This window comes from Amphiprion ocellaris, chromosome 19, assembly GCF_022539595.1.
Source record: "Amphiprion ocellaris isolate individual 3 ecotype Okinawa chromosome 19, ASM2253959v1, whole genome shotgun sequence".
Classification (NCBI taxonomy): domain Eukaryota; kingdom Metazoa; phylum Chordata; class Actinopteri; family Pomacentridae; genus Amphiprion; species Amphiprion ocellaris.
In genome coordinates, this window is record NC_072784.1 from 3,676,124 (window position 1) to 3,820,302 (window position 144,179).

General features: G+C 39.5%; 7 protein-coding genes across 20 annotated transcripts in view; 4 read left to right on the forward strand and 3 right to left on the reverse strand.

The window, feature by feature from the left end:
• Positions 1–17,297: 17,297 nt before the first annotated feature.
• Positions 17,298–22,396, reverse strand: LOC111566373 (growth hormone secretagogue receptor type 1-like). The gene is made up of 5 exons (XM_055005296.1): positions 22,360–22,396; positions 21,889–22,064; positions 19,531–20,371; positions 18,920–18,979; positions 17,298–18,676 (listed from the first exon to the last, which is right to left on the reverse strand). Exons 1-5 carry the CDS (start codon positions 22,394–22,396, stop codon positions 18,447–18,449), a joined length of 1,344 nt encoding a protein of 447 aa, XP_054861271.1. The 3' UTR covers positions 17,298–18,446.
• Positions 22,397–29,213: 6,817 nt separating this feature from the next.
• Positions 29,214–35,152, forward strand: eci1 (enoyl-CoA delta isomerase 1). Its single transcript, XM_023266934.3, has 7 exons — positions 29,214–29,362; positions 30,409–30,528; positions 32,444–32,571; positions 32,738–32,884; positions 33,007–33,128; positions 33,276–33,454; positions 34,466–35,152. The coding sequence occupies exons 1-7, from the start codon at positions 29,320–29,322 to the stop codon at positions 34,630–34,632; spliced, it is 906 nt and encodes a 301-aa protein (XP_023122702.1). The 5' UTR covers positions 29,214–29,319; the 3' UTR covers positions 34,633–35,152.
• Positions 35,153–36,263: 1,111 nt separating this feature from the next.
• On the reverse strand, positions 36,264–42,649 carry dnase1 (deoxyribonuclease I). Its single transcript, XM_023266941.3, has 9 exons — positions 42,491–42,649; positions 41,248–41,386; positions 40,830–40,918; positions 40,470–40,550; positions 39,605–39,720; positions 38,865–38,977; positions 38,613–38,767; positions 37,643–37,736; positions 36,264–36,426 (listed from the first exon to the last, which is right to left on the reverse strand). The coding sequence occupies exons 2-9, from the start codon at positions 41,383–41,385 to the stop codon at positions 36,376–36,378; spliced, it is 837 nt and encodes a 278-aa protein (XP_023122709.1). The 5' UTR covers position 41,386; positions 42,491–42,649; the 3' UTR covers positions 36,264–36,375.
• A 3,130-nt stretch (positions 42,650–45,779) lies between these two features.
• On the forward strand, positions 45,780–54,279 carry nat15 (N-acetyltransferase 15 (GCN5-related, putative)). 2 transcript variants are annotated; one of them, XM_023266927.3, is made up of 7 exons: positions 45,780–45,988; positions 47,537–47,655; positions 47,867–47,996; positions 48,686–48,782; positions 50,273–50,507; positions 51,996–52,161; positions 52,253–54,279. In XM_023266927.3, exons 2-6 carry the CDS (start codon positions 47,546–47,548, stop codon positions 52,150–52,152), a joined length of 729 nt encoding a protein of 242 aa, XP_023122695.1. In that variant the 5' UTR covers positions 45,780–45,988; positions 47,537–47,545; the 3' UTR covers positions 52,153–52,161; positions 52,253–54,279. The 2 variants fall into 2 exon arrangements, with proteins under 2 accessions (XP_023122695.1, XP_023122694.1); XM_023266926.3 differs by having other exon boundaries at positions 47,540–47,655.
• A 1,869-nt stretch (positions 54,280–56,148) lies between these two features.
• On the forward strand, positions 56,149–81,619 carry carhsp1 (calcium regulated heat stable protein 1). The gene is made up of 5 exons (XM_023266939.3): positions 56,149–56,310; positions 75,883–76,045; positions 78,104–78,212; positions 79,095–79,217; positions 80,805–81,619. Exons 2-5 carry the CDS (start codon positions 75,964–75,966, stop codon positions 80,965–80,967), a joined length of 477 nt encoding a protein of 158 aa, XP_023122707.1. The 5' UTR covers positions 56,149–56,310; positions 75,883–75,963; the 3' UTR covers positions 80,968–81,619.
• A 3,590-nt stretch (positions 81,620–85,209) lies between these two features.
• Positions 85,210–105,734, forward strand: traf7 (TNF receptor-associated factor 7). Of its 4 annotated transcripts, none has more exons than XM_023271355.3 (22): positions 85,210–85,359; positions 87,420–87,590; positions 87,705–87,762; positions 88,586–88,677; positions 88,839–88,955; positions 89,081–89,173; positions 91,556–91,589; positions 91,689–91,905; positions 92,018–92,152; positions 92,703–92,798; positions 92,913–93,034; positions 93,973–94,046; positions 94,187–94,235; positions 94,554–94,681; positions 94,989–95,071; positions 95,191–95,230; positions 95,364–95,480; positions 98,582–98,704; positions 101,145–101,264; positions 101,511–101,642; positions 102,016–102,135; positions 103,263–105,734. In XM_023271355.3, the coding sequence occupies exons 3-22, from the start codon at positions 87,711–87,713 to the stop codon at positions 103,275–103,277; spliced, it is 1,959 nt and encodes a 652-aa protein (XP_023127123.2). In that variant the 5' UTR covers positions 85,210–85,359; positions 87,420–87,590; positions 87,705–87,710; the 3' UTR covers positions 103,278–105,734. The 4 variants fall into 4 exon arrangements, with proteins under 4 accessions (XP_023127123.2, XP_023127124.2, XP_054861393.1 ...); XM_023271356.3 differs by having other exon boundaries at positions 88,589–88,677; XM_055005418.1 differs by having other exon boundaries at positions 87,710–87,762.
• A 14,862-nt stretch (positions 105,735–120,596) lies between these two features.
• caskin1 (CASK interacting protein 1) overlaps positions 120,597–144,179 on the reverse strand; it is a 130,813-nt gene continuing 107,230 nt past the window's right edge. For 2 of the 10 annotated variants that reach the window (XM_055005028.1, XM_055005035.1), the window contains 13 exons: positions 141,125–141,229; positions 140,221–140,339; positions 138,640–138,721; positions 137,864–137,973; positions 135,385–135,495; positions 133,547–133,648; positions 133,229–133,367; positions 132,882–133,025; positions 131,513–132,717; positions 131,116–131,421; positions 130,251–130,839; positions 127,856–128,366; positions 120,597–127,357 (listed from right to left, as the gene is read on the reverse strand). In XM_055005028.1, the coding sequence (XP_054861003.1) occupies positions 127,261–127,357; positions 127,856–128,366; positions 130,251–130,839; positions 131,116–131,421; positions 131,513–132,717; positions 132,882–133,025; positions 133,229–133,367; positions 133,547–133,648; positions 135,385–135,495; positions 137,864–137,973; positions 138,640–138,721; positions 140,221–140,339; positions 141,125–141,229 (3,620 nt within the window). In that variant the 3' untranslated portion in view covers positions 120,597–127,260. Of the gene's footprint in view, positions 127,358–127,855; positions 128,367–130,250; positions 130,840–131,115; positions 131,422–131,512; positions 132,718–132,881; positions 133,026–133,228; positions 133,368–133,546; positions 133,649–135,384; positions 135,496–137,863; positions 137,974–138,639; positions 138,722–138,795; positions 138,857–140,220; positions 140,340–141,124; positions 141,230–144,179 lie in introns of all 10 variants that reach the window. The other 8 variants (XM_055005033.1, XM_055005037.1, XM_055005031.1 and 5 more) reach the window with 6 other exon arrangements.

Genomic DNA, 144,179 nt, shown 5'->3' on the forward strand with positions numbered 1-144,179 from the left:
GACACCTGAACTGTTCTGAATACTGCAGACCACCTGCCTGGACGTGACGCCGGACGGCTGCACGGTTCACAGAACTGAATCACCAAGTCATTACCTCAGTTATGTTTAACCGTTCTACCATGATGACCAGGTGACTCACGTAATTGTTAGAAGGAATGTTCGTATTTGAAATGGCACCACAGAATACAGAACATGATCAGAGGCTCCAGTAATATGAGAATGAAGGATACTAAAGGATACTAAAAGCAGTAATTAGAAAGCAGTGGGAGCACTCAGGAAAATTGTTTTCTTTACATTACAGTAGCAGTTCATGAGAAAAAAGCAGATATGTTCATTCAAAAGTCCATCCCTGAATCCACATCTGCCTAATCTTCCACAATATTTTATCAAATCCGTTCCTAAAATATCCTGCTCACCAGGATTTTAAGTACCTCTGAGATCAGAGAAATAAAATGGTAACAGGGCAGAACATGTGCCTCAACAATGGGAGGGTCCTAAAGGGAAAAATTTGCTTTGGTTTCCAATTTTTTTCTCTAAATGCAGCTAATTAAGCATATTGAAGGCTGATGTTGAAGCACCGATGAGAACTTTGAGTCATATTTCCCCCAAAAATGAAAGTCAAGATACTAAAAAGAAAGAAAGGCAACTAACATCTTTAGAATGGTTTAAGTTATTATCAGCAGCTATTTAGTTTGAGACATTTTCCAAAAGGATATTTTCCTGATCTCCTTGCTGATGCTCGTACTCACCTGTACTCTCTTGTGTTCCAGTTTGGATTCCTTCCTGCTCACCTGTCCTGCTGGGATCCACCACCACCACCACCACCACCACGGCCCCAGTCTAGACGCCACCACTGCAGCACCTGTCTGAAAAACACGCCACCTCTCCTGCCCAGTCCTCCCATCACCTGTTCCCCACCTTGGACAGTTAAGTTCCCTACCTGCTCTCTGAGCCAGTTCAGTTTTATGTATTCCCGGTTTCTAGTCAGACTAGTTATTTCTCATGTTTTCCAGCATCCTGGTAGCGTTAGCCCTGTGCCTAGAGTATTTGTGTTACCCTGTATGTGTTCTGTGATTCATTCTCCTGATGCGGAAGCACCAAGTTTGGGTTAATTCTGCTCAAACAATAATTCTTGTGTGTAGAATTTAAATCTCATTACCCTCTGGTCCTTTAGAGGGCCCTGTTAAGCGTTAACACCAAGCATCCTACCGTTTTGCCTTGTTACCTCTCATACATCACATCCTGCTGTATTGTTGTGTACTTTTGTAAAAATTGTCAACTTTTATGCCAGTATGCTGTTTCTCTGTTGATATGCATCTGAGTCTCCTGAAAAGACAGGGTGACATGTAAGAGAGTCATGGGATGTGGGATACTATAAAGTAAAGCTAAAAGGTTCTTTGGTCTGAAGAGACCATTAGACTAGAGTCAAAGTTACACCAAACCCTGCACATCATCCCCACTGTGAAGCATGGTGGTGGCAGCATCATGACGTGTGGCAGCACATTAATGTGTGTAACAAACTAAACGGCTAAATATACTTCATTCAAAACCACTACTTCATTGTGCTGTTAGAGGAAGGAGCCAGGAGATCCCAGACATCAGGATCCAAATCACATATTTCAGTCTAAACCAAACTGACAGACCAGCGTTCTCATTCCACACTGTCAATGTGGCAAAACAATTTACAGCCATGTCTCAAGGAACTCATTTCCTTCCTGTGTTTCCATCAGAGGAACCAGGATCTAAATCACTCTACAGGGAGATTGTTTCACTCCCGCTGAGAAAGTTTGTACTCGGAGGGTTTTGAAAGTTCAGAAACCTTTGTGTCAGGCTTGCAGCGCTATAAACTTTATATTAAAAAAACCTGCAGCTGCAAACACGTTTATTTAGCTTTTTTTCACACACACTTCAACATGGAGCTCCAGAAGAAATCCATCGTCCAGGACTTGTTAAACGTTTCTGCAGAGAGGACAGCTACAATGAGAAGGCCTTAAAACTTCATGAAGTTATTGAGCAGATAAAATAATGCTGTCACATTCTGAAGCTGAATAATTTGCTTATTCTTTAGACTGTGGTGAAAATGCAGAAGATGAAGAGCAGCCCTGCAATCTCCCAGACGGTGTCTGAAGTGGATTTTTGATTACAGCTTTAGATGGTATCATCAGATCCAAGAGCAGATTCAAGTTTGGACCTTAAAGCGAGAATCAATGACATGTTTAATGTCAGGGAGCATTCTTAATAAAAAGCCTTTATCTGAGTGTCTCTCTGAGCAGCTCTCTCGGGCACCGTATCGATGCCACTTAGTGTTCGTCAATATGTACCAGGAAAGCTGCCTTCTGCTCCTACTTTGAACTGCAGCCACTTTCAGCAGCTACTTGACAATAAAACCTCAGAGATCTCTGGGGACAGATTAGACCATTATCACTGCTGGGTTTCATATCTGCACTGCTGCACTCAGCTACGACACACTGCTTTGTATATTAGTCAGCAGGAGGTCACTTAGAATGAAGTGCAGGTCATTTAACCAGAAAAGTGTCTGACTATTCAATGTACGAGTTGTCGTACATTGAATAGTCTCAGCTGTATTTGTCTCAGCAGAATAAGTTGTGAAAGATGAGCAACATGTGATTCGAGTTCAAGTGACATTAACTTACATCAGTGTTCTGCAGCTTTTGTTGGTTGTTAATTGATGTTACGCAAGAATCCTTGACTCTTCTGCATCATCAAAAAAAGAAATCTTGAAAGAAATTTGTTTCGAAACACAAGATAAGTTGCTATTTACCATATTTTCCCTTGTCTTGGCTATCAGTCTTTCTTTTTGTTTCTCATTGCTTTTGCTTTTTACAGTCTGTGCAAACATGAAGCTGAACTTGAATCCTGTTAACGACCAAGGGAGCAGTTGTTGCGAAGCTAAATAGCAGACATCACTCTGGCTGTCACCTCTTTCTCCAGGGATAAGCAAAGACAACACACCTGGAGTGAACATGCTTTCTCTAATGCATTTAAGGTTAATTGTGAGCTACTTTCCCCCCGTGTCCTGAAAACTCTGTTCCTTTGGAAGAAGTGGGAGAGTGAAGAAAAGAATGTAAAGTAACAACTGAAACATGCTACAAATTTAGGTTGTATCATCACCGACAGATATTGATGACAGTTGCCGCATTTCTGCTTGAAATTTGCTGCAATTTTTCTGATATAATTGGTTTTAAATTTGAAATTTAAGGTAAACGAAAGTCAGCTTTTCATCTGAAGAAATGTTGGCATCTGAAATGACAGATTTTATTCGCTGTGAGAGAGATTTACAGACAGATTTTTTTTTGTTTAGAAATGAGAACCCTGCATAAGGGTTTTTAAAATACACGTTGGCTATCGATTGGACTTCATTGTACTGAGATAAAAACTACGTCATTACCTTCAGGCTTCAAGATAAATTATCATGTGTTTAATGCTATATAATGCAAATTTGACTGGAGTTTAAACCAGATTAAGAGCAGATCAGAGCTGCTTTACATAGACGTATACTTTGCCATGGGGTGAATGTTTAAGGCCTGTACAGGTAATTTTTCAAACATCACATTTAACCCCCCCAAAATAAAGTAGCTCATTAATGAAAATCTAGTCAGCTGAGCACGCTTTTGTTAAAGTGCCATAACCTGCAGTTCCTCAACTGTCCACTTGAGACTGGCAAAAAAAGTGAGTCAGTCTTTTGTCAGGTCAGGTCGTGTTACCTGCTACTGGTACAATGTAACCCAGTACAACCTGCTGCATTGAAAATGAGTAGATGGTTTACCCAGGACTCAGTCTCCAAACGGCGTATGAACTCAACAGTCACCGACCAACCATCAGACATGGAATGAGGTCTCAGGTATATGTTAAGCTTAAAGTTGTCATTCCAACTCAACGGCAGCCCATGTACCAGCAGGACGTTGCAGACCTACTGGCCGAGCCTCTTCTCTGATTAAGATGTACTGCAGGCGAGAGAAGCACTGGATAAGTACAAGGACAACCCAAATTGCTTTAAACATCCTGGCTTGAAGATCAGAACATCTCAACTGTCTCTGGTGATTTGGGCACATACACAGAATGCCTAAATCCCGCCTGCCTTGACAGATCCTTCACAGTGTTCTGGAAGAGGGTCGAGGCCCGTTGGGAGACCTTGTCTCAGGTACAGGGACGTTCTGAAGAGGGACCTTAAAGACTTCAACATGGAGCCTTCATCATGGACGTCCACCTGCACTGACCGAGCAGTTTGGTGCTCCAAACTACACAAGGGAGACAAAAATGACAAAACAGCAAATCTAGACAAACTGAGGAGATGGTGGAGACGCCTGTCTACCACTATCTATGAAACCTAGCTGATCTTCTTCTGCACAGTCGGCAACGACTGAAGCTGACCTGAACTGAAGAAATTATGGGTGTTGTTGCTTTGGGTGACAGGTAGTTGTCAACATAGGGCCATTTATGGTCCATAGACATTTGCATGGACTGCCTCAGCTCCATTTACTCTCCAGCTTTTTGCTAATTTTTGGATTAGCTGGGAGTTAGGAGGAGTCAGTAAAAGCCAAGATGGCAATAAGTAAATGCACCACACTAAACTCAAAAACCATTGTTCAGGAAACATGTAGCGATGTCACGGATGGTTAGTCCATCCTAAATACATCGTATGGTTACAGCAGATTATGACAGTGTATGGAAAAGATGGAAAATGGCCATTGTGATGTATTTTAGTCTTTTAAGACCAGACGTAGCAGAAGATATGACTGAGAACTTAGCAAAAAATCAATCACAAGGCACCTCTTTTCTGAAATATTAACCTGCTTCATTGCTGACATTCATTGTTATTGGGATCATAATTTACAAAATGAGCATCCTGCTGTGTTGAAGGAGATTCCAAACTACCAACTGAGACCATAAACTCATAAGGAAAATGTTTACTGAGGTAGCAGATCAAGTGAGAAGTCAGGGCATTTTCTCAGACTTCTATACAATCAAATTCTTTGTGAAACCAGAGGAGTCGCCCCCTGCAGGCTGTTAGAGAGAGTGCAGGTCACTCCATCGGCTTAACTTTTCCAACCCAAAGACTATGTTGTTACACTTTCAACCTTATGTGTTTTGGGTTTGGATAAGCTTAGAAAAGACAAGACATTCCAGACTTTCTAGATATTGAATAGCATTCTTACACCAGAGATCCATCCATAGCTGGACAGCCCTGTGAGGCCTAGACAGATCTTTCAACAATAGTTTTTTTTACTTCATTTCCGTACATTTATACAAACCGCATGTTTTGTGATGCTTTCAATTCCAGCTGGCTCCTGACTCCAGCTGTACGTCTTCACCATGTCCTCTATTTCAGTATAGACGCTCCGCCTTATTTGAAATAACATATAACAAAAGAAAGACACATTGCAAATGAGCTGTAGCTGGTCAGAATTGAAATGTGTGCAGAGGTCCAGAATTGGCAGTGACACCAACTGCAGATCCAATCAGCTTTTATTTGTCTCATCAGGCTCATCTCACCTCCCTCTTCTTCACGCCTGACCTCATTCAGCGTTCTGTCTCTCTCTGTTTGTGTGTCAGTCGAAACAGCAAATATCCAAACCCAAATGAGGAAGATGCAGGAAGCCAAGCAAGACATCAGCACAGACTTGAACAAAAAGGGGAAGAATTTTTACAATGGAACCGACGCCTGTAATTTCGGAGCTTCATGCCCTGAGAATTCCGTATGAGCAAAGCTTCTCATCACGCTAACATCTGTCTGCTTTTCTTTTCTTTTTGGATACAAGAACAGTTAAAGCCACACATTTTTATTGTCAAAATGGAAATCTAGTTGAGACACAGTGTTCCCATCTACTACAGCTCATTGTCAGACATGAAGCAGCTCAGGTAATGGAGTCGTCCATTAATCAGGTCAAACTGCTCCTCGGGTACATCTCCATGAAATTAAGTTTTTTAAAAAAGTGCTTTCTGCAGAAATACTCATGTCAGGCATGATAAATAAAGCATTGGTTGGAGCATGCATTCATGAAAAAGGTTGTCGTGGTTTCATTGAGGGTAATAACTGAGTATTGAGTGAATCTAAGAACTTTCCATTCCTGTTGTTCTTTAGTGCTGTTAAAGCAGCAGTGCAGTGGCGTCTTACTAGGCGAGGATACTGTGGCTTCACTGCTTTTACCTTTGGTTTAATTACATTATTCTTACAAGCTTAACCACTTACACTGCTTGAAAGGGGGAACAGATCTTTAGGCTAAAATCAAGGAACAAAAGTCTCTTGTGTTCAGTAAATACCACTGATTACATAAAAGCCTGCAGCTTTGCTCTGCAAGATGTGGACTGATATGTTTGGCTTTTTTTTTTTTTAAGCAATTCATGCCCAGAGGTTGGATCATATCATGTAACATATTAGCACTGCTCTGTGTCAAGGTGACCTAATGGAAAATATACCAAATAAGCTCACTAGAGCAGAATACAGAGTCCTGCTCACCAAATTCCTCACACAACTAAACTGCATTTCTTGATTTTTTAGGTAAACGTGTTTTCTTCCAGATTACATTTGTTTGTTTGTTGTTTATTTGATTACTGTCGCTCCTTTTCAGCCAACCAATTACATATTCTCGTCACCCTGGCAACACAGAAAATGGAAGGGAAGCTTCAAATTATTTCTATTATTTCTAATGGGGTGCCCCGGTAGCTCAACAGGTTGCACAGGCGACCCATAAACAGGGGCTTTAGTCGCCGTGGCAGCGGGTTTGAATTCAGTCCATGGCCCTTTGCTGCAATTCCTTCCCCCAGTCTTCTCCCCACTTTCCTGTCTTTCTTTCTCCACTGTCCTATATAATAAAACCTAAAAGGCCAAAAAAATTCAAACCATGTTGTTATCCTTGACCTAACCCAAATAGTTTGGGTGCCTAAAGTTAATCGCACACGAGTGAAAACAAGTCTGAGACTAATGTTCCAACACAGGACACGAACCTCAGTCTCTTGGGTGGAAGTCCTGCGTCAGACTTAAGCCCCCTCAAGCCTCGATTATACTCACTTTTTGATCACAAGAACAGTCGTGGACACCAGGAACACGTACTTGTTGCTATTGGAAGACTCCATTCCATACATGGGCAAATGGTTGCATTGTTGACCTTGTAAAGTCGTACTCAGAGGACATATTTAGTTTCTGACACACTTTGGAGATGATGAAATTTATGTCTCATCGGTGAATTCTTATTTAATCGTGGATGTGGAAAGTATAACACTGGCCTGAGCCTTGACTATATTCCCCTGTGGATGTGGAAGCCTGTGGACACTACAGTTGCGTAGTTGCTGTTATTATCCTACTTTCATATGTCTGGAGAGATTTCCGCACAAACTCTTGAGGACTTGAGCGAATTATGAAATTTACATGAAGTGAACCCGAGCACCTTTGTGTACTAAACATATTACTGTGACCTAATTAAAGCCATCGTGGACTTTACTAGTGTGCAGTTACAGTACAGTAGTGTGTACACACAGAATACATAGAGGAATAAGTAGATAGTGCATGTATGGAATGAAGTCCTCCCAGCAGACTCCAAGTGGACTAGAAAATACTATAACCACTGCCTGTATATAGTGTCTGCAGCTGTCTTAAGGCTTAAGGTGGACTCCTTCAACAAATACTCTGAACATCTGGGCAGAAATATCTTTCAAAACTTAATGAGAATGTAGTTCAGTTGTATATAAATGTATTTTTTCAATTCAATTCAATTTAGTTTTATTTATATAGCGCCAATTACAGGTCAAATTGTCTCAAGATGCTTGACAGAACCCATATGCCTGAACCCCTAGAGCAGCCCTAAGGCAACAGTGGAAAGAAAAAACTCCCTTTTAACGATGAGACAGAGTGTATACCCCAAAATGTACACTGCCTGTCCAAAAAAAAGTCGCCACCTGGATTTAACTGAGCAAACAGATAAGATCCTTCCATTGGATAATTACTGCAGTGATGAATACGTTTCAGCTGCCACAACTTATTTAACTCTAGCTGATACAGTGAGGAGCTTCTCATTGCTTAAACAACCATGTTGGAAGACATATCCTGTGGTCATGGAAATTATGTTACTCTGTCTCAGAAGAGTCAAATTATTGGCCTGCATCAAGCAAAGAAAACAACTGAGGAGATGAAACTTCTAAAATCAGGTAAAGAACCGTCCAATGCATTATTAAAACCTGAAGGATAGTGGAGAACCATCATCTTCAAGGAAAATGTGGTCGGAAAAAACTCTTACATGATCATAGGAAATCAACAGTAGAACTCGTGGCTACATTGAATAGTGAAAATAAGAACATTCCACATGCGCAATGTGAAGGGAACTCAAAGGATTGGGACTAATGTGAGGCAAATCAGAAAAATGGCTTCAGCTTTCTAGGTAGGATAAAGATTAGACTCTGGATCAATGGAAGAAGGTCATGTGGTCTGATGAGTTCAGATTTACCCTGTTCCAGAGTGATGGGGGCATCAGGGTAAGAAGAGAGGAGGATGAAGTGATGAACTCATCATGGCTAGTGTCTACCAGCCTGTGGGGGTTAGAGTTATGATCTGGGGTTGGTCAGGTTCACCAACGTTATGTTCCCAAAGAATGAGGTCAGCTGATACCTGAAGACCAGGTCTTTCCATCAGTGGAGTTTTTCTTCCCTGATGACATGGACATGTTCCAAGATGACAATACCAGGATTCATAGGCTCACATTGAGAATGAGTGGATCAGGGAGCATGAGATGGATTGTCCTCCACAGAGTCCAGACCTCAGCCCCATTGAGAATCTTTGGGATGTTCTGGAGAAGACTTTGAGCAGTGGTCCGACTCTCCCATCATCAATATAAGATCTTGGTGGAAAATGAATGCATCTCTGGACAGAAATAAATGCTGTGACATTGCAGAAGCTTATCGACATGATGCCACAGTAATGAGTGCTGTACTCAAAGCTAAAGGCAGTCTAACAATATATTAGAGTGTGGGACTTTATTTTTTTGGATGGTCAGTGTATATGACAAACTTGAATATTGTGAATATTATCAAGCATAACATTATTAAAAACTGAAAAAAGTCATCCAATTAATGCCACTTTATTAAACATATAGGTATAATGTATTTATTTAATTTAATGAATCTTACAACTAAATTTTGCGTTGGGCTGGACATTAGAATAAACAAATTTGCATTTGAGGTTAACTAAAATTGAAAGTTGGTTCGGTGATTAAATATATACCAGTTTATGAGTTTTTTAATCTATATGTCTACACAACTTCATTTAATTGTTACAAATTCCTCAAATTTCACCATTTTGTGTACATCTCAGGGACTGTTGCTGTTATTTTTTTCCATCCAATCCTCCCTGCTCAGAAACGTAGCCCTGAACCTATAGACATATTAGAAGCTTATACTATAATGTTAAGTCATAGATGCTGGTTTTCAGGTTATATATCAGCAAGAACAGCCCAGAAGCACTTGCTGCATATCGCATTAATTTGCTCCATATGTTACAGGTCTCTGCTGAGATTCCGTCTCCGGAGCGGCACCACTACAGGTAATGAATACTGGTAGTAAACCTGACTGCATGTTTTCCTCCACTACATAATTAGATTGCTCGATCATTTGCTGCAGAACCTCGCTGGGAGCTCAGAGAGAGAGAGTTATGTCAGTGTAGGTGTGTGCATTGAGTGTTTCTGAATGCATGTGCAAGTCATTTTTCAATACTGTACGTGCAGAATTTAAACCTATGTGTTCAATATGAAACAATATTAATCCTTCTGAAACGCTGGCTTGGTAAATGCAGCTTAAGTCCACTAAAGAGTATCATGATGTGCATTGAATTTTTTGTCAGAGCAGATATATGTTGCTAATTTTCTTCTTTTATCATGACTTGGGATCGCTTCCATGAAAAAAAAAATGTTGCTTTTGTTTTTGCTAATTGCCCTCAGAGCTGGTGTAGTTTTCTCCACCAGAGAGAGGCTAAATGAACAAGTAATTACATGCATTTTTCTTTTTCAACCTCGCGGAGCTTTAGTTTGTATGATCTGCCTGATAATCAGCCTCATCGCTACCAAATATTAAAGTAAAAGTTCAACCCAGAGGACAGACAATAAAAAACAGCACGGCAATTTATTGTCAAACGGCCAAATCAGGTACAGAAAAATGTGACATGACATTAACAAATCATCATTGAAGAAAATGTAAAACAATGAAACAAATTTTCCAAAGTTTTTTCAAGATTTGTGTGTATAGAAAGCTACAAAACCTAAGTTGGATTAACCCTTGTATTGTCCTGTGGGTCAAAATTGACCCGTTTTAAAGTTTGAAAATGTGGAAAAAAAATATTATTATAATATCTATTTTTTTTTTCAACTGATTATTCTTATGGCTCTTTGCTGTAAAATGAAAATTGATTGATTATATACCTTGCAATTGATGAGTACTCTAAAGAAAATGATGTAATTTACTTTATTTTACTTGTTTGCAGTCACTCTGAATGTTTGACTTAAAAAGTGGTCAAATCTGCAGCAGGACTCTTGTGCTGAAACACCTGTTTCTGTGCTTTTCTATAAAGCTTTAAAGCCACCTAGTTGTAGGAAAAATATGAAGTCATAAGTCATGCAGCGGCCTTTATACTTTTCCAGTGATATATTTATATTTTTAATGTGTTTACTAAAGCATAAGATTGAATTCACTTCATTTGTGTTGGTTTGTGCTGTTTAAAAGTCACTAAGTTAACATATGAACATCAGAGGATATAAAAGGGATGTAATATCTTCAGTAACTTCGTGTTTATAATCGATACTAATAAAAACTGGTAGCAGACAAACAGCAGAAAGTCCAGACAAAAGTCCAGGAAAGTGTTCTGGCATAAAACCTCCCCCATAAACCAGCGGATTGTCATTTTTATACGGCTTAAACAAACAAGATGCAATGAGGTCGTTTATTAGTGAGCTTCAGCGGCACCACGGGGGGATTTTATGATGTTTGGGCAGATCCAGGTTAACCTCCTCCTCCACCCTCCAGCACTCATCCTCTGGCTCCAGCTACAAAACACAAACTGGACAGCGGTACTAACCTCCACAAGAAGCAATAAGCGTGCTTCTGCAAACGATTAAACTGGTGCTTTCAGCTGCATATGAGGTAAAAACACACAGTGGAGTCAGCATTCTGGAGGGCAGCCCTGCAGTGTATACAGTTCACACTGATAGCTGTATATGAGGAACATCTGCTCTGCCTACTGTCGTTGTAATTACTGCTATTGACACTGAAAATCACTCTGACATTACCTGATTGATTGTATTTGCTGGGTCAATATTCACAAAAGCTCTAGAGGAGGACGGAAGTGATGTTTATTTGAAAATTAGAAGCTGTGTGGAAGTGGATGGATTGGTTCTATCAGGTAGAAATACATGCAGCTGTATCAACAGTGACCAGAGGAAGGGAGGTGGGGAAAGACCAGCGTGTGAGTGAAACAGGAAATTAACATGTTCTGCAAATAAAACACACTCTTAAGTGGCCTTTACAATGTTTAGTGAATGAAACTAACACAGTAAACTGAAGATAAGGACATTTCACTTCCCTGTTTTAATGTAAAATCGTAGCGTTTCTGCAGCTGAAGCAATAAACATACTGAGAAAAAGATATTTAAAATCAGTTAGAACATTTGAGAAGTGGAATTAGAAGCTTTGGTTGGATATTCTATATGCTCAATCATTTGTTTCTGGACATATCTCTTTTTGTAGGCGTCTAACAGTGCCTCATTTTGCTGTAGGTGATGTGTGAATTTCTGCAAAACCAATCACAGTCTTATTGAGCTGTGCTAAGCCCAGGATGCAGCAACAGTGTCCCTTCAGAATAGAGGTGGGTGATTATATTAACCCTCGTGTTGTCCTGAGGGTCAAAATGTATCAGTTTTAAAGTTTGAAAATGTGAAAAAAAAACTTCTGATGTTCACATTTTCAACATTTTTGGGAAATCTTTGAACATTTTTTGGTAGAAAAAAATAAATGTTAAAAATGTTTCTTAAGAACATTCACATAAAATCAACCAAAGTCCAGTGAATTTCGCTGGGTTTTAGTTGATTTTTATGGGAATATTCTTTAAAAAAAATAAAAAATTAGAAGTTTTACTGATGTATATGTAATCAGTTTAGATATTTTAAGGATTTTTTGGAAGATTTTTACTCATTTTTTGAAAATATTTACAATACAATATTTATTTATTTATTTTTAAAAATAAAACTTTTAAGTGAAACTTTTAAGGAATTACTGGAATTTTCTTCCTGAAGGTTTTGCAAATTTTCAGAAATTTGTGAAATTTTTTTTCTGAATTTTTGGATTTTTTTCAGACAAAGAAACTATATTTTTGGTGCCTGTAAATGAGGACAACAGGAGGGTTGATGGAACATCGTTTGCATGCGAGGAAGTGAGAACTGCCATTAAAATGGATGATTTAGTGTTTAATGTTCAGCAAAACAGAAAGAGAATATATTACTAGACATTTCATAATAGTGAACTCACAGGCAAAAAAGTATAACATAGCACTTAATGTTTTTTTAAATGATGAAATCAAACAAAATAAAATAGAATCACCCACATGAATATGACATGATTCAGTAAAAACAAATCAATAATACCAATGTAAAGCAATAATCTGTTGTACCATTAACCCACCTTTAAAGTACTGACTGTATATTATTGTGCATTTACAGCATGGAATATACAACATATATTCATAAAATATTCATAAAATGATAGCAGCATCATATAGAGGGACTGTACTTAAGCATCTTGTGCGACTAGAGAAAGGTCCCGTAGGAGGAGATCTACTGACTACTTTGATTACACCTGGTAGCTAAGAAAAAAAAAAGCCAAATTGATTGCAATAAAACTGTCACAAGGGATCATGCTGTAATGTGAGCTGTGTGGGAATAGTTTTTGTCCTTCCTTTTAATTCCCACTTCTTTCCCATTCTCAGTAATATTACCCACGTCCTTCCACTTATTTATCTTTCTCTTACCTTTGTTTTTTTAACTTTTATGATGGCTTCTGCTTGCCGGCTACCAATCTATAATAAAAGCATAGGCATTTGAGGAGTGCATCTGCACACTTTTAGACCTTTGTAGCACTGCGCCATCTGGTGGTGGATAGTATGTGTTACATCCTCCACACTTACTGTACACTAAAGAACTAACATCCATAGCTCTCATACTGCTACAGAACACATGCAGACTTCTAAAGATGAATTAAAACATGTTCTACACCTTCATAGGAAACATCACGTACACATTAGCTAGAGCCAGTCACACAAAAGAGTAAGAATATTTGACTAATCATTACAAAAACATTTATCAAACATCACATCCATCCATCCATTATCTATACACCGCTTAATCCTCACTAGGGTCATGGGGGGGCTGGAGTCTATCCCAGCTGACTCAGGTGAAGGCAGGGGACACCCTAGACAGGTCACCAGTCTGTCACAGGGCCACATACAAAGACAAACAATCACTCACACATTCACACCTACGGGCAATTTAGAGTAATCAATTAACCTCAGCATATTTTTGGACTGTGGGAGGAAGCCGGAGTACCCGGAGAAAACCCACGCATGCACAGGGAGAACATGCAAACTCCATGCAGAAAGATCCCGGGAAAGCCGGGACGTGAACCAGGGATCTTCTCGCTGCAAGGCGAAAGTGCTAACCACTACGCCACTGTGCAGCCCTCAAACATCACAAACATAATTAAAATGTATTTAGTTTGTGTCACTAATCACTTTTACATGCACACTACCAGTCAAAAGTTTGGCCACATCTTCTCATTCAATGGTTTTTAATTATTTTATACATTGTAGATTAATACTGAATATATAAAAAATATAAAAGAATACATTTGGAATTATGTTGTAAAGAAAAAATGTTAATCTTCAGTATTAATCTACAATGTAGAAAATAATAGAAATAAATAAAAAGCATTGGATGAGAAGGTGTGGCCAAACTTTTGACTGGTAGTGTACTTCTTTGGAAAGAACTACATTACCACCATTTTCTGCCCTAGATGTCTCCACCAGCCCAACCTCCTCTCTAGGTCGTGTATCACGTTGTTGAATAAGATGCCAGTCTGTGTTTACCTGTAGCTGATTAGCCAGGATGAGTTTTAATAGCACAATCCTTGTAACTTCTCTGATTAATTCCCTCAAAAGGCTTCTTTTCATCATTTTGCTATAGATAGTCCCAGACACTGAGCTACTTCTATTAAATACCTACTATATGTTACCTCTTATTATACTGTATGCAAAGTTTTCATTTTAATTGCCTTTCCAGTACAGTCAGAACCTCCATGCTCACAAAGTTCAGGTCGACAGGCCCACGATTGCTTCTGTGCAGAGACAATTCTAGTAAAGTTTCTGGCTGATCAAGAAGGCTGGTTGATGGGTGTTGACAAAACAGAGAGAGAAATGTTAAAGAATGAAGGCTTCCCTGGCACGTTCTGAAGCCCATTTTATATGAGAAGAACCAAAAAAGAAAACAACAACTGAAAGAGCAAATATTTGAGAACAAACAAGTTTATCCCATGACCAAGTATTATGGATGTAACCCAGATTTACTCACAGCAGGTACAGAGGTTATAGAAATGCCTAAGAGGAGAGGAAACAATCTGGAGTACCGATGAAATCACAATGTGAGGGATAACCTCCTTAAACAGTGTTCATTTTTGACAGTTTGGTTAATATTTGTGCAAAACTTCTGTCACTGAAATATTAAATGCTCTTCTAAGATGCATTTTACATTGAATTTTTTTGCACACAGTTACTCTTGTTTGAATTTTGAATACAATCTTTTTAATTTTTCCCCTTATGGTTTGGCTTCTGCAAAGAGGTGTTGTGACTCAATAACCTTCCACAGCTTCGCCTTCACAGCCAGGAAGCTGCAGCTGAGCTCACAGCCTGCAGCTGGATACTGTCGCAGATCAGCCTTTTGAAATGAATAAGGAGCAATAAATGACCACATTCATTTTCCCATCATCTCTCCTTTCTGTAATACCTGCAGAGGGTTTCCCTTTACTGGTCACGTATCATAACTGGACTGGACTGTTCAAATGGATCAGTAGAAATGTGAAGCATGTAACAAAGTAACACAAAAGCAATCATTGCCTCCATAAAAGGTGCTCAGGTAATAGTTTTAAATATGATTTAGCTTGATCTGTACAGGAGCGCATTCATGCAACAAACACAGCCCAATTTTGTTTTTGTCTGGAAAGTCAGTCTGTAAACATGAAACATGAATACTGTAATGCTATAATCCACCCGTCTTTGGACAAATATTCACCGCTGTGTGTTCGAGTGCAACCTTTAACAGAAGAAACGAGCAAAGTGTTTGGTAAGGTAGCAAACATTCTATAGAACTGCATAGCGAACACAGATTGCACTAAACAAACAATCATGAACCAAAAGGAGCAGAAATAGTTCTATATTTTGTGTTTCAAATACAAGCAAAAACAGTGAACAGACATATATATAAAACCACCATCTGGTTATTACAAATTGTTACAGTGATAATAACAGTCATAGATCAACTATAATATGAGCTGATGATGATGTAAGAAGACCAGAAAAACCAATTTAAGAGGGAATTAGCAGCTAAAAATAACTTCAGAGATCTAAAATATTTGTAGAATTTAGAATCAAGCATTTTTCATATATACATAGCTCTAAAACAGGAGCTCATGTCATAAAAAGGCCTGGATTTCTGATCCAATCTAATCAATTGTCCTCTGCCTGAGGCCAGTCTGTCCAGCCAACTTCAACAAATCCATTCTGACATGTTTCCTGCTGACAGGGACAAAACATAACCTCCCTCACAGAGGAGATAAAACCTCAAGTGTGAATCAAATCAAGTCCTTTATATCAGCATCTGACACGTCAGTACACCTAATGTGATATATATATATTACATCAAGACACATCAGCTTATATGAAACTACATAAATCAACATTAGAGCCCTGTTCTGTTTGTGTCTGAGGAGGCCACTTAAACCTTTACATCCACATTAAATGTCTTTTACAGAAATATACTCATGTGGAAAGACAAATAATACACACATCCTTAAAATCATTTAGCTCTGTGCAGTTTTCTTTTGTTTTTCATGAACCTACATTTAATCACACACTAAACATAGAGAGTTAAAGGTAACTGTAAATATTCTTCTTGGCCATAAAGCAGTCTCCAGGTCATGTCTGTTTCATGAACAAGGGTTTTTTTTAACCCTCCTGCTGTCTTCATTTATGGGCACCAAAAAATATTGTTTCCTTGTCTGAAAAAAAATTCCAAAAATCAGCAAAAATTTCCCCACATTTCAGAAAATTTGCAAAACCTTCAGGAAGAAAATTCCAATAATTCCTTAAAAATTTCCCTTAAAAGTTTTATTTTAAAAAAAAAAAAAAAACTAATTTGGCAAGAAAATTCTTGTAAATATTTTCAAAAATGAATGAAAAGTGTTGTGACCCACAGGACGACACGAGGGTTAAAGTGAAGTCCTGCTATGAGAGATATCCATTTTTTTTCCCCAAAGGCACACAGAAGTCATAACTAATAACATTAATGATGACAATGTTCTGTTCAAGTGTCCATGTGGATGTTGGCCAGCTTACTAGTAAAGGCAAATATGCATTATATATTGTATTATGTTATTTGTGACGTGACATTTAACCCCTATACTGTCGGTTCCCCCTCTCTGCTGTTGTATATATTCTCATTTCCAGTCACAGCAGGCAGCTCTTTTCATTAAAAACACCTGAGAGAACATTTATAATAGCAGCTAAAGATAAAAACAGTTCAACTGATAAAAGAGGAACACTGGATGACTGATTAGTGACTAACTTTAACAAGCAGCCAGATGAATTTTGGAGGGATTTACTGACAGCGAGCTCAGCACAAGGCCGAACTGCAAACAACTAGTTGTGACTCTAAAATGAAGCCATGATGACTGCTCATGTTCCAACTGTGGACAAAACCAGACCATAAATAAACACAACTTTTTATTTACTTTGTTTCTTTTATGCAGAGGCTACTACAACATACTAGAAATACTGGGACCATAAAACTTAGGCAGCTAAATGGAACACAGCTGTTTCTAATTTTTATAATTTACTCTTAATTATACCGGTGCTTTCCCTACTTTGACATATCCAAATGTCATCTCTTAAAAGGACCAGTAACAACAACAAAGCTACAAGACACCTGGCATGCTGTATGGGTGTTATAGGTGCCAGTACAGCTGAGTGTAAGAATGAACAACACCAAAATGGAATCCAGCCATTATTAATGTTATTAATTGAGTCAATTTATAATTGAGGGGCTTTTGAAGTCCATGGGATATATCTTGCATACATTTTTATTAAAAATGAAAAAAAAACTAATGTTTTTAATGTTCATTATGATCATGCCTTTACAAATTCCATAATTATTTACTATGAAAACAATCATTTATTAATAAAACATGACTGGATATCACTAAAATGTGAACTAAATAACCGTCCCAATTTAATAACAGCCACCTTCTAATTAGCTAAACAATAACAAAATTAGCTGATTCAGAAATAGTTGTGATTGTGTTCTTTTTATTAAGTTGAGAAAATCATGACAGATATTTCTTTTTTGGCAATATATCAAATTTTATATGGAAAATAAAAAATTATATCTGTGTCTGAGAAATCACTTTCAACCAATTTACCCATTCCAAAAACACCTCTCAAGGAAGTGTGTTAATTCCAGATCACATGACCTGCCCATACTGGGTTTTTTTCTGGTCATTTTCAGTCCATTTTGTGGTCATTTCAGGTCTTTTTGTGATCATTTTGTGCATTTTTGTGGTAATTTTCTGCCTTTTTTTGGCCATTTTTATTCTGTTTGTGATCATTTCAGGTGTTTTTGTGGTCATTTTGCAATTTTTTGTAGTTATTTTGTGTGTCTCTCTCATCATTTTGTGTCTTTATCTGATAATTATCTGTCTCACTGAGTCATTTTGTGTTTTTCTGTGGTCACTTTGTGTCATTTTTGTCAATTTGTGTGTTTTTGTGGTCCTATTATGTCTTTTTGTGGTTGTTTTGTGTGTCTTTGTGCTCATTTTGTTTCTTTTTTTGGTAATTTTCAGACTGTTTTGTGGGCCTTTTTGATCTGTTTGTGATCATTTTGTGCATTTTTGTCAAGTTGATTCACACATCTTCTAATCCATTAATTGACAGTAATCAGCTACTAAAAGTAATGCTTTCTTAGGCTCAACAGACCAATTAACTGACAAATACCGATATGCCCTTTTAATGCCCTTTAATTCTATATGTCAGCATGCTGAGATTTACATGTTAATGGACTTTACAGCAGCACACTGTCATCCTAAATAAACTAAGGTTTGATTGTTTCCCTTTTTGCTTGCGGTGTGTCCTCGCCCTTACAAAGTGGTGGTGGAGTGTCGCGCTGTGAGTGTGCTGCGCAGGTGGTGAGCCTGTGTGTGAGAGTGTGTGTGGATGAGGCTGTGCACAGCATGTCTGTATCTGGCAGACATCAGGTTGTACAGTAAAGGATTGACGGCAGCACTGAGGTAGAAGAGGACAGAGGACACGAGGTTGAAGTACTGAGACAGGTAGTACAAAAAGTCCAAGTGTGCATCATGGTGTGGGTGTGTGCTGTTGTGTGTGTCATAGTGGTACAGGTTGGCGTGTGTTGCACCAAATTGGTCTATGTGATTAGGCGTGTTATATTGTGAGTTTATAGAAGTAGGGGTTCTATTCTGTGTGTTATATGTGGTGGTGTCATGTGTATTAGTTTCCATGCTTAGATCCAGATTATGTGAGTTTGTGTCGCTGTTTACGTGGTATTCTGCCGTGTGTGAAATGTCAGTACCGGTGCCCAGCGAAAAAGAATATATGGTCCGACCAACATGGAAGGGCAGCCAGCACACGACAAACGCCAAGACAATCACTCCTGGAAGAGGTGAAGAAACAGCAAGAGAGTGGAGGGAAAAAACACAGAAGGAGAGCATGAGAACCAGTAACAACTAAAGATAGTGAAAGAACACATATGATACCCCTGTAATTAATCCTCCTGTTGTCCTCATTTACAGGCGCCAAAAAATACCGTTTCCTTGTCTGAAAAATATTCAAAAATTCATCCAAAAAAATTCCCCAAATTTCTGAAAATTTGCAAAGCCTTCAGCAAGAAAATTCCAATAATTCCTTCAAAGTTTTATTTTTAAAAAAATCCCCCAAATTTGGCAAGAAAATTCTTGTAAATATTTTCAAAAAACGAGTAAAAATCTTCCCAAAAAATCCTAAAAATATCTAAAATGATTACATATATATCACTAAAACTTCTAATATTTTCTTTAAGAACATTCACATAAAAATCACCCAAAATCCAGTGAATTTTTGCTGGATTTTGGTTGTTCTTAAGAAACATTTTTAACATTTGTCTGTCTGTCTGTCTATCTATCTATCTACACTCTCTTGTTGTATCTCAGGTGTGTTTGTCCTCACCCAGCATCTTGACGGTGTTTCGGTGACTCTGGTCTCTCCGGCTGCTTTTCGGGCGGAGCCACAGAGTCCGGCCAATCAGGCTGTACACCAGTCCCAGGATGCAGAGCGGCACCAGGAAGTACAGGTTGGACAGGATCATCATGGCCGACAGCAGGCCGGAGGTGACGGCGTGGTGTGTGCAGCGGCACTCCCTCCTGTCCATCTCTGCTACACCGCCTCCATCCACTCTTCCTTCCCTTCCTCCTCCTTCATCTTCTTTCTTTTTATTCTGCAGCTCTCCCTTAAATTCCATCTTTCCTTCTTCTTCACCTCCTTCTTGTTTTTCATTTGTCATTTCCCCTTCATCCCCTTGTTTCCTTTCTTTTACATCTCCTGCTTTGTCTCTGAACAGTTCCAGCTCTCCAACTCTTTCACTCCATCTCTGTGTCTCTTTTTCTCCCCACTTTATTCCGTCTAATCCTCCGTCTATCAAGGCCATGTGTTCACTTCTTTCCCCTTCACCTAACATTATTCCTCGGGGTTCTCCATCCATGCCTGTCCACCCTCCGTCTTCCCTCCACTGGCTGAGCCCGAGCTCCTCTCCCCCGACTTCTTCCACTCCGACCATAATCAACACCGGGGCAGCGCTGACAGCGGCACCCAGCCAGAGGCAGCCAATGACGGCCTTGGTTCTGCGTCGTGTCACCACCGTCTTGGCTGTTATCGGCCAGCAGACTGCCAGGTACCTCTCCAGGGAGAGGAAGGTGATATGAAGGATGGTGCAGAAGGTGCAGCACTCTGACAGGAACATGGTCAGCTTACAGACGAGGTCTCCCAAGGGCCAGGGTCTGGGCCTCCAAAGCTAGAAGAGACACCAAGAGACACAGTCATTCTGTTTAACCCTCCTGCTGTCTTCATTTACAGGCATCAAAAAATATTGTTTCCTTGTCTGAAAAAAATCCAAAAATTCAGCAAAAAAATTCCACAAATTTCTGAAAATTTGCAAAACCTTCAGGAAGAAAATTCCAATATTTCCTGAAAAGTTTCCCTTAAAAGTTTTATTTAAAAAAAAAAAAAATCCCCCAAGTTTAGCAAGAAAATTCTTGTAAATATTTTCAAAAAATAATAAAAATCTTCCAAAAAATCCTAAAAATATCTAAAATGATTCCATATATATCAGTAAAACTTCTAATATTTTTTTAAGAACATTCACATAAAAATCAACCAAAATCCACCAAATTTCGCTGGATTTTGGTTAATTTTTGTGAATGTTCTTAAGAAACATTTTTAACATTTCTATTTTTCCACCAAAAATGTTTTCCCAAAATGTTGAAAATGTGGACATCAGAAGTTTCACTGTGAAAATGTATTTTTTTCTCCACATTTTCAAACTTTAAAACAGATCAATCTGACCCACAGGACGACACAAGGGTTAATTACATTTTCTACCTTTATTTAATTAATGTTAGCGTGTGGTCAAACCAGTTCTGGCTGGAATCATGGAAAATCAAAGTCAAATCCAGTGTTTCATTCATTTCTGAACACATACACACACAACAAAAGAGAGCTTCCCTAAAAGTCTTGGTGTAGTTCACACACTGGTTAGGTTACAATATCGGCTTTGAAATGAAGAATTATTGATTTTAAGAACAAAGACATACTGTGTGTTATTCATCCACACTTCCCCATAGCGCCATAAAAATGCTAGAAGAAAGATTGTAGAGCACTCTGAGTATGACAGCCCTTGAATGTAACAAAATTTAATTTAGTTGGTTTTCCCCTGAGGCGAAGGCCGCAATAAATTGTTCAAACTACTACTAGTAAAAACCATTCTTACCAACAGGAACTAGTTGAAGAAATTTCACTCTTAGCCCCTTGAAGTTTGCTGTAGCGGGTGTTTATTGGTATTCTGGCATACGATGGGCTTACCAACACAGAGCATGAGTCTGTGAAGGTAAGCCGACCCAGAACATTTGCAGAGTCTACGTTTTCTAGAGATGGTCAGAGAGTAGGGCGGGGGGCCGTACGTAAATAAAAGGGTGGATAGTGGTTCATTTGTGTGTGGTTGCTAATCAGTATCAGAGGGTAATACAACAAAGAACAAAAGGTAGTTGAATCAAGAGGTCTGGCAGACAACAAAAGGCACAAGGAAGGTCTGACAGACAGTAACAAATAACAAAAGATAAAGTAATTGTGGATAGCTGTGGGAAATGGAATGAAGGAGTGACACTAGAAAGTATCTGTAGCAAAAGGTGTGTTATTTTCTTCATCAAGCTCAAGGTGCAATCAGTGCAGAAATTGCAGCTCAAACATCAGTATCATAATCTGATGGCCACAACATGCATTAGAAAAGGCTTCACCTTGTGTAGATGTGTGTACCTTATACAGATCCAGAGGCAGCAGCAGGAGTATCAGCAGATCACTCACAGCCATGCTGCTCAGGTACAGGTAGGTGGAGCTTCTCATGTACGGACGAAGCCAAACCACCAGAATCGTTAAGATGTTCCCCAGAAGGCCAAAGAGCATCAGTGGAATGTAAATCACAGTCACGCATACTAGGAAAAAGCAAATAAACATATACAGCGTGTTATTATCAAAGGTTATGGGTCTTAGCATTAATGTTCATTATAGTCAGGGAAACTGCATTCTGTATGGGGTGTTTATGTAGGGCTTGAATCCTTCATATTTCAATCACTTTGGTAAATTCACATCATAAATAACACTGTGGGGGTTTAACTTCAATATTTAAACTTTCATTCCTAATGTCAGCTGTATTTTTCTTTGGCAGCTTTGGAACCACGGCTGTTGCTTTAAACGTGCTATAAAAATAACAATGACTTGACTGACTACCTGCTAATGCTAAGTGAAGCCAGCAAGCTGCAACCATTTTGTAGAGTATGTCCATGTCAAAGTCATACACCTTGTAAGAATCATTCACATTTGCTTTGATGAAGGTGTCTAGCAGCAGGAGCTCTGCACACCAGCAGCCTAAGTTCAGGATGAGGACCCTATAAGAACCTTAAAAACGTTCCTGTTCATCCGATGTGCTTCAAACTCGACACTGGACTTCCTTGGGTCTCCAGCGACACACCATCCAAGTATGAAGCTGTTCAGATGAACGCTTGTCGGGATAAGCAAAAAAATCCTTGATTTTTTTTTAATGAGATGAAGAACAGTAAAGTTCTAGAATCCCACACCTCCCTACTGGACAAGGAATCCTGTGTTTGTTCTGTATTGATGTTTGAACCTGTTGCCTAGCAATACCAGAGTAAACAGAGGCACTACCAGGTGTGAACTTCAAGACAGAGCAACAGCAATCGTAGTAAAGCATCAACAGCCAAGAACTGTCTGAAGAACAGCGAACAAAAGACCAACAACCTCTACAGGAACAACAGTCAACCACGGACTGCTGCAAGACAAACATCAACTGCTTCACTTCGGTTGAGTGTCTTCGTGTCCCATGATGTGGAACGACGTTGAGATGGACAAGGACTACCTGATGGAGCAGCTTGACCAGAAAGACCAAGAAATCTTTCAACTCCAGAAGGAGAAGGAATGTCTCTCTGCGATGCTGAACGGAGAAAAGGTGGAGAAAAACGACCAGGCAGTGGACAGAGTCAGCCTGATAGAGCAGAGAGTTAAAAGCCTGTTGGAGGAGAATGAGAAGCTGCAGAGGAAGAAAAACAAACTGCAAGAGGAGAGCAAAGAACAGCAGAGGAAGATCGAAGAACTGCAAGAGGAAAAACAAACACTGCAGAATGGTATTCACCTGGTGGAGCAGGTGAATAAGATGGACTGCTATATCAAGAAACTCCTGCAAGAAAAAGAGCAGTCCTTTTTCCAAGCTTGCAACAACCTCAATACAATCAGGATCCTGGAGGAGGAGCTTCAGCTGGCGAGGAAGCCAATCAACAACCAGCTGCACGATGAGGCGGTGGACTTTCTGAAGAACCAAGTCATCATCAGAGACCAGGAAGTTACCAGACTCCGGGGTGTGATCGACACTCTCACAGCAACTCTGTTCAACGTGGAGGAGGAGCTGCTGGGAAAACAAACTGAATCCCAACAGAGAGAGTCGGGCTGGAGGAGTGAACGCAACGCTCTGGAGAAGAAGCTCACCAAGGAGACGGCTGAAAGACAGGAGGTGGAGGAGCAGAAGAGAAAACTGAAGAACGAAAAGGCAGAAATGGAGGCAAACAACAAGGTGATGGAGGAGAGAAATAGAGAACTGGAGGACAAGATAAAAGAAATGGAACAGATGATTGAGGAGCTGCAAGACCTTTGCTCAAAAAAGCAGAAAAAGAGGGAAATCTTCAAGTTCTGGAAGGGAAACACTAAAGACAAAAAGGCAAAGAAAGAGTCGAAAAAGGTAAAAGAGACAGACCACGAAGAAATACAGGAGCTAGACAGAGCAGGACGACAAAGAGGAGAAGAAGAGCTTCTGCCACTAGTTTCAGAAGAAATGTGACAGCAGCAGAAAGATGGAGGAGGCTGCTGGTTCTTCACCTCCCACTTTCTCCCCCATTTATCCTTAACTCTCAACCCTCACCCCCACTTCTCCTTCTACCTTACCTCCACCTGCCTCCCCCCTCTACCTTCCAGCATCCATCCTCACCCCCCATTACTGCTTCTACCTAAAAATAAAAGTTTAAAAAAATGATAAAACATAACTAACCGTATTCCTTCATGTGTAGATGACGATAAATCTTTGAGGAGTTCATGTCTCATTTCAGGGTTCTCAGATGAAGATTCCTAAAGTGAGCTGAATTCAAACTATTTCCAGGTGATGCAGCTTGTAAAATGCAAAACACTGCTTTCTGTACAAGCATTGATAGTTTAGCAGGTTTATTCCAGTTGAACAGTACTATTTTCTGTAAAAGCAGTTGTGTTTGTTTCAGGTTTATTGCACTGAAATTATTAATTTCTGTCTGAAGAACTTCGCTGTTTAAGGGTTTATTCCACCCAAATATGTATTTTTTACAAACTATGCTTCTAAAAGTTACTTCCATCCAAAGATCTGTTTAAGTATCTATGACTGCAAAAGATTCATCCACCCTGTGTACTTTCTAACAAACGTGTGATGATTTACTCAACGAGTGCTTTCAAACGAACGAGTTGTAGATCTGAAGGCTTCTTCCACCCAAAATACTACTTTCTGTAAAACACTTCTTTTTTTAAATGATAACTGTATTTCCCCAGATACCAGTCCTTTAAGATTTTATTCACTGAATTAAACTAATTTGTTCATTCATTTAAATGAATATTCAATGGATCCAATATCTCTGCAAAAATCAAGATCAGAGAAAAAGCCAACAAACTGAAACAGATTTGTTGATCATCTCCCATTACTTATGTGAGAAGCCCTCAGATTTATTTGCTCTCCTTGCATCTAAAACTGGATATAAACTAGTCCAAACTAGCCATAGCTCTGGGCCGCTGGGTACCAGGTACTACGTCCTAATGGAAAACCTCACAAACCGAGTAGAGTCGAGCCGAGTAGGTGCTAGTGGAAAAGTGCCAAAAGTCAGCCAGGATAGACTCCAGCACCCCTGTGACCCTATAATGGATGGATGGATGGATGATGGATGGATGGATGGATGGATGGATGGATGGATGGATGGATGGATGGATGGATGGATGGATGGATGGATGGATGATAAATACATTGATAAAAGATCCCTCTAAACCCAACACATTGGACCTCTAATACCAGAAGAATGAGGACAAAGATTCCGTTCAGCTCGTCAAACACAACAAAGGTCAGTGTTGTTGTTTGGGTGGGTTTTTTGTGTATATTCATGCTTTTGAAAGCATCATGCATCACTTCCACCATCTTTCCCTTTGTTTTTACCCACCTAATTCGATCAGTTCGAATGTGGGTTCCTCCCAGTAGCACTCTTGGTTGGAGCAGTCCTCTGGGAAGCCCGACGCCAGGCCACAGTTCTTTTCTTCACAGCCGCTGCCCACGTCTCCCAAGTCCATGAGATCCATGATGACGCAGGGTGGGTTGGACGACAAACTGAGGAGAGCAGTGTGTCCCCCAGGTTACAGGGCGCAGAGGTGATGGATTTCCTATGACGCTCGATAACGCTGAAGGAGATGGTCGGGGCGGGAAAGAGGCAAACAAAAGAGAAAAACACATTGAGAAGATACGATAACTCATGCAAGTGTAGACAGAATGAACAAGTGCAAGTACATGTGAGTATGTAGGATTTCACAGTAAAATTCAGAGTCAACATCTGCATCTACCCATCATTCGTCACTTAGTTCTAAATGTCGAAAGGATAAACTTTTAGCAACACTGAGAAAACTGCTGGTTTCATATGGGGGCACACATAAATAGATAAGAACAGTTAAAGTCAATTAATCAAAGCTTTAACTGAACCTTCCCGACAACTTCTATTATTATCTTTTATCCCTGAAACCATTAAAAACTGTAAAAATAGCACATTACTGTTACTAACATCACATTGGCACCAACAAAAAACCCATCATTTTAAATTAAAATGAATATACTCACTGACTGAGAGGAGCCTCAGCGCCTGGTGTATCTCTGCTGCAGGAACACTCTTGTGCTTTGGCGATGACTTCCACACCTACGATCTGTCTCCTCGCTCACTCTCTCCTCTTATAGCTCTCTCTCTCTCACAGCTCTACTGTCTGAACAACCCTCCACACACATCTGTTTTACATTAGGACACATTATGTTAACCTACATACAAATGACTTTTTCCACATTGTTGACTAATTTACATTCATATGAAACTATTTTATTAATTTCATGCAGTTTTATTCACTTTTTTATAAACAGTAGAGTAATAAGAGGCAGTGGAAGAAGTATTAAGACCCTTCAGTAAAACTTTGAGGTGCAGATATTTTAACTACTTTATCTTCATTTAGTCCCTGGTTCCATTCCTGGCCAATGAGACCTTTACTGCACATCCTTGCCTTGCTATCTTTCATCAGCTCTCCTGTCCACCTCTACTGTAACTGTATAATAAAGGGAGAAAATACACATCTATAATGAAATAGTTTCTAAATACTGCCCTGTTCTGGGCGGATATTAGAAGAGAGGCTGGATCATTAAAACATAAAAAAGGTCGAAGCTAGTAAACGCTTTAGTAATGTGTAAATTTGTTACTAAGAAACTTCTGCAATGCTGCCCAATCAATAGCAAGAGGCACGACTAACAACTAAATTAAGCAAACATACCTTTAACCTTTACATGACAGTAACACACAGAGACAAAATTAATTAAATAAAAATATTAATCCATAAAACCTGGCTTAAAACTAGGCCAAGTGTGAACAGTGGTGTAACTGGTTCCAGATTAGTAGTAAAAAGCTAATAGTACTGCAGTAAATAATTACGAATGATCTCACCACAGCCTTGGAAATCCTTGAGCTGTTTATCAAACTACCTGTCAGACAAATTAAAAATCAAAAATGAGGATGTCAGCTTTGTCTCTCAAAGATTATGTTCCTATACAAGGAAACAGCAATCTTTCATCTCCTCCCCCACTCTATCTGTCACGTACTACCCTCAGGAGAAGATTCCGAAAATGAGCTGAATTCAATCTATTTCCAGGTGATGCAGTTGTAAAATATTATTTTCTCTACAAGCATTGATAGTTTAAAAGGCTTATTCCAGCCAGACAGTACTTTCTAACAAACAAGTGATGGCTAAAAAGGGTTATTCCACCCCAAAATTCTATTTTTTGTACAAGCATTTCTGTTTGGAAAGGTTTTTTACACTGGAAATACTAACTTCTGTCTAAAGAACTTTTCATTTTAAAGGTTAGTTCCACCTAATCATTAATTCCTAACAATGTACGGTTCTAAAGGTTCCCTCCACGCATTAGTTTAACTACATTTTGCTGCTAATACTTATGGAGTTTTAGTTAAGTGGAATTTTTCAGCTAAGAATTTTACTTGAGTAAACAATAGTAACTCTTCCATCACTGTTTAAAATACACTTTTGTATAGTGGCCATGAATTTCAATATAGAGCAAACTACTGGCTTATTGTGTATGACAATCTTTAAATGCAGTTAGATTAGAAAAGATTGTTTTATTCGTCACATACAGTAATGCAGTGACTGTCCACCAGGCTTTATAAAGACAAAATGTTACAACATTTAAAAAAATATATATTTTTAAAAAACAAAAGAAAAATATAAATAATACAAAATACCAAAAATATAAATAGGTAAAACTATAATATACGTACAAGCAATGCAAACAGGTAAAGCGGTAATATTTAACGCGTCTTTCTGTTTTTGTTATATCTTATTTAGTGTTTATTGATAGTTTTAGTAAAATCTCCAGTTATGATGGTTTAGGAGCAGAAAGAGAAATTCGCAAGCATGATGCATCACTGCTATTGTTAACAACGATTTGACCGAATTCAATGAATTCAAACATACGTTGCTCCCAGTGGCACTCTTGGTTAAAGCAGGCCACAGTTCTTTTCTTCACAGCCGCTGCCCACGTCTCCCAAGTCCATGAGATCCATGATGACGCAGGGTGGGTTGGACGACAAACTGAGGAGAGCAGTGTGTCCCCCAGGTTACAGGGCGCAGAGGTGATGGATTTCCTATGACGCTCGATAACGCTGAAGGAGATGGTCAGGGTGGAAAAGAGACAAAACAACAGAAAAACACATGAACACATTCACAAGATCACTCACTCATGCAAAGGCAGACAGTACGTTAGAAATATGAATAAACACATGCAACTTAATGTGCATCAGTTATTTATACTTAACAGTAAAATTCAGAGTTGACATCAACACGTTAGGTCAGCGTCTACCCTCCACCTCCTGCTCTCATTCTTTCTGTTGTCCATTGAACTTGTTCTCTCATTCATATGAGGAACTATGAAATTGCTGTGTGTTATTAGTGAGATTAAGGAGTGCATTTCAGGTTGAAGTTTCCTTAACTGAGAAATTCTTGTTCCACACGAGATAATTAGTCTATAGAGCCGAGGCACTTTTCTCCTCAGAGTAGGAGTTGTAACCCTCCTGTTGTCCTCATTTACGGGCACCCAAAAATATTGTTTCCTTGTCTGAAAAAAATAAAAAAATTCAGCAAAAAATTCCCCAAATTTCTGAAAATTTGCAAAACGTTCAGGAAGAAAATTCCAATAATTCCTTAAAAGTTTCCCTTAAAAGTTTTTTTTAATACTCCAAATTTGGCAAGAAAATTCTTGTAAATATTTTCAAAAAATTAGTAAAAATCTTCCAAAAAATCCTAAAACTATCTAACGTGATTACATATATATCAGTAAAACTATTAAATATATAAATAAATAAAATAAAAACATATGTAGGTACACTAAATGATACAGAAGTTTCATGTATTTTCTGACCAATTTATTGCTCTTCATTCCTGATATCCACCCTGAATTCAGTGTTCTACTGAATATATAAACAAATAAAATATAAATACACGTAGGTACACTAAATGTTGCAGATGTTTTATGTATTTTCTGACCAATTTATTGCTCTTCATTCCTAATATCCACCCTGAATTCAGTGTTCTACTGAATATATTTTAAAAATAAAATATAAATACACGTAGGTATACTAAATGTTGCAGATGTTTTATGTATCTTCTGACCAACGAACGTTTTATCGCTTTTTATTCCTGATATCCACCCTGACTTCAGCCTTCTGCTAAGTACAGAGGAGCAGCTGCAGGCGGACTTTGTCTGTTCGCTATAAAAGCGTAGAAGAAGAAGCAGCAGCAGAATCGGCACCAGAGAAGAAGAAGCGGCAGTTATTTTTTTTCTCCTCTTCCAAAAGACGCAGAATGGCATTGAGGGCCTGTTTGAGGGGGAGAAGAGGCTTAACAGGTATAGTTATAAACGTTCAGGTACATCTTGGAGACGCAGTTTGACAGTATGTGTTGTCTATTGTTCTTCATTTTCACTTCTTTACAGCGACAGTTTACCTGCTGTTAGCTTTGCAGCTCAGAAACTGGAGCAAAGGTCGCAGGACGCTGCTGCTGCTTCTGGCTTTAAACCACAGAAACCTTTAATCAGTAATGTTAGAATATCACAGCATGGCATGCAGTGTTTAAGCTGATTACATAGGTATTTAAAAAGTTGACGTGTATAGAATGTGTGTCTTATTAATCCCATGCTATCCAGAAATACACAGTTATTACCTTCAGTTTGTTTCCCTTTAGAGGCTAGAAATCCACGATAAATAAGTATGTCACCACTTTAAAGATGTTTTGTTGCAGGGTTTCTTTGTTTTCACACGATATTCACATCTAGGAGTCAATCATAACGCTACATTGCACAACTTTGATGACCTTCTCTTTATTACCTCAGATAAGAGATGATATGAATGAACAATTTCTGTTTATTAATCTGCCTGTAATGCAGGTATCAGTTATATCTGAAGTACTTTAACTAGAAGTAATCAGTGTTCTCAGACCATTAACCCTCGTGTTGTCAAAATTGACCCATTTTAAAGAGAAAATATTTTCACAGTGAAACTTCTGATGTCCACATTTTCAACATTTTTGGGAAATCTTTGAACATTTTTTGGTGGAAAAAAGCTTTAATCTTTATTTGTTTTTAAATGATCACAAATAAAATCGCAATATCTGTCAGAGAAATCACAGTTAAGGGAAACTGATCAGATTTAAGATGATTATCGAGAAGCTGTTTAAAAACAGCAACACTGATAATCACAAATATTCTGACTGGTGCAACGACACCATGATGTAAATATGTTCGAATCATCCAAAACATTCTACGCATCTTCCATGTTGCAATAATACGTTTTTTTAAATTTTGATTTTAGGTGAATTTGCACAGTGAGGTGTCCTTTTTAATTAGTTTTTTAAACACAGAACAGTAGCATGATGTGTCTCTGTGTTTCCATCCAGGTGTTCTCTCACAGCTGTCCTCCTGCAACAGTCATGGTCGAGTGTCTCCTGTCCTCATCGCTCAGCAGAGGAATAACTCCACCTCACAGAAGATCCAGGTGGATTTTGACCAAAGCACAGGTAAATATTTTTACTGAAAAATTCTCGTCCCATATGACGTAACTGCTACTTAGAGCCGAAGCAGTTTTCTGGAGGTTCATAATGAAGCATAAATGTTTGCTTTGCTGTGAGAGGATGCTTAAAGATATTTACCAATTTGCTGACAATATTTGTAAAGCCTATTTGAGGATAAATAAAGGAAAGCATTTTTAGGTAACCCTGGAAAGTGGCAGTTAACAGGAACAGCAAAGATAGAGTTGAGATCTAGAAAACTCTCTGAGAGAACAGCCTGTAGGATCGCTTGTAAGGCAAAATCCAAATCCCAGTTTGACTGTAAAACAGCTTGAGGATGATTTAGAAGACTCTGACTTGGTGGTTTATTGTTCTCATGTGAAACGACCATTCCTGTTAACAGCTATTTCTTAATTAAGTTCTTAGTGTGGCCCTTTCCTTATTACAAACTGAGGGAATGACCACCTAAAATGCTAAATGACAACATTTTGCTTCATTTATCTTCCTGAAATCTTTCTGGCGGGTTGGTAAATCTATGCTATGTTAAACTATGAGAGGAGAAAAATGCTTTTACTTTTTGGGACACTCATGTCATAGGGGGCACGAATTTTGCAAAACTTCCACAGATTCAACCCTAAATGAAAAACAGATGATGTGGAAGAGTAAAAATGCGCATGTCTCCTGAAGATGCACAAGTAATATGTACTCTGTGACTACATCAGTTAGCACCTCCAGGGAGTTTTTTGTGTTTCTGGTGATGGCAGCAGTTGAAGTTCCACCTTTATTACAGGAAAATGAGCTGCTATTGTTTCCGTTAATAAAGCAGCAGGAGAATAAGCAGCTTGTAGAGGCTATTTGTAGCAGCTTTAAGTCTTTCAATTCTTGTTTTGGGGGATTTTCTTTCTGAAAAAGCTTCTACTTCTGTAAGGTTCTGAGGTTGTGCCGCTCTTTGGAGGTCTATTTACAGATTTTCAATGACGTTTATGACTGGCACTGTGAGGGCTAAAGTAAAGCCTTCCACCTGCAGCTACTGTGGTAGTCCACAGTGAATTTTGAGGTGTGTTTTGAAACTTTATCAAGTTGTGGAAACTGTTCTCTTTTCATGTTCCCCTTTTTAACAGAAACAATGATATTTGCTTCCAAAAATCCATTCTTCCTTCTACCAGTGATATGTTTGCTGTGCCACTGGTAGCCACACAAGCCCACAGCTTCAACGATCCACCCCTGTGCTTAGACTTCAACTAAATTAACTTGTTACTCAGACTATGCAAAACAATGCACATTTGAACGACATTGCATTGGCTCAGTGTAGCAGAAGCAAAACTATTCACCCTCCTGTAAAACAACAAGGTGCTAACATTAAAAAATAAGTGTCTAAAAATTAACTACAGCAATAAATATGAATGCATTTAAAAAGTATAAGATAATAGTGTTGTGTATTGCATATTACGCAGTGCCCAAACATTGGTTATACACAGTATATTGCATTGTATATTGCACATAAAATTATTGCTTTTGAGGCCATTGTAAGTGCATATATGTATGAGGATTGTGAGTTTAAGAGTCTGATGGTTTGGGAGAAGAAGCTTTTGCAGAATCTGTCCTGTTCTTTATGCTGTGAAGCCTCTTTCCCAAGGCTAGCAGGGAGAACCGTCCATGTTGGGGATGGGTGGGGTCTCTATAGCAGACAGTGTTTTTACTTGGAACTTTCATTAACTGTTGCTGCTTAACTGTTGAAGAGGCGTTCATTACTGGAATTCTGTATTTTTATTTTCTCTTCAAACATTGCCTCACTATGGACAAAAAGGTCTGTTTTAGCCCCCACACACATAATGTTTGATTTCTGATGATACTTCCATTCTTTTCCCCTCAGTGCAGGTGAACTAAATAAAATGAAAGACCATCCTCTTTTGTCTTGTTGCAGGCGTGGCAGTGATGCGGATGCAGAATCCTCCGGTCAACAGCCTCAGCTTAGAGTTCCTCACAGAGATCTGCATCAATGTGGAGAAGCTGGAGATGGATAAGAGCTGCAGAGGCCTCATCATCACCTCGGTACATTTACAGCTGTGGTGTATTGGTTCTGCCTTTTAGCTTTGCGTTTGTATTACAGTGTGGTTAAAGCATATATATGTCAAGATATCGTGTTATTTTATCTGTACGTGTGACCGTTAGCAGTTTATCTTCAGTGTCCTGCTGTCCTTGTGTTCCTTCAATCCAGGATCGCCCTAAGGTGTTCTCAGCCGGGCTGGATATCTTGGAGATGTATGGGAAGACTCCAGAGCGCTGTGCAGAGTTCTGGAAAGCTGTGCAGGAGATGTGGCTGAAACTCTACAGCTCCAACATGGCTACTATAGCAGCAATCAATGTACGTATAAAACAACCTGAACACCCCAGTTTCTACTGTCCAAGCGTGGTACAGTCCAAATAAATAAATAAAAGAAAAACAAAGTGCTTGAAACTGAGCCTCCCTCGTCTCTCCTTGGTCAGGGTTCCAGTCCTGCAGGCGGCTGTCTGATGTCTTTGACATGTGACTACAGGATAATGGCAGATAATCCTCGTTACACTATCGGTCTTAATGAGACGCTGCTCGGGATTGTAGCACCTTTTTGGTAAGGAATTACCTGAAACATGAATATGACCAAACCTGTGACAGCTGTGGTGTCAGACGTGACTACTACTAATGATGACAGTGTTAATATGTAGAAGAAATGAAACCTTTACGGTGTTTTTGCTCATGTATGTAATTCCTGCTGCAGGTTTAAGGACACTATGGTGAACACGGTCGGCAACCGGAGCACAGAGTTAGCCCTGCAGCTGGGTTTGCTCTACAGCCCTGCAGAGGCCCTGAAGGTTGGACTGGTGGACCAGCTGGTCCCTGAAGACCAGGTCCTCACCACAGCCACGAAGACCATGAGCAAGTGGTTGGCTATTCCAGGTACGCTGCACATCATAGAGCAGCTTAAAGTCATGACCAATGTTTTACACAACTTTCCAGTCCGTTACAGTTTTCTCTTCCACCTGTGTTGCTTTAACTTGATCTCCCCTCAGAGGTAGATTTCAAGTTTGCATCAAGGTCATTTCATCTCACATTTCATCAAATAGCATCTCTGATTCACCTGAAACTTCTTATTATAAACGATGGGCATTTAAATTTGAATCTGAAAAATCACATACTTTCTGAGATAATTTTTTTATAAATATTGATGGTTTTTGGCAGAGTTTTGCCACTTTTGATGCACTTTGTCACACATTGAAATTTGAAGCTATGTCTGAATATCTCAGGAACTATTAAAGATGGAAGCCAAAATTCATTTTTTAGTTCTCACCGTTTCATTCGTTCAGAATTTGCAGTACTGGACAGGTAGATAAATAGTCATTGGTTATGAGTGAGTTGAAATATGAAAATACGTAAATAAATAAATTGAAGCCATCATGAAAAGTCTCACCTTTGAGCACACATTAAAAAAAATAACTGATTCAAAAGTCATCTGGTGATATTTTGTGAACCACATACTGTTGTCTGTCACAGTGATACTAAACAAAGTATATGGAATATAATAGTTAAAAAAACAAAAAAAGAAAGTTACTTTCGTTGAACTTTAATAACTTGGAAGATATGAAAAGTTGTATTTTATATGTTCAGCTAAAACTTCACAGGTACCATCAACTAAGTGGTGCTCTTTAAACCTCTTTTGTTCCTGCATGTTCAATACTTTGGCAGGAGTCACTCAGTAATAATGAAATGCATACAGCGGTGGAATATTACATGGAGCCATGTGCATTAACTGATTCATAAATTTTGTTTTTGCTGGCCTGCAGTGGTAAACGCTCTCATGCCGGTTTACAAATATAGAAGTGGAAGCTTGTGTCAGTTCACTGTTGTAAATAAATCCCTGGAACAACTGTTGGAGTCTTTAGGCTAACTGCTTATCTGTTCTTTTTGCAGATCACGCCAGACAAATCACTAAGTCCATGATGAGGAAGCCGACCATCGACAGGCTAATGTCCAACAGAGAATCCGACATCAAAAACTTTGTCGGCTTCATCACCAAAGGCTCCGTTCAGAAGTCACTGGGCATGTATCTGGAGATGCTTAAAAAGAGAAAGGCCTAAATCAGAGAGGCCAACAGAAGCACATGCATTAGAAGGACTTTGTGGCACAAGTTGAAAACACATCAAAGTTCAGAGTTCTGAATTAATCACAGCTCATCCTGATAACTAAATTAGCAGCAAGCATTTCTCAACCTTCTGTTTTTGTGCTCTTGAGGAGCCTTTTAAAAAATCCCTCTAACTAGAGCTCCAGAGAAATCTACAGTTTCACACACCTGCCATGTGTGATTGCTAAGCTGTGATTGGATAATTACTGTTTGGGGGTGGGACCTTGGAAATAGTTTATCGTCTCAAAATCAGCATCACAAGTGCCTCCTCTTACTGTAAGTTCAGGAAACGTGACAGCTAATGTAAACTTTGATGCTTTTAAACAGCCCACAGTGGCAGAGCCTTCATCGTCTCTTTAACACATCTGTCTGCATTACATGTTTCTGAGTTCTTTATACTGTGACATTTCTGAAATCAATCAGTAGGCCCATTTATTCAGTGGATTAAACTGTGTGAATAAAGCAGCATATTCTCATTCATGCAGTCGCTTTGATTTGTTGCTAATTATACAAGAGCTGTTGCACTTAATCCGATGTTCATGGTCATCATCTTGCTGTCAGACCCAGATAAACTACAAAATAACCGCTCTGTGACTGTACTAACACCGCTGCAGGGGTCATTTTATGCAATTAGCTTCAGTTTAGAGTTCTAAAGTGTTGAGTTCCCATCACTGAACTTTAGTTTATGCTGCACAAACATACAGAAAAATGACAACAGGATCATATCCTTTCAGAAACCTCTATTCATCCATTAGCTGGAGTCTGCCATAATTAAAGATAAATCTGTTGCAAAAAAATAAGGAAATAAATGTGTAAATATAAAGAAGAATAAATAAAATAATAATTAAAAAAAATGTAATCCATTGAAAAATAAGGAAATGTAAATGTCAAGGGAAATTAAAAAATATGGAAATATAGTGAGTAGTATGAGTACAAGCAAAGGCAAAATGGAAAAAAGGAAAAAGCAAAGACAAAATTTACCTTTATATTTCCATATTTATTTTTCCTCTTTAAACATTTATTTCCTTATTTTTTAAACAGATTTATTTTTTTATTCCTCTTTATATTTACATTTATTTCCTTATTTTGTACCATCATTTTTTAATTTTATTTATTCGTCTTTATATTTACACATTTATTTCCTTATTTTTTAAACATTTATTTTTTTATTCGTCTTTATATTTACACATTTATTTCCTTAAACATTTATTTTTATTTATTCCTGTTTATATTTACACATTTATTTCCTTATTTTTTTTTTAAACATTTATTTTTATTTATTCCTCTTTATATTTACACATTTACTTCCTCATTTTTTAACAGATTTATCTTTTGTTATGGCACTCCTGTGATTCCATAGACACACTGGACAGGCCACCAGTCTATCACATATAGAAACAATCACTCTCACATTCACACATACGGACAACTTAGAATCACCAATTAACCTCAGCATGTCTTTGGACTGTGGGAGGAACCCGGAGAAAAACCACAAATGCACAGGAAGAACATACAAACTCCACACAGGAAGAACCTAGGACCAGACTGGGATGTGAACCTGTTCCAAGAAGCTACATTACGATGACATAATTTGGCAGATTTTCTTTATTTCCATTAATCTGTGGTTGGATATAGTTTGGGTTTGCACTGAATGTAGATTGAGCCTGGAGGTGTGTTGGGGGTTTCAGGCAGCAGCAGTCTAACCAGCCAGCGTCACCTCCACAGGGTAATGGTCACTGACAGCCAAAGCCTGAAAGACACGGAGAAATCATTGTTTCCTTGTGGCACAGTTTGTTGGAGTAGATTGCATCGGTTTCTATTATTAAACAGATAAATTGTGTTTGTTCATCTAAACACTCTTCTACCAACATCTCAGGATACAGTGTACTGGAGGTTTTTTGCACTGTAGTGCAGAAACTACAAATCTTGTATAATTAGCATATCTGATGACCATTTCTTCTGTCTAAAATCCTTATAATGTGGTTTGCAGTTAATGGGTTGAAGTGTACAAGCTGGCAGCGTACAGTAGCTGGAGAAACCTGAGCCAGGCAGGAAAGCAATGTTTGATTAGAACTGAGGTAAACCTTTCAAAGACAGAAGAGAGAATGTAATGCCATGAACTGTTGTGGAGCAAATAAACTGTGCAGTGTCGCCAGAAGGTGGCAGTAGAGGACATTTTACACATGACTGTAATAAACAGGGAAAAACAAAGTACCAAAACTGATTATTTAAATCATGTATGCAACAATTGTTGCATACATGAGGACAGAGGATTTGGGGATCTGCAGCTGCTTTGAAATGGATCAATGTCAATGATTTGCTTTTTCAGATCTTTGCTGAGCTTCTTAGTCTTTCCAACTGTAATGTTTGTGGCTGAGTTTAATGAAAAAAAAAGGAAAGAGGTCTTTTGGAATTTCAGTAAATTAAGCAAATTGAGATTATTCTTTCTCGTCATCTGGTGTTAAACATGTTCTACACTGAAAGAAGTGGAGACAGCTGATTGTTAAATGCTTTCTACAGCAGAAAATATTTACTCCTAGCTAACTCACTTTTTTTTTTTTTTTTTAAATAGATTTTTACCATTTTGTATCCCATCTTCTAATGCAATACTTCAAAATGACACCACCTTTGTCAGGTCTACAAATATGGTGTGAAGTGAAAGTTTTGTATTATAATGGAGCATTAAAGCTGGTCTGCAGTACTTTTACATATAAATGAACGTCTGTTATATTCAAGCCGAACAAGGAAACACAATGCTGATCAATCCTTTCGACAACAGGTACACTGCTCTGTTTTAAATCTGGTTTCTATGGTGACATTCCCTCAGTGTGTTTTACATCCACCAGCAGTGATCGGTTTGCTAGAGCTGAACATGTAGACAACATGGGGAGCATCCAACAGGGTTTTCTAATCCAGCAGATGAAAAAGAAGCTCAGTAATGATTCGGTTTGGACTTTCATTGTTACCAGACTGTGACTGAGCTTCAGGTCCGTCATGTAGTCGTAAACTTTAGCACTGCCCGGCACCACTCCCTTCATCATGTCAGTGGTGACCACAATCCTACAAACACAGAAACATGAGTAAACAAGTAGGTAAAAAGTCTTTATAGAGCACCTTTTACAGAAATAAATTCACTGCTTTACAACAATAATAAAACAAAAATGAAAACAAAAACAATAAAATAAAGATAATAAATTGACATAATGGGAGTACTAGCTCAAGAATCACATCTAGATTTCTAAGACAACGTGCAACACAGTCTCTTAATGGCCCAATTTGCTGCTTAACCCTTAGATGCTCCAGTGATTGGACCTACACTCTTCCATAAGTGGGTCAAAAATGACCCGTATAAGAATCAATGTAGGGGGGCGTTTTGCCAATTTTTTTTTTTGTCATTTTGGTTAAGAATAATTATTTGTATTATATTTTGGTCCACACAAGAATGATTTCATGTTTGAAATATGTTTATTTTTCACTTTATAACACATTTTGAGCATTCTGATAATTGAAAAAGAAGAATATTACACAGAACAGCAATAGAAAATGTCAACCTCCATTTCTTTTCCTCCAGCTGTTGCTGCTCTCCGTCCCTCCATCACCTCTTGTATGATATTATCAGTGATAAAGAGCTTGGGGTAGTACTACAGATATTACAGTTTCTTTAAAAGCATAAAAAGTAACATAAAAACGTCAATGGAATGATATCAGAAACATTTTTATTGAGGAATAGCTGGAATATGAAACGATACATTTTTTTTATTAAAAATATAGAGAAAATATATAAAGAACGACCTGACCGGGTCATTTTAGACCCACTGATGCTGATGAAGGGTTGATGGATTGGAACTGGGAGTCTGTGTATGATTGCAGCTGATTGTGTGTGTGTGTGTGTGTGTGTGTGTGTGTGTGTGTGTGTGTGTGTGTGTGTGTGTCTACCTGTCATAAGGGCATTCTGTGTGACCCACTGTGGTGTCGGCGTCATCAGGGATCAGCCAGTGGAAGCTCTTGTCTGTGAAGATCTGGATCTTCTGCCAGTCAGACCCTGATACGTAACTACAGCCTGCGTTGAAGTCGCCCAGCAGCACAATGTCCTGCAGAGAGACGGTGATGGATGATTCAGCCACACTTACACCCACTTTCACCAAATTCACACCTGTCTTTTGATCTATGTTTGAAGAGAATATTCACGTTGGTGTTCCAGCGTTTGCGGACATCGACCACCACATCATAGAGAGCCTGCAGCTCCTCCACAGCAGAATCTGGAGAAGTGTGCTGGGGGATCAGAACAAAGTTCTTCACAGCTATAAAAAAAAAAGAGAAAATTTTAGAGTTGCAGATACACTACAGTTCAAAAGTTTGGAGTCACTTAGAAATGTCCTTATTTCTGAAAGAAAAGCAGTTTTTTTTCCATGAAGATAACATTAAATGAATGATAAATCCAGTGTAGACATTGTTATTGTGGTAAATGACTATTCTAGCTGGAAACAGCTGATTTTTAATGGAATATCTCCATAGGAGTACAGAGGAACATTTCCAGCAACCATCACTCCTGTGTTCTAATGCTACATTGTGTTAGCTAATGGTGTTGAAAGGCTCATTGATGATTAGAAAACCCTTGTGCAGTTATGTAGCACATGGATAGAAGTGTGAGTTTTCATGGAAAACATGAAAGTGTCTGGATGACCCCAAACTTTTGAATGGTAGTGAATGTCTGCAATGAATTAGACTTAAATCCTCTGCAGCTGCTATAAACCCTGATGATGTAAGCTCATAGTATGTTCAAGTTTTAAGCTAAAATTGTGCGATTTTGTGAAGGAGCATCTCTTATTAAAACATCTCATGATCTCAAAGATTTTGACTGACATCACTAACATGTGAAGGTGAAACAGCAGCAGAACTCTCTGTTCTCGCACTGTTCTGAAGCCTACCGGTGTATGTGGTGGTGAACATGACAACAAAAGGCTCTCTGTTGAAGGTGTCGGTCCCACAGGGCTCACAGCCGTCATCATAGGTGTAGTTTCTCACCACTGACACTGTCTGCAGCCTGGAGAGGAAACATACCATTCAACAACATCTGATTTGCTGTTTGCAGAATGCTAATGGGCAGTTTTCTGGCAGTAGATGAGGTCCATCAGCTCTGTCACTTACCCAGCTGGTCACATAACTACAAGTCAGTCAGTTTTTTTTGCTTTTTCATGACCACAAGAGGGCAGGTTGGTTGATCTGGGATGCATGTGTGTATATACAATGCCTGGCCAAACAAAAGAGTTGCACACGCTAATATTTCACTGGACCACCTTTAGATTTGAGTATGGCAGTCATTCATATGAGTTTTATATAATTATTTTTTCTGAGAATGGAAACTGAATAATATTTACCATTTGGTCATTGCATTGTAATAAAGCGTAAACGTTATGCCTCAGATAGAAATTCAAGGTGTACTTTGCTGCACTTTGTTAATCTAACTTTTCTGCTTTGTTTGTTTTACAAACTTAGTTTTTCAGTATTGATGTCATACCATAAGTGTTTTGAGAAACTTAAATTATACAGTGTTTTCAACTTCAAATTTATATAATAGGGAAGTCAACAACCTAAATGCATTTTGATTTTAGAACACATTAGGCACCAAAATATGCCCTTTAGTGACACTTCAGATGAAAAATACTGAACTCCAGAGAAAGAAGTCCACTGTCCTGAGCAACAAGTAGAAATATTTCTGTTTCGTTTCGGGTGAAACTTTTTATCAGTTCAGTTTTACCATCATGATGGCTTTATAACTGCCCCTCTTTGTACCTGTAGAGGAAGAGATATCTCTCCGTATAGGTGCTGCGACCCAGAGGCTCACTGACAATGTACCCGAACTCAGGGCCATTTCTAGGAGAAAACACACACACACACACACACACACACACACACACACACACACACACACACACACACACACACACACACACACACACACACACACACACACACACACACACACACACACACACACACACACACACACACACACACACACATAGATAAATATGAAAAGCATAATTTTATTATCAAGTTGTTGCCCTCCTTTGTACAGACTTTAGTAGAAACTCACAACCTTCCAGCTGTGTTTAATGTTACTATGCATGTAAAGTTTGCAGTCTGTCTCACTTGTTGACGAGCTCCATGAGTTTCTTGGTTGCTGACAGATCGCTGTCTCTGACCTCCTGGATCAGAAGGATGTCATAGCGGTGGACAATCTACAAAAAAAAAAAAAAACAACAAAAAAACACAGAGCAAAGCTTTCTGTCACTCCTGTGGCATCAAGTCTCTTATAAGGTTTACTTTTAGCATAATAATCACAAGTTCATGATTGGATGTTCATGATTAGATGAGGAGAGTAAGAGTCAGTTCCTTCATTTCGATGCAGGAACTGGTATCTTAGGCAGTCTTGCATTTGAAGAATGGCTCTTTTAACGTCTCTGCGCTGCAGACTTGTTCTTTCTTTCTTTCTAATCTTTCTAAACTTTTCCACACACCTAAGGAAGCACCTAAAGAATACTAGATGAAAATAGAAAACGTTTCTGACCGTATTGATGATGTTCATCAGGGTGGCGTTGGAGGCTTTCGTGTCTCCAAAGGTCTTGATGTTAAAGGCTCCCAGCAGCAGAGATGTGGAAACATGCAGCAGGGCCAGAACCAGACCCAGAGAACACAGCAGACGCATCCTGAACCACAGAGGCCACATGTTCAAATTCGATAAAATATAAATATCCATTAAAGGAAGCAGTTATAGAGACATCTTCATTCATTTGCATGACACAGTTAATCATAGTCACTGTCATTAATCATTGAATCACAACTTAACCTTTACTATTTGATCATTTAAAGGTTCTTCATGAGTCCAAAATGAAGTTGTTGATAGTCATTATATTAATATAGCACTCAGTATCATGTGTTGTTATCCCTGAAGCCAACATTAATAAAAATTAAATGATATCTGGGGTGTGTAGAAGCACATATGACTGAATACATCATGGTTATGTAATTAAATGTAGTTTTGATAGGATTGTGGTCATCTTTTATGCATGTGTGATGCATCCTTTGCCTTGAAATTATGATAATTTAACTTTTTACTGATATCGTGTTGTTTTAGGAGTGGTGACTTTGCTGTATCTACTTTTTTCTCACTGGTTTAGAACTTGCTTTTGCTATAGTTAAATAATTTATCTGGACGTTTATTAATGTACAGCAGTGATACTCAGATAATCAGACACAGTGCTGGCTGGTCTGCTGACTTTCATCGTAAATGTTCAATAATGTCCCCTGGAAGTTACTCAGACAATCAGAAATAAGTCATTTCAAATAAAGATGAGCCTTTTAACGTTAGTTTATTGTACCTGATGGATATTATTGTTTGCTTATGGACTGGAATAAGTTCCCCCTGAGCGAATGAGTGGATTATCGCTGATCTGCTGCTTCTGTCTGCTACAACACAAGCCACTGATCCAAATAGAGACGTACTAATAGAAATGCTGCTTCTGATAATCAGGCCAAATGAGTGCAAACAGTTAAAGGTCTCAGACTTGTTGTGGGAGTGAGAGATGGATGGAACACCTGCTGCACTGGACGCATGATAACAAGATCGTTGTTCTTGGCAGTTCAACCCTATTTCCTATTTAATGAGCTGTTCTTCAAAGGAATGAAGTTACACACTACTTATCCTGTTACCTAGGTTACACGGCCACATTCTAGCTGTGCGTAAAGCATGACACCAGATAATTCATTTATAGTAAAGTATTGTAAGAGAAAGAGTCAGAGGTGGTCTCTACCTGCTGCTGTGTGTCGCTGTGTGGAAGGAGAATTTAAATCGAACACAGAGGTTTGCTTGTCTGAATCCCTGCAGACTCCAGTTCAATTTCTGAGCAGAACGACTCGGCGTCCCCCATCAGGTTTTTATTTCCATGCTGGTGCATGTGACCATGGCAGGATGGGGAGGAGTGAGGAGAGGAGGTGTGTTTCAGGTTTTCAGGTCTCTAATTTTTGGGTTAAACAGATTGTTAGGATTAGTTTTAATTCAGTTCAGTTCAAACAAAACATTCATTTTCATACTAACCACTAAAAACAACACAAAATATAACTAATAAGATTTTCTCATATCAAGCAAAAACGCTGATAAGAACAAAGGGAAGGATGACAGCTACACAGAAGCCCTTGAAGAAAACCTGCCATACGTGACCAGAGACTGAGACCATGGTTCACTTACTAAACAGCTGAGACGAGTCTGGAGCATCTTAAGAACAAATATTTAATCCTCGAGCAGCTCAACCCAAGACCAGACTTCACACAACATCTGTGGAGGAACCTGAAGGTGGCAGCTCACAGATGCTTTCCCAAAATGTAGATGACCAAATCCAAATGTGCAAATCCTGTAGAGTTTTACTAAAGAATACTCTAAGATGTCGTTGCAGCCTTTGTTTGGTTTTATTTTGTTCTTTGATTTGGCATCACCCACCAGCCTTGTTTTGCTTTGTTTGACAACTTTTATGTTCAATTTGCTACTGAGCAATGAATTTCTTGGCCTGAACTAAATAACATCTGGTTATTTTTGTTACATCCAGCTGACCCTAGAGCTTGGATCGTAACATGTAAAGGTAAAAACATCCTTAATAATCCTCACAAAACTGTCAGATAAAACGCTAGCCTAAACTGACAATGATGCAATTTTTGTTTTATTTACATATTTTCCAATTTTTAAGCATAAACATATAAATACTTTTAAATGCATATCTTCAATTTCATCTCAAGTCGAATGCTTTCAGTGTGCATTGTTTGCATTTAATCTGACACTGAAATATAAAATATATTCCATGAAAAATTTGCAGTGTCCAGATGTGAAAGACTGACTAAGACAGGCTAAAGTGCATCTACTAATAACAACTCATGAACTCGTGAACACTGAGGCAATTATATATTTTCTGATTATACAACTGATTATTCTAAATTTGCCTGTAGGTGTGAGTGTGAGTGTGATTGTCCTGTTTTTAAGTTACTGTATTGTTTTAAGTTATTCTCTAGCTTTTCACTGTGAAGCACTTTGGTCACCCTTTGGGCTGTTGTAAAGGACTATAGAATAAATTTTGATTGATTGATTGCCAAAAAATACCTAAAAATCAGTAGTTGGCATTATTTGGTTGAAATCTGTGTTCACTTTGACACGAAAGAGTCTTTTTAGTAAATGAGTCAATGTTGAAAAGCAAAAAAGTGGGAGAAACTTCTAATTGGGTTGAATACTTTTTATAAGCACCATATTCAGTCCCCACATATGGAGCCGGTGGTTTAATAAGTTTAAGGATATTGATGGATATGGCAGCAGTGCTCATAATGTGCACAGACAGGATATATCTGAAGGTAGTGTTTTCTTGAAAAATACATTTTGTCACATTTAATGCAAAGATTGCACATTAAAACATTTAACTTGATTTTAAATTGAAGGTATGCATGCAAAAAAATTTTTGAAATCTATTTCAAAAAATGTTGAACCAAACAGTGCAGTAGCTGTGGTGCTTTAAAATGTATCTGGGATGGATTTAGAAAGAGAAAAAGTGTTTTATTTCTAAAAGATACTCTTTCAAATGCACCTTCAACCTTCCAAATATGCAACAATATTATTAATAGTTTTGACATGTATATGTTTGTATGTAAACACAGAGAAATGGGGATATTTCTCTTTTAATTTTAAACACAGTGCTTTATCTCTATTAATAAAGTTGAGAATAATAAATGCTATAACTAGTTACTGTACCTACTACCGTACTGACTAATTTAACTGGTGCGCAGATGGTTAATAAAAGCGATTTGTCGTGTTCGCAGAAGGAATGGGAAGACAGCAGGTGGCATAAATACATGATAAAGAGAGTTGATTGAAGGTCATTTGATCCATGTTTACTTGGGTTTCATGCCAAAATGGAATATCTTTAAAAGCATCAACATTTGCTGCCACATTCACTTTACTTTCTGTATATAAGTATATAAAATGAGACTAAAGTTCACTGAATACGATCTCATTGAAACTGATTGTTTGTGGTTTTTGTACTAACAGAGGCAGACACAGTTTACACTGTGCTTATTACTTTTAGCTATATAAACCAATATTCCACAGATTCTTCCTCTTTTAAATTCCTTTTAGCTAGTTCAACCATTTATCCAGCACTTATTGATTACTTTTAGCTAAGTATTTGGCCTTTTTTTATCCTAGTTTTCATACATTCTCAGTCACCACAATTAAGATAAGATAAGATAATCCTTTATTACTCTCCATGTCAGGGAAATTTCCAGTGTTACAGTAACAACAACTTTCAAAGCAGCACTAACCATATGTACAGTAATGAAAATAATTATAATAACAATAATATGTACAATATATACAGCTGAGTACTTAGTGCAGTATTTTTTTTGTAATTCATTGTTTGTTTGCGTATGTATGTATGTATGTATGTATGTATGTATGTATGTATGTATGTATGTATGTATGTATGTATGTATGCATGTATGTATGTATGTATTGTTTATTTATTTATCTATCATTATTATTATTTTTGTATGTATGCACACATTTATTTATTTATGTATTTATCATTGTTATTATTATTTTGTATATATGTATGCGTGTATGTATTTATTTATTCATTATTTTAATTAATTTATTTATTATTGTTGTTATTTTTGTGTGTATGTACACATTTATTTATTTACCATTGTTGTTATTTTTGCATGTATGTACACATTTATTTATTTATTTATTATTGTTATTATTATGTTTGTATGTATGTACACAAATATTTACTATTTTTTGATTTATTTGTTTTTTTATTATTGTTATTATTTTTTATGTATGTACGTGTTTATTTATTTAATGTTATTTTTTATATTTTTGGAGCTAATCCTGCCATGTTCCTCTTTAAAACTGCTCCTGAGAGGTGCTTAGTATTATGTGCAGCAGCAACAGTTCAGACTCAGCGCTGTGTTCCTTCTTCAGTCCAGTAGGTGGCGCTGACGCGATAACGTGTTCGGCTCCAACCTACGAGCGACGAGAAGAAACCGCCTTCAGTGCGACGTCACTCGCGCAGCAGCCACAAACAGGAAGAAAACAGGCAATGCTCTGGCTAGCGGAGCTCTCTGTGTAGCATTAGCACAGGAATGAAACGGCTTTGAGAGTCGGTAGGAAACCGGTGCTCTATCATGCTGTGTCCGGAGGAGTGACTGTACCGATTGATGCTCGCGGAATCCCATTCTGTTCGACTTTCCTCCGGTCCGAGTGTTGAAACAAGGTAAGTTAGCTTAGCTTAGTTCGCTACCGTTAGCGACGGTTAGCCTGCATGCTACTTAACAAGCGGCTGTTACTTTAACGGTTTACAGTTTTTATCTGTTGTCTGTGTCTCAGTATTATGATTTAACAGTCCGCTAAAATGTGGATAAACCAGCAGAAAGAGAAAGCGGCGGTGTTGTTACAGGTAGTGGCAGGGTCCATTTTTGGTCTTTCTGTCAACATAAAGAATATAATGATGAATATTTGAATAACTTGTGTTTATAGAAACATGTAAAATAGGCTGAACTTGTACATTGTCAGCTGACAGGACCTTGTTTGAGTCTGTCCTGTCAAGGGTCGATCACAAGAGTTAATGCATTATGTACAGACATGTCTTTATCAATCATATTATGTGTCGTTTTGTGGACCAAATGATTAATTAAGCAAATAATCAACAGTTTAGTCAATATTGAATATATGGGTCAATATATAATTGACAGACTTTTGAAGTCCATGGGATATATCTTGCATACATTTTCATTAAAAGTAAAAAAAAAAAACTTATGTTCATTATGATCATGTCTTTACAAATCCTCTTATTAATAAAAAATGACTGGATATCACTAAAATGTCAACTAAATAACCGTCCGAATTTAATAACAACCACCTTCTAATTAGCTAAACAATAATAAAATGAGTTTATTCAAAAATAGTTTGGATTGTGTTCTTTTTATTAAGTTGAGATAATCATGACAGATATTTCTTTTTTTGGCTGTATATCTTTTTTTCTTTAAAAAAACAAATTGTATCTGTGTCCGAGATATCACTCTTAACTAATTATCCATTACAAAACCACCTCTCAAGGAAGTGTGTTAATTCCCAAAGAAAAGACTGTCCAGAGTCCAAGGCTTTCTGAGTTATTTAACATAAAGCAGTGTGTGAGTCAAGTGTGGATTTATGGCATGTCAACAGGTTTATTACAATATCTTTATAAATAACTTTCAATTTCAATTTTATTCAATTGTATATATAATATTTAGAAGAGCCTTTCTTTAAATGCCACGTGGTGTTTGGTTATAGTTGTTATATGTTGATTTTAGGCCTGAAAACAGCAAAAATGTCAACTATGATACCTGTCAACTATGTTAGAAAAAGTCCCGCAATTATATTTTATAATTTAGTTTGAGCACTAAATGATTGATTTTAAAAGTAGTTTAATTTCCTGACAATCCATGACTGCATTTCCTTTCACCACATTTTGTAATATTATGCCAGGTTTGGCTATTCATTTACATTTTTAAATTACGTTTAGCTAGTTTTCATGTTCTGATACAAAGATGTTTTGCTAAAAATGCACTTAGTCAAACATGTTTGAATGTAGGTAAGTTGGACACACACAGTGACTTGTAACCTCCGTCACCCAAACACAATAAAGAATGCATGAGGTAATGTTTTCAGTAATGGACTTTACTGGCATGTGCTCTTAATTGTCTGAATAGGCTGGATAGTCTGACACTCTGCCTTCTTTTGCAGACTCATCAAACCTTTCTGTGCTCTCTGTTGGTCCCAGCAGGTGTGAATGAGTGACGTGGTGCCTCCCACAGCTCTCAGTGAAGTCCAGCTCCGCTTCCTTTGCCACGATGACATAGAGAATGTCAAGCTGCTCTGTGGTGATTGGTTTCCAATCGAGTAAGATGTCGTATTCTACTACCATTTACACAAATTAGTTTACTTTTTCTTGATCTGTACTGATGTGTGTCTATTCACTGCATCCCAGGAGTTAACCGGGGATTTGATTATAGAATTTGTATGACTCCTGTTGTAAAGAATTCCATTATTTTGCAAAGTTTTAGGCGTCTGAGTAGCTTTCTGACTCATGAATGCTGACTTTTGGCTCCAGGTACCCAGACTCATGGTATCAAGACATCACCTCCAACAAGAAGTTCTTCTCCCTCGCTGCCACCTTCAGAGGAGGCATCGTGGGAATGATTGTGGCCGAGATCAAAGGCCGAACCAAAGTACACAAAGAGGTATGATGTGCTGTTGGGTCGTGCAGTCTCTCTCTGAAGCTGTGTTCTCTGGAGATAGTGTCACTGAGTTTATTGGTGTCAGCTGCCAGTTAGAAATGTCAAATGTAGATCACTGAGATAGTGGAGTCTGTTTTTAGTGTGCTAATTAGACAAACCTTATGCCCTTTACCAAGTTAGACTCATCAGTCAGAGGTAGGAAATGAGGGATAACAGGGTGATGAGTTACAATCAGGAATAAAGGGTGGAGTGTATGTAAATGTCTAACAATTCTAAAGACTCACAACTTCATTCAGTGCAAGTTCTGACTTCTGTCTGAAAGCAATGCAGTAATCTGGCAAATCTGTTATCTGAAATCTGTACCTCTCACGATCGGCTGAATATTTCATAAGCTGTTCCCTCAGTAATGTACCCTTGGCACAGGATTTGCATGTTGGAATCTGCCCATCCTGTGGGTATTTTGCCTAGGCAAAGATTACGACAGTGACGGACAGCACCCAGAGAGGAAATTCAGAGCATACTCACGAGATTACAGAGATAACTGCCATTTCAGCAGAAATTAATACTGAATCGGATGTAGTTTTGCTTCAGAATCCATTGTGGATGCTGTAGTATTCTATTTTCTGCTCATAGAGAATGGTGCATTTCATTTCATGGTTTTCCCTCTGTCCATGTGTTTCTGTGTTTGTTAGGATGGAGACATCCTGGCCTCCAGTTTTCCTGTGGACACACAGGTAGCTTACATCCTCAGCCTGGGAGTGGTCAAAGAGTTCAGGAAACATGGCATAGGTACTGCTACCCTTTCACACTCACAGACACACAAACATACATGAGTCAGTAGGAGTTCCAGCTGAGGCTGTGGTCTGACTGCTGGGAGTCCTGACATGCAAATAAATTTCCAATAAATTTGCATGGAAGTTGCAGAATTTCTGTCATGTTTTGAAAATGTCTGTAGTTTAAAACAGCAAATTAATTCAGGATACTTAACCCTCGTGTTGTACTGTGGGTCAAAATTGACCCATTTTAAATTTTGAAAATGTTGAGAAAAAAAATTTTCCCCGGTGAAACTTCTAATGTCCACATTTTCAACATTTTGGGAAATTTTTGAAAATTTTTTGGTGGGAAACAAGAAATGTTAAAAATGTTTCGTAAGAACATTCACAAAAAAAATCAATCAATTGATTTTTTTTGTGAATGTTCTTTAAGAAAATATTAGAAGTTTTACTGATATATATGTAATCACTTTAGATATTTTTAGGAATTTTTTGGCAGATTTTTACTTATTTTTTGAAAATATTTACAAGAAATTTCTTGCCACATTTGGAGGATTTTTTTTTTTTAAAATAAAACTTTTAAGGGAAACTTCTAAGGAATTATTGGAATTTTCTTCCTGAAGGTTTTGCAAATTTTCAGAAATTTGGGGATTTTTTTTTGCTGAATTCTTGGATTTTTTTTCAGACAAGGAAACAATATTTTTTGGTGCCCATAAATGAGGACAACAGGAGGGTTAAAATAGTGCCAGTTGTATCAAAAAAACTACGGGCTAAGAACAAGGTGTATATTATAGACAAATATCTCATTAAAGGTTCATTTATTTAAATTCAGCGAGACTTGGAGTGCACTGGTACAATGCCATCTAATGTTCTCAGGTGTTCATTTGCTCTGCTGTGTTTTGGTGTGGAACTGTAGCATTCAGACTTGGACTCAAGTCAGACTTGAGACTTGTGACTAGAATTAAACTCATCTGCAGTACGACTTGACCTGATTTGAGACTTGGAGTCTTTGAATTTGTAATCCATAAATATTGAAAAATGCTCCACTGGATGAAGTTTTCCCTTCTTGCTGCCAAATGTTCATGAATATTTGATGACATAAAGGAGCGCAGCATCTCTATAACCTTGTCTCCTGTTTGTTCCTTCTCCCTTTAATCTTTTTCCATTTGCTCTCTACTGATGCACCCAGATGAATGTCATGTGACTAAAGCTGAACAATGTATTGTATATGCCATTCGATTGTATTTGCTGTTTTAGTCACACTTTTAGTGAAAAAAGTAGTTTCCACCGAAGCAAATATAAAAAGGATGATATGATTCTTGCTGTGGTCTCTACCAAACAAGTACATTGTTGTATATCCGGAGAATCTGATTTTGTAAGCTTGGGTGTCTCTGTAGTACCACAGTGCTTCATTTATAGTGCTCTGTTGTGATATATATTACCGATTAATAAAGTATCTATCTATCTATCCATCCATCCCTCCATCCATCCATCTCCACCACTCAGGCTCCTTACTGCTGGACAGTTTGAAGGAGCACATCTCAACGACAGCCCAGGATCACTGTAAGGCGATCTACCTACACGTCCTCACCACCAACAACACTGCCATCCACTTCTATGAGAACAGGGACTTCAGGCAGCACCACTACCTGCCCTACTACTACTCAATACGAGGCGTCCTCAAAGATGGATTCACATACGTGCTCTACATCAACGGGGGTCACCCGCCCTGGACAATATTATATCCTTTTGTGAGAGCAGGGAGACTACACTTATTTACTGTTGTGTTGAGCTGCTTTTTGATTGATTTCTTTATGCCAACCCTCATTGGTTTGCAAGACACCAATACACTAACATTGCAGCAATACGTCCAAAACACAAATTATTCTGCTGCTCCGTCCTTAAACTAAATATGTTGCCTTTTATCCCGGGACTGGCAAAGAAATTCTGCCATGAAAAGGTTCCTCTTCTAAAACATAACTCTAATTTTTCATGGTCATCCAACCAAAAGAAATCAAAATAAACAGAGGACATCTGACTGAATAGTTCCTCCCTGATATCTTCATCTACAGGACAGTAAAACATAAAATGAAGCTCATTCTCAGCTTCACCTAAATTACACAGCAAACAAACTCTGTCCTTCTCTGGAGCAGCATTAAACCTCCCAGTCTCTAAAGCTGATGGTTCCTGAGTGTAACTGTGCACAGAGGGATCTCTGTGTTTTCCTTAAATTATATTTCACATTAGGTTCCACACTGTATCTGTCCTTTATAAGACAATAAGGTTGTAATTTTGCTTTATACCAAATATCAACAGACCATTTTTCTCTAAACCTAAGAAATATATTAGTTCTCATCTCCTGAATATCACAGAGTAGCCTATTATGAAAAATACCATAATGTTTGGACTATTGAGCGCACCTGAATATAAGCCGCACCCGCTAAATTTAAAAAGAAAAAAAAATTGTACATATATAGGCCACATATGTCAGTAAGCTGCAGGTGTCCACATTGTAACATGAGATATTTACACAGAAAGATTTTTTTACTTTTAAATAAATGCTTTTTTCTGAACAGTGCCTGTAACACGGCAGTGCATCTGCATGGTGGAAACACCTCGGCTGTCTGCTCTGCGTGTGTTCATCCAGCCTTCAAGAACGTTTTCAAGTTCGGGCCATCTGCTTTTATTACCTCTGAAAGCTTTCGTCATCTTTTTGCATTGAGTCAGTTCTTCACGCTGCCGACTCCAATGTCTCACCATCGATTCATTGATGCCAAGCTTACAGCCAGATCGATTGCCTTTAACTTAAAAGCTGCATCATATGCATTTCTTTGTGTGTTTTCCATGATGAGGGTGTGTGCATGAAGCGCAAAATAATTGATTTGAAGAATTTAGTGTGAGTGTGTTTGATTTAATTTGAACAGTTTCATTGGTCCACTGTGACCTGCTCAGTAATTTCATTGGTCTGATGTGACGAGGCTAAACGTATTGGTGGCATGAAGCTCGTTAGCCTGAAAAAATCTATAAATTACCCGCATCATTGTTTAAGCTACAGGGTTCAAAGCGTGAGAAAAAAGTAGCGGCTTATAGTCCAGAAATTCTGGTAAATGATGATTTTACTTGGGATCTGTGCTCCAGTGAGAGTGAGAGCCTTCTTGTATTTCCAAACAGCTGACCTGACATGTCCAGGTGTAAATGTTGTCACATTTTCCTTAACATCCCGTTCCACTGACTATATCCAGCACATCGGTTCCGCCCTGGCCAGCCTGAGCCCCTGCTCCATCCCTCAGCGGCTGTACCGTCAGGCCCAGTCCCTGCTGCGCTCTCTGCTCCCCTGGTCCAACATCGCCTCCAAGACCGGCATACAGTACAGCAGAACAATGTGACGCCACACGGTGGGTGGTAGTTATAGCGACAAGAGTTACACTTTTGTCCTGTCTAGCTTCAAACATCTCTAGATGTCTGATTTCTTCTGTTATTTTTCAGGAGCGCAGCTGTTCTGATTTTTGTCAGTCTTCCCCTGTACACACCAAGATGTACACGAACACTCATTCTCAGTCTTGTACAGCTTTCCACACTCTGTGTGACACAGGACTCAGGTTCCACCTGCGTTTGACCCTTCACATTTCCAGAATATTACTCTCGATGAAATCCACATTTAAGCACTGTTCACAGGATTCGGGTTTGCAGGGTTGTTGCTTTGCAACATCATTAAAGTGCAATGTTGTGTTCACACTGATAGGGGGTGTGATCTGGGAAAACCACAGGATTTTTTTAGTTATTCAGTTTCTATACTAGTCCATAAATAAATAAATACATATATATATATCTATATATATCACACTATCTCATAGTTAGTCTTATTGTAACCTGTGTTCACCCAGTCATTCCAGAGCCGAGCCGAGCCGTGCCAGACCCGCTATCAGGCCAGTCAGAGCAGAGCGGAGCACCTGGTTCACATATGCTGATCCACACACACAAATGGCAAACACAGGTTGTAGTTTTGGTGTGAAAGGGGTTTAATAGACACACTGGGAATCGTACGGAGACTTAAGGTTCAACCCTGCCTATCTTTGTCTCCCTTCATCCTGTCCACTACTGTCAGAGACGATGTATACTGTTTGTATATTATATATACTAAGCTAATATATAAATTCTCTACATGTATGTCTATTCTATGCTGTTCGTAGGCCTAGTTTTAAGATAACCCATCCTTGTCCCTTTTCTGAGTATAGACTGAATTCAGAGTCAATTCCAGTTTGTAAAATAGACACTAAAGAACAAATTCAGCTTCAGTGGCCTGTGAATCTAGAGATGAGTTAATAGGCAATAGGTTCAGATAGAGCTAATTATACACTGAAAACTTTGAGGCATGAAGTAGAGAGGTCATTTATTCAGTAGCGGCTGGAATTTTCCTTTTCAACATTCATGAAACCATCCCTTTGTTCTGTGCATTAACTCAACTAGTGACTGTACATGAGTAGAGAAAGACCAACATGTTGCAGTAAACCACTGGGTCAGTGCTCACTGCAACACAACATTTACAGACAGCTCATGTTATGTAGTACTTATTGAAAGTCTAAAAATATGGTCTGAACTTCAAACAAAGCAGCCTTTCTAAGCTGTTTCCAATGTTGCCCATGTATAATTCTTCCAAGAGGAAAGGAGAAGTGCTTGGCTCCTTATTTTAGAGGTTTTAATGGTAACTGGCTGCAGTCCTGTGTGTCTGCTGCTCTCTGGCTGTAATATTGCTGCTAATGTAGAGAAATGTCCATTTGTTTGTCCAGATTTTAAAATATTGGCCCAGATTAGATTTTTATGCCGGCCTGTAGATGAAATTAGAAAGTAATGTTCCAAATGCAAACATCAGCCACCTCGTGTGCCTGCGTGCATGCAGGCGTGTGTGTCTGTGTGAGCGTCTATATGCACACAGGGTCCGAAAGTAGCACCTAGTAAGTGCCAAATGTTAGCGAGATCTGTTCACGGAAGACCGATGGTGTTGATGGTAACTTTGTCAGAGAGCAACGTTGTAGTTTATCAATTTTATCGCATTTTGTTTGACTTGGTTTTTTTGCATCCAATGTATCAGTCTGTGAGCAAATGTTAGATTTTATACATGACATAGCTCTGAAAATGTAAGGGTGACTGTGAAAGCTGCATATTCATTGTTAAAAGGGAGAACATTTCTCACTTTACCAGCCCTGGAAAGGTGATTCAAATGAAAATTTCAGACATTGTATATGCAATAAATTAGTTTCATTTGGGTGATTGTAAAGACTGAGTCAGTCTGACTGCCCTGTACGACTATTTTACATTGTTCTAACATTTTCATTGTGATTGTCATAAACCTGAGCCTTGTTTTCATTCCCAATATGCCATTGTTTCAACAGTTTGTGACTCAGTGTTGCACTTCTACACATTTCTTAGGACTTGAAAGAGACAGATTAAAGAAATGGTCAAAATCAAATCCTTACTTTTGGTTTGTAGAATAAGATTAAAATATACATAGTTGACATTTTAGTGATATCCTGTCATTTTTTATTAATAAGTGATTGTTTCCATTATAAATAATGATGGAATTTGTAAAGACTTGATCATAATAAACATAAAAACCATTAGTTTTTTTTCTATTTTTAATAAAAATGTATGCAAGATATATCCCATGGACTTCAAAGGTCCCTCAATTATATATTGACCCATCTGGTACCATACAGCTGCATTATATTCTGCCAAAATGATGCTTTGCAATCACTGAAGCGCATGTAGGAGACGAAAAGGGGTTGATTTTCTCATAATGCCTGATTGATTAAGAGCTGTTTGATCAGAGATATGTCGGTGTCTTTAAAGGTTTCCATACGTTGCCCTGTAACACATTATATAAACCACTAGAATAGTACGTGCCAGTTTTGCAGCTGATGAATGCTGCTCTTTGGTATTCAGCCTCCTATTATCTTCTTTCACAGTGTTGCAGCTGTGATGAGTCAGTCTTTCCTCTTTAAAGTCATTTTTCATGAGGTGTGTTTCTTGTCATCTGAAGGGCAGATGAGAGGCGGTCATACCTCAGCTTCACCCTTTGTCAAGTCCTCGTGTCTCATTGCTGAGGTAATGTCAGTTCTCTGCTCTCTTTGATTTTACGTCATGGATTCTGCAGAACAAATCTGTCGTCTGAGTTCACGATGAAGGAGACCAATTAAAATAGGGCAATTATTATATATTAGCCGGCTGTATTGTTTCAGCTGCACCAAAGCAGCAGGGAATCGCATTTAGTGTCAACCCAGAGAAAAAGATATTATTCTGAAATAACAGAAATATAAATCCCATTTTTAACTGAAAAAGCAGCAATGCCCCCCTCTGCTGATTGTTAGGAGGTGTTCCATGTTTAGTCTTGTAATTTTCCAGTTGAATCAGTTTAACTCCAGGTTCCTTTACTTTTTAATCATGGTTAATGGTAAAAATGTGTATCTACGAGTACAACAGACACACAATTAAAAACATAAAATGGTATTAACAAATGACACGTGCCAATTCTTTCCTTTAGTCAGTGATAAGCATATTTCTGTTTTATCATTTGTTCCAAAAGGTAAGGAAGCCCAAAGAAAAAAGAAAAAAAAACTTTAACATTAGCTCTCTTACATTTCTAGCAAGTCATGACAGTGAGACGGTAAATACTAGCAGGACCCTGAAAATAACAGTGAAACTTCTGATGAACATAAGAACATAAGAAGTTTTACTGATATATATGTAATCACAAGATATTTTTAGGATTTTTTGGAAAATTTTTCTCATTTTTTTGAAAATATTTACAAGAATATTCTTGTCAAATTAGTTTTTTTTTTTTTTTTTTAAATAAAAATTTTTAAGGGAAACTTCTAAGGAATTACTGGAATTTTCTGAAGTTTTTGCAAAATTTTCAGAAATTTGATTCAGATTCAGGAAACTTTATTTAATTAACAAGGCACGTAGAGCAGGCAGTGCAACAATGACGTAATATTTAAGAAATAGGGTAAATATATGCACAAATCTATAGCAAGTAATGTAGGAATAACAATAAAAAGAGAAATAAGACAAAAACACAGCTTGGTAACATATTAGTGCAAATATGTCATACACAGTGCAAATACGAATGAAAAGTAGGATTTTTTTTGCTGAATTTTTGTATTTTTTCAGACAAGGAAGCAATACTTTTTTGTGCCCGTAAATGAAGACAATAGGAGGGTTAAAGCTGATTCTGATTCTGCTTTGCGGGTTGTGATGTGTCCTTACGGTACGCTGCGTGTTTTTGTCGTCGCACTATCGGGTGTGTTATGGTAACAGGCGACGTCACTACGGAGCGAGTCACGCCCATTGAAAAAAAAAAAGCCCCGAGCCGTGAAAGAGAAGGTATTTATTTACTGTGGTTCGCTGCTGGAGGCTGGAGCTCATCCCTGACACCGCAGCAGCCCGGGAAGACACACTTAAACACTTCACCAGACTCCTCTCAGAGTGTTTTCTTCCTCTCGTTGGACGTTTCTTCAGTTTGAGCGCTGAAATTTGGAGGAAACAAGGTGAGAGATGCTCAAACATACAAACAACAAAGTGTTTACTCCGCTAACGTCGCGTGGGTTAATATCAACAGCTAGCTAAAAGTTCTCTTGTTTCTTAAAGTAGCTGTCAAGTTTTACTTTAAGTTGTATTAACAGTGCGAAAAATTCACTTTATTTGACGTTATTAAATATGTATAATGGTGAAAGTGGGGCTGCTGTGCTGTCCAGGTTGCTTTCTAACTTCTTTAGTTTAAGTTTCACAGTTTTTGCTTTCCATTACGGATTATGTTTTCCTGGCGCTCGTTTCCTCAGAAGGTGGAGGCACAAAAAAAGCAGTGTGAGCCAGTCCTATGTGTGTGTGTGTTGGAGCTTTTGTTCAGAAGCTTGAAAAAGGGCTTCCTCTCAACACCACCCCCCAGTCTGAGCTAATGAAGTGCTGGAAGATGAGCTTCTGTGGGAGTTTAAGAGCTGCAGGATGTTGCCAGTATTTATCTGAGGCTCATTATTGGAAAGCTGTGTTTGTGTGCCACACAAGAGAGCAAAGGGTGGAGGGAAAAGCTGTGTTTTGAGGCCTTGTTGTTGGTAGAAACAAGAGAATCATCAGGTGGTGTTGTGGGCAGAAGATGAGTTCAAGTCGGGCTGAAAAAGTCCCACATTTGTAATGAGTGGAAGTGACACGGTTTCAATCAGGATGTGGCTGATTCTTCCTCAGATCTGCACACGCATTAACATTTCTGACTTTAACAGGCTCACTGAGGGCACCAACACTTGCATGTAACGTGTAATACTGCATGTTTTAGCTTGTTCAGGATTGAAAACACTTTATGCCTCTTTGAATGAGAAAGTCTTGTACTCGCACTGTGTGAAATTCTGAGATTTCACTGCATATTTTCATTTCAAGAATGCGTTTTTCCCCCTAGCAGACCAAAATGTCCTTGGTCAATTGTATAGATCACTGTTATTCATCGTGTCGGCATGAAAAGCTTCTCAAATGTAGAAATCATGACATTGCTTCGAGTTTTATAGCAGAAAATCTTATTACCCATTTAAAATAACAGCATTGGAACCATTGGGTAGCAGTCACCTTGACGTGAAGATTTACCACAATGCAGCCGAGTCCATGACTGTACATACATATTATACGCTAACATTTATGGGATTTAAGCAGTTAATAAATAAAAGATATTTTTCTGTTACACAGGAAGTTATGTAATGCTTTCCTCATCAGATGTAAATTAAACTGAGGTTTTCGAACGTCACCAGACCTGAATGATTTTGGGAAAATATCTAATTGCAATTTTTCTGACAAATATTAAGATTTGCCATCAAGTTTTAGTTCACTGTGCATTTTAAAACACATGCTGGAGCATCACCAATTCAATTCAATTTTATTTATATAGCAGAAATTACAGTTCAAGGGCTCAGTGCATCAAAGAGCAGCCTAGGTCTATAGCAGCGTAACTAAGGGCGTAACTAAAGGACGTCAAAGAAGAAATCAGTTGTGCCCCGTACATGCGGACTCCAAATGTTCCCCTCAGGGTCACCCGAGTCAGCCCTACAAGCTTTGTCCACCACCGTGAGACACTATCAAAAGCATAACTGTCACAGAAGAAGGTTTACATGAATTTGCAAAAGTGTTAACACAACAGATTATACTCCGGATCAGACATGTTGCATCATTTTGATTTGAGTTGAATAACTGTTCACACCTAGACATCACTGTCAATTCACAAAGAGGCAGCAGCATGTTTCCCCTTTTCTGAGGTTCTCCTGAAGTTTTCACACCATCGGCATTTGGCTACACTGAACACGTAACATCTATGCAACCCATTCGCAGAGCAGACATGATGCAGAATGTATCTTTTTCATCACTACACCTGCAGGGCATGTACGCTGTTGTTGTGTGAGTCACAGGCAAATTAGGCAGGTGCCGATCTGCTGTTTTGGCTTTGCTGTTTCTTCAGGTTATGGAACCAGCACAGCGCTATAAAAGTTTTTGCAAAGTTTGTGTAATATGTGTAAGGTAGCTTCTACAGAGGACAGTCGACTAAGTAAGGGATGAAGTTTCTAAGCAACTGTCAGCTGGGGCCAAAAAGAGGAACAAAACCCCAAAGCGGTATCCATGTTTGGTATAAAGCAGTCATTTCCATGATACTGGTAGTATAGTAGTATAGTTCTTCACTTACATCGGAGTTCCGTTTCTTCGGATCGATGTAAGTTGATTTTCGCCGTAACAAAAATGTAAGCAAAGCCGTTACGTGCATCTCTATTGCTCAGTTTTTCTGAAAAGTCATGAATACCAACGACTTTCATGCATGTATGAATCATTTTACTAGAAGATAACAGAATATTGTAACGGACTGATATTGTTGTTGATGTTGGGGTTTCAATGTTTATTGTTCAGTTCCAGATTTACCTGATGTCAGTGAACATGCCATGTTTAGTTAGCTCACCTCTGATTGGCTGAGAGTCAGCAGTAGAGAGAGCTGCTTTTCATTAAACAGTAATGTGAGTTAATGTATCGGCTGTCGGGCAGCTCGTGTAATACAATGTCACTGCTTTACATGACCCTGCAGAAAATCAAGGCCAAATCATAAATGACTTTCTGAATGTCAAATGTGCTGCTCACTGAGCCGTTGTGCCACTGTAAAAGCCCAGCAGGTTGTTTTTTATGGCTGGGCCTTTAACAGCTATAAAACCAGGAGATGGTGCTTGTTGTGAAGGCCTTAGATGTTGTTGTGCAATATGATCTGCTGTAATAGTCCCTTGTGAGCCTGGCTGTCGACAATAAAGCACTGACAATGAGAGGGAGAGGGGGAGAGAAGGGGAGGCAGTGGTGTGAGGAAGTGGGAAGACAGCGGAGAGAGAGAGACTATTTGGATGAAGATATGTGGACTCCTCAACAAATGGTTGCAATAACTGCCTGCACTATTCTGGTTTCAGACCTTATTTTTTTAACATTTCTGACTGTGGCTGTCCAGATGTGCTTACATTTTGCCACAGTGGCATTAGCGATGATGTTGGGTCATAAAGTCTGGCTTGCAGTCTCCCTCCCAATAAATTCCAAAGGTGCTGAACGGACTTGAGGTCAGGGTCCAGTACGAGCCAGTCAAGTTGTTCCACACCTTACTGGGAAGAGCATTTATTTATGGAGCTGGGTTTGTGCACAGTAGCGTTTTCCATTTTCCCTTGAAACAGGAAAGGACAAAACACAAACTGCTGGATGAACACAATTGTCTAAAACATAATTACTCTGCCAAGGAGGCGGAGCCTTGGCAGAGTTATGTGACGATCTAAATTGGTTTGTCTGTCTGTGTGAAACATTACTCAAAAACTGACTAACGGATTTGGATGAAATTTTCAGGGAAGGTCAGAAATGAAACGAGGACCAAGTGATTAGATTTTGGCAGTGATGCGGCTTATAGTCTGGATCCAGAAATTTGTTAAAGATTTCTGTATCATTGTGAGATAGCGGCAAGGCGTCATTGTAACTATGACAACAAGTGAACACTACATCAGCTGCCTGCTGACGATCACATGGTTTCGATCCAACTACAAATCCACTGCTACGGACTTGTCGGGACTAATCCTTTGGAAATCAGAGAAGGAGCAATTGATTAAATTGTGGGGGTGTTTCCGAGTTTCCACAAATTTTTTCAAGATTTCAGCCGTTGGGAATGATATGACTGAGCAGCCTTTGAGGAGTACTGTGCTCTCTGAGTGCTTTTCTTGTTGTGGTCTTAGGATTTCTCTGAGGCAAACAATGGTGGGATTTAGAATTGCTCACAGGCAGATTTTGTTAACCTTGGATAAAGCCAGGTATTTCCACTAGCGTACAGTGTTGATGCTGGGCTAAACTAATGGTTGTAGTTTTGCATTTACCACAGTGACATCAGCATAGTGTCATCTTCTTACCAAACTCTCAGTAAGACAATCTATTCTCAACTTACCATAATACTCTATTTACATCAGCATAACACAAAGAAAGCAACAAATTCTGACATTGGACAAACTGTACTGAGGTCATGTCCAATATCTTGAAACAAATTTCTCGTTTATCCATTAAATGATTAGCTGCTTTAAAAGCAACAACTGACTGAAGCATGTGACTGTTTGATCACTAAGCTTGTTTATTTTGTGTGTGTGCAGAAGGCAGAACCAGTCGGCAGTAAAAGTGATAAGAGGTTTGAAGAGAAAATATGGAGGTGAAGCCGGAAGATAAAATAGGATAAAAAGAAGCCAGTTGTACTGTTGTAGCCCGTCCGTGTTTATTCATCTCTGTAAACTGTGTGCACAGGACAAATGCATGTGAGTTTATTGCGTGCTGATATAGGCGAATTCCATCCACATTTATGAAACACGACTTGAATGACTCCTGGAGGCATATCAGTGCTTATCAGTACATCACTCCAGGTTACACCTCAGGAAGTATATGGGAAGGGACATTAAACGTACCACTTTGTTGAACTGCTAATCCTTAAAATTTGCATGCAGATAAATGCTCATTTTGAATAAACTTCAGCTGCAACTGTGTGCGTTTGAGGTCCTCACTAACACGGTTGGCTTCTTTTGCTGTGATTCTCTTGGGGGTAGCATGAGCAAAGTTAGACAAGATGGCTCAATCCTTGCCTCTGCGTGCCAGCAGCATGGTTTTGTTGAGAAATGAAGTTACAAAACAAAAAAATCCCGTTAGCATGAAGCTGGTCAGTAATCAGATTTCTGCTTACAGTGTCAACCAAACGAGTAATGTGATGCTGCACCCTGAGGAGTTGTTTTCTGTTTGTCCCAGCAATTGGAGTGACTATGCAACAGGCTCTGTGGTAAGAGAGCACTATTTTAGCTTCAGTTGAACTTTGCATGTAGTTATTTTTGACTTTTGGATTCACCGCTTTATATGTTGATCATTCCTTTGCATTTGTGCTCTTATAAAACCTCATTAGAGATCTGCGTCCAACATGTGTCTGGTTGGGTTTCTATTAGTTCTTATAGCAATTAACTGATTGTATTAATTCAGTTAAGTTGAATTTTATTTACATAGTGCCAATTACAATTCAAATTGTCTCAATACTTTACAGAGCCTATATGCCTGAACCCCCAGCGCAAACCCTAAGGCGACAGTGGCAAGAAATAATACTGCTGGGTACTTAAAAAAGCTAGTATTAAATAAGTTACTTGAAGTGTACTACTGACAGAAAGTCAAATGGCATCAATGGAACCTTCACAGTACTGTTTAAAGTGTGTTAAAATTGTACTTAGAACAACTTATGTTGATGTCTCTTTCCCAAGAGAAAGTGGAGTAGAGTTTATTTGTAGTTCAATATTTTCAGGGCACAGAAATCCATTTTGTACCCTCTAAGTTAAGACCGTTTCAAATCAAAAAATGTCAGTAAATGTTATGATTAATTGTTTTGGTCAAGAAAACCAAACTAAAACATTTGCAAAATTCAGCTTCAACCATGTGATGATTTGCTTAATTTTTCAGTTTTGTATTATTCTAAATGGAATATCTCTAGTTGGACAAACATTTACAGACATTATCTTCAGCTCTGGGAAATGTAGACTTCTAAAGGCCTCTACACGCTGTGCGATTTTAACAATCTTATAAGTTCACAGCTTGCTACGCTGTAAGACGTCAATCTAATAATCTTTGGACACAACGTGAAGTTTGCTCTGTGCAGATTTTACGATGAAAACGCAGCTGAATCTCAGCCTACGATGTACGTGAGTCGGCGTGAATGCGTAAGAATAAAATTTCACAAGTGTGCCCCGCAACAATATGGACGCAAGCCATGGCCGTTCATGCTTCGTCCTTTTTTGTCCGGCTGTGGTCCGAGCTGGAGGACTCGTTAAAAAGGCTTCTGCTGCCACAGCTCTATTAGGCTATATTCTTTGTTTAAATCCCACATATTTGTTTTGATGCATTTTTTTGCCGCAAATCTTCTATTTGGGTTTAGCTCCAGTGTCGCGCTGATCAGTAAGTCATTTCATCCTGCATTTCTATTGGTTAGTTAGTTGTTGTAGGTTGCAGCAGCAGTAGCATTATGAGACGATCACCCCAAATTTCTGACACTGTCAGAATTTTATTGCAGCTTGTCATTGGTCGCAAGACCATGACAACGACTGTCCTTGAACCTGTCTCAGTGCGACGTAGGACCACCGATTTAGAGCCAAGACCAAAGATATCACCACGATTCTCTAAAGATTGTTGTCTTTAGTCTGGGACGGCTGAAAATCGCACAGTATGTAGTGGCCTTAACATATCATAAAAAGATTTAGTTTTATTTACATATGACCCAAAGTGTTACTAGATCCTATGCAGGGATTTAACCAAATACTGACGACTTCACAATTCCTGAGTTGCTGAAACTCTTTCAGAATTGTATATAAATACATATACATTGCAGAATAAGATTTATTCATTTACGCAAGTGAACTCTATTTTGTATGAGCTTATTTTCGACTACAAGCTCCTGCCACATTTATTTAAGGGAAACGTCTCATTTTGCACTTGTAGCCTCGAGGTTTTTTAACTGTACAGGTGTTGTGTAACACGGTGTGAAAGAGGATCTGCTCTGTAAACATCTATGCGTAGTAAAGTACGTTTGAGCTGAGAGATAGTTCTCTATGTACAAGACGAGACAGGACACACAAGATCATGTTGCATTTTTTGTATGAGGGTTGTGTGGGGATTGCTTGATTTGTTTGCTGTCTGCCTCAGGTGGAGTATAAAACATGCCGCCTGCTCAGAAGTTCCTTGATGATGTCTTCTTCACCATTTAGAAAACAGTTATTCATTTATAAAGTTTCTGCTCTGCTTTATGGTACAGTTGAATGTGGGATACTTTAAACAAAAGTTTATTATAAGCATCTTATCTCGGTTTATTTTAGTGTGGGTGTAGTTAGCTGGAGGAAATATTTTCCCACAGGAAGCAATAAATCAGCGGTTTAAGTCCAAACTGTCAGAAGCAATGGATGTGTGTTTCACTTGGAGAACGCTGCATTGTTTGGGGACCCCACAGCAGCATACGTCCCGACAAACGTCTCTTTTACTCTTTTGTTTTCTTTGTCTTTCCAGCCTAAACACAGTTTGTCTTTGTCCCTCACTCTCCCTGGCCTGCTTTCTCTCTTCCTGTGTTTGTCACTCTGCCTACTCTCTTGTTTTCAATCATTCTCTCTGACAACACATGGAAGGATGCTGGTTCTCATCTCTGCTAACTGCTAATAGTAAGAGATGTTCTGATCATTGCAGTTTTTAATTGATTGGTAACAACACAAATCTGAGTTTGATCCTTTGCTTGTGTCTGTTGTCACACAGGAATTGAAAATTTGAAGAATTTTGTGAATAATCCCACCTTATCAATCAGTAATTGACAAATTTGTAATAAAAATTTGGAAATTTGTCCTGAGCGGTCACATGACTGAGCTTTCAGCTTTACAGTCCGGCAGACGCATCGGACCAACATGGCTGCAAACTTTCTTTTTTATTTCAAAAACACTTAAGCGAGAAGTATTTCTGAAAGCGTTTGAGGCGAGAAATAACCTGTGCAGTAGCTGAATCTGTCCTGGTTTTAGTTCACCGACGGCTAGTTTAGACGTTTGACGAAAGTTTTGCGATGCGTCGGACCTTGGCACGCTGCAACAAATTTGCATAAAGTAGAAGCTGAGTGTACTTTATACAAATGAGCTACGGCCCGCTCTGGGTAATTGCACCAGATCGCAGCTTGAAACTTGTCACAACCGGACCGGCATACAACATGCAGTGCGTTTCAAGCTGTGATCCGGTGTGTTTACCCAGAGCGGGCTGCAGCTCATTTGCATAAAGTAGACTCAGCTTCTACTTTATACAAATCTTGGTCCGACTTATCTGCCAGACTGTCAAGCTGAACTTGTTGTCATGTAGTGGCCCGCTAGTGACTGCCCACCATGCGGGTGATTTTCAGATGTGGGAAAAAACGCATCTAGTGCCTTTAGACTAGAGCTTCAGACTGACTGTTTTCATTGGTTGCCCTCATGTGATTAAATTTTTCATTGAGGTGCAACCAAAATTTCTCACTGCTCCTTTTAGTGCTTCAGTATGAAGTATAACCGCTGGGGTTCTAAAATTACGCTGTTATGAAGACGACGCTGTGATCTTCATCTATTCTGAAAACAACAAATGAAAAAGAAAAGCCACCATGTAATAAGCTTCCTGCTCCAACTCCTCTTCTTGCAGGAGAAAAGGTCTGAGGATGTGCATGGACAACACAGCAGGGACTAGTGTGGGCTTATTACTGACTGGTCAACAGTGCAGAAATAATCTACCAGCCCTTCGGCAAACCAAAAGTGACCTGATACCCCACAGGAGTTTACTCGGTGAATGATTTGCTGTTGGCATCAACAGTTCTTACAACTGGCACATCAAATGAGACAGGAAAGCCAGAGTACTGCAGGTTAGTTATTAAAAGCAAACACCATTATTGCACCAAAACAAATCCATAAAGGCCATTAAAAACATTCAAAATGACATGCCTGAACAAATGTCACTAATGTACTATATGCAGCTTGTGCACAAAATATCACAAAGCTAACATAAAACAACAAACTGGAGTGACTCAAACCCACAGACCGGAAAAAAATTCTGTGCAAATACGTGTGAATCAAAGCACAGGGCACAGTAGAGCAGTTTAACAGAGCAGATCTATGAACGTAATGCAAAATGAGATAACACTACACACAGACAGCTGTTAATTGTCAGTTGCACCTGTGTGACCAGTGAATATGTTTGACAGATTTTTGGGTTCCCTCTGGAGCCCTGTTTCAAACAGAACTAGGATAAACAAACCCATTCTTGAGCTTCTGTTTGTTTACATATTGTTCAGTTGGCAACTCACTCTGATCCTGCAACTTGTTGTGTATTATTTTTCCTAAGATTGCTTTTTTTAACCAGATTTCACAAATTTATTGTTAATCTTGATGTTGTGTAAGCACATTTTACGTTTTATGTTTTAGAAAGAAAGATAAACTAAGGCTACATGGACACTTAAGACATGCACAGATGATGAAAATTGCATCGTTATCCCCCACGTGTCTAACTAGCTAAATGAAGATGTTCAGGAACTATATAAAAGCTGCTAAAAACCTATATAAAAGCTGCTTAAAACCTATACAAAAAGTAATGACTTTAGCTGCACAGATTTGTCTTTTGTTAGTGTTTTTACAATACAACACTGTACAGATGAGATGAAAGAAGAACATGTTAAATAACAGCTATAATAAATTACAGCATGGAGACAAAAACACTGGTTAAAGCCCCAAGAGACAGAAGTGTCCTGAAGTGCTTGTCTCTTTCTGTGCCAATGTTAATTACTTTGGCTTTGTTTCAAGTTGAGTTAAAGGAGTTTAATTTACGTGAACTCAAAGGTAAATAACAAAAGATGAGGTAAATGTAGTTTGATCAAAGGGCATGCTTTGACTGCTCACCTTTTCTTGACTAGAAGAAGCTGCTTGAATAAATCATCGCCTTGAGTGAAGTACTTCTTTAGATTTTTTTTTTCTGATGTGTGAAATGAATCACCCTTATCTATATGCAAGAGATGCATAGATTGCAGCATCCCAGGTTAATCCTAGTTTTGATCATATTCACAATTTGGTGTTTACAAAGAGGACAGAGAATCTCATTATTCATATCATTGTATACACGACAAATACTAGTATCCCTGTTATTGAATACTGCATGCTTTAGTTCAGGTGCCTGTGATGTTTACAACACAAACTGCTCTAACCTGTTAGTCTAACCTGGAATTACCTAGACTGTAGCTACTGAAACTGAGGCCACAATGAGAACTTATGAACGTCAACTTTGCAAGGAAGACGAGAGCGTAGAACAAGTGAGCTATGGATGCAGCTGTGACTGAGAAAAGCATCTTTTTACCAACTGTGTGGCACGGTTGAACTTTTTGTAAGACTGGAGGAAACAATTGTAGGAGCAGCAGTTGTGTTACTAATGAGAGCGGCGGTAGTGTTGTACAAACTGGGCAGTTGTGGGGTATAATTCTGTTATGACACTTTGGTGAAGCTGTGCCTGTGTGGTTGTCGGTGTTGGTCAGAAACTGAGATAAGATGTGTACATGCAACAGTAACCCGGTTTCTTTTGGAGCACTCCAGCTAGCATAATCTGGTTTTTCAAAACCAGACTCATAAAACAAAAACGACAAAAGAATGAAAAGTGATCAAAAATTATTCCAAAGATAATACAGTAAGTCAATACTTGTAAGCAACCAAACATTGCAATACATGGCATTATAGTGCAGATATGCAATATAAAATACATTCTATCAGGAATTTACTATATATTAATAAAAAAAGATGACATAAATATATATATATATATATATATATATATATAGTACAATTTGATTTGTTGGTATGAAAAATTTCCACGAGTAAATGAACTCTGAGACATACTGTCATTTTATCATATGTCATTTCTATTGGAATGAAAATACAAGAACAATATGATTATATTTGTAAACTAGAGTCTCCAAGCTTTTATATGATGTGTAACATGTTATTGCCGTGAGTGAAATGGCTACAATAGCTATGTCAATTTTCGGTAAAAAAAGAACTGAAAAATTAGTATAAAATATCGCATTAACGTAGTGTAAAAAAGTACACTGGGAATGAGTTATTTTACTGTTACCATCATAAACTGAATACTCAAGGCCATGCAAAAGCAGTCATAGATGGGGCACTTTAACCCCCCAAAACCATTGTTAATAAATAAATAAATAAATAAATATAAATATATATATATATATATATATGTATATATATACATATAGTTTTTTTTTGTAATACCATATTCATTACCAAACAGGTGTCATTTATGCTTAGTGTAATTGCCAAATTACACGATAATACATGATAACATCATTTTACAACAGAACCTGCCCACATCAAGCCAACAGAAACTGTGAAAATAGTTCTAAAAAGGACACTGTTTTTAAATTTAGCACAACATTGTGTGTTCATGTGATGTTTTACCTGTACTCATAGTAAAACATTGCTCGGGAGAATGGGTTTTTAGCTAGTCACTAACTGTTGGTTTGGTGCTGTACAGTGACTTGTTGGAACTTTGTCTTTAAAGAAAGCTGCTGTCAACACAAAAGCTTCTTATGCCAAGGAGAAGCTAAAGTTTTGGACAATAATTCAACAATTCTGAAATTGAAGCAAACTATGCAGCTTCAGTGTTCAGGATAGAATTGTTTGGCTGGAACATTTCCATACAGCGAGATGAGCGCTGTTATTAAAATGGATAATCCTCCTAAAAAACTAGCAGCACAACCATAATCCTCTGCAGAACTTGAAATTTTCAGTGTGATAGGTTGCTTGCCTGGAGGTTGTTCTTCCCACAGCAACTGAATGGCCACTGGCAGCCTTTCACCTGCGTCCTACATACAGTTTAGGTGAGACATACAGTGAATGCATGTGTTTTAAGTATGGAAATCACTGGATCCAGTTTTTCTGGACCTACACATGCAAATGAACATGACGCTCCTCATGTAGTCAGGTACGGGGAACGGGGCTGCTGACGTGAATCAAAGAGTCTGATGCTCATCAGGGCTGTGAGTCATCAAATTGTAGGACCATGACCATCTTTGACTGTGACACATGCATACTCAGGGCCGCTCCCCCACCCACCCAAACACACTGAGAGCTCCGTATAATAGGCCTTCTGTGTTTAAGGTTAATGCTGTCTGCCTCCAGTTCTCAAGAATGGCAGCATAATACATAAAAAGCAGATCCTCTTATACTTTGTGTCGGTGCATAAAAGTCTCCGATGACACAGCCCGGAGCTGTTTGCGTCCCTTGTCCACTTCATTCATTTCAGCTGCGTAATAACGGTGACGCCACAATGACTGGGGTCACCATCAGCTGAAAAGGCTCAAGGCACTCTGAATCCACAGTAATAATGCAGCGCAGTGCGGATGTGAAAATGTGACGGTGGTTTATGTCAGCTCCTGCTCATTTTAAGGGTTGAGGAGGCTGCCAGGTTTGTGAGATAACATTTTTTTGGCGACTTTTTCATAGTAGTTACAGTGATTTTGTTTCAAACCTTTAACTGGCTTGTATATATCTGCAGTGGAAACTGTTCTTATTTGTGCCCTCGCATGATTCTTTTTCTGGTGCAGGAGCTTATCATTTTAAAAAGGACTGAAGGGACGGAGCCACAGTGAGGGATCTCAGCATCCCTGATTAAGAAGTAGTTGAACTTAGCTCTTCAAAATGTCCCGATTATGGGTTGAGCCGTAGAAACGATGGATTCCACATTTCCAAGAGGCAACTTAGAAACACCTTTTACTCGACTTCTCCTGCCTAATAAATGCCAACGTTTCAAACCATACACTGCTAGTCCACATATTTACATATTTACTGGATAAGAGTGGCATCAATCTCCCAAATTAACTCTCAACAAGAAACTAGACAAGTATGTTTCCCAAAATGTTGGACTATTCCTTTAAACAGCTGAGTCTCATTGCTGAATGCTGCTTTTAGGCCAAACCAAAGGCAAGGCATCTTTATTTGTATAGCACCATTCATACCCAAGCAACTCAAGGTTACAGAGGCATAGAAATACATTTAGAAAAGAGCATTGAAATTAAAATCACAGCATAAATGCAACATATTCAGACATTAAAATTAAAGCATTACATTAAAATTGACATTAAAATCAGTGAAATAAAACAAAGCTAAAATGATTATTTCCAGACTGGTATAAAAAGGAAGAGTAGTAATAACTTTTACTCTCTTTTCTGCTGAGTTAAACATCTGTTGCTTCGTATTCAGCTCACCTTACTTCCATTGCCTTTGTGTCACCTCGTCCTCATTGACATTTCCTCTCCTTCCTGTTTTTACCCTGTCATGAACAAGGAACTGAGTGAACCTGTGAGAGAGCTGTTGAGAGGGACAAATAACAGAGAACACAATAAAGGATGATGTAAGACAAGGACTGGGGTGAAGAACAAGATGGAGCAGCAGAAAAAGACACTGAACTTGTTAAAAGTTCCAGTTCTTCACACGGTCGTCCTATCTTGACAGCTCGTTTTTTCTTTTCAGTTGAGCACGCTTGCATCTGTCATTCTTGGGCTCTTTAGCTTTAGAAATGCAGTCTGATTTGGTGTGACCTGATGTTTGCAGATGTGTGTCCTTAAGCCCTATTCACACGGGATTAGTATTAACTTGGGATCAGTGGTGATTTGTAATAATTGTGGATGACGTCTGTGATATTAATCCCGTGTGAATCCGCCATGTCTGTAATTTTTAAAGTAAAAAGTCAATCGCAAATTACCTGCCATATTTCACCAAACACCGACGTCCTGTGATAATACTAGTCCCATGCGAATCTGCATCTCAGTGATTGGAGGGTATTTTAGTTGTGGTTTTTTATTGCACGCCTTTTTCTACCTCTTTCTCGGTTGAATTATTGACAGCATTTTAGGTGCAAATGCAGGAGTAGACCGATACACAACAGGACCATTCACAGAAACGACAAAATCAGATCAACAGGAAGAGGGAAATCTGGGAGGATATAGAGTTGAATGAAATTACCAGAGATCCCCAGGTAACACTAATCCCGTGCAAATAGGACATTCAGCTTTTTTAGTTTCAGACAGCGGGGTGGTTGTGGCATTACAAGAGCATTTCTTTTTTGCCTATTTCCTTTTTTGTGTCCTGATTGGTTAAAAGGTGGACCGATAATGTTCGAGTTCTGCATCGATTCCTTGCTTTCCAAATGATAGCATAAAAGCTTTTGGAGTTGGATTCAAAATCTGCCATTTCACTGCATCTGACTGTACACTTCTTTTTCTCCGGGTCTGTGACTGTTGTGTCTTTTCGCTGTTTGTTCCCAGTCGTGTCTCTATGTTTGTGTTTTTTCCTGCCGCATCCATCAGTCAGACCTCAGCAGCACGGGAGGTGACAGGACTACTTCCCACTAATTATATGATTTTCAAACCGCAAATAGACACACTGTATGACACGCCATACACATAAGATACGAGCACAGCCAGGCGTTGCATGTGACGTAAATAAAAGTGATTGCTGTTTGTAGTGTGAGGAGTGAACAACTCAACACTGTGAAGTAGCTTCAGGCAATCGTCTATTTATTATCTTAGGTAACGTGTTGAGCTGAGGATATTTAAGGAACTCATTCACATCATACTTGTGCCTCATAACATGACTAATTATATTCTAAACGGCTTTGAGGATATTGTTCATGCAAAAATCCACCCAGTCAATAAGAGGATGGTGAGGAGCGGTCAAGTGACGTGGTTTGACCCATAGTGATGCACTGTGTCAGTCTGAATGGGGTATTACTGAGCTTTTATGGTGTTGATCGGAGGATTTTGCTTTGTCTTCGAGCTAACCATCATCAAATGTAGCTTACGGATAGGAGACTGCATCAATCTTCTCATCCAAAGCTCAACAAGAGAGCAAATGTTTATTGAAATTTAGAACTATTCCGATGAAGCAGACTAATCCAGGTGCTTAGAGAACAGCACTAGCAACTTGTCTCTGTCTTCCCATCTGTTCACCCTACCAGTTCTTCTACTTTATACCTAATTACACACAGCTGTAACTGCTGCAAGTATGACATATATCAAGTGCAGCAGAAAACCTCTCTGTTTCTGTACTGCACAGTCTCTGGGGTGGTTAGGACAGAAAATCTATAACACAGTAGCAATACGTACTACTCTTGTTGATTTAGAAATGTCAAGGACTAGGCCTTTAGAACTGTGATTGCTTTCTCTGTGAATGCGTCTCTAGATGAATGGGTCTAGTCTTGTAGAAGATGCCTCGCTGAAACTCTAAACCAGTGAATGGAGCCGAGATGGATTCATGAAAGGTTTTATCCTGCCAGTGCAGAGACGGTGGTCATACAATATAATGGCCTCATCACGTGAACGGCGTTTGTCTCAGCAAAGGTTTGTGTGTGTGTGTGTGTGTGTGTGTGTGTGTGTGTTGGCCTGAGAGCTAATGTATGCATCTATACATGCATGTGTGTGTGTTGTGTCCCACTTGACTGGTATTTGCAGTGTCAGCGGGGTCTCTGGGTGATCCAGAGGGTACTACCATGGAAAGTTCCATAGGACGCAGGTCTAATCTGGCGCTGTGTGTGAGAGAGAGGCAGAATAACAAAGAGTGTGGCTATTGTTTGTGTTTGTATGAGAGGCAGAGAGGTAGACAATGCTGTGTTTATACAGGGGGAATTAAAAAGAAAAGAAGCAATTTATTTGGTATTTGCCAAAGCCCTCTGATATATTAAAGTAAGCATTATTACAGCCCCGGCACTGAGACAACTATAGCCTGACCTCATATCAAAAATAATATTCTGATAGCATTTTAATTTAACTTTACAGGCACTCTATTCTGCAAACATTATGGGATATTTCCTTCTTTTCCTTGACTCTTAAACTCTTAAATCTCAGTATGATGCTTAAATGTAATTCAGTGCATCCTTTTGCCTCTGTTTCCTCTAATCTTTGTTTCACTCCGTGTCTCTTCTCCTCTACCAGTCTGAGCCTTCGGGTAGATTTAGGTTGAAGCCACACTAATACGTTTTAATTTTAACATGGCAACAAAAACAATCTGCTCCCGGACTAGCGTTATAGCTCAGCAACAAGCTCGGCAATGCATGTCATTTCTTTTTAATACGGAATTGTAAGATTGTGGTAGAAAACACCTGGTAGTCAAGGGTGATGTCTTTGTTTTTCCTCCAGATAAAAGTAATGAGACAGGAGTGTGACGAATCTGGGAGCTACAATTAAATCCAAATCAGAAAGCAATTATGGTCTGTGTCATTTTCCCCAAAAAGTCTCAGTTTCTTTCAGTGCAGATTTAAATGCCCCCACAGTGTTTAGACCAGTTTAGCAGCCTTTGTAGCATTTTAGATTTCTGTCTTTCTACAAGTGCTTTAATTTTATTTATTTTATTACAACCCATTCATTGCGGCGCTGGAGATGCTGTGCTTCTTCTTGTTTTTATAACAATGACAATAAAGAACCTTTGAGCAGTTCTTTTTTTTTATGTGAAAATGTTTTAGGTTTGGATGTTTCCTCACTGTATGCGAGTCGATTTGCATGGCCAAAAAAAGTAAAAAAGCACTATCAGTTTCATTTTCCACAATGATACATACACATTTAGTCATGTTAGTACTGTTTGACGTCTGGTTTTATCTCTAACATTCTAAGTGTCACCGTTTTGAGCTTGAAATGCACCTGAGCTGCCACTGGAGGAGATTTTCTCAACCTATGATCAGTGTGAGAGCAAAACAGCTGACAGCGTGTGACATCAGGGGTTTCTATTGCTTCAGATATTCTCTCTGAGTCATCATCATGCATGAAAATATCACCAAATTCAAAGGAAAGGTGTTGTTGCATTGCATTGTCTTACAACAGAAGCAAAAAATCATGGAAATTGTGATTCATGTGAGCAGGAATGTCAAAAGTTTTCATGTTCTGAACTTTTTTATGCACCTACAAACTTTTAAGGCAGACACAAAATAATACAATATTCACCATGTGGAGTCTTTTAACATTCTTAAAAGCCTTGTGGGGACACTACCTTTTCTTATGTGTTACCTAATAGGATGATTAGGCAGCAGCTTTTACATCATGTCTCTGAGTTTACTAAACAGATGTGTTTATGTGTCCATCTGTGGGAAGAGTGTTCTGCTTACAGTTTGTGTGCACGGTTTACTTTTATAAACACACAAACAGACATGCTGTCACGTTTGACCTTGCACTCTCCCAGCCCCCATCTTGAATTCCTCACATTAATGCTCTTTAAAAATTAATCATGCATCTTTGCTCATCAGAAGAGTAACACATTACACTTCTCTTTACCTTCCTCTCTTCTTAGTCACTCCAGCTCCATCAGGTGCCTCTGAACAACTCCAAATCTTCCACCTAACCTTTGTTCTAAACCTGCACCGTTTAAAGCCTATGGATTAACTTATTATGCACAATGCAAGAACACAAAAATACGGGAAGGCACATTCAGTAATATTCAATTTTTTTTAAAAAAAGGTTTCTTGTTTATTTGTGTATCATGTATCTGTTTTATATAACTTCTAAATTTCGTACGGTTGTTACCTTGGCCAGGTCTCTTGTAAAAGAGATTTCTAGTCTCAGTGGGACGTCCTATTTAAATACAGATTAAAAAATTAAAAATAATAATAACAGTTTGGGGAGGGTTTATAAAGCCTTAAAATATATCTAAATAAAATAACTATGATGGCTACTTTGTGGATTTTCACCTGTGCCGGGGGGTGGGGGGGTCTGGAACGTAACCTTCGCTATAGATGAGGGACCACTGTAGACAGATTAATTAATGAAAGTAACTGTTAGCTGCAGCTCTGGTTGTTAAAGTTTGGATGAAGACAAACCTTTTCAGAGTCAGAATCCTTGAGGGGCCCCACCAATACCACACACCGTACTGAGGTGAAGTTTCAACTTGTTTTTCATACCATTCGGGATCAGCTGAAAGCCCTGCGATCTGACAAGCTACAGTATGCTTGGGAACATTTGCAATAGTTTGCAGAGTTTAAAGAAAACTGTTCATGGTTAGTTCATTAAAACATGCAAAACCATTATTATGACCTTTTAAAGCAGCAAGTAGTAAGGAGACTAAATCTGTACTCACCTTATCGTGTTTCCAGGCCTCCCTCTGGTTTTATCTCTTGCTTATCTGCAGTGTTTCCGTTTCACTTTCCTACGCCTCTCTTCTTGTAGCAACCCAGTCTCCTTCCCTGCTTATGTTCTCCAGCAGCTATTTTCTCTCTCCTCCTTGTAAGTTTTATGTAGTCAGTAATTTTAGTCATATGTGACATGACAGCAAAAAAATCATCTTGAGTGTGTGTTGACATGATGTTTATTATTTTGGGGTGTTGCTCTTCTCATAGTATAAACAGAAACTCGAAATGTAAGTGTGTGTTAATGGTTGATCATAAGGGAAGCACGCTGTCCAGACAGGCTGTGATTGCATTAGTCTCATGTCTATTGAGTTAAGACGGATCAGATGCTCTCTCTGCTCTGTGTGCTCAGACCCCTGCTGGCAGTGTGTAGCTTTATCTTTATCAAACAAGCCGCCGTGTCCTGAACAAACCTCCCTGAATAAACATACAGTATATGTAGATCTGAAACAACTCTCACCTAGAACCACAACAGATAAGAGGCAGAGTCTTTGGAAACATGGTGCCGCAGTTTTTTTCACCATTAATCATCTGTCGTGTTCTTGTATTTCTGGTTTGTCTGCTCACAGTTGTTACAGTGATTTAAGACACTTTTGGTGGTTTTGCCTTTTCTGGCGGCTTCCAGAATAGTGTTTGTGTGCTGCTTTTTGGGTGCATTGTGCTGCTATGCCATCACAACATTGTTTTGTATTGGGATTTTTTTGGAAACCTTGAGTCCTTGGAAATTTTTACACTGAACTGCCTCAACCACCATTGCCTAAAACTGTGGAGTCGAGTGCAGCTGACCAGTGACTGGAGCCAAAGACAACTGACGCAGCAATTACACAGTGACGCAACAGAAACAATTGTTACAAAGGACTGAAGCATTTTAGGAAAGAGTGTGTCGCTTTAAAATAATAATGATTATGCTGACTAATTTCCGCTGCAGTAACGTTCTCTTTACTTGTCTTGCAAACTTTATCATCACAGGAGTTTAGTGTTTATAGTCAGACTGCTGTTAAATTTCACACTTCCTTAGGTACAGCTAATGCTAACGTGATGTTAAGCAGGTACAGTTTTTATTACGCAGTGTCTTAGTTTAGCGTGGTAGCATGCTAGCATTTGCTAATTACCACTAAACAGTAGAGTTGAAGAGAGCTGTGAGCACTTCACATCACACTTTGTCATTTGATCCTAGTGTAAAAATATTTATTAATGCAGCCTTACGTTTCTGTTTTTAGAGCACTTATCACGTAGCTTGAGCTGCAATGTTTTGTTTTAAAAATTGGGTTCACATGTAGTCGTTTTCAATCCTTGTTTTTGGAAACCTAGAAAAATCTTCTTCCTTTCCTACTTCTACCTTCTGTAGAAACACTGAGGAAATACAGACATTGAATCCAGGTGTTTTCTGAACTGCCCTCAGTGCCTTTTTATTCTATTTATTTAACAACCCCCCTTTTTTTCTCTGTATTCCTTTTAAACAATATGCCAGTAATGGAAAGAAAAATTCAATGGAGGTTTTCTTTTCTGCCTTTCCCTAATTGGTTGGCATAGCTGGTGATGTAATGGCAGATGATGTAAGTCCCGGGCTGAGGTGAATGAGAGGACTGTTCTCCATCTCTATCAGGTCGCAGCGGCACCGGACTGTCCTCAAATTATTGTTGCTATGGCAATGTGGGGTTTGAGCCTTCCACCAGCCGGTCACTGATTTGGTGTTATTTTTTTGGAGGGATGGGGGGTATTGTGTGCTTCTGGGGGGGGATTGAGAAAGACGATGTCCTTAAAGAAACTCACGCTGACATTCTATGTGCTCTAGCATTAAGCAGAGAGTGAGAAATCAGGGGAGATGACTAAATCTTTTTTCCTATCCTTCATTTCCGCAGGTGTTTAACAAGCTCTGCCGTGCTCCCTTTTGAGTGACACCCCCTCCTTCCTCCCCACCCTTTGACTCCGCCTCTTCAGACATGTCCTCTCGGGCCACACCCATCCAGGGGTCTCGACCCGTCGACCCTCCGCTGCCCTCTGCAGGATCCCCACGTTCTCCAGGTAAAAGGCCCATCCAGTAGCTCATGAAGTTTTTTTTCTCCACTCAAGACATATAAAAGAGGAGCTGGAATAAACAAATCATGTCAGCAGCAGGACATGTCGTGAATCGAATCGAGGTCATAAAAAAAAATCGGTTCGAACCAAACAACGGACAGATGATGGAGCTGTCATGCTTCATGTTAAGTGACATCATCGTACAACAACAGCTCTGAAGCAAGAATTTATCATTTTTGTTAAATACCCATTGCCTCAACTCCTCTCTCCTCATGTCTCTTTCTTGCCTCCTTTGTAGGGATGTCCGATATTGGCTTTTTTGCCAATAACCGATATGCCGATATTGTCCAACTCTCAATTTCCGATTCCGATATCTACCGATATATGTGAACTATTTAAGTAATTTTAGGTAACATCACATATCTGCTGTCGTGGAATTAACACATCATGCCTGATTTTATTGTGATGCCCCATTGGATGCATTCTCAAATGCAACAAGTCTTTCCAAATGAAAACTTTGTCTGTGCAAAATAAGAAAACTACTTGAACTTAACTTATGGTAAAAATGCCATTTTTATGCCCTTTTTTTTTAAAATTGTCTCAAACAACAGTTCACACTCTCTCTCCCTCTATGTGGCCCGCGGTCCAAAACTGGCCCCACCAGAGGGTCCAGTCCGGTCCGCAAAGTGTAAAAATTACAGAGAAGACATTAACTGCAGATTGTAAATATGGAAAACTATAAATTTGAAATAATTTCTGGATAAGTTGTTTTGATCATAAAGTAAAATACGAGATTGCTCATTTTTCTTTTGTCGCTTTGTGTCTCATTTTTGTAATATTTTGTCTTGTTTTTGTCTGAGTTTTGTCATTTGTCACATTGTCGTTTTTTTTCTTGTTTTTGTTGTTTTGTTTCCTCTTTGTCACGCTTGTATTTTTTGTCTTATTTTTCTCATTTTCTGTTTAGCTTAATTCATTGTTTTGTGCATCGTTTTGTGTTTTTTGTCTTGCTTGTGTTGTTTGTGTAATTTTTTGTCTCGTTTTTGTCATTTGTCCATTTTTTTGTTGCTTTGTAACTTTTTTGCCTAATTTTTTGTCTCTTCTGTTTTGTTTCATGTCGTTCGTCTCATTTTTTGTTGTTTCGTTCTTGTCATTATGTGTCTCATTTTTGTAATATTTTGTCTTGTTTTTGTTGTTTTTTGTCTTTTCTTGTCCGACTGTTGTTGTTTTGATCATGGCTAAATGTTTTGTTATTTGTAGACACTCTGTGATCTGTAAGTTGTAATGTGTAAATGATAAACTGAAACATGTTACTGCTGAAATTGAATTTATTTTTCTAAAGAAACTTCAGGTAGTTCATAATATTTTGTTCATTAAATGTGAACATTTGAAGAGCAATGAAAAAATTTGGAGTTTTATGGTATAAAATGCTGTGATTTTACTGGTCCAGCACACTTAAGATCAAATTGGGCTGAATGTGGCCCTTGAACTAAAATGAGTTTGACACACCTGCTCTAAAACATGCTCTACTCTAAATGTGAGCTTCTTTCTGTATTCAAAAAGTCTTGAAACTAACATTTGAGACCATTAACTTGCTATAAAAATGTGTACTGAGATCAAGTAAGAACCTGGGTAATTTTCTCAAAGGCTTCTATTAAACCGCACTTCTTATTTCAATCAAAGGAGTCGCCTCATGCTGGCTTTTAGAAAGAACGCAGGTTTAATTCACTTCCATGTTGGCTTCATTTTTCAGACCCTGAAAATACGAACATCTTTTATTTACAGTCTGTGGGTTTAAATGAATCTATATTTCTGAGACACTTTCAAGTTGAAGTGCTCAGCCATGGCATTGGATGTTTATTTCACTCATGATGCATCTTCTAGCATGTACAAAACACCATATGGGCATGTTGAGAAGGTACGAGGAGGAGGTCTTAAAATGCAGAGAAATCATTATAGCACTACTACTGAGCCACTAAGACAGCTGTTAAAAGTTATATTGGGACATGCTTTGTGACTCTACACATGGTACTAGTGTAACTAAGGCTGTTTTTTTTGTTCCGTCAGAGTCCCTGTTGCCTCCAGCCTGCAGACAGAGAGACCGCTCACCTTCCCCCATGAGAGGCTACCTCATCCCCAGCCCTCTGCCCACACGCAGAAACAGGACCTGCTCAGCGTAAGAACACACACTTCCACTGAAGAACTAAACGAGATGAAACAAGCCAGTGAAACGAGTGGAAACAGGGCACTTTTCCTTTGTTATTATAAGCAAAACTGGCATCAAGTTTTTCATTCATACAAAAAATCCTGCTATAGTCATGTCCTCACTAATATCAACCCTCCTGTTGTCATCATTTACGGGCACCAAAATAATATTGTTTCCTTGTCTGAAAAAAATCCAAAAACTCAGCAAAAAAATTCCCCAAATTTCTGAAAATTTGCACAACCTTCAGGAAGAAATTTCCAATAATCCCTTAAAAGTTTCCCTTAAAAGAGGAGTGTTTGTAGTCATTTCTGCGTTGTCATGTGTACAGAGATATTCTGTTAAAACACTGGTTGAGTGGACAGATTTATTTTTTTAAATGTAGGACAAAGATATCCATCTATTAGTGTGTACAAGGACTATGACGCTGCTTGGGGCCAGCTTGTTTTCAACAGTAGAGAGTTAAATATTTGTATTATATAATTTCTACTTTATATGTTCATATTTTATTTCAAACTGTCGGCAAGAGATGAGCAAGAAAGCATGCATGCTGTGTATTATATGTGATTGGCAATGCATGTCTAATGCCTGCATTTCTCACAGTGTGTAGAGCAGCATCCAGTAATGAAGTCTAGTGTGTCTATTTTTATATGAACAATGTTACAAATTCCTCAGCATGATGTAAAAAGGGTCACTCTCAGTGGTGAAAACAAGAAGAATTGTGACGGGATTCTGCAGTTTACACTCCTAACTCATCCAAACAGCCTATTTTTAGTCATGGGTTAAAGTAATGAGTTGATTTTGATCAGGTTGGACTCTTTCTCACCATCGTCTCTCGTCCCTCCTGCTTTGTAGGACGGCTCGGGCAGCAGAGGGTCCGGTGTTTAGTGGTGTGTGTAAATATTTTTCCCGCTCCAAAGGCCACGGCTTCATCACGCCGTCGGACGGAGGCAAGGACATCTTCGTCCACATCTCAGAGTAAGTGTGTGCCCTGAGGATGAGTGAGTTTGTGGGTCGGTCGGTGAGTAGGAGCGTCCTGGTCGTTGGGGGGTAGTGAGTTTGTGTAGGAGTGAACACACACAGTGGTTCATTGATGTTTTGTGTTGCTGATGGGGTGTGTCTGAGGGAAACACTGGGATGGCAGTAGCTGCAGGAGTGTGTAGGAGGACAACAGAATATCTGATGACCTTCATCGCGGTGCCTTTGTTATCACCCACAGGCTAAAAACACGTAGACGTCAGCAGCGCGCACATGCTCACAATTAAACACCTACACACACGTTAAATAAAGGCAGCACAATATATGAAGGACAACAGGACAGAATTCAAAAAGTCTTTTTGTCCCCCTCCAACTGACCAAAAGGAAAAGTGAGAGTCATGTAGTATTTAACATAGTATTTAAGGTAGTTTTATGGCTTCGTTTAAATGTGGTTTAAATGTGTACATTATCTCTGTGCTTTTGCACATATATATTTAATTTAACTTGTGGAGCATTTCCTGGAACATTGTCATTAACGTCATGATTGTATGAGGTTAATATTTTGTGCTGTAGAGTGCTGCTGGGTTTACATAACAGAATGTTTGGATTATTATTTGTTGCTGAATACTTATATGAGGGACAGAACCATGAAGCTATTCATTTATTATGCAGAGGAGCTCCCTAACATTTACCTTTTGAAGGTAGTCTGCTCTTCAACAGTTCCTGGAGCTGCTCTTTGTGCTGTTATTATTCTAAATTAAATACCCTTTAATTACTGAAAGACTCCTCTGGCTTCGTGAATTTAAAAAATGAGGTTACAAACCTTTTGTTACTGTAGTTAAATGTGGATTCTGTAAATATTTTCAGCACAAGGAGTCAGTAAACCTTCTAGCTTTCTTAACAGTTGATGGGTGTTTATGTTCAGGTAAATTAGATGCTTTGCTCTGTGACTAGTATTTAAAACAGGATTGTCAAACTCATCTCTGTCCAGATTCCACATTCAGCCCAGTTTGATCTCCCAGTGAGCTGGACCAGTAAAATCACAGCATAATAACCTATAAATAATGACAACTCCGAATCTTTACTTTGTTTTAGTGCAAAAATGACATTCTGAAAATGTTCACAGTTAAGATATTATCTTTTTACACATTATGGACAACCTGAAATTTCTTAGAAAAAATAAATTAAATTTCAACAACATTCAGCCTCAGTTTATCATTTACACATTACAACTTCCAGATCACAGAGTGTCTACAAAGGAACACAACATTTAGTCACAGCTATCTGGAACTGAGTGATACAGTATTTTACTTTGTGATCAAAATGACAAAATGAAAAAAAAAAGACAAAATATTACCAAAATGAGACACAAAATGGCAAAATATGACACAAACGAAACGAAACAAAAGGGAGACAACAAATTAGACAAAAAAGTTACTAAGCGACAAAAATGGATAGAAACTGCACAGTTAGTCCAGCACCAGAAGGGCAACAGGAGACAAATGACTTGAGTGCATGGCTTTCACTTTCCCTCTGCTGATTTATAATTCATGAACCTGTTTCTTTCTTTCCTTGGCCGTCTTCCAGCATCGAAGGCGAGTATGTGCCGGTGGAAGGCGACGAAATGAGCTACAAGATCTGCTCCATCCCTCCCAAACACGAGAAGGTCCAGGCGGTGGAGGTGACTATAACCCACCTGAACCCGGGGACCAAACACGAGACCTGGTCGGGACACGTCGTCAGCAGCTGAACGCCGTCCTGGCTGGGGGCAGGGAGGGAGGAAGGGAACAGACGTATAGGAGAAGGTGGCAGGAAAGGAAGGGCAAAAGGGAAAACTGGATGTGAAAATGGAGGGGTGGGCAGAGGGAATGTTATCAGCTGTGTCTGAGGGGACAAGACTGGCATCTAAATCTCAACCATCTCATAACTGACTTACAATGTGGCAGCCTTTCTTTCAGAAATAGTCGACTATATTTTGGGAAAATGCGGTTGGTTTGAGTGGTGTTTGAACAGATTTCTGATTGATATTTTTCATAGAAAGACCTCACATTCTTGCTTAGAATTGTAGAGCTCCGTGTTGAAATTTGGTCATTTGAAAACTGGATTTACAGCTCTGATTATTAATTTCCGGGAAGTCTCCTCGAAGGTGCATTTGGCAGAGTTTTGCATCATGAGACATTGAAATTTAAATTGACAGCGTTTGTGAATAAACCAGCCGTTGGTTGCGGAGGAGCTGGTGTGGTTCCAGCACCGTGCAGTTATTTTCCAGGTATACTATGTGTGCCTACTTCTACGCCGAGAACTTACACCTCTGTTTGTGCCTACTTATATCCATCTATAATCTGTATTTGGTCATGTTTGGGTGGCTATATAAGTGAATTAAAGCATTTTCAACTGGTAAATCCTAACGTTTCTGCATTTTGTTTTCATACTTTGATATTAATTTTTGGAAAACTCTGATAGGAATTCTTCCGAAGTTGAACCTTATCTTAACCTGGATGAATTATCTTTTTTTAATTTATTTTTTTAACTCTCCTGTTGTCCTTATTTAGGGCACCAAAAAATATTGTTCTCTTGTCTGAAAAATATCCAAAAATTCAGCAAAAAAATTCTCCAAATTTATAAAGGTTTGCAAAATCTTAAGAAAGAAAATTTCTTAAAAGTTTCCCTTAAAAGTTTTATTTTTTAAAAAAATCCCCAAATTTGGCAAGAAATAAAAATAAAAAAATTGGAAAAAGGAATTGTAAATATTTTCAAAAAATGAATAAAAATCTTCCAAAAAAATCCTAAAATATCTATCGTGATTCCATATATATCAGTAAACGTTCTAATATTTTCTTTGAGAACATTCACATAAAAATCAGCCAAATCCAGTGAAATTTGCTGGATTTTGGTTGATATTTTTGTGAATGTTCTTAAGAAACATTTTTAACATTTCTTTTTTCCACAAAAAAAATGTTCAAAGATTTCCCCAAAATGTTGAAAATGTGGACATCAGAAGTTTCACTGTGAAAATATATATTTTTTCCACATTTTCAAACTAAACCGGGTCAATTTTGACCCTCAGGACGACACGAGGGTTGAAGAAGGCGGTCCGGGTGGTCTGGTTGATGTGTGGTTGGAAGGTGAGGTTGCTGTCAGGAATGATTCCCAGATTACGGATGTGTTGTGATGGGGACAGAGTGGAGTTGTCAGTGTTTAGTTTTGTTGGTCCTTTCCCTCCTCAGCAACTCTTTCCTTGCCTTTCTCTGGTCTAAGTTCAGTAAAGTGTAAAAAACGATACCAAGCAACTCAATTTTGCGCAACAGAAGTCTATATCCCTATGATCCATTTAACTGTCATTATTTGTAAGAGGTATCAATAATTTTGTCCATTTGTTTTCACGGTTTCTTTGTTTTGTTATATGGCAAACTAAAGGCATGCAGGTATGGATGATAAAAATAAAACTTAAAATAACATTTGGTCTTGTCTGTATGTTAATGTTCCTCATGGACAGTATAGGATTGATATTTAGAGGTAGACTCAGCTAATAGTAAATATTTCATCACAGTCTGCTAGCTGTCTGTTTTGTTTTATCCTGTTTTATTCTGTTTTATCCTTCGGTAGCTAACCGGTTTAGCTGAGCAGTGTTGTGTATGTAGTCCACTGCAGTGAGGAATGAACAGACCTACATACAGAGGAGACTGAACAACCACTACACAGGAGAGTTAAAGGTATGAACTACCTGAAAAACCTGTTATTTCCTTCGAACTTTCATATCTGATTGAGCCAGTATGTAAAGCTGTACAACAAGATTTTAGTGCTAAATTTAAATTTTGGATACAATCAAATCTTTTGCTTCATTTTCCATTGGGAATAAACTTGACCCTTAAGACCAAAGTCACAAGCTGGACTCTGCAGAAAGTTAAAGAGTGTATACTCGTAGTAACTGCTGAGTTTACTTTCAAGCATCTCTTCCAATGAACACATAAATTCAATGAAAGATATGCTCATGTAAAAAGAAATTATTTTCTTTGGAGAACCATTTTGAAACTCCAATATTTCTGATTTTGTGATTCAAATTGTCAAACTGCTCTTTCAGTGTAAAAGTGCAATGAAAAACACCTTTGATTACAATTAAATCAGGTACCTCTGATTGATGCAGTGGATTTGTGAAGACCACAACAGAAAAACTTCAATCTGCTGCCCTCCTCTGGACACTTTTGTTTACTACAGTTTACTCATCCATCCCAAATCGAAAGACCGACCCTGAAAACCAGCCAGGAAATCACTGAAACCTTTCTTTACACTGCAGTTGCATGTTTAGCAAAAGTGGAAACATATAACTTTTACAGTGAATTTATCCATCTTAGTTGCTGAAGGTGTCTCAGGCTGATTTAATTTACACCCAGCAGTCATTACTTTTGTCACTGATATTCACACCTGCTTTCTCTTTCACAGAAATATTACAAGACGTTGATTGGAAAGTTGAGCTATTTGCACATTAACCCTCCTGTCGTCCTGCAGGTCAAAACTGACCCATTTTAAAGTTTGAAAATGTGGAAAAAAAAAATTTTACAGTGAAACTTGTGATGTCCACATTTCCAACATTTTTGGGAAATCTTTGAACATTTTTTGGTGGAAAAAAAAGAAATGTTAAAAATGTTTCTTAAGAATATTCACACAAAAAATTAACCAAAGTCCAGCGAATTTCGCTGGATTTTGGTTGATTTTTATGTGAATGTTCTTCAAGAAAATAGAAGTTTTACCGATATACATATATAGTCATTGTAGATATTTTTAGGATTTTTTGGAAGATTTTTACTCATTTTTTGAAAAATATTTACTAGAATGTTCTTGCCAAATTTGGGGAATTTTGTTAAACAAAACTTTTAAGAGAAACTTTTAAGGAATTATTGGAATTTTCTTCCTGAAGGTTTTGCAAATTTTCAGAAATTTGTGGAATTTTTTTGCTGAATTTTTGGATTTTGTTCAGACAAGGAAACAATTTTGGTGCCCATAAATGAGGACAACAAGAGGGTTAAAAAAAAAAAGTTTTAACATACATTTTTAATGAAAAACGAAAATGACAAATGATAATCAAAAACCCAAATATAGAAATAAGCAAAAATAATATGCCTACATAATATGTTATTTAGGTATATTATTTAGGTGTGTGTGTGTGTGTGTGTGTGTATGTGTATATTTATATTTTATATATATATATATATATATATATATATATATATATATATATATATATATATATATATATATATATATATATATATATAAATAAAAAAAACATATGCATATTATTTAGGTATATTTTTCCGTATCATAAAAACTAGCTATTGAAAAAAAAATTTTTTTTAATTGCAAAAAAATTAAATTGATGTGTTTTCCAACAGTGAGGTTTACAGAGTTAAATACAGTCCTCCTGTGGGAAAATCCAGACATTCACAAAGTGTGATGCATGACAGGTTGTTTCTTTGTAAAATAGATTTTGGGTTGAATTGTTGAATTGCTGTATTTTAGAGGCTCGGTGGAGTCATTGTTGACCCTTAGGACCAGGGGAATATGCAGGATATTAATGCAACACGAGGGTTAAAGGGCTGTGTGTGGAGGCAGTAGACTGACATAAAGCATCCAACGTGGCCACGCAGACGGAGTTATAACGCACCACAAAGGGCCTAAATTCACTCCAGATCCTTGACTGGCTGCATAACCTGCAGATCCATCCACGTCCTGCTCATCTGGACCTCCATCCCTCCCCTGGAAGCAGCGCATCTCCCGTGGACGGCCAGCATCTGCTGCAGTATCTGACAGCTCCTCTCTCCACATCACACCACCGCGCACGTGCGCTCGGCGTAAACGTGACGGTAGCTGTCGCATGATGTCTCAGTCTCCGCCAGAAAACACGCGGAACCGGACGGTCCGTGGGTATATTTGGGGAATGGTCCACTGGCAGCTCTGCGAATTGCATTATAGGTGGCGTAGTCCGACGGCGGGGAGACGGAAATCAGCTAGTTGCGCTTTCTCACTACAAGTCCCAGAATACCCCGCGGCGCCCAGAGCCGTGTAGACGTGAGGCAGAGAGGAAGATTGAGGAATTCGTCTGCAGACTTGGAGCTGCGCTGTTGTGAGAAAAAAAAACACAATGGTAAGTCCACCAACTAAAACTAAAACGACTATCTTTTAAAGTAAAGGTCTCAACGGCTACTTAAGAGCGCCGACTTCAAGATGGCGGTTAGCGGAGTTTGCCAAATTAGCTCGTAGCAGTGATTGCTAGTAAAACTGGAACAGTAGCTAACTTGAGCTAGCTTTAGCTCGCTAATTATCGCAGTTTTATATCCTTGTTTTTGACACGATGACAGCCGGTAAGAAACCGTGTTGTAAGCTGTGTTTTGTGCTAGCTAGCTCGCGTTAAACTCTCAGAGTCGTGTTTTTGGCGTATAAGCTAGCTAGCTGTGTTGAACTTTGTGTGGTCCGCCCCCCTTTTCTGTGTGAGGACCCCTTTACGGGAACCTCCAGCCTTGTGAACAGAGTCTGGAGCAGATCACAGCTCCTGGATAGTCTCACTGGCAGATTCTGCAGTCCATTACCATATGAGCTGACAGTCCGCATACCTTTCTGTTTACATCCGCAGCTGGTTATCCGGGTCACTGGTTTTTGGCTGTCACTTCTCCCTCTTCCCTTTGTGCCTCTCTCTGCCTCCCATCCTCCCCCTTTTTGTGTTTGAGGGTTTGCAGATGCTGGTCACTTTTTATCCCCTTTACAAAGCTGTTAAATAGTCATTAAATTCTTCGTAAGATTTGAGCTCAGTGTTGCTTTCAGTTAGAGCTAAACTCATTTTAGTTCAGGGGCCACATGTAGCCCAATCAGACGAGTAAAATCAGATCATGATAGCTTATACATTTTTATTTATTTTTCTTTATTTAAACTTTATTAACAAAGAGAAATCCCACTGAGATTAAGAACTTCTTTCGCAAGGGAGTCTTGGCAAGGATAGGTAGCAGAAAATACAAATTACACAGATAAAACATAATTAAAACACGAACAAAAAACAAATTTACAATTTAGATCAAAAATGTGCTGAGGTTAATTGATTGTTCTGAATTTACCCATAGGTGTGAGTGTTATTGTTTGTCTTGTTTTTAAGTTACTGTATTGTTTTTAAGTTATTCTCTTGTTTTTCACTGTGAAGCACTTTGGTCACCCTTTGGGCTGTTGTAAAGGGCTATAGAAATAAACGTTGATTGATTGATTGATTGATTGATTGATTGATTGATTGATTGATTGATTACAAGCAAGTTATGAGAAACAAGTACATGTTGTGGAATCGGCCTCAAGAACTCGCTGTTTGGATTTAAAAGCACTCAATGAGATTCACTTGGTTAATTTCCAGTCTTTCTGCAACATCTTCCACGCAGAAGGTGTCTGCGAATCTGTATACCTTGCTTGTAAGATAACAAGAGGGAATGGATTGCTCTTGGAAAAATGTGAAATTTGATAATGAAATTTTAAAAGTTTACAATTGAATAGTAGTCAGTTGGATTGCTTGCATCAACAGATTTGTTAAGATCAGAAGAGGCACAAATACTTAACCAGGGGCATCAAATCAATATTTATGTATGTAATTATGTCAACAAGACTTATGGCGTCGTACTAACTAGAGGAAATGTCGTACCTTAAGGGTTTTATTTGTTTAACTGCTTTATTACTAAACAGCTGGTTGAGTGAACTTCGAACTTTCTGTTATTGCTGCAACTTCTAGAAACTTCACAAGACGATCGAGTTGAACAGAAAAACTTGTGCTTTATTGGGATTTAATTTGCTGTCGCGACTGAAGGGAAATCATTTGGTTTGATTGTGTGGTTTTGCCTGAGTCCAGTAAAGTAGGTCAAACATCGTAACAACAACAGTAACTCCTCTGTTCCGTCTTTCACTCGTATCTCACTGCATTGTCGCTCATCTTGCTTTAAGCTGTAGTGTAGCCGCTGGCAGTTGCCAACATTTCTTGAGCCAAGTGTGGGTGTGTTTTTTTCTCTCTGTCACTGTTTAAACATAAATCCAAAGGAGGCAAGCATTATGTGCTTATCCTGTTTTCAGCCAGGCTTCTGTTGCACTGCTCAGAGAGAGATCACCAGACTTGATGTTTTTTTTTTTTTTTTTTGCAGTATGTGTCACAATAATACCCTAATACCTTCTTCCTTTCCCCAGGCCTAGCCGTCCAGCCAGCTGCCAGCATTTTCTTTCACATATGTGCGTGTACTTTGGGTTATAAGCAGCGGCAAGACAGCTCACTACAACCGATACTCCGGAGGAGCAGCAGCCACCACAGCAACCATCCCCAGCAGCCCCTCCACCCCCCCAGCAGACTCTGGCAGTGGGGTGAGACACTAGTGTGACAAACAGAGAACTTTTATTCAGATTCTACTCGTCATCTGCCATGTATTCCTGTTGTAACAGCGATACCCGTTGTTTGTTTTCCTTTCTTTATTGCAGAGCAGGATGGAGGCATCATTCGGTCCGACCTTCTCAGCTGTGGCTGCTGGAGCTAAAGGTGACTAGTAATTACTGTTTTCTTTTCTAAACACTGTCTTCTTTTTTCTCTTTTTTGCTTGATTGTCAATAAAGCTCAGGGGGTTCTCTGTTTACAACCTGTGGCGTTTCGTTGTTACGTGGAACTAGTTGATGACTGGAGCAGACCAATACGTCCTCACGTGGCATTATAAGACAGCTTTGTTTGGTTGTATGCCACCTTGGATTGTGCTACATCGCTAACTTTTTGCCCTTCATTATGGCTCCCAGGAGTAAGTCACACTCTTCTGGTGACAGTGCTTTGAAGAAAAGGAAAGCCATCTCCATGGAGGTGAAATTAGATATCATAAAATGCTTGGAACAGGGCAAAACACGGACCAACATCGGTCAAGTTGTAAAAACAGGTCAACACATTGTAGTGATCCTCTGTGATGAATGAGTGAGACTTTATCTGGTTCTCTGGTCGTTTATTGAACCTTCACACAGGCTACTGTGGACCGTAGCCAACGCCAGAATAACTAGAAAAACCCCATAACTTAGCTCCAGAATTAGCCGCCGTTCTCAGCTCTCTCTACTGCTGACTCTGAGCCAATCAGAGGTGAGCTAACTAAACATGGCACATTCACTGACATTAGGTACATCTGAAACTGGTATTCTGGTATAACTTGGTATTCACTTTTCCGAAAAACTGATCGATTTCGCGATGCACGTAACGGCTTTGTGTACATTTTCGTTGGAGTTCCGACTTATGGCAAAAATCGACTTACGTACATCAGTAGGAACAGAACTTTGACGTAAATTGAGGACCTCTTGTACTTAATTTTGCACTTTTTGTATGATTTCAGCAGAAGGATCCAGCAGCTACAAGCAGCACAGAAGAACTCCCTCCTCCTCAAGCACTCTGACCTACTCTCCCCGCGATGACGACGATGGAATGGTGAATATCAGTGTGAAACTCATGACATTCATAATAATTTATATGGGTAAAATACACATGGAATGTATTGATGTTGTGCAGTTTGTACATATGCTTGCACACATCTGGATGTACAATGATAATATTAATGTGGGAATCTGCTGCTTCCTTCCTCCTCTCAGCCTCCCATCGGTACTCCTCGGAGGTCGGATTCGGCCATCTCAGTCCGTTCTCTCCATTCCGAGTCCAACATGTCGCTGCGCTCCACTTTCTCTTTACATGAAGAGGAGGAGGACACGGTATGGCATCCAGAACTAATCTATACAGCATAAATGGAAGCACACATGTTGTTCAGTCACATTTAGAGATATAAAATGAACACATAGTTTGAATCAGATTAACAAACGAGTGTGTTTGTGTGCAGGAGCCTCAGGTGTTTGCTGAGCAGCCGTCAGTAAAACTGTGCTGCCAGCTGTGTTGTAACGTCTTTAAGGACCCTGTCATCACCACATGTGGGGTGAGTTTAGCTTCTGTCTTCTCTCTATGCTTGTCTCCATCTGTCCATCTCTCTCCTTCTGTCTCTCTGATGTGCTCAGATTTTCATTTCTTTTTGCTTGTAAACAACTTAAATTGGTTTTAAATGAACAATGTGTCTGATGCATTAAGCTGTAGCAAGAAAAGTACTCCATATTTTGAGAGTTTCGATGGTGATGTTTTTTGGTTTTTTTTGTTTTTCAAATTCATGCTGACCAGAACTGAAACTACATGTGTACAGGGGATCCTCTGTTTACGACGTCTTGGACCTATAGCGTTTCGTTGTTACGTCTGTTTAAACTGGTTCAGTGGAACTAGTTGCCGAGTGGAGCAGACCAATACATCGTCACGCAACACTATAAGACGGCTTTGTTTACATTCTCCGGTTCTACGCCACCTTGGATTGTGCTACATTCACTAACTTTTTGCCCTTCATTATGGCTCCCAAGTCAGACTCTTCTGATGACATCCCTATGGAAGTGAAATTAGATATAATAAAACGCTCAGAACAGGGCGAAGGTAACATTAGGTAAATCTGGAACTGAACAATAAACATTGAAACATCAACAATATCAGTCCGTTGCAATATTCTGTTATCTTCTTCTAAATGATTCATACATGCATGAAAGTCGTTGGTATTCATGACTTTTCCAAAGAACTGATCGATATCGTGATGCACATAACGACTTTGTTTACATTTTCGCTGGAGTTCCAAATGTAGTCCAGAGGTCATAAATTAGGATTTTACTTGTTTTGTTGGTGAGTTTACATACTTTACTCAAACATAACTGACCACACCGTCAAACATTAGCCTGACTTCATGCATAGTTACATCATGTTGGGTGTATTATCTGCCAAACATCATCATGGATGCAGTGGCTTGTATTTAATGTGGCATTAAGTAAAACAGGTGAATTACAAGCAGTTTGTCTTGTGATTGTGTTGTCATCTGTTGTGTGGAAAAGTTACCCTGCAGGTCATCTATGAGGCAAGGCCATAAAAATGTCGCTAAACAAGCGTTCATTTCCTGTAGACGCAACACAAGTTGCCCAACAGGCTGACCTTGTGATGTTTCTTGCAAATGCTTTAAACATTAAGAAACTGTCAGAAGATTGAATGATTGATGAAAGGATGATTTGCCACCTGTTTATCTTTACTAGCTGAGATTAGCTGAGCAGCAGATGTCAGATTTAGTGAAGTTGAAACCAAGTGATTTAATCTGCATGGGCTGTTTTCTATGGACGGAGTGTTAAACATTAACATCACAGCCAGTCTTGTTCATTTAATTGTCTGAAGCCTAAACAGTGATTGTGATTAATATTTTTTTAATTGTACAGCTTTAAGTGTTACTCAGTGGAGGAGTTGATGCTGTGAATCAGTCAATACAAGACAATGTTGACCATGTTATTTCTTTATATTAGCTCTTTTGCATACATATACTTTCAAGATGATTGGATCTTCAAGTATATAAAAAATGTAAATGAATTTTAACCAGACCATGCAAACTGCAAATATTCTACCACTCTTGTAGAAAAAAATGGCAAACTTTTGTTCCAGTGTACTCTGACAGCACTGCTCCTGTAAGTTTAGTTTAGTCTAACATTAGCAGCTCTGCCATGCTCGACTGAGTTTGGGGAAGTGTTTTTTTTTTTGTCAAACATGCTGGTTAATCCTTATTTAAAAAGCTTTTTCTTTTGTGTCGTTAAATGTGAAATATTCATGTAATAAAATATAAATCTCCACTGAGTTGCTTCTCAAGAACAATGATGTTGATCGTTTTCATCGTGAGGAAACTGAGTTTTAGCAGCTTTATCCTCTGTCTTTAAGAGTGATATGTAGCCATCAAATATATTTAATTATTTAATAAGTTTTCCATTGAGTCCTTGTTTTAAAAATGTCACATTGGAAACATTATTGTAACAATCTATTGAAGTAATGTACAGCTGCTGATGAAGTGGATGTTTGCACTGAACTACACCTGACTAAATGACCTAGCTTGCTGCTAATGCCTCTGTCTATTTTATGTTTTGTCATGTTTTATTGTTTTTTTGTTGTGTAACTGCTGTATAACAAATCACCCCTCAAGGGACAAATAATAAAGTTGAAAAGTCAGACCAGTTTTTTACTCAACTCATGGACCTAACATGAGGTTTATTAACTAGTTAGGTGCAGATGATAAGACCTGCGAGCAACAGATTTTTTTACCTGACAAGATGAAAGGTTGCCTCTATAAATGAAAAGCCTGCTTTAATCTGCTTTTGTGTGATAGTAAAAACCCATTGCTTTGGTAATTAGTTCAAATTTCAGAACAAATAATAATAACTAAATATATTTGTGGACTGAAACTCTTTTCTTCCTTCTGCAGCACACCTTCTGCAGACGATGTGCCTTGACTTCAGGTAAGGAAGTGTGCTGGTTAGAGCAACGGGCCTTTGTCATGATGCACATTTTCAAAGTCTAGATTATTTAACTCAACACGATGTTTGTGCACGTTACAGACAAGTGCCCGGTGGATGCTGCAAAGCTAACGGTTGTGGTGAACAACATTGCAGTAGCTGAGCAAATCGGAGAGCTCTTCATCCACTGTAAATATGGCTGCAGGGCCACGGCCAGCGGAGCGGCCGGGGCTGCAGCGGCCACGGTGGCGGGGAAACCTGGAGCGTTTGAGGTGGATCCACTGGGCTGCCCGTTCACTATCAAACTGTCCACGCGCCAGTAAGGGCAAAAGATTTGACTAGTGGTTTGCTGGTTGTTGATGCAAGTGTATTTCTCTCCCCTACAAATTTTTCACCTGCTGTCCTCATCCCGACTCTTCGTCTCTCTACAGAGAACATGAGGCCAGCTGTGACTACAGGCCAGTACGATGCCCCAACAACCCCTCCTGCCCCCCACTGCTCACCATGAACCTGGAGGCTCACCTCAAAGAATGCGAGCACATCAAATGTCCACACTCCAAATACGGGTGAGTCTGAAAAATGATTTTTTCACTGCACCTTTCTCCATTCCTTACCCAGGTTATATAAATGAATAGAACCAGGTTTTTTTTATCCCATCTCTTGCTTTGTTGTTGTCGCTCTTTATGTCTTGTCCATGTCAGCAAACAAATGGGTCAACACTAAAAACAAACTCAGACATAAAGCTGTCTTTGTACCTGCATTAAATATTAAAACTGCTGAATATATAATATTTTATTGTCTCAACAAAACTGAGCTCAGACTAACCTTGCTGCAAGGTTTCCATCAGGCAAGACATTCCTCCTCTTTATTGTTTTGTAATGTATGCCACCCTTCATTCAAGGAAAGCTATTATCATTTAACTAAGCCAATCTGCACCATTTGGTCTTTTTCAACAACATTGCGGTCAATCTTTTGGCATGCAGGAGATACGCGTCTACCATTATTTCTTCATTGTGGTTTTTAGTGGCACTGCTTCTTAAGTGAGCCACTTTCCTACATTCTTACGTAACACCATTCTGCCTTTTATCCATCTGCTTCTCTTCTCCTCCCCAATAGATGCACATTCATAGGGAACCAGGACACATATGAGACACACCTGGAGGTGTGTAAATTTGAGGGTCTGAAGGAGTTTCTGCAGCAGACTGATGACAGGTGACCTAAAAGTTCAATATCCAAACATGTTTTAGACTGAAGGGTTTCTATATGTTCACTTAATGATCACAACTTCATCTTTCTGTGTGATCTCTGGCTTCTTGCTGTATTTAGGTTCCATGAGATGCAGCTGACTCTGGCCCAGAAGGACCAAGATATTGCTTTCTTACGCTCAATGTTGGGAAAACTGTCTGAGAAATTAGATCAGCTAGAGAAGAACCTTGAACTTAAATTCGGTAAGATACAGATTTACCTACATCCTTCCATCCATCCCTTATCTATACACCACTTTGTCTTCTGTAGGATCACGGGGGGATCCTACAGGGGACTGGAGCTCAGCTGACTTAGGGTGAAGGCAGGGTACATCCTGGACAGGTTGCTAGTCTGTCACAGGACAGTTTTACCTCCATAATTAGCCAAACTATCCAGAACTTGAAATAAATTTCATTAGCAACACTTTACAAAGCCTTTTACATGTTTATATACCCTGATCAGGATGTTGTTCAGCTCCAGTGAACAGGCAGCAGGTGGACTATATTCTGTTTAATGATACTGCAGAGCCAGCAGTCAAGGAACACCTCTTGTGATGCCTTGGTTACATATTATAATGATTTTCTTTTTTTTCTCCATGTTTTTCTCGTGATTCCTTTTGCTCAAATGGCACACAAAAGGAATTTCTAAAAGAAAGTAATTTAGTGATGTCTGATAATTGCGGCCCACTGATATTATCGGCCTGATGTTGGCATAAAAATGTAATATCGGTCAATATCGTTATCATTTTTTTTTTTTTTTGCCTATAGTGAAAACGGATGAAATAATGCATGGATTTCGCTGGTATTTGCTGGACTCATGGAGGGAGTTTCTGCTTTGGTTAAATTCCCATAATCCTTCACTCTGGGTACACAGAGCTATGCAAACGGATACCATAAATCCACCTTAAAACACCCAAATCCAGCCAAACTGTGGGTGGCACAGTTGCATTGTGGATCAAGAAGATTACACTGAATAGAAATCAAATAGTTGGTTCTGCTGCATAAATGCAATATTTTTTTTTTCCAAAAATTATTTTCTGTGAGTCCAATCGTAAAACAAAAATACAAAGGTAAATTGGTGCATTGTTTGATTTAAGTTTTATCTTTGTCTCAAGGCTCTTTTGTGTGTTTGTGTGTTCCAGATGTGTTGGATGAGAACCAGAGTAAACTCAGCGAGGACCTGATGGAGTTTCGTAGAGATGCCTCCATGCTTAATGTATGTGTGTGTGCACCTTTCAGAGACATTTACATGGGAGAATGAGAATTTAAATTAATATGCCAAAAGGAAAGGACTGGAAATCACAGATTTAGTGCAGGTTATAATAAATTTAATATGCATCGACTATGTTTCTACAGGATGAATTGTCCCACATCAACGCCAGGCTCAACATGGGAATCCTGGGCTGTAAGTATCTTCACCTCTTCCAGCAAAAAATATTGGTTAAATCTTTGCAGAGAATTTGAGCCTGTCACATCTTGAATGATTCAGTCATTAAAGTTGTTCTGATTTCAAATACAAATTGTAGCTCTTTCTACCTTCTCTGGATGTTCCTTCCTTTTCCCTCACACTCCTCTTACCAACTTCTCTCTTTCGATGCCTTTCTCCTATTTTCATCCACCTCTTGGTCCCTTTTTAACCTCAGCTTCAGTTATACTCCTCTCTTGTTTAGTTTCCAATAAAAGATACATGTCCAGTCTGTCCCGTCTCTGTGCCTGTGTGCAGCATACGACCCCCAGCAGATCTTCAAGTGTAAGGGAACGTTTGTTGGCCACCAGGGTCCCGTCTGGTGTCTCTGCGTCTACTCCACTGGAGACCTGCTTTTCTCTGGGTCTTCTGATAAAACGATTAAGGTAACAACACACAATCAAATGAAAACTTTTTTTTTTTTTGATACACTGCTATCGCTGGCCTGAACACAGCTTTCACCCACTTCAAGTGAGATTCTGAAAACTTCCACCCACAATCCTGTGGGAAATCTAGAATTATGGTTGTTTTTATTTGCAGAAAAACGAATAAAGGTTACTGAAGTGCACATGAACTGAACAAAGCCTTTGAAAAATGAAGCAGTAGCCTTAAGATGACACATAAAGAGATACATGCATACAAATTCACACAGGTTTTAAGCAGTAAGTTAATCATCTTCTCTTCTCCCCTCAGGTGTGGGACACCTGCACCACCTACAAGTGTCAGAAAACCCTGGAGGGCCATGATGGCATCGTACTGGCTCTGTGCATTCAGGGGTAATATAATCAACACATGCACTTAGAAACACATGCTGTGATCATAAGATTCTTGTCAGCTGGGAATGACTCGCCTTCCCCCATGTGTGACTCAGTAATATGTGTTTTTGTCTCCACAGAAACAGGCTATACAGTGGCTCAGCAGACTGCACCATCATCGTAAGTAGCGTTCACCTGTCTACATTCGCTTCTCTTTTAGAGGCATACATGTGCAATTTTAAGTTAAATTGTTTGCATAACTGTAGACGTTGTGTATCTGTCTTTGTGTTGTGTGTCTGTGTATCGTGCGTAGGTTTGGGACATCCAGACCCTGCAGAAAGTCAATACTATTCGTGCCCATGACAACCCTGTATGTACGCTGGTCTCCTCCCACAACATGTTGTTCAGCGGCTCCCTCAAGGCCATAAAGGTACATCTTCATATGAGATACTTCACCCGCTGTATGTCACCGTTATCTGTACAGCTTTCTGCACAAGCTTCAGTTCATTTACAAGTTTTATTCAAACTGTATTATCATGGAAATGTGTCTCAATGCAAGTGATGGGTTATCAATTTTTAAAGGATTATTAAAACAAAGGCAAAAACAAACTGGAATGGGAGGAATTAAGCAAAAACAGCTAGTACAGTTGAGTTCTGAATCTGTCCCTAAAGGTTTCTAGTGAAGGACCTGTTTTAATATACATGACCAATCAAAAGTTTGGACTCATCTTCTAATTCAATGCTTTTATTTATTTGTATTATTTCTACATTGTAGATTAATACTGAAGATTAACACTTTTTTCTTTACAACATAATTCCACATGTATTCTTTTATAGTTTTGATGTCTTCAGTATTAATCTACAATGTATAAAATAATTAAATAAAAATCATTGACTGAGAAGGTGTGTCCAAACTTTTGACTGGTAGTGTAAGTGGGAAATCTGTTCCCAAGACAGACATTGCAATATGAAAACAGAAATAAGCAGAAGCATACATAGCTGGTGTTTCAGGTAACCTATCTAGGTGCTAGTCCTGTAGGTTGTTTTTATAATCAGGGTGAGTAGTGTCAGATCACATCAGTAGTGTGTTCAGGAGAGATGAAAGCAGAGATGAAAAGCTATTTTGACAGTAGATTTAATGTGTGAATAATTTAAAAACACTAAGACTTTCAATTTATAGAGATTGCAAAGCAATTAAGACATTTAGATGGTGGGTTTTTTTGCTGTTCCAATGAAAAGCATTTCAGTTTTGTCTGTGCTTATCATTGAAATGTTAGAGAGATTTATTGAGTTGAACTGGCATTTATGAGTGTGTATCATCGGTATGGCAAAGAAAATGAATCCTATAACTATGAAAAATATTATTTCATTGTATCATTAGTCTATAGAGAAGAAGAGGACCTGGAATGGAGTCAAGTTATTATTATGAAGTATGAAATGAGTTATGTCAGACATAAGAATGAAACCATCCATCCCTTATCTATACATCGCTTAATCCTCATTAGGGTCGCGGGGCTGGAGTGTTTCCCTGCTGACTTAGGGTGAAGACGGGGGGCACTCTGCACAGTTCACCAGGCTGTCACAGGGCTGCATATACAGACAAACAATCACTCACACCTACGGACAGTTTAGAATTACCAGTTAACCTCAGCATGTTTTTGGGCTGTGGGAGGACGCCAGAGAAAACCCATGCATGCAAACATTGCAAGGCAGCAGTGCTAACCACTGATCCACTGTGCAGCCCTAGAATGAAACCATGCAAAGCTGTAAAACAGGTCTTGGCCTTTAACAGAGGATTGATCAGTCAGTAGCAGCTAAAAGGTCATTCGTCACCTTGGTCAGAGCAGTTTCAGTGGAGAGGGTCAGGAAATGGTCTGTTATTGTTGAGGGTGTTTGGGTCAAGATTTTATTTCATTTGAGTCAGATGTAGCTGCTTAGCTTCTTTACTGCTGAGATCTGTAAGTAAAAAATAAAAAAAAAAATGCTTGGCATCATCAGAAAGTGTTTGTAAAGCCATTTAAAAATGACTTTTAAAGATGAGTATAAACATGTAGTTCAGCGAGGAGAGATAGAGAGGCAGACAGTAAGAAGTGATGGCAGTTGCCGTTCCTTCGTTACCATGGTTACAAGATAACAAAGATGAGAAGAAGATAAGTTTGTGGTTGTGTGTGTGTGTGTGTAACGTCGGTACTCCTTCACAGAAACTTTCCTTTCTTACCCAACTCTTCCTCTCATCGACCAGTTCAATGACATCAGGCCCTGTTTCACCACTATGTGACTGTGTGACTGTGTGTGTCTGTGTGTGTGTGTTTGCTTCCATGAGTGTGTAATAGCTGATGGTGATGACTTAGTGCAAGTGTATCATGAGTCCTGTAATTAAAAGGGAAGTGAAAATTGTGTCGTTGCTGTTACTTTAGTCAGCATTTTACAGAAAACTTTAATATTATTGTTTTTGTTTTCATCTCCAACAACTACAACAGTGGCTATTTTTAATTTTATGTCAAGGCTTTTGTCTCGTGAAGTTTGATTTTTATCCCTCCGTTTTGGTCAAGTTGTCCATCCGTCACACTGTCGCTAATATGATCTGTCAGGAATATTTTTAGTGAATGTCTTCAAATTTGGCAAAGTCATATTTTACATACAATCCTGGGTGGCTACCTCGAAATGGTGATAATTGTATGGATTTTCTGTGCTGCCAAGTTAAAGATGTGTGTAAAGTGTCCACATTTTAGAATTTGTAGCTTTCTTGTAACAGCATCTATTTATTACTACAACTTTGTATTCTGTCAGGATCAGCTTTATTGGACAAACAATATACTCTGTGTTGTTGTTTTTCTCATTGAACTTAACCCTCGTGTCGTCCTGCGGGTCAAATTGACCTGTTTTAAAGTTTGAAAATGTGGAGAAAATATATTTTCACAGTGAAACTTCTGATGTCCACATTTTCAACATTTTTGGGAAATCTTTGAACAGTTTTTGGTGGAAAAAAGAAATGTTTAAAAAAATGTCTTAAGAACATTCACAAAAAAATCAACCAAAATCCAGCAAATTTCGCTGGAATTTGGTTGATTTTTTTTGGTGAATGTTTTTAAAGAAAATATTAGAAGTTTTACTGATATATATGTGATCACTTTAGACATTTTTAGGATTTTTTCAGAAGAATTTTATTTATTTATTGAAAATATTTACAAGAATTTTCTTGCCTTAATTTGGGGGATTTTTTTTTTTAAAATACAACTTTTAAGGGAAACTTTTAAGGAATTATTGGAATTTTCTTCCTGAAGGTTTTGCAAATTTTCCGAAATTTGGTGATTTTTTTTTTCAGCAGAATTTTTGGATTTTTTTCAGACAAGGAAAAAATATTTTTTGGTGCCCGTAAATGAGGACAGCAGGAGGGTAAACATATTTGTTATAAAAGTCTGGACAGAAATGGATGCTAATGGGTTGGTTGACGAAACTATACAACCACAAGCTCGTTACTAAAGCTTCCTTTGCTTTTAACTTCATTCAATCTTACTTTTGTGTGTGTAGGTGTGGGACATTGTGGGTACGGAGCTGAAGCTGAAGAAGGAGCTGACTGGTCTGAATCACTGGGTTAGAGCGCTGGTGGCCTCCCAGAACCACCTGTACAGCGGCTCATACCAGACCATCAAGGTATGTGGAAGAGACAGAGGAGCGTTAATGTACACTTGTGATTGTTTCTGAGCAGATGGTCTACTGAGAACTTTGGAGGGTAGAGTAACAATAGCGGCTCTGCTTGTTTTCTTTTTTTAGTTTTGGGATTTTTATTCCAGCATCTCGAGCCAAAAGTGGCATGTTTGCTGAGCTCATTGGATAAATCTCTTTCTCAGATTTTTATCTCATTGTGTGTTATTGCCATGCTTTCAAACCATTCTGTCAGAATTAATTCCATTTTAATTAAATTTGCTTGAATTCCATCTCCTCTACGTGGATCTTCAGCTTGTGATTATGCCGAGTTTTTGTCTGTAGCTTAATAGCCTCAAGACATGTTAAAAAACGAATCAAATGTAAACATTAAAAAGTCAGCTGGAGACTGGAGGTCCCATAATTTTAGCATTAGCAGGAGATTATCTGAAGTAAGTGATACAAGTTGGTACTGACGTAATTTCAGCCTCAAAAACTGACAATTATTTTTTCACAATTTTGAAACCCAGTGTAAACATGTAGAAAGCTGCATGAAGATATAAAAGAGGCACTGTCAGCACCGGTAGAACACTTCTTCTGTTGGAATAAAAGTTTAGGTACATGTTGCTGGAATGTGGAGCGAGGTCAAGGTCTTCAGCTCTGTTTTCAGACGGCATGTACAACAGTAATCTCCTTTCACTGTCACTCTTAAGGACGTTCTGGTACGACTGAAACCTCGCTGCAGTGACTGTGGAACCGTGTATGTGTGCAGTTAAAGCTGTTGGGATATATTGTGGCCAGTAATTGGGTTCTGTCCTCTATATAAATGGGACTTTGTGTGTCTCTGTCAGCTTCGCTCACTGGCTGATGAAAGTACTCTGTGTGTGGATGTGCGTGTCTGTCCTGGCGTCTTGCTGCAGTTGGTCACTAATGACTACCTCAGGGACGCTGAGGAGAGATAAAGGGAGGGACAGCAAAGAGAGGGAGACTGGATTTGGGAACGGGGGACGTCTGTGGAAGACTGAAGAATGAGGAAAGGCAGATGAAAGCACAGATAAAGTTGACGGCACTTCTTTTTGTGACGCTCGTAAACGGAGCACTTAGTCTCCAGCTAATGTGTAACTGGAGAAGTCATTTAGAAAGTGTTCGCCACAGAAATGGCTCAGACACGTAAAATATTCAGTGAAAATGATTCTTTTAAATATTTTGGTAATTACATAACTATGACAAAGAGAAACCATAAAATTCTTAAAAGACTGATCTCTTGTAGTTGATCGAGATAGGAAAAAAAAATGCAAGAAATTAGCTTTTGTAGATATTTATGTTTGACAAATTGGACCAGTTTTTGAACACTAGTACTCTCTGTTGCATAATACATTTAATTGTCATCCCAGTGTGAGATAACATCGACATAGAGACAAGAAAGAGACAAAGGAAGATGCCAAATGATAAATATTCCACAGATTTGAAACCAAGATGCTGCAGCAAGTTTAGACCAACAGTAGCGCTGCAATAAAACGATTTTAATGAGACCAGTAGGGTCCTGCACACAGAGCTCTAAGAAAATACAACAAAAATGCAGAGTTGTCCAAGTAAAAGTTTATTTTCTTTGACATTATAATCACAGTGTGGTGTCAAGTTTATGAATTAAGCATTGCTTTACTCTTTAGTGTTCATGTTTGGTTCTGATTTGCTGCCAAATCCATTTACACTACTGGTACTGCAGCTAAAAGAACGCAGATTAGTGAACTGATTATTCTAGTTTTCTACCACATTCCTGTCTTGGATTGTTTACAGTAGCAGTGCTTTTTGCTATCATAATTTTTAATATTCGTAGCTCTACAATAAAACACCCTGTTGACTGAGGTACTGAGGTAGTCAGTCTAAACATTGGTTCATTTTGTGTGGAAGAAGAATCATGATGCATTAAACGCCCACTTTAAGTGTGAAGCAGAAACCCTGAAGTAAGAAATAAAGTTGATATATATATATATATATATATATATATATATATATATATATATATATATATATATATATATATATATATATATATATAGTGGCTGCAGCGCTTCACACTGACGCTCAGTTGTCACTACTTGTGTATTTTCATAATTATGCAGCTGGGTTTGTTGTGTTTGCAAGAGAAAGACATACAAAATGTGAAGGAGTTTCATGTCATTGCCTGTTTTCGGTGCTGTGCTCTGATTGGCTGCTGGAGTAGCCGGTTAAACTTGTGCTAACTCCTCTTTGTGTTGCCATGGCGATGAAAAATGACAGTTTCCAGCTACTGAACAGTTGGCTTTCTCCCCTGCCCATAACTGAGCCGTGCTGTGTGTTTTCTCCCAGGATGTCGAGGCCGTTAACTCTCTCCACCGTGCTCCTCTCTGTCCCGTCTCACCCAGCCACCTCCCTCTCACTCCCTCTGCCTCTCTCCTTGTCCCGTCAGATCTGGGATATTCGCTCTCTGGAGTGCGTTCACGTCCTGCAGACCAGCGGCGGCAGCGTCTACTCCATCGCCGTCACCAACCACCACATCGTCTGCGGCACCTACGAAAACCTGATCCATGTAAGGGAGACACACACACTGGATGCACCTTTTATCTTTCTGATTTTGTTGCGCTTTTCTTCGTTCGTGCCTCATAAGTTAAAGTCAACAACGTCTTACATTTTTCACACTGCTCCTGACTGTTTTCGATCCCAATTATACCTAATAGAGTCACTTTTTGTTTGCAATACATTCATATAAGAGTGGACACAGATCTGAAGGTGTGTTTTGGTGTGGACATGACTAACGGTTGTGTGTCCTGTGTAGGTGTGGGATATTGAGTCTAAAGAGCAGGTGAGGACTCTGACAGGTCATGTGGGAACAGTTTACGCTCTGGCCGTCATCTCCACCCCCGACCAGACCAAAGTGTTCAGCGCCTCCTACGACCGCTCCCTCAGGGTGAGGACGGACACTGTCCAGTAATGTTTGTGTGTCTGATGTGTGAGGATCGGTAACATTCAAGATTCAAGAACTTTATTGTTCTACACACAGCAGAAACACAGAGCGATGAAATTCTTATTTTGCGAGTTCCCTTCGCACAACTGAAATAACAAATAAAATGGGATAAGCTCAAAATGAAATATTAACAAAAAATAAAATAAAATTAGATATAAAATAGCTACAAATGTGCAAATGTTGGCAATATTGCAGTGTTTCCTCTACATTCATTTAGGGAGTGGCGGGCTGTCATCATTTTTTTCTGCAAAACAAATCTTCCCAAAGGTATAAATACAGGAACCCTGATAGTTCCAGTGCTGTGTGTGTTCTGTAGGTGTGGAGCATGGACAACATGATCTGTACACAGACTCTGCTCAGACACCAGGGCAGTGTCACTGCGTTAGCCGTCTCCAGGGGGCGCCTCTTCTCTGGAGCCGTGGACAGCACTGTCAAGGTACCGGACCATCTCTGCTTCTTTTTCTGTGTGTTCTACATTCCACTGCTGGTTGAAGCTGCTGCAGGTTCATGCTGAATGTTCACCGTCATTAGTGTAGCATTTTCACCTTCTTCTGAACCGGCTTTTTCAGAATCAAACCACTTTAAAATAAGTTTATATCACATAAAGCTATTTTTTGAAGCTTTCACTTAGTCACTTTGTTGAATAGTCTGATGCAGGGGTGTCCAACATGCGGCCCACAGGCCAAAACTGGTCCTCCAGAGGGTCCAATCCGGCCCTCAAAGTGTAAAAATTACAGAGAAGACATTAACTGCAGATTGTAAATTCGTAAAACTATAAATTTAAAATCATTTCTAGACCATGACAAGTTGTTTTGATCATAAAGTAAAATCCTCGATTGTTCATTGTTCTTTAGTCATTTTGTGTCTCGTTTTTGTCATACTTTGTCTTGTTTTTGTCTTTTTTAGTCAGACTTTTGTTGTTTGTCTCATGTTTTTGTTGTTTTGTGTTTCCTTTTTGTCTCGCTTGTTTTGTGTATTGTTGTTGTCATTTTCATTTTTTGTTTCGCTTGTGTTGTCTACTTTTTGTCATTTTGTTTCGCGCTTTTGCCTTTTTTGTCTCATTTTTTCTGTTTGTCTACTTTTTTATCTCTTTTTTTTGTTTCTTGCCTTTTGTCATTTTGTGTCTTATTTTTGTAATGTTTTGTCCTTTTTTTGTCTGACTTTTGTCATTTTGATCATAAAGTAAAATACTACATCATTCAGTTCCAGATAGCTGTGAATAAATGTTTTGTGTCTTTGTAGATAAATTGTGATCTGGAAGTTGTAATGAGTAAATGATCAACTGAGGAATAATGTTGTTGAAATTGAACTTACTTTTCTTAACAAATTACAGGTTGTTCATAATATTTCATAAAAAGGAAATTACTTAAATGTGACCATTTTCAGAATGTACTTTTTGGCACTAAAACAAAGGAAAATGTGGAGTTGTGGTTATTTCTAGATTATTATGCTGTGATTTTACTGGTCCGGACCACTTCGGATCAAACTGGACTGAATGTGGAACCTGAACTAGAATAAGTTTGACACCCCTGGTCTAATGAAATGTCTCCCTGTGTTTCTCAGGTGTGGACGTGCTAAACAAACAGTTCGCTCTGCAGGACTCCAGATGACTCCACATCTCCTTAGGTTTTCCACATGATTTCCTCCTCCGCACCCATTTCTCTGATTGTGATTTACACTCTTTAGTGGCCTCATCACCGGTGCATTACAGCACAACAGGACAAGCTGCCTTACGCTTGCACCACACTGGACCGACTGGACGCTGCTCCCTGTAATCAGAGCAGGAAGCAGGGAGGTTGTTAGTTTTTCAGAGAGTAGAAGGTCCTGCCTGCTTCCTACGGACACACCTGCCATTTAAGAACCGTACTGATGATGCCTATTGCATACTGTTAAAGTAAGTCTAAAGGCTGGTTTCACAAACATGCAGTTACACCGTTGCTCACTCCGGTTTTGTTACGAGACTTTTCAAAAGCCATTCACTCCAGAGAGAAATCGCACAATGACAAAGACAAGAAATTAAAATCATGACCAGACTGTTTTATACAAATGAAGTATGCACAGTTTAATGATCAAACTGACATGAAGACTTCCCAGAACGTCTGTTTCCTCATATTCCTTTATGTTGTTCCAGCTGCAACTAATAACGCTGATAATGTCTTTTCTTCGTGCTGCATCATTTACCTTCAGTGAAATTTCTTTGTGATAATACATCCGTTCAGTAGATGAGGAAACCGTCTTCCTGTTTAACTCCATGTTTATGAGCTGATTCATTTGTAACAAAAAGGTTTTGTCTTTGTCCAGATGAACTGAATTATGGATGTGAAGTTTGTACCGGGGAGTTTTCATGAACTTTAGAACAAACAGAAAAGTGACTTTTATCGTACCTATTTTATCTCACACTCCATTTTATCATCACTCTTGAAGAAGATCCAGTGATACAACTTACCCCCAACCTGGCAGAGAACCAGACCTCAGACTACATCAAGGAGTGTCTTTTCAGAGTCCAACACCAACAGAAAAGTGTTTGACAACACGGCTCTTATTTTGATTATACAAGGACTGATGAGGTCCTAACAACCAACCCGGTGCCCTGTACTTTAAGGTTTCAGGAAGAAATGGGGACTGGATGTTCGAGCTCCCATGACCCCCCTCAGTAAATCTGCTGATCCACGGCCAGGACAGAAGCTGCACTGCTCCTAAGCAGTCTGGTTTCACAATCAGGTGGACTCTTTATGACACCCTGGAACAACATTTCAAGGACAGAGCCGATGGATTGGTGCAGTAATGTGGCCGTTGTACCGGACTTTAGTGGTGAAGAGGGAGCAAAACTCTCAGTTTACCAAGTTGAAATGAGTTCGGCCTCGGAGATAGGGGCGAGGAGCTTCACCGTCCAGAGAAAAAGTTGGGAGTTGAATCATGACATGTTTCAGATTGCTGGTTCCCGGACAAGACCCTGGAGGGATTACATATCTCATGTGGCCTGTGGACCCCCAGGAGAATCTGGAAAATATTGCTGTCTGGTTGAAGTGCCACTGTGGATAGGTGGCGCAGGATGGATGGATGGATGGAGTGTTGGTACCATTGACTGAGTAGTGTTAAAGACCAGCTGAAGACGTTTCCAGTTGTAGTTAGGGCTGGTCCAAATAGCAATTTCTGGGCTCCGGATAATCGGGCCCAATTAATGACAAAAATCTGAATATTCGGATACCACCACACTGACCAAATATTCGGATATTTGCGTCCAGTCCTAGTTCTAATCAGATGAAGTGGGTTTCTATCAAAAAACATTTTACTTTCAGACATACTGTGGCTCTGGGCTTTGTGAAACCAGCCTTTATTAAACACCTTTTAATAAGAATGACAGATCTATAGATATAGAGTTTTATATTAGTGCTATGTTGGACCTGTTTTCAGAGCCACCCAACGCTTGTACAGTTGTGTAAAATAACAGATATTGCCGAGCCTGGACATGTTCCTCTGACATGTCTCTCAGCGGCCCGGAGAGACGACGACGGTCTGCGTGCATGCCACGTGCCTGTTATTGTGTATATGTGAGTGTGTTAACATGAGTGCCATATGTGTGGATGGAAAGTAAAGAACGGCCGTAATGATGTGTCTTTTCCCTCCTCTACCTCCCTCCTTCTTCCTCTCTAACCATAATAACCACAGATTAACACGAGACACGCAGCCCACTGAGTGTAATTAACCTTAAAACCCCCAGAGGCAGACCAACAGCCACGGAGCTGAAGTCCTGCTTTCCTAAATTATGTTCCAGGACCCATATTGGGTTGAAAAAAGTGACTAAATATGCCTGTTAGGATTAGCTGATGAGATTATGTCCTTTACATTTTGACACTTCAATCAGATTTTTAAAGATGTTTTTACTTCCTGTGTAGCCTCGGTGAGGAAGGCAGAGGAAGGGAAGAGGGTAGGAAGTGTCTTCACTGGTCACAGTTTCAGTGATTTATTGTAAACTTGTAATCATGTAGGCCTGAGTTGGTCATTGATCAATAAAACTGTTGTACACTTTGAGAACCGTCCAACTTGAATGTGTTTAAATGGAGCGTCAGAGTTCATTTTACCCAGATTTATTTGATTAATGTCCACTTACTGGAAATACTCCCTGATTATAAAGGTTTCAAGTAGTATCCTAAGTCACTGAGATGCTGTTTAAAGCTCTGGGAAAAGTTAGTAAGTAGATCTCCAGTTAAGTTTATGAAAGTTAGAAGTCTGTGTAGTAATGGTGAAACATTTAAATCAGTAGCTGTCTAATATTTTAGTAGCTTGGCCTCACAGTCGTTCCCAAGAATCCAACGAGCCACAACAACCTTAAGTAGAGTAAAAACTAATCAAAAATGATATTTTCGTTTCTACATTTTCAGGGTTCCCACGCGTCCTCAAAAACCTGGAAAATGATTGACCAATTTTCCAGTCATGGAAAGTGAGGGAAAAAAAAGGTCAAATGTCCTGGAAACAGTTGACTTATCCTGGAAAAATATTTATCCTTCCCCTGTCAATGCAAACAGGTTAAAAGTTATGCGCATGCATGCGTGCTGTCACCTTATCTTCTGGGCAACATTAAGGCATATAATATATATATAATAATATATATATATATGTAGCTTCTCTGCTTCTAGCCGGCGCAGCGCCCCACGTGACGCTACCAGCCAATCAAATCTGCATTTCTGCAGCTCTGCAACCCAGTTCTTCCAGTTGACTTTGTCGCTACATTTAGCGACTTTTCAGACCCCGTTAAGGACTTATCGCTTAAAGATAAAACTAGTGAGTGTAAGCTGAAAAGTGTGGCTAGTGTTAGTCCACCAGTGTGAAGGTTTTCTGTCCCGTGGGCGGCCACAGGCTCCTCTCTGTCCTCCGTGGAGTGACAGCAGAGGAGAGTTCTAGTGGGCGTGTCGGTTCCTGATTGGCTGTGAGCTGCGAGATGCAACACATCTCTGATTTCAGCACAGCGGGAGTTTAACAGGTAATCTGAATGGGCCACGTTTCATTCAGTAGTTCACACTTGTTTTATTGTCTGACACAAAAAAGTGAATGAAAACAACATTAGGAATTCTGTTGTATTACTATGTGCTCAGATAGATGGAGAGAAGAAATTATAGGGATTAACGACTTTTCATGTCGACTTAATCTCTTTAATCTCCAATAAAAGTAGTTGTCAACAGAGTAACAGCTGGAGTTGTAACATCTGTCCTGATGTTGATCATGAAGTATTGATCAGAATACTTATGGTCAGCAGTCATCCTTGAAGTTTTACATTAAAATCTTTACTTGTGTTGTGAATTTTGGTAAGAAGCAGAAACTTTAGCGTTGCCATGGATACGTGAGTGTTAAATTCTGTCCATGTTTCCATTTTGGGAAATGCAGTCCAGCAGATGAGTTTGTTTTTACTGCCAGCTACCATTCAGTCTGAGATATTAAGAATAAATAAATGTGCATGATGTGTAAAATTTCTGCTCCTTCAAAGTTCACAACACAATGAATGAATTCCTAAAACACTCTCAATGCTGGAGAGCGTTTGTGATGCTGAAGCAGTGAGCAGTTTTTCTGTTTCTTCTCTGAAGATGCACAATGAGGGACGTCTGCAGAGACTGAGAAAGAGTCTCACCACATCCTGACATGAGGAAAAAGACTTTATTGAAGACTACAATGAGAAAAACTATCAGACAGCAGACGGCTGCATTCAAGGTGAGCTCTGAACATTTGATCTGGAACAGGAATTCAATAACGGCAGCATGAGCTTCATTTCAGTCTGTAGCTGCTGAATTCATGGATGAATCATCTGGCACTAGAGAGGAAGACCATCAAACACCCACGTCAGCTGATGGAGGTCCAAGAGTCTCACCCAACAAACAACCTACAGAGTGAAGACCTCCAATCTGATTGGACGGCCTGCTATTCAGCCACGTGTGAACAAATGCCTCTAAGCTGATTTGTTTTCTAAAATAAATCTAGTTTGAGTCCTAATCTATGCCTGTGTGTTTGCTTCTTTACACCGCTGTTAACAGTTTAGGCTGTTAGATTGTTCCAGATAAGACAAGTACAAGATTCTTCAGAGCCGTTCTACCACGAGCCTGACAGGAAGAACTCCAACATCTACTGAATGTTCCTGTGGTTCCCTCAAGGCTACAGGAGGAGCCCTACGAGGACGAGCCGGTCCACCTGATGGTGGCCAGTCGCTGCGGTTCAAAGCCAACACTGATTACGTGGACTTCTACTGGACCACACGGAGGCCTTCAAACCGGACCAACAAGTTCAGCGACTCCCCGACTCGTGGGTCTGAGGACGCCGCCGAGCCTCGGTCCAGCCGGCTGCCTGTCTGTGGGTGTTTGAGTGCTGAGAGGTTTGTGGATGCATGTGAACGTTCTGTGTTGAAACAGCAGCTTTGGACTCAGTAACGCCGGGAAAAACCAAGAGCTCCTTTATTTGTGACTTCCACTAAAAAAACTGATGAAAATAAGTTTGCCAGGGTTCTGACTGATAACAGATTATTAAATAATGAAAGTAATCGTTTAAATATTCCTTTAAACAATCCTTTTAGGTCTACATTTCCTTTACACTGACTTCTTGGTATATGTACAAGTATTTAGGGTGGAATATACCATTAAGCCCAGTGTTCAAGGGTTCTTCTGGGAATATACCATTAAACCATCCTTTTAGGTAAATGTTCCAGGATGTTGGGTAGAATATACCATCAGATCAACCTTTTAGGTCTACATTGGAAGATTTTAGAGTAGAATATTACTCCAAACCACTGTTCCCTCTAAACTGTGCGCGTGCGCAATTGCGCACTGCTGACACGGTCTCCGCACACAGAAAATCTGCGTTGCGCACACACAAAAAAATCCAACCTAAATTGAAAATAAAATAAATACATAACAATTCATTCTGTGCTATTTTTCAATGTGAGTCAGTGAGTGAGCGGTGACTGGCTGCTGCAGCCAATGATGCGATTCACATACGTATTTATGCAGCTAATCGACGTCATAAGCAGGCGTCCTTATGTGCAGCCACCGCTGTTGTCATAGATATGCTAGCAGAGCGGTGTGGCCGATGTGGAGGGAAGACACGCTAATGATGCTAAGTGCTGCTTATGTTGACCCTTTATAATAATGGCAAAACGAACAGGCAGTAGCACATCCCCTCACCGAGCCAAAGTCAAAAAGAAATGTGATTCTTTTAAGATGGAATGGCTGTCGGAGTTAGGGTTGCCAGCCGTCCCTTAAAATACGGAATCGCCCTTTATTTGACAATTAATTGTTCCGTATTTTCATAAATGTCCCATACACGTCTGTCACACACTCATCAGCACTGTATAAAGAAGAAAATAAAACACAGGAAATATTAAGGGCAGCCAATTTCATCTTCGTAGGACCTATGTAGCGAGGACCCGATGCCAGGTCCAGCAGATAGACGTCTCTGTGTGTCCAGTCCTGCCCTGTCCTGTCTCTGGTTGCCTGGTTACAGACACTGCTGCTCCTGCGCCTTTAAAAATGTCTACACCCGAAACTCCACCACGTCCAAAGAACCAAAAACGTTTGCAAATGTACCGACGTGAGTGGGAAGAGTGGAACCCCTGGCAATAGGTATAAACTGTGTTTTCTGTTGCTCATGGACTGGCTGAAGTAAAGCAGCATCAGGAGACAAACATGTAAGAAACATGAGAACAGAGAGAACCCAACCAGCAGGTCACAGTTTATCATCATCTAATCATCTCCTGAAGTCCATATGGTAAGGAACATCATTATATGATTGTTAGTTTACCAGAGGATGCTTAGAATCATGCTGATGTGGTCTGTACTCTACAGTATTTTAGTGACTCAATAAATGCCTAAGTTGTTGGGTTTTTAAAAAATTGCTTTTTAGTTTTTAATAAATATTTATTTAATAGCCTATATGTGATCAATAAATGGCCTTTGCCTATCTAAAGAAAAACTCACTCAGACCTCTCATATGTTAACAGTACTAAATAAATAAAACAATAAATACATGCATACACACATACATAAGTCAATACATTAACTGTGCTAAGATAAGATTTACATTTAGATTTAGATTTTTTTTTAAATGTCTGCAGAGAATTTCTTTGTACAGTTCTCTGCATTCAGTTTATGTTTTTGCAGAATCCAGTATTTCACACTGGCTGGTCATTTTATTTCATTAGTATGGTTTCACTGTTTAAAATGAGGCCACTTCTTTTCAGACAGAACCTGTGATCATAAAACAATACAAAATTTTTAGTTCCGTGTTAATAAAGCACTTAAAGCTTTAAGTATGACTAAATGCTTTTTTTTTCAAAATTAAATATATCACTCCTTGGGTGGTATATTTAACCAGCCTCTCAGGTCTCTGAGGATTTTGGATGGAATACTCGGTTAAACCAACATTTTAGGCGCATGTCCAAGGATTTTAGGTGGAATGTTCCTTTAAGGTGGATGTGTGAGGACCTTGTAGGTGGAATACTTCCTGAAACCAACCTTTTAGGTCAACATTCAAAGATTTAAGGTGGAATACTCCTTTAAACCAACCTAAATGTCATGTTTTGATCATTATCAAGTGAGAAACCTCAATCCAGACTCCTCATAATGACATTTGAGATTTATGCTGCTGTTATTTGTTTAGTCCAGACTAAATGACTGAAATCCACAACTGTAATTTTATTTTAGGACTCTGTTATTAAATGTCAAAACAATCCATGTGACTCTAAAGACTCAACAGCTTTACAAACTCTAAGATTAAACTCTCCACAAGGATCCAAAATAAGTTGGACTTCTACATGAGAGCTTTAATTATTCTTCATCTGCTTCCTGAAAAGTTTGGTCAATAAAAAAGACAAAAACTAATATTTTCAGCTGAACTAAAGACAGACTTTGTGATTTTTCTGCTCACATGTTGTGTTGTTGTAAACTTCCACTTTCAAATAAATATCCTCCCCTGGAAACCAGCGTTTGTCCTGTTTTTGTGTTGCTCCTCGGCGACTCTAGACAGCCGGGTCCTAATGTTTTTGGAGCAACACACCATACTATGACGTTTTTACAATGATGGTTCTACTATGGAACCAGTTTGACATGTTAAGGTGTTCTTTGTGTGAAAACTCAGAGATTTCAGGTATCAGAAGGTGGTTTTCAACTTTCTTTGTTAACTTTCTGCTTCAACTTTAAAATGAATTTCCTTCAGTAACCCCGCCCTCTGGACTTCCAGGAAGCTGTGTTCCTATTGGCTGTCCAGGTGGCTGTGTTCCTATTGGCTGTCCAGGTGGCTGCTTGGTGTTATCAGGAACACCTGAGCAGCTCAGTGTCTTCCTGCTTTATTTAGCTGCAGACAAACATTTCCTCTGTTTCTCTTCACCACTGAACTGGGTTTGGCTTCGTTGCTATAGTTTGTTCTTTAGGCGTTGGCTTGCAGCTTCCAGCAGTAAAATATGCTTTAATGTGTTTCTTGGTGTGTTTTAGGGCTTTGTACTGGATAGTTGTCTTGGTAAATGTGGTTCTTTAGCCACAGTTAGCACATGGTGCTAATGTGTGCAGTGATTAGTGGATTTGGTGCAGCTGAGTTGTGTCTTTATCTTGGCTGTAGTGAGTCTTCAGAGGTTTTTGGTCAGACACATTCTGTATTCTTGTTTGAGAACCAGCGTTGGTTGTCCAGAAGGTAAGAGTTCCTGTCCTGATTCTCTGTTCTCAGAGGTTCTCTGGTAGGCTGCAGGAGACTTTAGCGTTTGGGTTGTGCTAGTTTGGTTTTTGTATGGTTTCATTTGGACGACTATCTTGAGGCCCCTCCATGTGGTTTAGTGAGGTTTTCTGGAACAGTTCTACAAAGCAACCTGCAGCAGAAGAGACTTTGAGAGTTTTTAGGAAGTTCTGGAGACCAGATTTTAGAGCAGCAGAAACATTTGTCAGCAGTTTGAGCAGGAGAAGGTGATCTTCAGAGTAGAAATGAGACGGAAACCTTCTTGACCCGTGTGGTGAGGTCCTGTACCAAGAGTTTGAGCAGGTTGTGAAGAGTCTGTAGTTCTTTGGTCTGAAAGCACAAGAAGAGTCGACTCATTAAAGGAGAAAACAGGAGATATTGTCGGTTCTTCTGTCGCTCTGCAGTTTCCAGTTTCCTTAGACTGCATATCAAGTTTATATTTTAAATGATTTCCCATGTGAGTCCAAGAAGACTTCAATAAACTCCCTCCATCCCCTGGACACAACATATTTTATTATGATGTTAAATCTTTTTTTAGAAATATGTTTTTGAGTTTTAATCATAGTTTTAGCATAGTTTATTCTCTTTGCTTGTTTAGTTTTGTCATCTGTGTGAAAGGTGCTAAACAAATAAAGCTGAATTGATAAACTGAATAATTGACTAACTCATGATTGTGACAACAGAAGCATTTTCATTGTGACTTAAGGGTTTGTTTCATTTTTAAGGTTGGGGCTAAAATCTTGACAGGAAAAAAAAAGATTAAAGAAATAAACTACATTAAAAAAAGCAATTAAATCAAATTAAAAAACAATTAATACAATAAAACTTTTAGAAAGAAAATTAAACATTAAATACAATTAAATGATATTAAACAGACAAAATACTTAATTAGATAATTAAACAGAAGATACAAAACATGTAATTATGAAATTAAACACATTTTTGTAAACAAAAATATTAAACATTAAAGATGAAATATTTCAAATAAACATATAAAAAATACAATGAAACAATAGAATACTAAACATTTTTTTAAAAATACAAGACATTTAATTAGATTATTAAACCTTTAAAAAGACAAAACATTTAATTAAAACATTAAATGTTTAATTAGAAAATTAAATCTTAAAGACAATTAAACTTTAAATAGGAATCAAACAGAAAATACAATGAAGCATTTAAAAAGAAAAGTAAACATTAAAAGGTGGTAAAACATTTAAAAAGAACAACCTTAAAGATTTAATCGAAAAATTAAATATTGGGAAAGAAAAGGAAATTTTTCAAACTAGCCGATAAAACATTTGAAAAAACAACAATTAAACATTAAAAAGACAAAACATTTGGAAATCAGACATTAGAACAGAATAAAAGGTGAGAAAAGAGCAAAACTAAACATTTAAGAAGAATCAAACTAAAGACAAAACATTTGAAAAGATACCAGTTAGACTTTAGAAGTTCAAATTAAACAGAAGAGACAAAAAAATGATCAAAAGAGCAAAAACAGAAAAAGGTCTTAAAGCGTTTTCTAGTCTGAAATGAAAACATCAAGTTGTTTCTTCAAACATTTCCTCTTTCTATGTTCTTGGTTTGATTGTGGACAGATTTACTAAGAACTCATTTCAGAAAACTGTTTTCCAGATAAAGTCTACTAGTAGTTGAAGGCATCGATCAAACTAATGTTACCTTCTGATCTCCACAAACTTGACTGTTCAGTGAAGAGAATCAAAGTTTGTTGAGGATTTCTAAAAAACCCACAGGTGAATGTCTGAGAAGAACTCAGATGGATGGTCTAAATGTGAAATCAAGACTCATGGTCACAAGTTTTAAGGCTTCTGTTAACCAGAAAGTTCAAACTAACAGAGAAGTACTGAGAAACTTTTAAAACTTCAGCCCTCAGACTGTCTAAAGGTTCAAACTAACAGAGAACTACTCAAGGAGTTTTAGGTTTTCAGTCCTCAGACTGTCTGAAGGTTCAAACTAACAGAGAACTACTGTGGGACTTAGAAAATTTCAGCCCTCAGACTGTCTGAAGGTTCAAACAGAGAACTACTCAGGAACTTAGAAGATATCAGTCCTTGGACTGTCTGAAGGTTCAATCTAACAGAGATCTACTGTGGGACTTAGAAAATTTCAGCCCTCAGACTGTGTGAAAGCTCAGGTCCTGAGGACTCGGGAGGTGTGGAGGCTTTGGAAAGTCTTGGAACTGAGGGTTCCACCCTCCAGCACAAAGGCTGAAGCCCAACCTCCTGAGAAAAACGGTCGAGTCGAGACTCAAGTTAAAAAAAAACTCGAAAACGACAAAAAATAGATGATAAATGCGCAAAAAAAAGAAGAATTAGTATCTGAGCGAGTAGCTCAGGGGAAAAGAAGACGGACTACCAAGTGGAAGGTCGCCGGTTCAAGGCCCACCACCGGCAATTTTCTTTCTTTGTCTTTGTCAGGATTTTGATGAAAATTTAAGAAGGGTCTGGTCTTGAACCAGCGACCTGCAGCTCCATAGGCACATCCTTAACTCACTGAGCTACAGATCAGATAAAAAGAAATAAATTCGTCGTCCCTTTGACATCGTAGTTCTTGAAGTGACCACATGGGCAGGGCCAAGGCGGAGTCTGGGTGGAGTCAGGGCGGAGAGTAGGTGGGGAGGTGGGTGGCGGCCTCCCCCCTCTACTCCCCCACCTCCCCCCACTGCCCACCACACCTTACCCCGCCCGACGAGTTCTTCGAGTCTCCACGAGTTCTTCGAGTCTCCACAGGTTTTCCCGAGTTTCTGGAGTTCCGAGGCCGAACAAGTCCGAGGCAGAACAAGTTGCCATGAAGAGGTGTTCAAGTCGGCCAGGATGGACTGACTTTTTACAGCGACGAGAAGGAAGACCACTAGAAGAGCAGGTCTTTAACCACCATCCATAAAATCCATGGAGTCACTCCAGAGAAATGAAGGGAGGTCAACTTTTATCAACCTCCATCCACATGTTCAACTTGATATCTTTACTTGGAGATTTTTAGCACCACAAACCTTTAGTATCACACTTTATTATCATTTATTAGGACTTTAATGGAATCCACCAGCAGATATAGTTTTTGTTGACAAACTTCATTCTTGTCGTTGTGGGACTGCAGTATTTAAAACTGTTCCTTCTATTTGACCTCATGTTTATTAGTTTTAGTGGAGAAAGTTCTTTTAATTATCAGTCTATTAAAAACCAAGTAATAAATTGGATTAGTCAAGAGGTTTAATTTCTTACTTTGACATATTTTAGATATGACAAAAAAAATATAAAAATAAAGCATCTTGAGACAATTTGACCTGTCATTGGCATTATATAAATAAAACTGAATTCAAATTGTATGTATCTTGTAATGTTGGAGTAGTTCAGCCATATATGTTGGAAAACACATTTTCTTTGTCCATTAATCTGTTGATTGTTTTCTCCACTAATTAATTTCTTGTTTTGGTTTATAATATGTCAAACCCAAATATATTCAGTTTACTGTCATAAAAACCAAAAAGATTTACATTCATGAAGCAGGAATCAGGCAGTTTTTCACTTTTTATCTTAGTTTAGTCAGAAAGATAGTTGATAATGTGTGAATTGTTGCACATTGTGAGCCGTAAAAGGTTTTAATCTTTGGGGCCGAGTGTCAGAAAACATTTCGAAACCAACATCAACAAAACACTCAAACATTTGAACATCATTAAAGGGAAATCCAACTTTTGTATGACAATGTCTAATTAAAGGACATTTATTTCCAATGTAAATGTGTGATATTCATCCTCTGGAGCTTTCTCTTCACATCGTCTTCCACCTGGACTGGTTTGGTCAGGAGCATGTGCAACAAACATTTGAAAAACTGCACTTTAACATCAATGAATGACACTGAAGTTTAATCTCTACATAAATGAGACTGAGTCTGGATGTGCTGCTCTGTCATTAACTCCTAAGTTTAGGGAAAGTTCAAACAAAAGAGGACAGTTCAGATAAGACTTGAGAATGAGCTTATTCTGAACAAACATCTCAGACTTGCTGAGCTTCAGCACCTCTAGCAAGATATTTTAACAACAAGCAACTCAAGAGATCCAGAAGTTGGAGAGAGTTAGCTTTAGCTGAGCCAAAGAACATGTGGGACGCTAACCTAGCAAACATTTCAGACTTTTCTCTGTGAATTCTGAGAAATAATTTCCTATTTAATGACAGAGCTCCACATCTTAACTCAGTCTCATTAAAACAGAGTCTAATTCAGTGTCATCCATCCATATTAAAGTGCAGTTACCCAAAATCTTTGTTGCATGAGCTCCAACAGAACCTGTCCAGGTAGAAGGCCACTTTGACAAACAGGAAGTGGAAGATTCCAAGCAGATTTATAGAAGGGGGAACCGGACTATACTAAGTTTGGTCCAGTATAGAGGGGTGTTTTGTGGGTTTTTAAGGCTGATAATGATTATTACTGAGACATTTGGAGTAGATATTCATTTGCAGTAAATGAAAGTATTTAAAATCTTGGAGTTAAACTTAAAAGAACACAAACTCTAACAGAAAACTTTGTTGATGCGTTTTTGTTTTGTTTCCAGATGTTAAGTTAAAGAAGTTTTATTTCGTTACGTATAACCAATCAAATCACTCCAGAAGACAGAGCGATCACAGGTAGATCAAGGTTCAGGGCCAAAGTAGCACCATTTTTAAATTTATTTATTACCGTAAATCGGTAAAAAATAAAATACTGATAATCAGTAAATCAGTCAGCCCACAATTACTACAATTCTACAATGTATGTCTCTTTCCTTTGACTTGTTATTTATACAATCTACAATGTAGATGATGGTGTTTTTTCATACCAAAGGCTATACTATGATGTTTTCTAAGAGACATACGATGCTACTCTGTTTGTTCTGGTCCTGGGCTGCTGCACTCCTCCTCTGTTGTTTTCTGGATTGTACTCAGCTGCATGTCTTCATCCACCCGGCCTCCGTTGACTCGTCCCGCCTGCCGTCTCTGGAGCTGAAGCTGGATTGGAACAGACCAAAGTACAGTCCAATCACGATGCCAGCTGCCTCTCAAAAGGCTCCTTCATCTGGCAGGTGGCGCCACTTCTTCTGAAGGGAAGCTGAGCTGGCCCGGCAGAACTTTGGAGATGTGTTCCAGTGGTTGGTGGATGTGTGGGAAGAGATGCTCCAGAACGCCTTCATCAACTACATCTTCTTTTGAAGAGGCCCTCAGATGCTGCAATCTCTGACCTTAAGGAGGAACTGCTACTTTCACTCTGTAACGAGACGGCGGTTATTTTAAAGACCCAGCTCCTGGCGGCTTTGAGTGAAAATTTAACACCCATCAAAACGGAACTACAGAGAGTTAAATCTGAGCTGTCGGTCAGTATTTCAAACATCAAGTCTGACCCGGCTGCCCTAAAGCACACTGTGGGTGAAACAGAAACTTCACTCTCCACATCACCGACGACATCGTCAAACTCCAAAGCAGAGCACCTGTCTGCTGAACTTTTAAAAGTAGACTATAAATGTGAAGAATGGGACCAGCAGCAGAATGTGAGCAGCAGAACAGATGTGATCAGAAAGAAGTAATTTTCTTTTTTCTTTTCTTTCTGGTTGACTTGATGCTGTCAGATGTCAGCCGATTCTGATCTTTCAGGATAAAAAGCTGCTTTTCCTTCACAGACTTTTCAGGAAATTATTCTCTCAGGTTTTCTCTGCTATTTATATTTTTATTATCTGTGATTTTTTCATTATTGTAAAATAAAGTTTGAGGCATAAGGACTCATTATTTTATTCCTGAAATCTTTAACGTAGCAGAACTAAACTTCCATTCTCCTTCCTGTACTTGTGATACTAGAACTAAATGTCTTTTCTCCTTCATCACTGTGAGGAAGAGCAGCACTGATGTCCTCCTCATCCTTCCAGTAATAACAATAATGCTGCAGATTCAGCTCCTCTCTTCAGAATACAACTTGTCTTGCGACTGTTCAGTTTTTACATTTCACTGTCAGCAACACATTTTATATTTCATCCATTTATTTCATGTGTTTACACATCTCTAGAGTTCACAATAGTTAAACAATGTAGTTTTAAATGTGCAGTAAAGGAAATAATGAAGCTCTTGACCTGAATGTGTTGATGTTTTAATGCTGCATATCTGCTATAAATAACATGGACTTTTTAGATTGTATTTCTGCTCCAACAGCAGAGATGAAGTTAAAGGTGATAAATGGAACTCCTGAATACTAAGAACAGAGAATAATAAACTGCTGAGAGTTGGTCTGTCCTTCTATAAGTGAAAGTTAAACAGGAAGTGGCTCACTGAGGATGTCGTCCATTCAGTCTCCTTCTTCACAACCAGATGAGGTTTTCCTTCTGCTGGCTTCACTCAGAAGATCCTCACAGTGAACATGAGACACCTGAGATGAAGACAGACATCACAGTATCAGCATCAACAGCAGAGGTTCATTTTAAAGTATCTGTCGACAGATTTCCTATTGCATATAGTTTTCCAAGCACTGAAAGACAGAAAGGCCTGCAGTCACTTTAGCTTTAGAGGTGAGGATTTTATTATCCAGTTTATCTGTGCTGTAATTTAAATGTAATAACTGTAGTGTTCATCTTTACTTTGGACATATTCTGGGAGGTTATTTAGATGTCCTACAACGTGTGAATCAGTCATTAAACAATGTTAACGATTAGAGAGTAGATTTACTGTTTTCTCCAGTTTAACTTCAGAGACAGCAGATATTCAGGACTACTGACAACACAGACCCTTAACCTCACTGTTTTGATCACATTTAGGTTTTCTAAATGTTACATTAATGTGAACCAGCGTCTCCACTGACAGTTTTATTAACTAAATGTACCACATTACACGAACACAACACACTTCAGCTGTTTACATGAAACACAGCACAAACATCGTTAGCTTAATGCTACGTTAGCTTTAATCAGGCTATGACTGAGCAGCTACCTCGGTTAGCATCGCTAACATTAAAGTTAATATTTAGCGGATGCTAACTCTCTTCTCTGGTCAACACACACAGAATTAAACTCCACCAACATCTGGAGTGCATGACACACATTATATCTGACACTAAAGCTGCATATAAAGTGCATTAAAAGCGGCACCGATACGAAAACAAATATTTACTTACCGAACTAGGACCATAGGACCTGTCAATCATTCCAGACCGGACTGTCACTCAAGTAGTCCCACCCCCTGGCTTCGTAAAACTTTAACGCTCTATAAAAAATTCAATATTGATTTATTTTAAGATCGACTACCTGATCTCTCATTTTGACCATGAAAACTAACGAAAAAAAATTATATCCAGTCTATGCACCGTACTCTGTTTGGCTCCACACTTGCTGATGACCACTTCCGGTCTCAGAAAATGAAAAAACTGACCTTTTTCGTTTCTGTCTCTACTGTTTTACTTTTTTGTTATTCTAAATATAAAATGAAAATCAAAACATTTTTAAAATTTCGTATATCCCTTTTTGATCATGAAAAGGACAATCGCCTTGTATTTCAATTTTAATTTTTATATTTTAAAACGAAAATCAAATAACCACTCGTTTTTGGTTTTTCAATACTCGTTTCAGAACGGAAAATCCAATTGCCAAAATATACACGGACCCAGTTGTGTAGAAAATCTGAGTTGTGCAGTAAACTGACATGAAACAAAGGAAATTGTTTTTCAGTGATTTATTGAAAATATACAAATATTTTTTAAATGAATTGCACCAGAGAAAGTAAGAGAGAAGAGAAAGTTGAGATGGGAATTACCCAATTAAACAGTGTAACTCCAGTTTGTCATGCTAGTGAAGTGCTACACTGTAATCTGTGGGTGTGTTTCCATTATTCTATGATACATTTGTCATAATTATTTTTCATAGACAAATTATAGCCATAAACTGCACATCAAATGTCTGAGTAACAAATATAGAAACAATCTGGGTAAATGCAAGTTACTACTGTAGTAAAGAACACTTCCAAAGAATGAAGGGAACGGGAATGTATCAATGTATGACGTGATAACGTGTGTCTGTACCAGCTGAAAATGTCCTGGAAAATAATTTCAGGGAAAGAGTGGGAACCCTGATTTCCCTAACTTGACTCTGTTCTCCTGTTGTTTGTTTTGATCGCCTCCAACCCTTAAAAATCTTTAGATAAACCAGGAACCTTCATGGCTCCCTGTTTAATGCATATTTACAGGTTCGTCCTTTTTTAGGGACTCTACTAGAATGTTCTAACAAGCTTTAATGCTCCTGATACTCTACATTTCTGCAGCACTGTCCGTCTGAAACCTCTTGTCCGGCCACATCCTTAAAAATCTGATGATGTTTTTGAAACGTATCAGGAACCAGACCAAGACCTTCAGCAACTGAAGCCTCTTACTGGTTAGATCAAAAAAAGCCATGTGGAAGGTCTAAGCCACCTCTTCAGTCGGTCAACACTCAGGGGAGGGCATCGAGGTGGTGCTGACCTGGACATACCTCGAAGTTCATCTGGATGACGAGCTAAACAGGCACCTGAACAAAGATGTTATCTAAATCACTTTCAGCTAAGTTCCCCATTACAAAAACACCTCTGGAGGAAGTGTGTTAATTCCAGATCACGTGACCTGGTCGTTTTGTTTCTTTTTTGGTCATTTTCAGTCCGTTCTGTGGGCATTTTAGGTCTTTTTGTGGTCATTATCAGTCTGTTTGTGGTCATTTTGTCTCTTTTTATGATAATTTTGTCTCACTGAGTCATTTTGTGTTTTTCTGTGGTCATTTGTGTTATTTTATAACAAAATAAGAAATTGTATCTGTCACATGATGTCATTTCCTCCTGAAGAAAAGACTGGCCAGACTCCAAAGCTTTCTGAGTTATTTAATATAAAGTAGTGTGTGAGTCAAGTGTGGATTTACGGCATGTCAACAGGTTTACTACAATATCTTTATAAATAACTTTCAATTTCAATTTTACTCAATTGTATATATAATATTTAGAAGAATCTTTGTCTAAAAATGCCATGTGGTGTTTGGTTATAGGTGGCCATGTTGATTTTAGACCTGAAAACAGCGAAAATGTCAACTATGATACAAAAAGTCCCGTAATTATATATTGATCCTTTTATGTACAATCAGTGATTAATGCATCTGTCCCTCAGTGGACCATTTAAATGTCAAAGTGGACACAACAACACAAAAGAAAGCTGTTAAGTTTGTATAGAACATTTATTTATTCAGAGCAGATGGCCATAAGATGCAGTCACTGCAAGCACACCACTGTCCAGTCACTACAACACACACTTGCGCTCTCACACACACACACACACACACACACACACACACACACACACACACAGATTTCATACAGTCAATAGCAGAGCAACACGTAACACACTTTGGCCTCTCTCAAGCACTCGCATACAGTCGCTGCAGAGCAGAGGAGACACCGGTCAGGCGTCTGTTCAGATAAGCACAGGCGGAAAATCAAATCAAAACAGCTCCAAATGAAAACAGCTTGGCTTTATCTTTTGTTAAGAAATAAGAAATGAACAGTACTTTTGCTCCACAACACGTTTTGACCATCTGTGTTTTTTCACCATCTGCGGTATTTTGTCTTCGTAGCCTGACCCCCAAACCCCCGAACACACTTCAAAATAATGCAGACGACATGAGATGACCAAAATGAGACCCAAGGAAGGAAGGGGAAAAGGCAAAAATGATGCTTTGACATGATGAGATTAAAAAGCTGTAATCTGCACACAGTACAGGACACTCTCAGCGGTCAGAGGACTAAAAATGAGCTAAATATCTAGTTAAGGACAGTTTGATGCCAGATTGTTAACAATTGTGTTTCTGAAATTCAAAAATGCAGCTATACAAGAGTACAAACTGCATCTGGACAGGACAATTTAATCACTTTAATGTGCTTATTCACTTTCTTGCTTAAGATTAGCTGAGAAGATCGATACCACTTATGAGGACAGGAAGTGGTCGGCCTGGTTTAGCAAAATTTCATGGTACATATAATCAAAAATACTGAACACAAAACATTACATGAACTTTAATTTCATTATTTCAACCAAATTATTAACCTGAGTCCAAATTTTGAACAGGGTGCAGGACTAAAAGACTGGAAACAGCTGGCTTGGCTCTGTTGGAAGATTAGTTTTTGAACACAAACTAGATACGTTTCCTTCTCAGGTTTTAGTCTTTACACCAGGCTAAGTAAGCTCAGCTGCTGTTGGCGATTTTCCACTGCAGAAACTCGGGGCACACGAGATGTGATGCAAACATTTGCTAAAACAGCCACCTAATCGGCTCTTTTAGCATTTCTGAGGAGGATCCAACAACTTTGCCTGCAACATTAGCACCAAAATGCCAAATGTAACCTCAGTTTTATAAGCAAGAAGACATTTTTTTTAAATTGAATGTTATTGAATATGCCTTTCCATATTTTTGTGTTCTTGCAATGTACATAATAAGTAAATCCATAGGCTTCAAACAGTGCAGGTTTAGAACAAAGGCTTGGTGATGTATCTGGTCCAGATCTGGAATGAAGATGAGGTTGTAAACGATCACAGGGCCAAAGAATCAGACTAATTCCTGGGTAGGTTTTCTGTGGGTCAGATGAGGAAGAATTTGGGTTGCCGATGAAATCACAAAGTGAGGGATAACCTCCTAAACCCTTTGTGTAAACCCAAAAGTGACCCAAATCCAATGGAAAATGAGTATCTCCTGACCCACACTACGCATCAAAGGGTTAAACAGTGTTCATTTTGGACTGTTTGGTCAACATTTGTGTAATACTTGTGTCACTGAAATAGGAAATGCTCTTTTAAGATGCATTTTTACATTGAAGTTAGTTTTGTAATGTTGACTACTATCTTTAAATCCCCCCACCCCCCAAGTCGGCCTAAAACAGATCACAAGTTCCTGCAGTGGAAAACAGCTGGGTTCCACTGCAGGAACTTGGAGAGCTGTGAAGACGTGCAGATGATCCACCCTAAGAACACCATAATCGGGTCTTTTAGCATTCTGTTTCCACTGTAGGATCCAACAGCTTCAACCGTGCCAAAACAAGACAAATAGTAGTTCCTGGACGTAACTCCAGAGGGTTTCTTATGTTTGCCTATTTGGTAAATTTAAAGGTGGTGATGTTGAAGAGGAAATGACTACTACTTGATTAGACCCAGACAAAAAGACGCATGTTTTCGTGTCTGGATTTAAGCAATCAGTGGTGACACCAACAAAGCAGTTTTTCAGGGCCACTCAGATGTTACTATCCCATAACAGGTGTTGTTTTCTCTCCCGAAAAGAACACATGCAAAGGTTCAGATTGCCCTAAAGGCCCACAATTTCCTGCAATGGAAAAGGGTCTATATTTAGCGTACAGCCATGATAGTGGTATCGATCTTTTTATCTAACTCTGGGCAAGAAAGCTGAAAAAGCACATTTCCCCAAATTACTCCTTAAATAGTCCAAATTAGTACTTGAAAGGAAGCAGCTAATATTGGTTATGGAAGCATGTTTCACTGAAACAAGTTTGATGCTAATCTTTCAGTCACACTCTGATTTAAATGGGTTTTCTTATGTGTCAAACGTCACATCTCGTGGCAGCATCATTTTCATACGGATATATCAAGTAAGATAGCAAAATGGAAAAAGAGAGAGAGATGCCCTTATATAGTACATACCCATCTATTATATTGTAGTCAGACGAAAAATCACAAAGCAAGGCACATGTTTCAAAGAAAAAACATTTAAAACAATACAAAAAAAGAATAAAACTGAACAACAGGAATTGTTTGTATTATACACATCGCCACACCTGGACACTTGTACACATGTAGGCAGAGAAAACAAATAAAAAAGAATAGTCATAAAAAGAACACTTCCTGGAAATATCCCAACATGGTATCCTACAATGATTCGTCAGCTCGGACCACTGAAGCATGGAGAAGCAAACGGATTCAACACTCAGATTAGATCTGTTCACTTTGAAAAATAGTCTTCAGGATGACACACACATCATAAATACACTTCTTCTTATTATTATTTTTTGCAAATATCCATATATATAATCTCTATGTGATCATAATTTAAATACCACAACTATTCTCTGAAATCTTATTCGTTTATGTAAGGAGTGGCTGCTATGGGACTGTGTGAAACCTATTTTTTAATGAAATACCGGAGAATCGCACCGATCTCTGGAGCTGAATGTTGAGCTGAATCCAACCGTTAGGGCTCTGCCGCTGCTCGCTCCATCCTAACACTTCTTTTTTTCTTTCTTTTTTTCATCCCATGTACATGGTGTCGTGACAACACGCTGAGGAGTAACCATGGCGATGCCGATGAGAATGGTGATGATGTAGATTGTCATGGCAACATGGGGTGGGTGGTTGGGAGAGTGTGGGACGAGAGAGATAGAGGGGTTTGTGTGTTGAATTGTCAGGGAGTCTATCGGAATTTCCTTCCTATCTTAATAAAAAAGGGTCCTGAAAGCAGGAACACAACATTGGGGCTGATACTGACCTCATTAACTGGATCTGCTGTCATCTAGAGGTGCATTAAACCCAACTGTTAGCATAGCATTCACTGCCTCTGCAATCGGTTACATTCATTGACTCAAGGCAGCCTGCTGACTCAGCTGTAGCACAATGTCTGACCTTCTGTTAGCTCACATTTAAAGGATCCCGGCAAGTTCCATGCAGCATACAAACACTAAGCACCACCCCTTTGTTTTATTGTTCAACACATTGAATCAAAGTAGATTTAATGTGGGTTTGATCAACAGAAAAATAGCCTTTGAAATCCAAAATTCCAACCCTAGAGTGTTATTGGAGGACATAACAAAACTTTTGTGACTTTTAAAAAAAAAAAAAAAAGTTTAATTTTCATGTTGAAATTCAAGGTCAGTGAAGTTACCATATATGTTTTCTTGCCCGTTAGTGGTAAAAAAAAAAAAAAAAAAAAACATTCCAAGAAATGTAGATATCATCACTTAGCACAACTACTCAACCATAAAATGTATGAGTTTCATCATCCAATCATGGTTAGTTTTGACGTTTTGACCAAAAATATGGAAGACGACCAAGCTGCAAGTTCGTCTTATTCCAACTTCGGAGAAAAGAGGAAGTTTGATCTGTTCCAGGCCTCTGCTAATTGGTCAAATGCCACGATGTAGTGTGATGTAACATAAAGTGATCTTCGCTGATTGACTGGGTGGAAACCACGATCCTCCACCTCACTGAGAGGCAGAAGTTACCAAATATGATCACTTGTCCGATGAAGGGCTACCAACTTTGTGTAGTCATGGGGTTGTGACTAATTTAGCCCAGTCGGCTAGTTGGAGAGCAGGCAGTTGAGCAACATTTAGTTTGATTCACTACAGACTGAGTGTGTCAGACTTGAAAAACCCCCATCAAGGGTTGATTAGTTTTGCCAAGAAGAATGGGACAGCATTGCCACACAGCTCATTAAAGTCTATCCTCACAGCCGGCAAAAATTAATCTACTGAACTGTGGGAATATAATTAATTAAAATTACTTTTTAGACATGCGGTTTTCCATTTTTTTCTGTTGATCAGCGTCAAAAAACAAATCTATTCGGTGTTGTAAGACAATAATGGGCTCTGGATAGCTTATACTGGTGCTGCATGTATTTAAAATTTCAGAAAAACAAAGCAGTGGTATGAGACTGGTGATCTCTATCAACCTGTACCCAAAGGTTAGGTAACAGCAGCAGTATCAGGAGAGAAAATATGTTTAAAAATGAAACAGAGGGCGCCCCGGTGGCTCAACAGGTTGAGTTGGCGACCCATAAACAGCAGCCATGGGTTGGAATCCAGCCCATGGCCCTTTGCTGTAGGTCCTTCCCCCACTTTCCTTCTTTCTCTCACTGCTGTCCTGTCAACAAAGCCAGAAAAATAACTTCAAAAATGAAACAGATTGGGATTCCTGATGTTTTTTGGAAACTGGTCAGCACTTAGATGTAGCTTACTTCCTGTTGGTCCTGACTTCAACTCTACCATCTTCTGTCTTTATCTCCTTTAACCCTCGTGTCGTCCTGCGGGTCAAAATTTACCTCTTTTAAAGTTTGAAAATGTGGAGAAAAAAAATTTACAGTTAAACTTCTGATGTCCACATTTTCAACATTTTTGGGAAATCTTTGAACATTTTTTGGTGGAAAAAAAAAATGTTAAAAATGTTTCTTTAAGAACATTCACAAAAAAAGCAACCCGAATCCAGCAAATGTTGCTGAATTTTTTTTTGTGAATGTTCTTAAAGAAAATATTAGAAGCTTTACTGATATATATGGAATCACTTTAGATATTTTTAGGATTTTTTTTGGGAAGATTTTTACAAATTTTTTGAAAATAAATTTCAAATTTGGGGATTTTTTTTTAAAAAATAAAACTTTTAAGGGAAACTTTTAAGGAATTATTGGAATTTTCTTCCTGAAGGTTCCTTCCTGAATTTTGGGATTTTTTTCATACAAGGAAACAATATTTTTTGGGTAACTCTCCTGCACCAAAAAAAACTGTTTCCTTGTCTGAAAAAAATCAAAAAAATCTGCAAAAAAAATTCCCCAATTTTCTGAAAATTTGTAAAACCTCCACCAAAAAATGTTCAAAGATTTCCTGTTGAATTGTTGAAAATGTGGACATCAGAAGTTTCACTGTGAAAATATATTTTTTTTCCCACATTTTCAAACTTTAAACTGGGTCAATTTTGACCCGCAGGACGACACGAGGGTTAAATCCTGCAGTCATCACCCTTTAACTGCATCTTCTACCTACTTTATCCTCAGTACAACCTGCTGTAGCGTTCCTCAATTCCTCCCCTCCTCTCTCATCTTTAGTTTATATTGTGCAGGCTCCCGTGTGTGTGTGTGTGTGTGTGTGTGTGTGTGTGTGTGTGTGTGTGTGTGTGCAAGCCAGTTGCATGGGTCATTGTGCTTCTCCTGTGTGTGTGTGTGTATGTGCACGTGGGTGAGTGCATGTACAGGTTGGATGATGATGAGGATGTGAAAGAGACGCAGCAGGGATAGGAAACTAAACTCCATCCTGAATTTCCACACATAATGCACACATCTGTCTCACACACACACACACACACATGCATGCACGCACGCACACACACACACACACCTCAGGAGCTGAATAGTCTCGTTTTGGTCACAGATAAAAATTTTTCCACCAAGTCATTTACATCGTCACAACACCAGAGGTCACCATTCCACACAGAACCAAGACATCAAACCAAAGAGCTAGAGATTCATATTTATCGGTATATTATATATTACTGTGCTAATGCAGGACTTTTTCAGTAGATATAAACTCTCCATGCTTAGAATGTACACATACCATTCAGTACACAGTTGGTTTTTCAGTATTAGTTTAGTTTGTCTGGAGTTCTTAAAAGACTCACGTTTTGATTGCAGTCTCCTCCATTTTGTTGCATTTCTTCATTTGTTTTTTTTTTCTATTTTTCTCACCCCATCAGTCATTTTTGGTCCTTTTTTTTCCTCCTCCTCCCTCTTTTCGTGTCCCTCTCGTCATCCATTCTCCACTCCTACTCTCCCTCTCTGCCACAGGTCTGTCCAGGCCTGCTCCATCATCATTTCCACCTTTCCCCCCCGACAGGAGATGAGAGGAAGAGGAGAAGAATAAGAGTGTTTTCTGTAGCTGACGGACAAACGGACGGACGACAGGGAAGAGTGATGAGGGGATGAGCACGGCAGACAGAGAGAAAGAAGAGGAGAAGGAGCGACAGATAGAGAGAGATAGAGAGGCGTGTTGCCCGTTGTGCCGTCTGAGTCACTCCTGATGCTGCGTTGCTGTGGAGACACGCTGACTGGTTGCCGTGGTTACTCCAGCATGGCGTCCAGCTGGTCGGCCAGGTCATCGAACATGCTGCCGATGTCGTCGAGGATGCTGACCGTGGTCTTCTGCTCAGCCACGGAGCTGGATGTAGGTGGACACACACACAGAAGCATGAATTCATAGCATCTGATACCACAAACCTTAGTATAAAAGTTGCGAGAATGTTAGCATTCTGACATTAGCATTTAGCAGAAAGCGCAGCTAGCAAAGTCTGCTAGGGTTGCAGAAAACGTGTGATCATCTCCACAGTTTTTCAAAGTCTGCAGAAAGCATAAATTGGCCCTGTAGGGTTAGCAAGTCCTTGAGAACCACTCTTCCCTTAGTCTTGTTAAAATATTCTTTAAGTACTTTGTTTTTGACTCATACTTTGTATCAGTTTTCATTTCTCAAATCACGACATTTATTCTGTGTAGAGACGCACTGATCCGAAAGTCGTGCTGAGATTATGAGAATAAATTTGTGCCACTGGAAACTGAATTTGAATCAATAAAGTTAATCTTATTTTATTTTAACTTGCTGAACTTACTGTGACAAAACGTACACAATAAGTTAACATGTGCATGTGTGTGAGCTCCTTACTCTTCCTGCCGCAGTATTTTATCCTCCACGGCCTGCAGAGCAGCAGCCAGAGATGCGCTCGTCTCCTCCAGCTTCTGATGCACCAAAGAATCCACACCGAAGTCTGGCGTCGTGGTGGGTGGCGCCGCATTCCCTCCTCCCGCCATCCCGCTGTCCACCGAAACGCCCCCGATGGACGAGCGCGGGGGCTTGACAGGCGGCGGGGTGGGGCTGGGAGTGGCGGGGGTCTGGGGCGTCTGTGGCGTGGTGGGGGTCTGCGGGGTGTGGGGGCTCTGGGAGGACGGGCTCGTCGGCTTGGCGTTGGGCGGGCTGGGGGTGTTGGACGGAGGGAAGGAAGGGGGCGAGCTGGTCTGTCGAGGTACAGGAGGGTGCTGCTTGACCGAGGTCGGAGCCGGAGCCGGGGTTGGGGAGGGTGGGCTGGTCATGGAGTGGATGAGCTTGGCCGGTTTGGGTGCCGTGGGCGGGGGCGCTGGTTTGGGCGACACCGGTGGAGGGATCTTCTTTCCTTCCACTGCAGAGAGGAAACAGAATGAGTGGATTACTGTACTGCTGGAGGAGTTAGTTACTGTGTGTCATTTTTACTTTGCCAAGGAACATGGTGGAGTTCTGTGATGTTTGTTTGTCTGTTTGTATATGAAATAGAAACCACAGTTTCATCCACATAGAAAGTGAAGGTACACACTGCAGAATGTGTGCCGCTTTGTAGGACTCATTAAAGTTTTAGTATAAAACCACTCATCAATACCGCTATGAAAATCTGACTTTTATGCAACTTTCTGATTTGTAACTTTCCCAAATGCAGAATGAGGACAAAGAGGCTGGTGTGGTATGATTGGTATGATTTTATAGCTCCGTAACAAACAACCACAACGTACCTGCAAGGATTTATTATAACAGGGTTGCTGATCAATGATTCCATGATTAGTTTGCTGAGGACTTTTTCTGGTTTGTTCAGAAATAATTTATTGCTTTGAAAACTCTCATTTTGACTTTCCCAAACCAGCAGTAAATTTTACACGAACTGCATCTGAATATATCAATGTGCCTCTAAAAAGGTCAGTTAGCTTCAGTCGAAGTGCTTTTCAGAGCTCCATACCAAACTCCCTCCATTCACAGCTTTCAGAATTAGTAGTTGGAGTGTCTGCATTCAGCGGTTTCTGTACATCTGAGCTTTACAGAGAATCAGCTGGAAGACTGGGATTAGTGCACGCAATTATCCTCGGCTGAGACAAAGGTCGCTGCGATATTTTGCATTACTGATGTGAATTTCATTTACAGAAATAAATTGGAGTGTAATATAAATACAGCCAAACAAAAATGATTTAGAGGGAACAATGGAAGGAGAAAGCGGAAGTTTTCAAATGAAAGCTTATTACTATCCAGTACCATATATAAAATTAAAATTACAGAGGACGCAAAGGTCCCTGTGTGCTCAGTTACAAAAATTTTTTACAGAATTTATACTTATTGCTTCTTGTAAATGATCATATGAATACTTAATGTACGATTTGGCCTGCTTTATTAAACAAAAGGCAGAAATCCAGATGAAAAAGTAGGCACTTGGGGTAGAGCTTGGGTTGTTTTGCTTCAGTGCGCTGTGCATTATTACGTGGTAATGTGTCTGTGATGTAGAAAGTTGGTCTTTTTTGCTAATTACTGTGCATTTCATAATTTTTCCCTAAGGTGAATTACTGTAATTTTGCATGTTTCACTTGAGACATCGACTCCACACTTTAGCAAACTATGAAACTGCCTTTGTGCCCGAGTCAGTTTCCCAGAGACATGATGGCATTCCTAATGGGATGTCTAAGCCAGAAAATGTGAGATTCTGTTATACATAACAGCTCCACCATCAGCACCAGCAGGATTTATGGTAGCAGATCTGTCAGACATTCGGTTCAGGAAAAACTGTCCTAAAGTGAGTATCCCCATTTGGACAAATGTTGCGTTTTGTCTCTTTACTGTGACGGGAGATTTCCACCTGCGGCTGCACAACACATGGTATGACTTGGTTCATTATGAGCATAGTGACACCTTTACAAGCTAGAGTGACTCGTAAAGGCTCAATAATTTTTTAACGCCTTTTTGACCCCCAACAATTTTCCAACATTTTGAATTTGGGGTCTATTTTGGAGGGTACAATAAAGGACAACCCCATCAATCCCTTTTGTCTTCCAATGTAGCTGGACAACATGCTGTGAAAACAAGTTTGTTCAAAGAATAATGACACTTTTAAAGACTGAAGTAGTAGTTCCCCCGACCTCTCAGATATCTGAACTTAAGCCCACTTTAATAGGCAATGTACAATCCAGCTTCACAAAGAAGGGAAAGGTGTTCATCGAATATCTTACCCTTCTTTATGACACCAGAAGTGTTTTTCATACAGTGTGAGTACCTGGACTTCCTGGTGTCCCCGGGCCCGGCAGGGGGACTCTCTTGTTGGAGACAGGCTGTGGAGGAGTCTGAGGGCCTCCCTGTCTCTTTATCTGGGCCACGACAGGTTTTGGGGACACTGGAGGCTTTGGTTTCCTCACTGGACCTCCTTCATTTGCCACTGGAGCTCCTTGGTCCATGCTGTCCCTGCGAGTAGCGGCAGTCACTTGTGGTTGAGGTTGATGTTGCGGTTGAGGTTGCGGTTGCTCTGTCACTCCAGCGTCAGACACCGGGCGGCGTTTCACGGTGGACGTGCCGTTCTGGTAGGGTACCGGCTGAGTGGTGTTGGGCTGCCCGGTGCCCACGGGTTCCCCGTTAGCCGCAGCCAGGTCTGAGTAGCCCTCGGGCTCCTTGTCCCGGCTCTTGGGCCGTCGTTTGACGGTGGACGACTCCTGGAGGGTGAAGTCGGAGCCGTTGGGGTGCTGCTTGGTACTGCGGGGCCGTCGCTTCAAGGTAGCTGTAGCCTCGACCCTGGAGATGTCCTCCTGGGTGTAACCGCCATCTCCCTGGGGCCCCTCGCTGTCACCCTGCAGGCAAACACAAAATACACACTAACGGAAAATTCATACATTCGTGGTAAGAGGTCATTGTTGCACAAACAGTCAAAAGCATTGACAATGATAAACAGATAGCACAAATAAAGCTTAGCGAACACAGAAGCTTCACTATGGATTTGTAATACATTAGCGCACATTTAACTTTAACACAATACATTACATGGATATTGAAGGTGCAATATATAGATAGACAAATAGGCAGATAAGCATATAAGCATAAAGATAGATAGATAGATAGATAGATAGACAAACATATAGATAGATAGCTACCTGTCCTTCTCCTTCTCCTCGGCCCTGGCGGCGGATGGTCAGGTTTCCGTCCTCTGCGAATGGCAGATTCTCCGATGAGCTGCCGCTGCCTCCCGAGCTGGGATGAGGGGAGGACGGAGGGTGGGGTGAGGAGGAATTTACAGGGGGAGGCGAGGTTTCAGGCTGGGTGGCAGGAGAGGGGAAAGCCGAGGGAGTTGGCTGGTCACGCCTAGCAGCTGCCACCAGCTCACTGACGGGGCCACTGATGGTCCGCCGTCGGTTCACCACCTCACCATCCAGACCAATGGCTTCACGTGTTTTACCCACCTGGTTGACACACAAGCACACCATTGACTTATTTGCCACATAAATAAATCACTTCAGTTTACATTATAGAGAGGCAGATTATATACAGTACCTGCAGGAAATTCTTCTGCAGCGCCATGCCTTTGGCTCCACCGCCTATAGACGACATCTCTAACATGGCGGCGATGCTCCGTACGCTGCCCATGCTGTTCGTCTCCACAGCAGGTGTCTCCCCGGACACTCCCAGGTCGCTGGCCCGCCGTTGTTGGTGGTAAGGCACATCCAGCATCCCCCCTGTGGTGGTGAGCGTGTGCTGCTGTGTGTTAGCATCCGTCAGGTTGGAGTTGGAGCTGGAGATGGCAGAGCTGGAGCGTTTGGGCGGTGGCGGGGGTGGACCTTTCTTCTTCTGACGCAGAGCGAAGGACTGGGTCTGGCCGCGGCTGGCGTTCTTTTCCTGGTTGCGGACGGACTGGCTGCGGCTGACACGGTGTGTCACCGTGGCGTATTTGACCCCGTCTCCTCTGACGACGGCGGTGCTCTGACCTCCCACTACTCCTACTTGTCCTTCTCCATTACCCCCTCTTCCTCCCCCTCCTCCACCTCCCGCCCTCTCGTCACACTCGCCATCTGAAACGGCATGTCTGTTGAGGCTGTGGGCGCGTTTCTTCTGCAGAACTGAGGGATCTAGTCCTTCTTCTTCTGCCAGCTCAGCCTCTGGTGGGAGACAGAGGAGTGGGACCTGTGGTTGTTGACTCTCTCTCACCTCCATCTCCTGCGGTTGTGGGTGGTGCTGAGGGTGTGCCTGGTGCTGTGGGTGGGCTTGGGGTTGCTGCTGCTGCTGGGGCTGAAGCTGACACGGAGCTCCACGGTGGGTGGGAGACTGAGGGGGGTGAGAGCGGGGTGACTGAGGTCGCTCCCCTTGGATGAACTGCGGGGACGGCTTCTGCTTGGCCTGGGGGGAAGATGAGCTCTGGACGGAGGATGTGGAGGACGAGGATGAGGTCCTGGTCTTGGTGGGAGTGTGAGGGGGTGTGTAGGGAGGCGCAGGCTGAGAGTGGGAATGGGAGTGACGATGTTTGCCTTGAGACGACACGCTGCCCCTGTGGGAAGAGCTGCTTCCCTGGCTGCTCTGCTGCCTCATAGTCCGGGCCTCCTTCTTAGGCGGCCCACCTCCTCCCGTCATCGCCTCATCGTGGTCTTTGCTGAGGCTGCGTGTTCGCTGGGCTTTAACCTCTTGACCGGGCTGGGTCATGGCGCTTTGCAGCTCGGTGCTCAGCTCGCTGTCCTGGAAGGTGCTCATCTTTGGAGACATTATCTCTGTAGAGGTATGAAGCATTCACAGAACATAAATATTCATCTTGATAAGTAATGAAAGTCAGATAAGCAAAGTAAAACTCTGAGGGAAATGTTTGACCACTGGGGGATCTCATTACGGCTCATTAAGAGACTATCATTATCAAATTAATCATCTGTTAGCTCACCGTCTGGAGGCGGGCTGTCCATTGACATGACATCCTGCTGCTGTGTGATTGGTGGAGGCTTCTTTCGGAGGGAACCCCGCCCATCAGAGCCACGCTGCATTTCAGCCAGCCGCTTCACCGCCAGCATCAGCTTTTTCTGGTGGCCTACAACATCACAGATTAGAAATACTGTTCAGCTTAAACAAGAAGTCAATATTATTCTCAATTATTATTTCATGTCAAGTCTCTGTTATTTATTTAGCACATTTTAAAAACAACAGCTGTTCAGCCAAAGTGCGTTCCAGTCGCTTGATGGCAGACGTTGACACCTGCAGACTATCAGTGCATACAGTAAATTTATTTCTCACCCAGTTTAGTGATGCCGATTTCCTGCAGGTCCTCCCAGGTGATGTCCGTGATGAAGTCAATGTTTTCGTAACCGTTCTGCACTAACACCTGGTGGTACTGACTTAGACCGATAGCAGACAGCCACTCTCCTAGATTGGCCTGTAGGAACCAGCATCAGTCAGGGTGGATCATGGAGACAAGCACTAATACTTGTAGTCTGCCTTAACAGACATGGCTTATTCCATCAACAACAGAATGATAGTGGACACTGAACCAGACAAACATCTAACTGGCCACAAAACCACTGTGTGGGAATGTGTGTGTTGAGTTTTACTCACAGGTTTCTGCTCAGGCAGCCACTCTGTGACACTCAGCTTATTAATCTCTGATGTCATCTTCTTTCTGTGGCCAGGTTTAGTTATCCCTATCGCAGTCAGATCCTATGCACACAAGCAAACGCACACATGTGAGTGAGATAGTAACATGTTCAGGCATTTTCTTCAACATAGTTCAAATAAAGTCTCCTCAAGAGCCCAGCAGTGTCTCTCTCTCACACACACACTCAGAGAGGAAATCTTGCCACTCAAGAGACGGCGTGACAGAAGCAAATGTCTCAAAATCATAAGTAAAGCAGAAGAAACAAAAGCAAATGTCTGCAGTGAAAGAAAGCATTTGAAAGAAAGAAATAGATCCTCTATTGTTTAGATTGAATTCAGCTAGTAGTTTCTTTTTTTTCTCATTGCTTTTGTAACAACTAAACGTGTTCGTACTGCATTTGAAAGAGTTGGAAGTCACAGAGTGCAATTTCATTTTTAATTCATCAACAAATACAGTGCCACATTAACTTTACTCCTGTGGAATTCACTGGTAGTGGTGGTGGACACTTTCACAGGTACACGAACTTTCACACCTGAAACACACACACACACACACACACACACACACACACACCCACACACACACACACACACACACACACACACACACACACACGGTTTCATAAAGCAATATAAGCAGATGTGACAACACAGTGGGAAAGGCCTTGATTCTGTAACACGTCTCTGATAACAAAAGGCTTTTTAAGTCAGCAAAGCTCTGAACACTTCAGCATGCACACAGTGTGCGTATAAACACACAAATAATTTCTATGTTATAAATTATTTGTGTTGGTGAGCGTGGCAGAGAGCGTCAGTCTGGTTCCTCAGAACAGGCGGCAGCAGCAGCAGTGTTGGAGGTGAGGGGAGGGTCAGGAGGTTGAGTCGATATATTTATCCATCTACTGGAAGTTTAGAAAGTTTATTTTTGTTCAGCTGCACTAAATTTAACTGGCGCCTTGAAATGGCAAAAAAAGTAAGATAAAGTTACTGTAATGTGGAAACGTAGAATTCAGATTACATGGTACTTTACACGGTACTTTACACGGTAGCAATGTTTAGCCTGTTTTTAAATATTATTTTATTTAATTGGAAACATTCTCTATTTTTTGGCTTCAGTAATTCTGGATAAATTATGCACAGCAGCTACTATCTTTAAAACTTTGAATATATGATGCAGTAAAACTAAATGAAAACTGTTAAGTTACGATAAGTGTAAATGTACTGTTTGATAAAAGAATGGTTCGGCATTTTTGGAATTATGCTCACATTTTCGCCCACATTAAAGAAGATCAATTACACAATTATGTTTGTGTGGTAAATATGAAGCAATATGCTGCTTATTACCAAGACTAGAAAGAAAGGGAAATAGTTTGTCACAAGAGTGTTATTAAGCTTTTTGTCTAAGAAAATAATTTCCCAAAAACCTCAAACTATTTTTTTAAGAGAACGGAAATCTTTTTAAGCTGTGTCTTTACACAATCCTCCCAAAATTCAACATGGCAAGGTTGTGGAGCAAGGCTTTGCTTGTGCATTTTTAGATTTCAGACTACCTCCAAGTGTGTAAAGTGTAGAAAAGTTAAACCAGGACAGGAGTGGCAGGAGGCAGGGAAAGGACAGCTGACATCAGTTTGGTTCAGTGGTTTAATTGTGCTCATCTGGGTTTGTGTTTTTAAAGTAAATTATATACAATGATACACATGCATTTCGACAGCACAAATCCGAGTCGTGCAGACTCGTTTCCACTGTGGTCCTTGGATGTGCCTGTGACCTCTCAGGGGTTCAGGGGTCAGTTGCCTTACCTCCGGGGTCATTCGGCTAATGGTGGGCAAGTCATACCCAGCGCCCAGGAAGTTTGGAGCGTAGACCTGCAGCTGAAAGTCGCTCAGCCATTGGACAACGGCCTCTGAGCTCTACGGGGAGAAAAAACAGGGGGCATGCGGTCACTGGCTCCGTGTCTGCTTCTTCGACAGCCATTTTTCCTCAGCAGAGCCAACTAGAGCCAAACAGGGGCCACAGTTTAGATAGTCACGTTTGTCCTGTTGTCACCGCATCTTTACAAATGTCAGGAATTAAGCATTATAAAGCCTTAAACAAGAATGATTATCACAATTCATTATGACATTATAACATGACTGGTTCCTGATAGTCAAGCCCTGGTCAGCCCTGCTTGGCCCTGCAGTGAAAACCAGGCTAAAGGTAGGAAGGAGAAAGGCCCAGCCTGTAGTTATGGATATGGTGTTTTTGTTAGCTTTGAATGAGGCCTTTTATGTTTACTCATTTTATCTGACAAATAATATTGTTTGTTTATTAACTGGCCTCCTGTCAATTTGCAAAAGTGGTCGTCACACTAGTAATTCAAGGTTTGTCGTGCATTGAACATTTTACAAATATTTGTATTTCAAAAGCTACTGTTAGCCAAGACAAACTAAACTATGCCAGTTCGATTAGCAAAAGCAGATATTTCCCCCTTGTTTTAAACTGAACAATGCTAACTCTGACAGATATTCATTCGTGTATTTATATCCAAGTAGAACAACAAATTAATCCAGATCAGCTATTAGGATGTACAGATATGCAACCTTGTTTAAATGGTGATAATTTGCTGTGATGTGCTGCTCAAAATGCTAATGGATAACAGTAAATAAATGAACTACAAGACTGTAACACTCCTGCATGACTTTTCCCCTCGTGCTGCTTCTTTTTAAACCCCCACATCCCTCCCATCCCTCTTGTCTTTCTCCATTCATTCTTCCTTTTTCTCTCTCTTTCCTTCCTTCCAAAAAGAAAAGCAAGACTTTGATTCCAGAAACAAGTCTTGCTTTTCTTTTTGTGTAAAGCAGAAATGGGTGGAAACAACCTTTTTGCCTGATTATGACTATGGAGATGTGTTGTAAATGAAGGCTTCTGCTAATTGTCTTAGCATGTTGGATAACGTGTATCATGGGGCGCTGAGATTCATTATCAGATGTGGTCCTTTTACTCACCACTGTGTGCTCTAGTCTAAAGTTAACTGGACATCTTTAAGTGTCCGACGTCTCAGTCATTGGTGTTTATTTACAGAAGCATTCTGGGTACTGTTCCTACCTATTTGTCTGGTCTTTTAAGAAGGAAACATGGAAGTACAAGTCTCTGATCTATGGATACTCTGCAGTTTGTCATCCTCAAAGTACGATCTGAACTGGGAAAGAAAACATTTAGGTTTTCAGCACCTGATGCTTGGAAAAAATTACAATCTCAACTTCAAGCCCTTGTTCCACAGAATGAGTTTAAAGTTCTGGTGAAATCATTACAGTCTACCTTGTCTGTATGCAAGTATTATATATGAGGCGAGTGATGTCTGGTTAAATAAATGCTAAATAAAAAAAAATCTACATTTTTTCCCACTGTCCTTCAGAGATGATTGGTCTTCCTCGACATCTTTGTTCCTCACCCTGCCGAGGGAGCTATCAGGAGGCTGGGTGCTGAGGAATCAGGGCTCCAGCTAACAGATGGTCATTGCAACATGGCTTACATGGTAGCGCACACACACATGTACCGCAGGCGCACAACCACCACAACCACCTGCTATTTAAATATGCTCGCCGGTTTATCAACCTGAAATTATTATACAATGAGACGTGAACTTAAACGCATATCCAGACACATACACACTCAATACAGTAGATGACAGCTTATTGTACATGGTGTGAGCTCATTTTTCACACTTTTGTTGCGCCAAGCGAGTCCACCCACGCCATGCACACTGCTGGGCATCTGCCAGCACACACACACACACACACACACACACACACACACACACACACACACACACACACACACATCAATATCTTAACTAGAGTTCTGCTTGCCTGAGGTTCCCTAACTATCAGTGTAGAGGAATTTATTCCAGCAAAAAAAAAAAAAGTACTGCAATGGAAGAAGAGAAGCTGCAACTAAAAGGAGTGAATAACAATGGACAGCAGGTAGCAGATAAGAGAAGGACAGGATTCTCTCTCTCACAGACACAAGATTCCTCGTTCACAAGAGCCACACAAGATCCAGTCACACACTCACCGTGTCGTGGCTGCATCCGAACACTCGCAGCACGGATGAGGCCAGCTGCGAGAGAAACCGCTGGGACATCTTAGTGTGTGTTTGTGTGTGAGTGTGACAGTGAGCGTTGAGGTGGCCGAGGAGCTACCTTCCCATCATGCTGCAGCTCCGGTGTTGATGCTGCTGCCTGTATGTGACTTGTGTGTGTTTGTAGACTGAATCTGTGGGGATTTGGGACTGTCCTACCTTCCCCTCGCCCGGCCCCTCCCCCTTCCTGGTTGCCGTGGCGTCGTAAGGCGGCGCCTCGTGGAGTGGACAGCCCGATTGGCTCGATGTCCGAGAGGAGCTGATGGAGCCTGTCGGGAGAAATATCATTGGGCCGTTACAAGCTGTGGCCCTATCTGTGTACGCTTACATCGATCAACAGATGAGTTTACTCGGCTCGCTCTCTGACCTCTGCCCTCCTCCTCCAACTCATTTCTGGTCGGTATCCTTCATTTCTTGGAAACGCAACCAATCGAATTCTTGCTTTCCAAGACAGAAACAACCCTCTTAACCAATCACACCCTTCTACACTTCCTCCTACATCCCCTGCCTTGGCCATCTGTCTGCTGAACAAGCCAAGATCTGTGTGCGTGTAGAAATGATATGATGACATTTTTAAAAGACCACTGATTTATGTCTCTTGTTTTTCTAACCCAACGCTCTCGCTGTATGATTTTTCATCTTTTTCTCTCTACTAAAAATTCTTCTCACCAGTTTCGTGACATTTGCAAGCATTGTTAGCGTGATTCATGTCACACAGAGTGATGTCTAAGACAATAAGTCAAGCACACGGACAGGGTTGAACAAAGATCCCTCTCTCCTCTGGTCGCAAATTTTGATTTTGCAGGGTGGCAAAGGCAAGACCCGCCCTCCTCTGCTTCTGATTGGCTTACCCTGATATTCTCCCCTAACATAATTGAGTTTTCCCTTGCCATCCAACAAAAAGAAAATGCGCGTTCTGGTAACCCCTGTACTACCTGGAGGCTGGTCCACAGACTTGGACTGCTCCAGTAGATGCTCCTTGGCTTTGGCAGACTGGGACAAGACTGTGGCTAGAAGCTGCAAATACACACAGACACATATATTTATAAGCACATGCAGGCATTCACATGAACAGGCATGTAGCAACTTACATTTCTTTGCATTAAAGCAGCCTTCATTCATTTTTTGACCACTGGAGGGCAGTGAGACAAGCTGAAAATACAACATATTATCACAAGTTGTAATAATGAACATTTTAACTAATAGTTGCTTGAGGGTGTAAAATCCAAACAATGACCTGAAAGATGCTAAAATGCTCCACAGAGCTGAGAAGAGTTGATGATAATTGTGGGTTTGACACAAGAAATAACCACTGTCAGAATACTGAATTCTATGAACTTATCAAGACAAGAATGAGGTTGGCAGAGAAGCCTGATTGGAGAAATATTATGTGACTTATGCTGACTTTTTAATATTGCGCTGCAATAAAAATGTGCCTCGCACTAATGAGAATTGAGTGGAGTGAGACGGAGAGAGAACGGAGGCTCTCAGTCAGTCTGGGATGCACAATTTTGCTGCGTGGATGTTTTTGTAGGTTTAATAGTGTATCACTCACAGTTTCTTAACAGGAAACCTGCTGAAAATGTATGGCATGCAGATGTCTATATTTATCAGTGGCAAAGGAACACATACAGTACAATGACTGTGTGGTTATATGTCTGTGTTTTCATATGTAAAAATGTACAGATGAGTGATACATTTATGAAATAAACAATATATTTCATGTTTTTAAAGTTATTTTTTGGGCCTTTTTGTTGGCTTTGTTAGATAGGTTAGTAGAGGCAGACAGGAAAGTAGAGAAAAGAATGAGGGAAAGACCTGTAGCAAAGGGCCATGAGCTGGAATCGAACCCAGGAGATCGCATCGGGTACTATAGCCCCTATTTATGGGTTGCACCTAAACAGGGGCGACCCACTTTTCACTCTGCTTTCATTTTTCATTCATACACTACAGCTGACTGTTCTTCTGGGCTATTTGTGGTTTCCAATGACTGTGATTATTATGCAGCTTTTGGAATAATCAATAACTGACCTTACAGAAAAGATGTTGTGGCAATACATTAGTGTGTGTGTGTACCAGTATTACTAATGTTGTGGGACATAAATCTACATTATGGGGACCTGGCTCTCTTTTGGGGACGAAAAGAAAGTCCCAACAGTACAAAGCATTTTTAGGATACAAATTCTAGTATACAGACTCTATAAAGATTTTAGTATACACAGTCTAAGTTCAGCATACACTCAGGTTTAGGGTAAGGTTAGGGTGTGTGTGTGTTTGTTTTTATTTCCTGGTGGGGACTTGGAGCTGACTGCACAGCAACTCATCACCCGTCACCATGGGGACCAAATTACAGTCTCCATGGGTGCAATATATTTTTTGAGGGTAAAGTTTTGGTTTTAGGAGTATAGTTTGAGTTTAGTCAAGATTAAGATGAGGGGTAAAGGAAAGCATAAGATCAGTGTTGTGTCACCACAGGGCTAATGGCACAAATATTCGTGTCCGTATGTGTTCAGTACCTTAACCCCCTCAGCCTGTGCATGAAGGATGTGTGCAGCACTGCCGGCACTCTGACCGCTGCCCGACGACCTTACACTGGTCACACTGCCCGAACTACCCACACTGCTGCGGTCTCCACCTGCAACAAACACACGCACGCACGCACGCACGCACGCACGCACGCACGCACGCACACACACACACACACACACAATAACATACACATGCATCCACACATGCATGCAATCATCCGAACAATATGCATCGTTTTTTTTCATACAAATGCACACATGCAACAAACAGATGAATGCACACAGTCACACCCACACACATTCACACACACAGGCACGCGCGCACACACACACACACACACACACACACACACACACATTGAGTGATTTAGCTGATTTCCAAAGCAACATGGTAAGAGATGTGACTCTCCTTTGAAATGCACTGGGCAGCGTGTGGTTGGATGGACAAGACGGACAGACAGTTGACAATCGACTAAGTGACAAACACAAAAGTGGAATAAAGACACTTTCACACACATACACACACACACTGTATCTCGCCTTCTTTCTCTCCGTTGTCTCCACACAACACACAGACTGTAGACCGATGCAGATGGCTGCAGTCCTACACATAAGGCCATTGAGTTAAACTAAGCTTTAGATGGAGGGATAAGCAGTACATGGGAAACTGTCAGAAACAGGTCAAAGAGTATCTGACAGCCTTCAGACAACATCGTCTCAAACGGTTGGGTGGATTCTACTCTTGGGCGCATTTTCACTACCATAGGCACTTGCAAATGGAAGTGCCTGGTAGAAAAGTTTTTGTATTTTAACGGACGTCAGATACTATTTGACCCCGGTCAGACTTTAAAGAATCAGGGGTTGAGGGCTCAGCGCAGCGCGGCTTAGTTACCTGCCACGGGTTTGCGCAGTACCCAGATCTCTTCGTTGGAGCCTCCATGGGGCCCGCTGGACGGGGTGGGAGAACTGTGAGGACTTGCCTCAGAGCCGCGACAACCTTCAACACAGAACACCACCGTTAGCCGCTAACCGACCCTAAAGTGGCCAAGGAACCTCCTGTTGTTTTGCTATCTAGAATTTGCATTTAACGATGAAATATTGTTGGCCACACAAAACTTAAAAGTAATAAATTATTTTCGCAGATTAAAAATGTTACAATTCGCGTTTAGCCAGTAACCACTGAAAGTAATGGTTATTGTTGATAATTTTCTAAATTGCAGTTAAAACCATCAATCGTAATAGCTGTGAGAGCTTTTACTGTTACCTGGTAAAGTACTGCGAACTATAAAAACTTTAAAGCAAGCTCATTTTGATCTATACTATAAAATCAGTTGTAATGTCCAGCTTTGCATTGTAATCTGCCTTAGGTTCCCGCCGGATATTTTTAGAAAGGAAAGGGTAATGTGGGGTTAATTGAATTAATTCCAAACTTGAAGACAGGAAGTACAGAGGGGCCAGTAGGAGGGAGGGATGGTGGAGTAAAGGCGGATAAGGGAGGTTTTAAAAGGATATAGAAATCTTAAGCTTGCATACACTCTTCAATTTCATTGTCACACACATGCTTGCACAAACACACACACACACATACACACAGAAAAAAATACAGCATATATATATAGATATATGAAAACATTTATATACCCATAGTACATAAATAAATCCATAACATGAATATCTGTGTATATACACATATATGCCATAATGTACATACACATACATATATAATGCATCCGTAAGTGTGTGATTATATATGTTGGGCTTTCAGAATGGGGCTGCTGTAGTGCATTTGGAGAGTGCCATAAACCATAATAACCATCTTGCTAAGAGTTTATTAATGGTTTATATGTGTAACCGACAGTGCTCCAGAGAAACACACACATTAAAAAGTTCCTTTTGCTTTCATGTGATGTCACAGCTCCTTCTTGTGGCCATTTTGCATCCCTCCAAGTGACCTCAGATGAAGTCCTAAGCAGTCTGTTTTCAAAGACCTCCGGCAGCTTTGATTTAGAACGAATCATTTGTGAAATTTGATGTTTTCAGCCAGTGCGATCAAAGCTTAGGAAAATGTGCTGAGCTGATGCACTTATCGTGAAAGAGGGTGCTGCATTCCAATTTTGGACATATAATGTGACATAGAATTGGTCTGAAGGGATTTATTCTCCTGGAGGTAACAAAATGGTGTCCAGTGAAGGTTCCCATTCACAGAGTAGAAAGTAGAAAGTTCACAGTCAGTGAATACCTTACCTGCAAACCATTGTGGGTGACATTTTCTAACAATGCTTTTGGGTCTGTTACGCAACACTTGACATTTTACACTTTGTAACTAGTAAGTTTTTGCGTGTAATGCATAATGCCAGCATGTTCTTCTTATATCATGCCTTCAAGAATTCAAGAAGAAAAACTTACGATTCTGAATAAATTTACATTATTCAAGAAGGTATGTTTTAATGTAGCTAGACAGAAAATATCACCCATTTCTTCTGAAGCAACATCTGTGACTAAATCTCTCACAAACTTAACCGTTGTTAAAATAACAAACTCTGCTCTTTCCGGAAAACAATTTTGTTCTTCCCCTTCAGAGTGATAATGACAATTTCTGTGATACTCACTGGTGTTAGTTTTAAATTATGGTAAACTGTGTTTCAGCACCTTCATAGCAGTTTCCACCTCTCCAAAGCTTAGTATAGACACTGAATTCTTAACCTTTCTTCACCACACGCACACACCTCACACACATAAGATGCAGGTATAAGAGCAAGGTGGGTAAAAGGGATGTCAAAATGGTCAGATGTGACAATAACACACAGGACAAGGACAGAACAGAAAACACACTGGTCAGGAAAGAGTAGTGTCTGGGGTGCGTCTGTATAAGAAACTAGCAGGGTTGTCCTGGTGGTTGGAACAGTGGTGGAACAGACATAAAGAGGAAAGAACGAAGAGGAAGGAAAGGGAAAAGTAGGAACAGCAAAAAAACAAAACACAAAAAAACAAAACAGGAACCAAGACATTCAACTGAAGCACAAACCAACTGAGCTGAACAGAGGCCTGTGGTAAAATGGTCATTATACCTTCCCACTTAACATCTACTATTTCTTAGTGGAAAAGAGAGAATTACAACCATTTCTTAAAACTTTGCATTATTGTTTGATCACACCACTTCAGCAGTATTTTATCAGTTGTTTACATGTTCCTCTCCTCTTCTGCAAAGCTGATTCACTTAAATGCTAAAGCACGGCAAGCAATTGATGCATTAAAACATTGCGCTTTTTGTTGTTGGCTTTTAGTAACATTAATTTAGAAGGAAATGATGATCTTTGTGCTCAGGGATCAAAAGAGATCTGTATTATGACTCTGGCTTAACCCTCTGAACTTCAAAACTAGCTGGCAAGTTTTAAGGACAATGCTGCTTTTAAGAAATCATGGAAATTCAAGCCAAAAAATGTCAGAACAGAAAGAATCGTTGGATTTCTTGACACTTCTGAAACTAATGTGCAACAATCACATCTGAGCATGAAGCTGTAACATGCAACCATGAAGCTATTAATGACTTGACTATGACCAACACTCAGGAGACAAAAATCTAAGGACTTCTTTACTGAACTGGGCTGAACTGCAGGCTGTGTTTCCAACAGGTAGGAGACATTTAAAATGTAAGTAGTATGTAAAGCCAGCCATTTTTCCAATACCTGAGGGTACTTGTAAATGTTGACTCCAGGTTTGGGTTCTTGGACAAATACTGCAAATGTTGATTCCAGTTTTTTCAACTTTTGGCTAAATAGATAATAAAAGAAATTCAACTTCTTTTATCATTAATGGTAATTATTTTATCTACTACTAGCCAGTTGCTTTTATAGACATGTAGGACTTTATATTGCAGTGAGAAATAAGCTCACAGTTAGCAAAAAATGTGACAGGAGCAAGAAACGGCCAGAAGTTGCTTGGGGTTC

Coding starts and splice junctions, on each gene's coding strand:
- nat15 (XM_023266927.3), top strand. CDS start 47,546: ATGAGTGACGTGGTGCCTCCCACAGCTCTCAGTGAAGTCCAGCTCCGC. Junction 48,783..50,272: donor GTTCAGGAAACATGGCATAG/GTACTGCTACCC, acceptor TCCACCACTCAG/GCTCCTTACTGCTGGACAGT. Junction 50,508..51,995: donor CACCCGCCCTGGACAATATT/ATATCCTTTTGT, acceptor ATCCCGTTCCAC/TGACTATATCCAGCACATCG.
- carhsp1 (XM_023266939.3), top strand. CDS start 75,964: ATGTCCTCTCGGGCCACACCCATCCAGGGGTCTCGACCCGTCGACCCT. Junction 78,213..79,094: donor AGAAACAGGACCTGCTCAGC/GTAAGAACACAC, acceptor CCTGCTTTGTAG/GACGGCTCGGGCAGCAGAGG. Junction 79,218..80,804: donor ATCTTCGTCCACATCTCAGA/GTAAGTGTGTGC, acceptor GCCGTCTTCCAG/CATCGAAGGCGAGTATGTGC.
- dnase1 (XM_023266941.3), bottom strand. CDS start 41,385: ATGCGTCTGCTGTGTTCTCTGGGTCTGGTTCTGGCCCTGCTGCATGTT. Junction 40,551..40,829: donor CTCATGGAGCTCGTCAACAA/GTGAGACAGACT, acceptor GTTTTCTCCTAG/AAATGGCCCTGAGTTCGGGT. Junction 38,768..38,864: donor GCAAACGCTGGAACACCAAC/GTGAATATTCTC, acceptor GTCTCTCTGCAG/GACATTGTGCTGCTGGGCGA.
- LOC111566373 (XM_055005296.1), bottom strand. CDS start 22,396: ATGGTTGCAGCTTGCTGGCTTCACTTAGCATTAGCAG. Junction 20,372..21,888: donor TGCCTCTGGATCTGTATAAG/GTACACACATCT, acceptor TGTCTCTTCTAG/CTTTGGAGGCCCAGACCCTG. Junction 18,980..19,530: donor AAACACCGTCAAGATGCTGG/GTGAGGACAAAC, acceptor CACCTCTTCCAG/GAGTGATTGTCTTGGCGTTT.
- eci1 (XM_023266934.3), top strand. CDS start 29,320: ATGGCATTGAGGGCCTGTTTGAGGGGGAGAAGAGGCTTAACAG. Junction 29,363..30,408: donor GGGGAGAAGAGGCTTAACAG/GTATAGTTATAA, acceptor GTTTCCATCCAG/GTGTTCTCTCACAGCTGTCC. Junction 30,529..32,443: donor GGATTTTGACCAAAGCACAG/GTAAATATTTTT, acceptor GTCTTGTTGCAG/GCGTGGCAGTGATGCGGATG.
- traf7 (XM_023271355.3), top strand. CDS start 87,711: ATGGAGGCATCATTCGGTCCGACCTTCTCAGCTGTGGCTGCTGGAGCT. Junction 89,174..91,555: donor CTGTCATCACCACATGTGGG/GTGAGTTTAGCT, acceptor TTCCTTCTGCAG/CACACCTTCTGCAGACGATG. Junction 101,643..102,015: donor CCTACGACCGCTCCCTCAGG/GTGAGGACGGAC, acceptor TGTGTTCTGTAG/GTGTGGAGCATGGACAACAT.